Source organism: Sturnus vulgaris, chromosome 25, assembly GCF_052056855.1.
Source record: "Sturnus vulgaris isolate bStuVul1 chromosome 25, bStuVul1.hap1, whole genome shotgun sequence".
Classification (NCBI taxonomy): Eukaryota; Metazoa; Chordata; class Aves; order Passeriformes; family Sturnidae; genus Sturnus; species Sturnus vulgaris.
In genome coordinates this window covers 2,151,988-2,286,091 of record NC_142267.1, presented here as the reverse complement: position 1 = coordinate 2,286,091, position 134,104 = coordinate 2,151,988, and the positions used below count along the sequence as shown (strand labels likewise).

Below are 134,104 nucleotides of genomic sequence, written 5' to 3'. Positions count from 1 at the left end.
ATTACTTAACCAGCACCATTCCCTAACTGTGAGCACTGGGCTTTTGGGCTGCATGAGACTGGTAAGTAACTCCTGGCTAGAAATGCTTAAATTTGGGAATTCAGATTTGGTGGTTTCCAATTCTAAATGCTGTAGCTGTGGGGTTTTCCACTCATGTGGAATATTTTTCTTCCAAAAGATGTTTCATATGTGACTCTGTCTGGTCTGTAATAAAATCAATGATCTGTCTTACCTTCCTCAATCTCAATCCATGTGTGAAATTTCCGTGTCCTGCCTGTGCTGGCCATAAAACCCCTGCCAAGACAGTGCCTTGTGGCAGGAGGCTGATGTGCAGCCCTTTGGCATTTATTTGAAATGCAGACAGTTGCAGTTGCCTCTTAGTACTCTTATTTTCGTATTAAATATGAAATTTTATTTGGTTTAAACATCTGGCATTGTGTGTGCCAGAGAGCTGCTACTAGAGAAAAATGGGTATGCAAAGAGAGCAGCTCTGAACTCTTGAGTCTGGGCCAAAACTTCCTTTTCTTTTAGCATATACCCAAATCAAATTATTTATATAATCTTACCTACAAGCTCCTCCTGTGGGCTTTGAAAAGATTCTGAGTTGGAGATAGCTGTGGGATGTGGTTCCAAAGAGCAGCTTCCTCCAGCTGCTGGTGAATTTCTGGTGCTAATTTCATATTTCTGGTTCAGATTCCATGACCTGAGAACATAAACCTGTGAGAATGGGATTGGAATCTTCTCATGGAGTTTCAGGAAAGGGTGAAGGAAGAAAGAACTGATTTCTCAATCTCAGGACCTTGAGTTAAGACCTTTAGCATTTCCTGTGCCCCTCAAGGCCTTTAATTTCTTCATGAATTAAATAAAAGATCTGAGGTTCTACTACCAGCAGAAAAAAAAATTGAGTTGGGCATTCTACCTTTTGACCATGAAGTCCCCTGGAGTGTTTTAAATCAGCTGTGAAACACACTTAAAATGACTGATTGAATCATGCCCTGTAGGAGATAAAAATAGAATAATCTGGTTTCTGGGAAGTGGCAGAGTAAATAAAGAATAATAAAACCTGTCACCCGTGCTGAGCTCTGTGCCTTGGTCTGCAGCAAGGCAGGATCCTGTGTAGTTTTATGATTAACACTTTTCAGTGTAGGTGTAACCATGAATTCACATGGGAGGGGAAAGAATAAAAGAAGTGGCTGATGAACAAGTTCTAACAGCAGCTGGTTATTTTTGCATGGTGCTGTTCTCCTTTTCTTCATGCAATTTCTGAGATTCTGCCTCTGCTTTAACCATCAGCTACTCAATCATGAGTTGGGTTTTTTACATTGCAGTCCAACGTGTAAGAATTCTCCTCAAGTATGGGGAAAGTTGAATTGTTTAGTTCCAGTGTTACAATAAGGAAGTTTGGAAAAACGAAAGCCCAGCTTTCTTGCACAACAAGATTCCTGCAAGAATTCCCTGTCCCTCCTGCCGGGAATGGCCCTGGCACGTGGCAGTTCCCAGGACATCTGCTGTCCTGCATCCCTCATGTGCTCTTTCCTTGCTAATTTAATCATCATTGCTCTGCTCCATTTTACCTGATGAGTTAAAACATTCCTCCTCTGTCTCCTGCTTTTTTCCTGGGTGCTGTCCTGTCCTCAGTGCCTTTCTGAGCTGCTGCTAAATGGAAATTCCTCATCCCTCCCTGAGCTTTGAGCCCGACCTACCTGGCTGCTGATCCAGTCTAAAGTGCCTGGGTTAAAGGCTCTCTGCAGGAAATGCTGCTGGGACAATCTTCAGTTCCCATTTCCTGGCAGGAGATGGAACATGACTGGCACATTCCTGGCCTGGCCACAGGGCCACAGTTGGAGCTGGACTTGGCCTGCTCAGTTTGTAACCTGGTGGTGCAGACAAGAGAAGAATTTCTTCCTGTAGCCCTCACTCTGTGGGTTAAATCAATGCAGTGGAAGCAGGAAAGTTTCAGATATTGATCAGTTTTGAGGTCCCAGATCAGGAGTTGCTGTTTTCTTTTGGTAATCTGGGTTTATTCAAAGTTCAGTAAAGGAAAGCCAAGTTGAATCATTCTGAGACTGCTCAGCTTTTTCTTGTATCAATACTAAAGAGTCTCCAATGAGTATTTTTAATAAGGGATAGTAACTGCATTGGTATATTTATCCAGTATTTCACTTAGCTGGGAAAAACAGAAGCCATAGAAATGTGAATAAAAATGGAGTGAACTTCTCATTGTTTAGAGAGCTGGCTGCTCCAAACTCGCCCTTTAGGAATACAGGCCCTGCTCAATACTCATTCAAGTAATTCCTGGCTTAACCCAAGACAATCTTGTCATAAAATAGAACAAAGAGAATCTTCCTGCTTTAATTATTCATAAGCCATTTGCTGGCTGAGTGCAGTGAGATGTGATTGACCCTGAGACGGAATCGTCTGGAGAGCTGGAAGTGCAAAATGAAAAGTTTATTTGATGTAACAGATTTTTAAATGGCAAAGAGACGAGGGAGGGAAAAGTCTGTTTAAAAGGGTGGGGAGAAAAAAAAACGTTTAAAAGGCACTGAAGATGGGAAAATGCTGAGTTCCCAGGAATGTCTGAAAGCACAAACAGTGCAGCTCCATCTGGTGGTACAAAGCCCATGAAATGGGTGGTCAGTGCAGGGAAAAACGTGTGTGACAGAGCAGCCTGTGCTGGATTTGGCTGCAGTTCGTGTTCCTGCACATGGAACCCCTCCTTCCTGCGTCTCCAGGGTCCACTGAATGTCTTCAGATTTTTCCATAAGGCCTTACAAAGAAAACAAGCTTTTCCCAATGTTTACTTTTGGAGGGATTTTCTTTCCCAGTGTTTCATGTGAAAACCTCAGCTGGTGAAGATGGAGAGGTTAAAAATGAGCCAGAGTTAACTGGAGCAGGGGCTCTTAGACAATTTTAAATAAATCCAAGTGTTTGAAAGGATTCCCTGCATTTCTCTCCAGCCCCTCTCCCCTAATATTCCTGGACACCCTCTCACATTTTTTTTGCCACCCTCTGTCACAGCCCTGATGAGAATCCCTGCTCTTTTCAGCCTCCCTCCTCTCCTTAAGGTAGGAATGAGGATCTGGAGTTGCTAATGAAGATATTTTGATTGGCAGGGTGCCCTGTGCTGTGGCAGGGAAGTCCCTCTGCAGTGGAAATTTGGATTTTGCTGTAACACTCACTCCTGTTGTACCTGAGAGAACCATCACATACATTCCAAAGCCTCGTTTATAAAAGCAACCATATTTTAAGATGTAGAGAATTCTAAGATTGAGGGCTTTTTCTCTCTTTTGCACAATCAGGGTTGCTGTTGAGTGAGGAGCAGTAGGCAGCAGCAGCAGCAGCAGCTCCTTTCCTACCCTGGCTGGTGCTTGGCAGGGTGAGTCATCCTGGAAAACACGTAACTGCATATATTTATCTCAACTTCCATTGATTTTTCACCAGAGTTCCTTATCTTTGCTTTATTGATTTACTTTCTGGGATATTATAAGCAAAACTGAAAGAAAGTCCAATGGGAATAATCATGTCTGATCCTTGGCTCCCTGGAGCTGCTGCTTAATCCAATGGGAAGAAGCAGACAAGGATTTAGAGTGAATGGGAGACAAAATCTGACATTTAAAATTACTCAAGGTTTGTAACTGAGTTCTTTTGCCCTGTGTTCTCTTTCACACAGAGGGTGCTCAGAATTCCCTGTTAATACCTGAGGGTCTTTGACATTGGGAAGCCAAAGTTCATCCCCCCTTCTGCCAAAAGCCAAATACAAATGACAATGGATGGTTTTAGTTGAAAGCATCCCCCTCCTGGAATCACTGAAAATTCAGCCTCACACTGATTAATGTTTTTCTTTGTTTAAGAATTTAACAATTCCTTCCCCCCTGAAAGCAACAAAAAGCAGGTGAGGAGAGGAGTTGTGAGACACTGAGCTCTTCAGGGCACCAGTTCCACTTTCCCTCTGGCCCCTGCAGGTTTTTCCAGAGCCCAGGAGCTGTTGGACTGCTGAAATAGCTGCTGCTCTTTGCCTGGTGGGGATCTGAGCCTTGAATGAACAATAAGTATTCAGGGAGTGACAGCTCTGGGGGTGATGGACACCAGTTTGCACTAATGAGAGATCTGGGAGCTTTGCCAAGGATGACTGCATCACTTAATTGAACAATTCTATATTTCATCTGCCTCTTGCATCAGACATGTGTTTAACCCACTGCATCCTGAAATCTTGGCAAATCTTGGCCCAGGTGACAGAACTGCCCAGGCCATGAGCTCTGAGTGAACTCTTAAGGAAATCCAGAGAGCCAAGAGCATTCAGCATGGAGAAAAATGAATGAGATTCATTGGGCAGGCTGGTGTCTGTCACTGGCAGCTCTAAAAAGTGATGTTGGGATTTAAAAACTGATCCTTTAGAGCTGTTCTGTCTCCCTCCCTCCTCCCAAGGCTTATTTCAATCAAGTGATAGCATCAGCCATGGTGGCAGGAAATGGAGCAATTACAGATAGACCTCAAGGAACAGCTTATCAGAACTGAAGGTTAAACTTTCATAAGCCAAAGGATCATTCCTGTTCTTTGAAGCCTGTCACTGTTCTATCCACCAGGAGTAACTTAACCAGAAATTCCAGTTGGGAGCCAGGCAGCCTCTGACCTCAGCTCTGATTGGAAAGTGAAAGTTCCTCATTGAGTTGTAGAGCTTGAATTAATAGGGCTAATTTATCTTTCTCCACTTAAAAAAAAAAAAAAATCCAAACTCTTTGGCCTGTTTTATGGTATTCACCTTTAGAGTCCAAATTATCCTGGCACTTGAACCAGCTCCATCAATTAATGCATTCTGGATGGGAAACAGCAGTTAAGGTTAGTGGTACCTCTGCCAAGAGCTCCAAAGCCCTGCTGTCCTCCTGTTGGTTCTGAATAGCTGAACTTACTTATATATTATTTCTATATAAATAGTAGATAAATAGTAGATAAATAATTTATATTTTGAATGGGAAGCAGCAGCATTGGCAATATTTGCTTTTATAGGGTGAGGTGGTTTGCAAAGAAGCCTTTTCACCTCAACCATTTTCTTATTTATTTTAAAGAAATCCAGTAATTGTAAAACCTGTGTGTGCTCATTTGAACCCCTTAGATAAAGCAATGCCTCCATGTCTGTCCATCTGAAAAGGCAAAACCTCCCAAAGGATTTCATCACATTCCTGTAACTGTAATACATTTGGATGTGAGAGCACAAATATTCTTAATTTTACAGTTTATTCTAATTACATCATCTCAGGGGTTGTGTCTGGCTGAGTTTTCATGGGACATTCACTGCAGTTTTAGCACAGGGATTTCTAAGCCAGTTCCTCCTCCTCAGTGCTGGTTTTTGGGGGTGGTTGAGAGGATTTAATCCTGTGCTGTGTGGACACCCAGCCCTGTGGAGGGAGGCCAGGCCATCAAATAATTGTCTGGGCTCTTTGAAAAATGACATAACTGGGCAACTGCATCACATGGGAAAGTGCCTTGGATCTCTCCCCCTTCTCCTCCTTTTCCATGTCACAAAGGCAGTAATTTCCATCACTAATCCAGAGCTCTTTAGGGTCCAGTGGTGAAAAATTTAATTTATATCCCACCCTTGCAGGGGGGCTCAAATCCAGCCTGGGGATCCTGAGCACAGCCTGTGCATTAAGCATTAACTCACAGCAATTATTTAGGAGCTTTCCTTGCATGAGGGCTCAGGAACATCAAATGCTGCTTTTCCTGGGCTTTTATGACATTTAGGGGCTGACTTCCAGCCTCTAGTCATAACTATGTAATTAACAATCAGCTTAATTATATCCAAATAATTTAATTTCTGATCGATTATATTGAAATTTTAGGTTCAGTGGGGTGTTCAACAGAATGTGCTTGAATTTCCTGGTTTTATAGAAGGAAACAAATAAGAGGTACAGGGAACAAGAACCTAAAGTTCATCAGAAGCTTTTTAGCTGTGGATTTTGCCCTGTGCTGGGACGTTTTTATTCACACAGAACAGATGCTGCTCATCAATAACTGATCAATAATTGGAATATTTGACTCCTTTGGCGAGGTAACTTCCCATGAGGAGGGGGAAAACCGCCCCAAACCCTCTGTGGTGCTGGATAATGGGACAAAATTCTCCTTTTTTTCTGGAAAACGTGTCCATGAGAGAGAACTGGGATGCGGCTTCTGCTGCCACCTGGTGCTGGCGCCCAGTTTGGCCGGGGAACTGGTCCCAGTGATCCACAAGGCAAATGTCAGAATCTTTCTCGATGTCCTGTCTTGACCCAAAGGCAAATGAGACACCAAAATATAGGCTGGAAAAATATAGGAAAAATTATTAATATATAAATATATGTACTATGGGAATATATAGAATATATGGTACTGGTTGCAGTGGATTTGTGGGGTGTGGAATAGATTAAAGCACGTGCTGAGGCCACTTTGATGGAACACAGTGAGCAAACACCATAATTTCCCCAATAAATTATTTCTAGCAGCAAAGATGTCCCCCAGAGCACGTTGTGTTTCAGTGGTTTGGGGATGGACTCTTGTCAGGGAATAGTTACAGACAATATTTCTGTAAAACCTGCAAAGCACTTCCTGCCACATCCGTCTGGCCCTCTTAGGTTTCACAGGGTGAAATGTGAATTTTCTGCATTATTTACAGACATGAAGTCCGATGAGAAGGAATTATTTCTTCTGTACTAATCAGTCTTTACAGCCAGTGTGTAAAGGAGTCATAAACCCAATTCTTTGTGTGTTCTAAACAGATTTAAAAATGACCTGCAGGGAATTGTCTGGGAAAGACAAAACTGAGCTGTGCTCTCACAGAGGTGGTGGGAGCAGCGTTACTGAGCTCAGGGGAAAAGTTCATCTTTGGTGTTTAAAACCTTCTGAGCTTGATTAAAACCTTCTGAGCTTAATTAAAATGCTGAGTGACGAGCTTTGCGTGCAGCAGCAGCAGCAGAGGGCACTGCTGCTGTTCTTACTGCAGCTCTCCCCTGGTTTCCAGGGATTCACAGAAACACAGACCGGGCTCAGTGGGAAGGGGGACACCGAGTCCAGCTCCTGGCCCTGCACAGGACACCCCAAGCTCTGGGTGGGGTTTGGAGCAGGGTTTAGGGCTGTGATGAGCAGTGTTAGGAAAATTAATCCACAAACAGCAGAGGTTTGTGTCCAAAAAAGAGACAGAGGAGCCCTGGAACTTTATTGGAATAAAGGGAGAGGCCATGGGACATTCCCTGGGGTCTCTCCAATTTTTGGAGGACTCCCCTCCCTTTTATCCCAATTTCCCTCTCTCTTTCCCCATTGCTGAGGGGCTGCAGAGGCACAGACTGCCCAGACCTGATACCTGAGATTCCCCTCTAATGTACAACCCTCTCTTTGAATTTTTAATTCTTATAGAATTCATGGTTTTTTCCCATTGCTTCTTTCATCTTTCAATATCCAATTTCATTGATCAGCAAACCTGCACTTTGTTTGTAAAGGCAAATATCTTTTCCATTCATCAATCAGTGGAATCCATCCCATTGTTTCTTTTATTTCTCAATGCTGGTTTGATTTACCAGCACACCCACAGCTCGTTTGGAAACACAAATCCAACATTCCCCTCAACAGCAGCTGCCCCTTCTGTCCCAGAGCCGGGGTGTCCCTGCCCTGGGGACAGAGGAGTCACAGAGTCCCCATGACCTGTGTGTGCCATGGCTTGAGCATCTCTGCCCTGCCCTGAGGGGTGAGTGCAGCTGGACACGACAGGATAAAGCCGAGCCTGAGGAATGTGTGACCTCAGGGATCCCCCAGTCCTGTTTTCCTGTGGCTGGGGCTCGGTCACTCACGGATTTGTAAACGTGACCTTGCTGACCTGGTTGTTGAGCATTTTCTTTCACAACAGGTGGATGCTCAGGGACAAAACAGGAAGAGCAAGAAGGATTCAGGATCAGCTTTGATGCCTGGGAATGTCTGATGGTGAGTGGGGAGCACTGCCAGCACTGGGAACGATGGAAAGTTTGTTCTCCAGTGGTACAGGGAGAAATTGGAAATTGCAGGAAACAAAAAGGTATCTGCTGGGTTCAGAAAAAGCCCAGCTTTTATGGAAGAGGTAGTTAAGAAAGGGCAATGAGGTGGGGGGAGGTCTGCTGGGAGAGGGCAATGTGCACAGATGTTATTTTGGATGATACTTGGGTGATTTTTTGCATTTTTGAAAAATATCTGCCTGGCCAATTAGGAACATCATCTGTGAGTGAAGAGGGGAGGTAAATGAGTGTCTGAGTGTAGCTAGTTAGTAACCATGAGAACAAACCAGTCCTACCAGAACAGACTGGTGCTTTTCTTTCTGGAACTTCTTCGAATAAAATGTTTTGGAGAAAGGAGAGGCTTCACTGGGGGCCACAGTTACTCTCAGCCTTCTATCTGAGGCAGCAGGACCAGTAATTTTACCCAGGCTATTGTAAATGCAGGTGCAGAGCTCCTGAGTGTGTCATTCTTTCATCTGAAAAATTACCCTGCTCTTTTTCCATGAAGAAAAAGGATCATTTAACTACAGTGCAGGATGTTCTTTTAATATGGGGTATTGGGGAAATATATTTCCTTTTGTGCAGAGGCAAAGGATATCTGCATCACCTTTCTGAGAATTAGAACAAAAAGAGTGTATGGGAAGGTTTTCAAATGCATCTGTGATCTGAGCATCTGCAAAATACAAGGGAGTTGAATACATGAAAAGAAGAAGTTAATAATGCTGGGCTATAGAGAATTCTGATGCAAATGAACCAGAAGTTGGCAGAGACCAGTCTCTTTTCATTTCTGTTTTTGACAGTCACAAGAGTGTGATGTAAGGCTCATATTCAGAACCAATCCTACCTTGTGCTGAAGCTTCTGGATTCCAGACTGATTTCTTCTGCATTTGTGTTGTTCTGATTATATCAACTGTTTTGTTTCTGTTTTCAGAATTAGATTTAATTTTCCCTTTGCAGAGACTTTTTCCAAGCATTAATTCTATCTCTTCAAGTCCACGTTTTTTTGGCACTGGCCTTAGTTTGACTCTTCTCTTGGTGAAAAGCTCCATCTGATCCTCATCAGCAAATTGGATTCAGGCACTTACTTTTAAAGATCTTCCATCAAGATTTCAGGTTTCTCAACAAGAAAACTAATTTTTAAAAAAAAAAAAAAGTGTCCTGGTAATATCAAGTCACTGGTCAGAATTCTCTCTTGTGCTATCCAATAACTCCCAGGGCAGCACAAACCTGAAGGTCAAAGGAATAAAGAGCCTCAGTTACAAGAGGATGAGCAGCTTTTTTAATCCCTGAGCTGTTTTGTGGGGGGTTAACCAGTGTTTAATACAAGGGTGGAGTGTTTGATAAGCCAACGACTGCAATGGAGCAGAGCCACACAGTGAGGTGATGGCAATGACTTTGCTGATTGGGAACAACAAAGCTCTTGAACTAAAAACTGCAGAGTCTTAGGGCTGCAAGGGAAATTTTGGTAATGACCAAGCTGCAAATTGGCTCCCTGGTGGCTCTGAGAGAAGAAATTGGTGTTAACTCCTGGTGAGCTAACAAGGAGCAGCCTCCCTGCTGATGGATGTGTTTGCAGTGCTCCAAGGATTCTGGTACCTACTGAGCCATCTGCTTTGGAATAAGGTTTTGCTGTGGCAGTCAAGAAAAAAAGAATGAGCCCCCCACTATCTTTATTCCCTTTGGAACAAGAACATGGTATTTTACACCTGTACAGAGCCTGCAGTGATAATTCTTTCCCTTGCCAGTAACAAAAACAGGATTTGGCCATTTTACTTTTCCTGTCACCTGTTGAGCTTGTGCCTGTTGCTGTTTCAGCCCATCCCACAGCTGCCAGTGCCTGCTCACACATGATAACAAAGAGGAATCCAGTGCAGAGGACCCATCTCACTCTTGCTGTCACTCCTCAGGCTGTTTTCAAAGCCTGGGCAGTTATGAAAGCTGGTGACCCAACTTCCTCCCTTCTTACAGCAGGCTGTTTATCTTGCTCACTCAACTTGGGTGACTTCTGGCAAGGAAAGGCCCCAGAACAACCAGTCCCCCATTATCAAAGGCAACTGGTAGCTGGAGTGGAATTTTCAGTATCTTTGAGCAGTTTGTGATGGTGCTGAGGTGTGTTCTGATGATAGCCCAGGTGATGGAAACAACTCCTTTTCATTGAAATACTGAGAGCTGGAGTTCTGTGAGGAATTCTGACATCTCTCCTCTTTTCCTGCCATAAATGCTGGAAGCACTGGTGCCTTGTGGGCAGGAGGCAACTGCAGTTCCCAGACCTCTCCAAAGCAAAGGTGTTTCATAGAAAACCAAGGGGTTTTCCTCACAGTTCTCTTCATCCTCTCCACTCAGAATTGCTGAGTTGGCTTTGCCAGTGTGAAAGTTGAGCCTAGTAAAGGTTTAAGGGGTGTCTGGCTTTAGAGGAGTCTACAGAAAACAGAATTAATTCCTGCACATCTCGCTGGTGACCTGGTTTAAAATCCAGTGCTGCAGGACTGTGCTTGCAGAAGCATCTGAGAAATTGAAGCAACCAGAAGCTTTTAAATTTTCCAGTTCATCAAAGTGCTTTCCTAAAAGGAATCAAGGTCTGCTGTGAGCTAAGGTCCTTCCTCAAAAGGATCACCAGTTTTTTCCTGGGAACAGTGAAATGGTGTGATAAGTAAACCAATTTTTAAAATTATTTTTGTTTACAAGTGGAAGCCCATCCACTTCTGAATGCTTCTGGGGCATGTGCAACGACGCATTTCCTGTGTCACAGAGATTACAGTCTTGACAAGATTGATAAACAGGAAAGGAATTGGTTTTATCTGATTTGAAGGCAGAAAAGCACACTCCATCAGTCATTCAGAGAGACACAGAGCACCTCCCAAACACCCCAAGCTGAATCTCAAATCTCTCCTCCACATCCTGCTTCAAGACAGGAGGTAAGTCCTGGCTGCATATTTTGATTTTTCTCTTCATGTTAGACTTCTCCAAAATATCACCACTTCCCTCACCTAACTTTCCTTTCCTGGCTGCATATTTTGATTTTCCTCTTCATGTTAGACTTCTCCAAAATATCACCACTTCCCTCACCTAACTTTCCTTTCCTGGCTGCATATTTTGATTTTCCTCTTCATGTTAGACTTCTCCAAAATCTCTCTACTTCTCTCCACTCTCCTTTCCTGGCTGTCAGCAGCTCTCAGTCCTACCCTGGCACTGTCAGAGATGATCTGGGGATGGAGTTTGGGTATCAGGCCAACATTCCCAACCGCTCATCTCAGATTTATTAACCCTTATGCAAGTCAATTAATGTAGTTCAGCCTCAAAATTGGGACAACTACATTTATGTAATGATTGGAGGTGTTGGTAATCAGCCTGAATAATGAAAAGCATTTCCCTGTCTTTGTGTCAGTGTGTGACCATTGAGAAATAATTTATTTGTCACATTCACATGCCACCATCTCCATCAGAATTTAGGCTTTGTGGTACCTTTTTATTTCTCGTGATCCCTCAGGAATTCTGAGTCATCAGAGGCTGTTTGAAATTAAGGTTGAGAGGTAAGAACTATGTTCTTCAACCCTGCTAGATGTTAATAGAGACAATTTGCTAATTGCTTCCTGCTCAGTGGAAATGCCTCCTGCTGGAGGTAGGTTTGGGGTGTAGGTGGAGGCTGAACAGAGCTTCTGTACCAGGCACATCTGTGCAAGTTGTCAAACAACAGCATTTCTGTGAAATTACCTTTTTTTTGTTATTTCTAGGAACTGAGAGCCCCAGTAGGAAAAAAAAAAAAAGTTTTTTATGCTCATTTCTCAAGTTCCTGCCAACATTTCTCTTTTTTTTTCTCCCTGAGAAGAAGGAAGCACAACCTGGCTTAGAGTGCTCAGCTACAGTGTTCTGCTCATCTGTCAGGGACGAGATGTTTAACAGGGACCTAAAACTCTTCTGTTTCTCTTGCCACTGCAGACTGTGGAGGGAAGAGCTGTCACAGCCTGGGACACTCATCCCAACACCCAAGCTGAGCTCCCAAGGTCGCTGCTGAACTTGCCCAGCTCAGAGCTGCTGTTTTAACTGCAACCCTTTTATAAATAGGACAGACTCAGCTGCTTAGCAGTCTTATCTCCACCAATTACCAGGGATAAGAGCTCCTCGTGCTGCAGAGTTCAGGCCTCTTACAAAATGTTGAGCAACCGCAGGGAAGTCGCTGCACTGTGGGAAGAACAACCTGCCACTTGAAGTGTTTATTTTTGAGCAGCCAAAGTAAATTGTTGTGGCTGTAGTGGGGATTTATCACTTTCACCCTGGTGAATTTGGAAGAGTTCATCCCAAGAGCCAGCCCTGGTCAGTGAGTGCTGGCTGGCAGAGCTTCTCTGTCTGAGCATCTCTCCTGGGATGGTTTTTCACTTCTGGTTTCAGGGCAATGCTTGGACTCCCTAAAGCTGAATTCCTGCCTAGTGTCATGTTCTGGTGTCCCTTTACACTTTGAGAATGCTTTTCAGCACATTAAAGACATTTGAGGCTCTGAGATATCATTAACCCCACAGAGCTATTGTTGCCTTAATTCCTTGCACACTGGCCTCTGCAATGAAGGACTGAAGAGAAATTTTGGCTCAAAATCCTGTGATTTCAAGAGTGGTGTAATATGGCCAGTGGTATTTTCCCACATGTAGCAACTGCTTCCTCTTTTTCAAGTTTGTCTCAGCCTTTACTGACCCATCAGTTATTTACAGCTCCCTGGTTCCCCAAAAACAAATTACTACATAAAGGAAGAAGAAGAAGAAGAAAAAAAAACTTCCCCAAATGCCACATTCTTAGACGGTGTAACTTGCTCTTACTGTTCATCCTGGTGTGATTTATCCACTGAGCTTCATGTGTGAGTGTGGCCTCTTTAAAGCAGAAGATGCAATTTTGAAATTGCAAAACCTGATAGGTTTGGAAACTGAAGAATTGTTTTCTTGCTGGCATCCATCCAGGGGCTTTATCCTACCTCTGTTGAAGTCGTGACAAAGCTCCTGATGATTTTGAGGTACCAAAACCTTTTGATTTTTTTCAGTTCAAGTACAGACTGGAAAACTTTTTTTTTTTTTTACATTTCACCACTTTATGTCTGTAGTTGAGACGGAGTGATCCCCACAAAGTTTTGTGTCAGAAAGAGCACTTACCTGATGATGCAAGGCCAGATTAAGGTAAAAATTCGTGACAGCTATTGTAGGGAGCTGTGAGCAGGGTGTGGGGGAAATGTGTGCCAGCAGCCACACCCTTGGCAAAGGGCGTGGCGTGAGCTGGAGGGCAAAAGGCAGATTGAGAGGAGGCGTTGGGGCAGTGTGTGCCTGAGCTGAGAGGACACAGGAGGTGAGAGGGCTGGGGACTGGGGACCGGGGCACGTGGGGAAATTGGAGGGATGGGATGGTGGGAGGTGAGGTGGCTGGAGGGAGGTGATGGTGGGAGGGATGGGATGGCTGGAGAGTGGGAGCTGGGATGGTGCGAGGTGGGGTGGTTGCAAGGATGGGATGGTGGAGGTGGGAGGTGTGGGATGTTTGGAGAGTGGGAGATGGGATGGTGGGAGGTGAGGTGGCTGGAGGGATGGGATGGCTGTAGATGAGGGGTGGTGGAGTTGGGGTGGTTGCAAGGATGGGATGGCTGGAAGTGGGAGGTGTGGGATGGTTGGAGTGTGGGATATGGCATGGTGAGAGATAAGATAGTTGTAGGGATGGGATGGTGAGAGATGGGATGTTTGGAGGGTTGAGATGGTTGGAGGTAGGAAGTGTGAGATTGCTGCAGGGAGGGAGGGTGGGATGGCTGGAGGTGAGGGATGGCTGGAGCTGAGAAATGCTCGGAATTTAGGGGTATTCGGGACGTGTTCGGGGTGAGGGATGGCTGGTGAGGGATAGTTGGAAGGGTGAGATGGTGTGAGATACTGGAATTTGGAGGTGTGATGGTCCGGGGGGTGTGGGGTGGTATGAGGGGTGTGAGATGCTGGAATTTGGAGGTGCGATGGTTCGGAGGGTGTGGGGTGGTATGAGGGGTGTGAGATGCTGGAATTTGGAGGTGTGATGGTTTGGAGAGTGTGGGGTGGTGTGAGAGGTGTGCGATGGCTGGAGGTGAGGGATGGTTGGAAGGGTGAGATAGGGTGCGATGGTGTGCGATGGCTGCAATGTGGAGATGGTGTGGTGTGGTGTGGTGTGAGGGGTGTGGGCTGCTTGAACGTATCCGATGCCCCCATCCCCCCAGTGGCGCCTCTAACGCGGGTATAACCCGATACGATGCCGGCCACTCAGGCGGCCGCTGCACACCCCCAGCCCACCCAGCTCCTCCGTGGCTAATTGCCGCTAATTAGCGCTAATTACCCCGCGGGCCGGAGGCGGCCCCGCGCAGCCGCACCGCCCGCGCCTGCGCACCGGGCCCGCGGCCGAACCGCGCCTGCGCGGGGGCGGCGGGGAGGGGACGATGGAGGCGCGCAGGGCCCGGCGGCCCCGCGCCCCTCACAGCGCCCAGCGCCGCCAGCAGCGCCGCGGGGCCCGGCCCTGAGCCACGCCGTGAGTCGGGGCCCCGGGGGAGCAGCGCAGGGCGGCCCGCGGGGCAGCGCGGCCCGGCCGGGCGGCCCTGAGGGGGGAGCGGTGCGCGTGTCTGCGGTGCGCGTGTGTGTCCGCGGTGCCTGTCCCTGTGTCCGTCCCTGTGTCCCCTCTCCTGGTGCCATCCCCGGTGCGTGTCCCCTCCTGGTGCCATCCCCGGTGCATGTCCCTCGGTGCCCGTCCCCGGTGCGTGTCCCTGTGTCTCCCCTCCCGGTGCCCATCCCCGGTGCGTCTCGCTCTGTCTCCATCCCCGGTGCGTGTCCCTGTGTCCCCATCTCCAGTGCCCATCCCCGGTGCGTGTCCCTCTATCCCCTCCCGGTGCCATCCCCGGTGCGTGTCCCTGTGTCCCCTCCCGGTGCCATCCCCGGTGCGTGTCCCTCTGTCCCCATCCCCGGTGCATGTCCCTGTGTGCCCTGCCGGGTCCCTGGCCGCGCTCAGGTCCCAAGTGGCCGCATTCCCCCATCCCGGTCCCTCGGTGGCTCCGGCAGAGCCCGGGGTGATCGCCGGGGCAGCCCCGAGGCCGGGGAACATTTCCCGCAGGGATGGACTCCGGGCCGGCCCCGCTGTTTGTCCCCCGAGGGTCCCACCCTGGCTTTGTCCCGTCCGTGTTGGGGCTCCGGAGGGGAAGGGTTAACAAATGGACTTGTTTTGCCTGGGCCTTGCACACGTGATGGTCACACTGCCTGGTTTTTTGGTGGAAATAGCATCTGGGTGTGTAATCAAAACCTAAAATTGTAACTTGCTGGGTTTTAATAGGGGTTTTGATTTTCTGCAGGCACACTAGAACATGAAGTTCTAAACTAAACCAAGCTTTGTCTGTCTGGAGTTGTTCCTTCTTTTTTTGTGTGTGTGTGTAAGAGGGGGTTTAGTGCCTTCGGGATGGAGTCATGGGCATGTAACCTCTGCTGGAGTGCTTTATTCAGCAAAATACAACAAAAGAAAGCTCCACAGTGCAGAGTGACCAAGCACACAGCGCTCTGCAGCAGTGGGACAAGAGGTGCAGTTTTGGGCAGAACATTGTCCTCTTATGCCCCAAGAGAAAGTCGATAATAAAGAACAAAATGAGTTTAGAATTACTGATATAATCTCTAAGAAATCAGTATAAATGCAGCAGCCTTGGAGGGGGGTTAAAGCACTGTGAGGACTTTGTCAGAGTGGACCCTGCAATAATCCTTTAACCAGGATGATTTAGGGCAGACACTTAACAGGAAAAGTTTGTTACGAAAGAACAGCTTACAAGCGTGGTCGTTATAAAATAAAATTCGATCCCTTGGTGATTTGCAGCCTTGCAGCTCCTTTGGGGGATGTCATGGGGTTGTGTAAAGATGGTTTCATGAAACCCTTGGGAAGTTCTGGTTCAGGGAAACGTTCAGTGAAATTAAAACTGGGAAACTACAATAAACCTGGAGTTGGATCCATGTGTGAGGTGATTCACCTGACTGCAGTGTCACCATCACAGATATTTATTGTTAGATGTTGAGATGTTCTTAATTGTCCATCATTCTGCAGTGCTGGATGTTTTAATACTTATTTTTCTTGTGTTGTTTTAATTTTGGACATGATTTAAAACAGAGCAGCCTTTTCATTAGTTTGTTACCATGTGCTTAAAAGTTTTTTGGATCCAATCCTGGAAGCTGTTCAGTGGCAGTTTTGTCTTATGTCAAGTCTGCTTATTCAATAAAGGTCTTGTGAGGGAATGTTAATTAAACAGTCCGTGGTGTAAGCTGTAGCTAAAACATCCTGAATTGGAAGGTATTACATGGAGGCAATATCAAGTTCTTAGGCTGTATTTAGTATGTCTGTACACTTCTTATTTCCAGTTTTGTGCTAATCTGATTTTCTTTGCTGTCAGCATCTGTCAGATGAACATTCTTCAGTCAAAGTCACATGGAAACACATCTTGCTTATTACATAAATTATTGTTCTCTGCCTCCCTAGCTCAAGTAACGGGCACAAAATTTATATATCAGCTGGAATTGTCTAAAAATAGAGGTACATTTTTGCCAGTCTTAGCTGGACGAGATGACAAGGCTGTTGCAATGGCTGTTTCCCAAGCTGTGGTCACAGGTGACACAGCAGTGAGTAACCCAGTTAAACATTGATACCTTTCAAGGGCAGGATGCTATAAATCATTAACGGCTGGCAGTAATTGCACCTCTTTGTAGTGATGCTCTCCTCGGGTAAGCCTAAACTACAGCAGGAGCAAAAGCACTTTCTAATTTGATTAGGTGGTGGTGCTGTCTAATTTAGTAATGAGTCTAAAGTTACAGCTGAATTTTTTTATTTTATGGTTTTGTTGTCTGCGAATTGGGGTTCTGGTGAAATTATGGGGTTTGCCATTCTCTGGGGACTTTCCCTGCAGATATTTTCCTTGTGTGATGATTTCCCACAAGGAAGTCCATTTTAATGGACCAATGTTTAGTTCCTTTCTCTGCAGGATGAGGTGGGAGCTTCATCCAGAGCAATGAAACTGTTGGAAAAAAAAATCTGCAAGTTTTTACTGAATCATCTTTTCCCCCTGTGTTGGAATCAACTGACTTGAGGAATGTGCTGTTCCTCTGGGTTGCTCTCACATGGATACTATTTGTTTATGGTTTAGTGTTTATTCATACACTGAAAGTTGGTTTCTATTTTTATTCTGATAAGGCTTCTTCTCTGCTTGCTTTGAGTAATGATGAGAACTTGCCCACAAGATCTCTACAGTTATTTCAAGTTTGGGGTTTGCTTTTTGTTTTTTTTTTTTACTTCTGCAAAGCTGTGCTCTAACCAACTGTTTATCTTTCATTTGTGCTGGTTGTTCGTGGAACTGAAATACTGCACATTTGTCCTTATTTTGTCCTGTTTGTTTTGGATCATCTCCCCAGTTTGTCAAAAATGAGTTAAGGACTTAGGTATTGTCCTCCAGCTTGTTTTTGTCTCTCCTCAGCTTGGTATTAACCTTTTTTTTTTCAAACGCTGAGGCTTATTAAGGTTATTTCTGTTGCATTATCTGACAGGGTTTGGTGGTTTTTTGCTCTTAGAATATTCTATTTTATGTGTTTGATATATGTATCACCTTATAGGAGACTTTATAGTCTTTCCTGAGTCTTGATTCCTTAGCTCGTATTTAAAGCTTTTCTTTCTTTTCAATATCTAAAAGAAATTAATTTTATCTCTTATGTAACTGAAGACACAAATCTATGCTGGTCTTGAAACAACTTTCTACTGAGCCTCTTTTCAGTCTGGGAACACTCTGGTCATTTTTAATTCCAGGAACTTCTGATTACCTTGAAGACCTTCCCAGATTCTTTGGAGAATTCTTTATTAGCGTGTGTGAACTCTGTGTTTAGTGTATCATGCTCCTCCAGCTTTTCTTGCAGGGATTTTGAAGCACTTTAATTTAATTTAAAAATGACTGTGGGGGCCCTTGGTCAGCAGCGCTGACCACAGAGCAGGAGCTGCAGGAAGCAGGGGAGTGCCTCAAAGCACCAGCTCATCTTCTGAGCAGTTCCAGGAGTTTCTTGATGTTGAACACAACTCCAGTAATTTTTTCACGTTCAGCCTGTTATCTACTGAGAGAAGAGGGATTGTGTTACAAAGCTTCTGTTTTCCTTTGAGCCGGCTGAAGCCATAATTGGAATTTAAAGGAGAGCTCCGTTACCTTTGCGAACGCTGAGATTTTTTTTTTTGATTTTTTTTTGCCTCTCCCTCTCCTCTGCAGGGATTGAATTTCTGTCTGGCTGAGGTTCCTTCAGCTCCAGCATGGAGATGAGTCGGGAGAAGCTGTGTGCCAGCAAGGCTGATGGGAGCTCAGACTCTGCCTACCACTGCTCGGCGTGTCACAGCGATGAGGACTGGGGCAGCACGAGCCGGGGCCGAGCCAAGTCACGGAGTTTGTCGGCTTCACCAGCCCTTGGAAGCACCAAAGAATTCAGGTGAGAGGCCCCTGTGTCTTCCCCTTGTTGTTAAAATTTATGAAGTTTAACTGGATTTTAATGTTTTTTTAATACGGCCGCGAGGGATTCTTAAAATGCGCCTCGGAAGGTGAATTCACAATGAAGAGGGGGAGTTGAGGGTGGGGTGTTGACTAAGAGCAGACTCAGAATCAAAGTTTCATGGCTTGTCAAAACAGGTGTCTGCAGAGCTCACAGTCTCACAAAAAATAATCAGGCAACACTAGAGACAATTCTTCAGACTTTTACAAAAGCTCAATAAGAAATAAAAGCTCAATAACAAATAAGAGCTTTAGTGCTGTGTGTTAGGTTATGTGTGAGGCAGCAAAAAGTAAGTTTGTGTTTGCAGATGGTTTCAGAGCAGTGAGAAACACCAGTTCTTTTTTTGGAGCCAAATTTCTGATCTCATTGCAAGGCTCCTGTCATGTGGACAGGGTGGGTGGAACTTCTGATCTTTGGACCCACTGTAAATATTGAACAGCGGGCAGGGGCAACGCCGTGTCTCGATCTTGTGGGAGGCACAGCAGGACTTCACCTTCCCTGTGCTGTGACTGTCCCCAAAGCATGGGCAGAGCCACGAGGGAGCTGCTCAGCAGATGGAATTTCTGTTCAGGGCTCCTGCTTTGCTGGTAGGAATGTTCTTGGGAGGCAAGAGCACACACGGGTGAGGCTGGAGAGCACAGGGGGCGGCTTTGTGGTGAAGGGAGGCAAACTAAAAGCCTTGAAAGCCTGGGGAAAATAGCTGCTCTGTGTTTGTAGTTCAGTGTAGTTGATGCTTCTGAGGAAGTCTTTTTTTTTTTTTTTTTTTTTTTTTGAAGGCTGTGGTGTGTTGTAGCTCTGGTCACCTGTGTGTGATCAGTATGTAAGACTTGATATTTCAGTTGTGCTGTAGAACTGGTGCTTTTCCCTTCTCTACTCAAACCTTTCAGTCAATCTGCATAGAAGACCACGTGCTCTAAATTTTTGGGCATTATTTTCTAGCTAAACAGCTGCTTTTTCAACCACGAGTGCCATGTCCATTGTGGGTTTGAATCAGGGTAATTGCTTCTGAGATTTGCCTTCATTAGGATGCTCTGCAGTCATTCACTGGCTGATTTCACTTCTGAATTGTCTCCTGGCATTTTGCAGGCCCTCAGGAAGTGCTGCTCTCAGCCTTCCTCTGTGATGTTCAGCTCCAGGTATCTGCCCAGCTGCTGGGAACTGATAAGTGGATTTCCCTAGAAGATGTATCATTTCCAGGGCATTGCTGCTCATTCTTAGCAAAGGCAGCCTGACTATGAATGGCTTGAAATTCTGTTCACTCAGGCACTTTATTGAGCACCAATAAGACCGAGTGAAATCTCGGGGGAAAATTACAGCAGTTAGTAATTAGGCTTTGCAGGGAGAACTTTTGGAATGTCATGAGGGTCAGACATGGATATTTAATGCCTCATGTGGGAACAGAATTTGACCAATTACTGGGAGTGGCTTCAAATAATGACCTGTGTTGGGAGAAGGCAAAAATTACAGTTATCTGGAGAAGCTGGAGTGGAGCAAGAAGTGGGAGGTGATGCTGCCAAGCTGTTATTTAACCATCCTAATGCCAAGGGTAATTGTTCACAAGTAGATAGAGACTTATCATCCCTTTGCCCATATTGACACACACATTAATCTCTTGTTATGTCAGTCCTTGCTTGTTTTTCTGTTTTAATATAAATAAGATAAACTTTATAAAACACTTAGTAATGCTCTTATCTGACTTGGTAAGTCATGCCTGGATTTACAGATGGAAAAGAAATTATTCTGGTTTTGTTATTGCAATTCAAATCTTAGATTGGCATATTTTATTAGGCAAGGGACAAATAAGATGTTGCTGTTGTTCCTTAATTATGTGTTTAACTTGTTTTGATTTTTATTAGATTTCTGAGGGGTTTTTTTAGCTCTAGGAGTGAGTCATCAGGCTGGACTGATCTACTTTGTAACACACAATAGAAGGCTGTGCAGTGATGATTGTTACAAGCAAGATGTGATTGAATTAAGACCAGGAAAGGAACGTTTCCCCTTTCTTTATAATGGAATAATTCTAATAGCAGTCAAATAATGCTTCAACAGTTCCATGACTTGAGCAAGTTTTGCTCTCAGTTCCAGCTTTGCTGGGGAGTTTGGCAGGGAGGTGAGGCAGAAGAGTTCTGACTTTCTCCAGATATTCTCATCCTAGAGCCAGGAATAACCCCATTTATGTCCTGGTGGGATTCAAGTTTGAGGATAAAGGACACCTAAAGATTTTATTAGAGAAATAAATGGGGGGAAATAGCAATTTTTTTTCAACCTGTTCAAAATTGAAGCCTGATATTGCAAATACAAATCTCCATGTGCCTTAGAGTTGAAGAATTTGTTTGATTAATTCATTAAGGGTATTTAAATGACCAAGCTACACATCACTGTGACTTGACCACGCCAAAAACATCTGAAGGTGTTGGAGAGCTCCTTATAAATGCTTGTCAAGTCATACACTGGGAAACTCCATTTCCCCTAATTCCCAAAAACCCAATGTACATTACTGCCCTTAGAGAGGGGGGAGAGCACTCACTGAGCTCTTTTAGCTGTGTTTATTCCAGCTTCAGTCATTCTAAAAGATGTGCTTTTAGATAAGATGTAGTGCTTAGAGAAACACTGAATAAAAGTGTTGTTCTTGTGCCTGCAGCAGTGAAACTGCTGTGACTGAGGAACTGCTGGGCAGTTGGAATTGTGAGAGCCAACCTGTAAAATTGCCCTGCCTGGGAAGCTCTCACAGAGGTTTCAGAAATGCACTTTGCCCTGTGTTGCTTTTGTACAGCTGGGTCAGAGGAGAGAGGGTTTGGTGTTTGAGCAGCCAGACCCGAGTGTCAGCACCTCTCTCCTCCTCACTGATTATCTCCTCTGCCTCCAGGAGAACACGCTCCCTGCATGGACCATGCCCAGTGACCACGTTTGGACCAAAGGCCTGCATGCTGCAGAATCCTAAAACGATTATGTGAGTACTCATCCCAGCAGGGCCACTGTGCTCCTTCTGTGGCAAAGAAAACCACTTGGCTTTTCCACTGATTCCATTTTTTTCACTGCCTATTCAGCACTGTTTGTATTTTACCTGATACTTAGAGGTTTTCATGTTGTTTGATTGCCATCCTGGGGTCAGCTTTGCCAAGTTGGCATGGTCTGCAATCCATAGTTTTGTGTCTAAAATGCCAACTCTCTTATTTCAAACTCAATAAAAATTCTTTTGGGCACCACAAGGGGAGGAAGAGGAACTGTTCTGTGTGCTGTGAAAATTGAGGGAGGCTTTCTCCCTCCTTTGGTGATGATGTTTGAACCTGTACTTTCAATTTTGGTGTTTGGTCCCTGGCATTTTCAGTGAAAGCAAGTTTGCTTTTTGACTGTTGATAGATGTGGAAATAAGGGCTGGTTTCTGCTTAGTGGGAAAATAAACATTTTAATTTTGTAGGCTGGGTGGCATAAAGTGTTGCTTTCTGCACCATTCTGTAATAAATGGAGTCTTGGCCAGGTGAGGAATTCCAGGTTTAACCAAAGTGATGGTCCCTGGTTTTGGGGGGGCCTGGCACAAAGAAGCTGTGGCTGCCCCCCTTGGAAGTGTCCAAGAGCAGTTTGGGTGTGGCTTGGAGCCACCTGAGATGGTGGAAGGTGGGACTGGATGGGCTTTAAGGTCCTTTTAACACAAACCATTCCGTGACTTTTTGCACCTTTAAAAAAGTTTTTTTTAATTGCTCTTCCAGTTAACTCTAAGATACTGCAGTCAATATTTACTTGCCTAAATCTCTACCTCTGTAGGCTGTAACCTTCCTGGTGATATCCATCACTTCTCTGGGAAGGTGTAACACCAGTCCCTCCTTTTTGCAACTCAGAGTTTCCTCATTCTCCCCTGGTGCTGTAAAGGGCCCTGGGCTGTGCAGAGCAGCTGAAAGCCAGCCCACATTGTGTTTACCCACCTGACCTGGGCAATTGCTCCTCCCAGGGGCTGGCCTGGGCCAGGGATATAAGGACAGGGACAGGATTGTGCCAGGGAGAAGCTTGGGCAGGCAGAGCAGGGAGCAGAGCTGCCCCCAGGCTGCTGAAGGCAAGGACTGTTTGAAAAGCTAATTATAAATTACTTTTACTGCACACCAGCTTTTGTGGGTTTTGAAAACCAGCAAAACCTCGCTGGTGTTTTTCCCCCTCTGCTGTGGGTAATTTTGTTAAACTCTCCTCACTGGAGGGATTATTTTTAAGAGAAAATTGTAGTTTTTATGTGGAGGCTGAAGTTAGGGAAGATTGGGTGTCTCTTTCAATACAACCAGCAGCTCTAGAGCTTGCAAACCTGTTTTTTGATGAGCAGATGAATTGAATGAATACTCACTGAAGAAAGGATCAGGGGCTTGTGCTCTTGAGAGAAGGGGAAATCAAATACCTGTTTATTTTTCTTGAAATGGGATTTTCTTTATGAAAGCTTGCCTCGAAGATCTGGAATATAAGTTTTACATAGGATTTTTTGTAAAGCCTCACAACTTTTTATCAGAACTGACTGAAACCTTCAATAGAAGAAAAAACATTTTTCAGGGAAAAATGTATTCTTCTGAGGCTGCAGTTATTAATAAGTGATAAAAGCCTCAGCCTTTTGTTTTATTTGGAGTTGTTGCATTTGCCTGAGCCCTGGAAAGAAACATGAAGATCTTAAAGCAAGTTATTCATAACTTTTCATTCAGTAGAACTGGATGGAATTGGTGAGTACAGCTGAAATGGGCAGAGTGGCTTTTATTTGAATGAAATTGGTGCTAGTTCTGGTTTATTCAGTGCTGCAATCCCTAATTCTTTTCAGCATTATTGATATTAGAGCCCTGCATTAACCTTTAGTTTCTGCTGTGTTTGTATCTGAAATGTGAGCACTGAAAATTAATTTTAAATTTACATTAAGCTGTTTGACTTAGAGTATTGGATGGGGAATGACTTTTTCAGATCCTCTAATTGAATATTTCTCCTTTTAAATCAGCACTAAACCAAGAGGAAAGCAGCACTGTGGTGTCAGTCAGTTGAGGAACTTGATCTGAGAGCTTTTGTGGTGTTTCTGTTCAGGTCCCTGTTGGCCCAGGTCATTCACAGGACAGCAGGGACCAGAATTATTGATTCTGGATTATCACCTGCATGTTGCAAAGCACAGAAACATCACTGCAATGTGAATTATTGCCTTAGAACCATCACTGCAATGTGAATTATTGCCTTAGAACCATCACTGCAATGTGAATTATTGCCTCAGAACCATCACTGCAACGTGAATTTTTGCCTTTCCCTGCCTGGTGTGTGGGGCTGTGTGCTCTCCACACTGGAGGATGTGTTTTTTACCAGGTCCCAAAGGTGGCAGAGCAGCCTGTGCTGATGTTTGGGGTTTGTTTTGTCCCCCAGGCACATTCAGGACCCAGCAAGCCAGCGGTTGACATGGAACAAACCTCCCAAGAGTGTCCTTGTGATTAAGAAGATCCGTGATGCCAGTCTGCTGCAGCCCTTCAAAGAGCTCTGTGTGTACCTCACCGAGGTGAGAAAATCCAAATTACACCTCAGCTCTCTCCAACTGCTGATTCTGGGCAGAATTTGTGCAAACAAATCTTTATACCCACTGCCACTGGGTCTATTAAAAGTTGTTGCAGAAGTTAAGATCAGTGTGAAGCTTAAAACAAAAACTATTAAAGTAAAATCATCCCTTCTGTTTGAAGCTCTAAATTAAAGGCATGGGATATAAAAATCTTAAATCTTTAAGCCTTGAGCAAACACAGCAATGTTGCTGTATCATGTAATCTATATGCCAAGCTTTAATTTATTATACACTACAAAATTCTCCTTGGGATCAGACCACACATCAGGAACACCCAGCAGGTGCAGAACACTACTGTAAATATGATTTATGTGTCTGAAATGAATAGAAATTATGGAGAGAGTCAAGTGTATTGGTAGGAGGTCCCTCACAAGCTCCTTTTCTCTCTCTTCAGGAGAACAATATGATAGTGTATGTAGAAAAAAAAGTCCTGGAAGACCCTGCTATAGCTAATGATGAGAATTTTGGACCAGTGAAGAAGAAATTTTGCACCTTCAGAGAAGGTATGGAAATGATTTATTGAAAGCATAGTTGGAGTGTATTTTTTTTGTCTTGGTGATTTCTTGGTTATTGGGTCAGATTTGTAAAACTTTTGTGTCTTTTGCTGACAGTTGTTACATCTTAGTTGTGCTTTTTTCTATATTTGTGAGGGAATGTTTGCTGCAAATTGTAATTTTTCTTGGTTTTTTTTTTGTTCGTTTGTTTGTTTTGGGTTTTTTTGTTAGGAAATTAAGATTGTGGATACAATTTAATTTCAAAACTTTTTCTTTCAATGTTGCTCCTAGACTATGATGATATCTCCAATCGGATAGACTTTATCATTTGCCTGGGAGGAGATGGGACCTTACTTTATGCTTCCTCACTTTTCCAGGTTGGTTCTGATGAGAAATAGCCCCATAAACATTTTATTTTGGAAGTATTAAAAGTTTTTTTTGGTTTTTTTCCTCCCCTTTTGTTGCTGAGTTCAACAGTTGTCTTTTATTCTTAATTTCCTCTTTTTTGTGTGAAAAGAATGTCAAATGTGTTGTTTTTTTATTAAGCACAGTTGAAGTTTCATCAATAGTCACAATATTTACAGGCAAATAGTTGAAGTATGGATTGCTTTGACTGAGTAGCTTTAAAACTCTTTTCTTTATTGATAGGGTAGTGTACCTCCAGTTATGGCTTTTCATCTGGGATCCCTTGGATTTCTTACTCCATTTAATTTTGAGAATTTTCAGTCCCAAGTCACTCAGGTTATAGAAGGTAAATTTAAGGGGACAAGGTGTGGTGTTTGTTTGTTACTTTTTCTTAATCAACTCTTCTAGGTTGGCCCTTAAGATTTGAAACTTGAGAAATGTATCTGAAATTAAGAGAAACCTTAAATTATCAGAAGTTTTACATTGTATTGACCCATCCAGTGGTCTGGAAATGAAAAAGGCTAAGAAATAACTTTATGGAGTAAATAAGTGTAAGATAATGTAGAATTTATGTTAAATGGCAACTAAACATAAAGTGCAGTGTTTAAATACTGAGAGGTCAAGCAAATAAAATATTTGAGGAAATAAATTCTTTGTTTCTTCAATATGAGGTTGAGTTGCATCCAAAGTAGATTCCTGAAAAGATGTATAAAACTCTCACTGGAATGTTATTTTTTAATACATGTTTCTAATGCTTTAATTTTCTTTAAGCTTATCTTTTGTTTTACTGAAGATCACATGAGCCCAAGAGTGTTTTCCCATTTTAATCATGTCTATATATAAAATTTTCTTTTTATATGATGAGAAAAGTGGGAAGGGACTGGCTTGAAATTTGATTTTTTGCTCATTGCTACTAAAAACCAGTTTTGAGCTTCAGCCAAATGTAGGCAATTATGTTGTGAATGAAACTGGGAATGTTGAAAGCTCAGGAATAGATGGATGGCATTTCATAGAGTGTTTTAGTCACTCTGGGGTTATTTTCTGTGCCAGCTCCTCATTTTTGTGTGTGTTCTCCCTGTGTGTCCCTGCAGGCAATGCAGCTCTCGTGCTCAGGAGCAGGCTCAAGGTGAAGGTGGTGAAGGAGCACAGGGACAAAAGCCCAGTGCACAATGGCATAGAGGAGAATGGAGTCGTGTCTGCAAACCTGGAGAAAGAAGTGGGCAAACAAATTATGCAGTATCAGGTCAGAGGGCAAAACAAGCCAGAAAAACCAATATGTTGTTGGTAATTTGTGCCTGTTTCATTAAAACTCTGCCTTGCTGCTCACAGAGTGCTCTAAATGCTGAGGGGCTGCTGCACACATTTCCTTTGTGCAGTCAGAAGTGCTCACCCCACACTTCACTGTAGAAATGATTTCACAAAATTGTTTAGGCTGGAAAATATCTCCAAGCTTGAGTCCAACCTTCCTTCTCTTTTGAAAACGAAGTAGTAGTTCTAAAGTCAACACACCAGACATTTTTATAAATGAGAAGAAAAATCCTGTACTTTGTTAGTGACCAGCTCTTGGGATTAATTCTTAACATCTCAGAACTTCAGGTGGCACTTCATAGGACAGAAGTGTCAAGAGACTTAAATTTGCAGGGACTAAACCAGCACGAATTTTTAGGAGATGTGGAAAACGTGTTCTGTTTGTGACATTTATTTCATTGCCAAGGCTGGAGTAATGTTTGGTGTTGTGGCAGGTCCTCAATGAAGTCGTGGTGGATCGTGGCCCTTCCTCCTACCTGTCCAACGTGGATGTGTTTCTGGATGGGCACCTGATAACCACAGTGCAAGGAGATGGTGAGTGCTGCTGGCTTCTCCTGGAGGATTTGCTGTCCTGGAAACAGAGCTCGAGTCTGACAGCAAACACAAGTGTGCAAAGAATGGGCGTGTTCATTCCCACAGTGCAGCTTTAGGTGCTGAAAGATTTTGTTTGTGGGCAAGTGAGGGCAAGTAGCTCTTTTTTGGGATATTGTATTTCAGGCTAAGGGTAAGAAACAACTCAGAAAAGATTGGCCTGGATATCTGGGATTTGCTGAAGGCAAACAATCTCAACTCATGAATGACAGGAGTTAATCTTAAAAGCTCTTATCCTCAAAGAAAAAAAAATGAAAGTCACTATTACAGAATTGTGTAACCCGAGTTTGTGCAACTTCTTAAACCACGTGGCAGGGTCGGGGGGAATTTTTGTGTGTGTTGGGCTGCAGCTGAGCTGTGAAATCCAAGGGGAGAGGTTCACTTTGCTGACATGGGGTGTGTTGGTGTCCCCCAGAGCAGTCCCTGGTGGTGTCAGAGCTGATGCTGTGTCCTGTTTGCTGTCCCCAGGGGTGGATGGGGTGTGTTGGTGTCCCCCAGAGCAGTCCCTGGTGGTGTCAGAGCTGATGCTGTGTCCTGTTTGCTGTCCCCAGGGGTGATCGTGTCCACGCCCACCGGCAGCACCGCGTACGCGGCCGCGGCCGGAGCCTCCATGATGCACCCCAACGTCCCTGCCATCATGATCACCCCCATCTGCCCCCACTCCCTGTCCTTCAGACCCATCGTGGTTCCTGCTGGAGTGGAACTCAAGGTTGGCTTCTGTCGTTTTATTTCTCCTTGTGGATTAAAAAGTTCTGCAGTGGCCTCAGGAATGTGAGGAGGGTGGGAAGTGCTGTGTGGCTCCTGCTTCCTCTCACTTGGAGCAGGATCAGGCCAAGGCTGGAACAAGAATGTGCCTTTCTTTAGAAGAATTTACCCACCACTGGAATTCTTTACACTTTTCCTACTGGACTGTAGCTCTGTAACATTCTACAAAATGGGAATTCCTACATTTGCATTCTGAAAAATGTTCCATCATCTTGGTTAAAGTGCCTGTAAATGATCAGTGAAGGGAATACAAAAATTCTCCTTTCATGCAGAAATATTGCAGATCTTAAGTATATACTGGCAGTATTATCTGCAATTCACTATTTAGCTGTTGTTAATGTTGTTTTACAGAGAAAAGACATTTAATAGGTGAATATAAAACAGAATTGGTTAATGAGTATTTTGGACAAATTCTCTTGTGCAAGGAAGAGCCCCTTTCTCCTTTTGTCTCTGTTACCAGCCTGCTTAAGTGGGAAGGGAGCTGATTTGTCAGGCTCCTAGGGATGGCAGAGGATGAGAAATGAGTGTGGTCTGGACTTTTTTTCCTGTTTTACAACATAAATTCAATGTTTATGCATGGCACTGCTCTCAGCCCACGCTTTATGTCAGTGGGTGTTACTGGCCAGTGGTTAATTCTTCCAATAGGAATATAAATAGGAGCCAAACTTACTAAATTTGATAGCTTTTAATTAATTCTATATTAATTCATTCAATATATATTATATAATGAATATTATATATTCATTCTATTATATTGCTTTTGATTCATTAAAATCTATTTTTTGTATTAACCTCATTATTTTTCTTGAAAGAGAAACTAAGTTAGCTCCTGTAACTGAATTAAAACATGAACTGACTGGAACTGGAGGGTTTGTGTGGGTTATGACCTTGTACTTATAAAAAGGAGATTTACTGCATATGGAAAAATAGATGTTTATAAACAAAAAATAAAGTGGTGTTACAGCACTGCTGCCATGGACAGCTGAGGAATTCCAGTGCAACTGTGGAGTTCCAGAGACTCATTTCTGCACTCAGAGGGAGGATGGAGGAGGTGTTTGTTCCTTGCTCTTGAGTTTTGGACCTGAAGTTCAGCTGATTGCTGTTTTTCAGATTATGCTCTCCCCAGATGCCAGGAACACAGCGTGGGTTTCGTTTGATGGAAGGAAGAGGCAGGAAATATGCCATGGAGACAGGTCAGACCTTTTTTCTGATTGTATTATCTCTAAGTATAGAAAATCCTGATTCATGCAGCTTCCCTCATTCTCTAACATCTGCCAAAAAGGTTTTTGGCAATGAAGAAAGAAGCTTTTATAAACCCTAACACCTCCTAGAGCACAAACTGCACTAAAAGGATTTAATTTCTAACTTGAGTTCTTTAGATCTTCCCATAAAAGCAAGTGAAATGTTCAGACTCTGTAAACATTGCATGCTTGGCAAGGAAGGTGGGCATATCTTTAGAAAACTCTGTGAATTTTAACTTCAAGATAAATCTTAGGAATTCTTAATTAAAATGAAATCTTAGGAAAAAGACACAAACCAACAGGAGCTGCCTGTGAGCATGGGTGCTGGAAAACTCCATGTGGATTAAACTGGGTTAACTGGGAGTGGTTGTGGTCACTTGCTCTGGCCATGAGAGAGCAGAAGGGAGTGTGAAGTCCCTCAGTTTTGTGTTTAGCACATGGTGTGGGGGTGATTAAAGGCAGCTCTGGGATGGAGATTGGCAGATTTGTTATTCAGGATGCTCTTTTTCCTCTTGGCCCACCCAAGTTGCCATGAAGGAGAATGTAGAGCTGGTGTAAGGCTCCATCCTGAAGAGGTTTGATTTCCTCTGAGCTTGGATCATCTATAAAGGAGTTCAGGAGCCCAGTAAAGATTCCAGCACGAGGTTTGGCCCTTGTTGCATTCTGGAATCCTTGGGCTTCTTGCTTAAAACTGGAACCTGAAGGGCCAAGGTGGTGCCTTGGCTTTCCTTTGTCCCCGTGTGGGTGATGCCATGGAGGGGTTCACAGGAAGTGTCCCCAGAGCTGTGCCGCTTCTCTAAAGCCCAGCTGAGCCCAGCTTTAGTTCTGATCATGGCTCATGGCAAAGCTGTTGTTTGGTGCTGGGACGGGCTGGGGGTGTCCACGTCGCTGCCGTCCCTGCCTGACTGCCCTGTGCTGTTGCAGTATCAGCATCACTACCTCTTGCTACCCCCTGCCCTCCATCTGCTTCCGGGACCCCGTGAGCGACTGGTTCGAGAGCCTGGCCGAGTGCCTGCACTGGAACGTCCGCAAGAAGCAGAACAACTTCACGGTGGAGGAGGAGGAGTTCTGAGAGTCCCCGCCCAGCAGGGCAGCCCCGCACGCTCCCGGGCGCTGCCCCAGCGCTGCCTTGTGACTCTGCTTTCCACCCCTCACATGTGTGGCTGGGAAGGGTTGTGCTCCTTCCTCTCCACCAGGAGTGGGGCTGGAAGGCTCTGATGGTTCTAATCCAGCGTGAATTTCCTTCCAAATGAGCGGCCTGGAGAATGGATGGTTCCTGATTGCTATCAAAAAATCACATCTGCAGATTTGATTGTAACCTCTGACTTACCAGTTCCATGGTAGGGTGAATGTAGCTACACCAGGGGAAAGTGGCAGCAGAAAAGTGGCATTAAAATCTTTAATTTGATAGGTTTGTAACTCCATTTAACACTGCTAGCAGCAGAAAGGCTCTGAGAAGTTTTCTTCAAAAAAAAAAAAACCAAGCTCCTCTTTGTTATCTTAAATAGGCCTTGCCCAGAAAATACTTTCTTACTTGCAAGTGTGACACACTGAAGAAACACCCACAAAGGGTGTTTTTTATTAATAGATGGAATTAGTAATAAAAAGTATATATTTTTTATATATACAATTTTCTCTCTTGTGCCCATTTGAACAGTGGCTGACCCTTGGCTGTCAGCACTGTGGAATTACCCACAAACAGCAGGGATGAGCATTAATTATTACAGGTTTCTCTGGGTTTGTAGCTGAGCTAATTCACAGCTCTGCACTTCCTCTTGGTGGGAATCATCCATGTGTTGGTTTTTCTTCTTATTTTTGTTTGATTCCCTGGGATAAATGGTAGCATTAGAGACTATCATGTTTAAAAAAAAAAAAAAAAAGTAATTCTCAAGTGTTGAAGAAGAATCTGGACTTCAGTTGCTACTGAATTCTAGTTCCACTGTTGTCCTGAAGAAAATACCCTATTCTAGATCCTGAATGCCCTCAACTTCCATGGATACCTTCCATCTCTTGGTGCTGAGTAATCCAGGATGGGATTCTGCTTTGGTGGGCTGGGGAAATGAGAGGACACATTCCCAGTGGAGTAGCAACGGTGCCTTCAGCACACTCAAGATATTCTAAGTCTCACATTTACTTTTCTAAGATGCTTTCAAATGTTTCTAACTTCTTTCTGTACATATTTTATTGTATGTGCTTTTATGAAAGAACAAAAAAAAAAAACCTCCCAACAAAATAATGGTTGGGGGAAATAAAAGGGTTTGTACTGTACTTTAACTGCAAAATAGCAAACCCAAGGATAATGTTTACATTTATGTTCTCTGTGGTGCAGTGTCTTGATCATCTTATCCAAACTTCAGCATTTTCAAGTCTTGCTGCATTGCTCACTAAAGGAAGGGACAGGAGCTGTTCAGTGTCAGCCTGTGGCAGAATCTTGCCAAGGAAGGAATTTGCTGACTGAGCTGGGATTTCCTTGGGAACGGGCTGAGAATTCTCTGCTGAACTTTTTTCATGATTGTCTTACGTTGTTTCTGTGGTCCAAAGTGGAAGTGGGAAATGGATTCATTTCCAGACTCTGCCTGACCTGTTGTCCTCTGGTGGTTTCAATGATGTCTCATCCCTTTTGGATGCTGCCCTGGGCTGAGTTCAGGACATGCAGGTGAGAGCACTTTTCCAGAAAAGAGAAGCAAACTCTTGGGTAACGATTCAAATCACAATGAAAGCGTGTTCATAAAAATTAACACTTGGTTTGTACATTTTGTAAAATAGAATATTGGTTTGATTTGGTCAAAACCAGATGGATTTTGGGATACCTTGGAGAATATCCAGAGAGCTTTTGGAATTTCTCTTTCACTTGAATCTGCAGTAATTGTTTTATCACTGTTTTGAAGCTGCTTACGGGTTTCCTAAGTGGAGTAATCAGTTATTTGATAACTGGTTACTTTTTGAACTAGAGAAGTGTCAGGCTTTTTGCTTTGAAACTATTTTATTTAAACATGCAATAATTGAGAGAAGGAACAGGGTATGGTGTCTAGAGAAACGTGTGGATGAGTGGAGAATGAGCAGTTCTAGGCACACTGGAGAAGTGGAAAATCATTTTGCAGAGGTGAAATGATTTATGAGCCTTATCTAGTATTTTTTTAAAGATAAAACTATATTCAGCACTTTTTATTTATGCTTTTTATAATAGTGAAGCTATTCTTGACTAAATTGCTGAACTTTTAATTTTCAGAGTGCACAGGTAATGAAATCTGTAATCAAAGTGTACTGAACTACTTTAGATCTACATTAGGGGTTGGCTTGAAATTTCTTCTTTCAATTTATCACCTGCTGCAATTGCATTGCTGGCTCTGAGGCTGCTGCAGCTTTGCTTGTACAGAATTGCTGCTGGGAAAAGGCATTTTCTGGGTGGCTGCTGAGCCCAGGCAGAGCTGCAGCCCCAGCTCAGGCAGGGCAGGCACTTTCAGTCCTGGCTTTTCCTCCAAAAGCTGCCTTGATTCTCCCTGGCCCAGCTCCTTTCACAGCCTGGGCTATGTTAATTCATCACAAAGTCCCTTTGCAAGGCTTTTAATCTGCAAACTGCAGGAGAGTGAGGCTGGAGCTGCCCTGGAGTTCTGCATTTGAACTGCTCCAGGAGTGGTTTTTTTTCTGAACCAGAAAAAAGCTGAAATGCACCTCACTTTATTGGCAATAAAACCTCATTTTGCTGATGTAGCTTATTCAGAATAACTTGGTTAAACTGTGCTAAAAATGTGGGTTTGCTGATTAAGAGTTTTTAATAAAAGGGTTTGTAAGTCACTGGCACCTACAGATCCTTTCATCTACAAAGGGCCAAAATGGAAGCTGGGAAATTTAATTTGGGGTTTTTTTTTTGTTTTTTTTTTAAAGTTATCCTCTGGTAGAAATTGAAGAAGTTGTTACCAACTGTAGTAGGGAATAAAGCAGTGTACTGAATTTTTAAAAGACGAAAAATCCTGTGACATATTGTTAACGCATTAAAAACTTGGTTTTAAATATTGTTGAGAAACAAAATATTTTTCAATCCTTTCAATAAAATCCTTTTGTAAAGTTGGATTGATCAATTTGCCTTTTGACTGGGGAGAATATAAAATTGGGAATTCCCAATCAGTTGCTTGGAATTGTGTGGGGTTTGACACACATCCAGTGGGACAGTGGCATCTGTTTTCTGGGAACACACCCAAGGCTTTTTTGAATGTGTGATAGCAGACTTTCCTCAAAAGTCTCAAAAGAATTGCTGGATTTGCTATGCAAGTTGAAACAAATCTAGTTACAACCAGCTGGGCTGCATTAAATACTGTTTTTAAAGGCCCAATGATAGAAATATAAAGAAAGATAAGGGTAATGCTGGTTAAATGATCTGATAATTTGATATCCAGGAAGTTTAGGATTAAAAGTGAGCTTTAATTGCCTGTGGTAGAAACAGAATGAAGTTCCAGACACTTCTCCCATGGAACTTGAGATGAATGATGATGTTGAAGTATTTTGATTTCAGAATTAATCTGTAATTCATGCCAGCAGTTGGGAGATGCCATTTGCAGTAAAGGAGCTGCCTTTAAATGGAGTTTTTGTTTGACAAGGAGCTGCCTTTTGCAGGTGAAGGAGCTGGATTTAAGTGGAGTTGGTGTTTGGAAAGGCTTTTCCATCTTTCCACGCTTGGCTGGTGACACAAACTCTTTGCTGTCCATGGCCAGAGCACTTTCTGTGACATTGATATCAAACATTTCCTGCAGCTCACTCTGCCCCAGCACAGGCCTGGTGCAAGAGCAGAGCTTCCCCTCCTGCTCGGGGCTTGGCTGAGGGAAGCACTGAAAACGTTTCATTGTGACATTTAAATGTTTAATTCTTCCAGCAACAATCCCTGGTGCCACTGGGGCTTGTGGGATGAAGTCAGAGGCAGCTGCTGCTCTGTCAGCCCCTGCAGTCTGACCACACACCATTAACTCTTCATGCCTCCCTTGGGCTGCAGGAAAAGTGGATTTGATTCAGGTTTAGGAGATCAAGATGAGAAAAAGGTATTTGTAATAGAAGTTCTGATTTAGATGGCTAGGATGAGAAAAAAAATTACAGCAGTTTTGATAGAATCCTTGTAAATCTCCCTAATAAGCTGTAATAAATTTTTAATTTTAATTGCTTTTTGCAGTGTCCAGCTGCCTGCAACTAAAGCTGTGTCTGAAGAGAAGTGCAATGTCCACACCACCCATTAATTCCTCTTCTTCCCTATTCAGTTTTGTGATTTCCCATTGAAGTGCTGCTGTTCCATGTGCAATAATTATCCACACACAAACTGTGCTTATACTTTATTAAAAAATAGCCAGTAGTTAAAGGTTCCAGTCAATAAAATACCCAACTTTTAAATTACAATATTAAAGGCTTAATTGTAACAGTCCCCCTGGTATGAAATGGCACCGTGGTTACACTGAGGGAGAGGTGAGGTTACAAGGAGTAGTTTCCATGTGTAGCTGGGGTTAAAAAAAAAAAAAATAATTGAAATATTCTGAAGCCAGAGGAGCAAAAGGAGCTCTAGACAGGGGACACTGCTGTCACCAAACCATCAGGGCTCAGCAGTAGAGCCAAGCTGGGACATGATGGCAGCACAATCCCCTTCTAGACTCGGGTACAGAGCATGGCTGTGCAAATTTCCTTCATGATGTTTGTGTCTATCCAGGCAAAAAAGCATTGAAAGGAGCAACAATCCCCACTGCCATGCAGGTGTGAACCCCCTGTGCTTCCAAAGCAGCAGGAAAAGGAGTGAAAGATGCTTGGTCCTGTCAGCAGGATCAGCTGGGAATTTCCCAAGCATATTTTGCTTTTTAAGCTCTGTCTCACCTGCACTGCTTCAACAAACATGTGCCACCTTCCTGAACCTCCTCCATCCTGGCAAAGTGACTTTTTATTGCCACCCTGAATGCTGCAGGTCCTTGCTCAGGAGTTGCTGGGGTGGCTTCACTCAGTGAGAGCTGCACGGGGAGGGCTCAGGACTCGATCCTTCCATAGGAAGAAAACACTGTGGGAAGAGAAGGAGCTCAGTCAGCAGCACTGCAGGGCCTCAGCCACCCTCAGGAACAGCAGCTTTGGCTTGTGTCACATCAGGGCTCCCAGCTCCCTTTATTGTCTCTGTATGAAACAGTGACAGAAATATTGCAAGCAGAGATTTTTGGACAGCAGCAGTTCTTGCTCAGTTTGGTGCCAGCTTTCTTCAGGGAAAAGCCACGTGTGTTGTACCCAACTTCTGAGGCTGCAGAACTGCTTGACTGGGGCTCTGCCTTGTCCTGTGATTATCCCTAAGGATTTTCCTGGCTATTTCCCCGTGACAGGAGAGGCTCCACCCTTCCCAGTGAATTTTTGGGTACTTACTTCTCTCCCTCAGCCCCTGCCCGAAGTTGCGGTAGACGTGAACCAGAGCCCAGAACAGAACAGATTTTATTGCCACAGAAATGCAGGAGCCAGTGATGAAAGCAGCCTCCAGGGTGTAAGAATTGCCTTTGCCCCACTCCCTTATCACCTGCAGGAAAAGGGAGACATGAAACCATCACCACGTGCTGCCAGAAAGCCTCAAAGCTACAACGTGCAACCAAGCACTGAATTTCTGAGAGAAGTCACCAGGTGGTAACTGGAGGAAAAGAAAAACCCAACTGGTCGCTTTGAAACCATCAGAGTTTTCTGATTTTATGATGTAGACAGTGTGGACCCTGCTGTGCTCTGCCAGCTCAAACAGCAATAATGGGAAGCTCCATTTGATAAAGGGATCCCTGAGGCTGTGGCTGTCTGGGCGCTGTGGGTGTGAAGGAGGAGCAGCACTGGCCACTCTCAGCATTCCAGCCCTGCTCAGGACAAACAGCCTGGCTTCCCTCTGCCCTCCTCTCTCCTCACCTCTTTCACACATCTCTTGTGGGAGGTGCCCACTGATAAAGGTTTTATCAGTGTTACAGAGCCAAAAATCTGCCCCAAACTGGAGTTTGCTGGGCTTGCACTGCCTTGTTTTGGCTACAACAGGATCGACAGCTGTGGGTGCTGCCTAAGAAATTCTTTAAAATACAACAACTGAGCCCTGGTCAAATGCTCTGGCACCACTTGAGGCTTCTTGTGAAGCATGGGAGGCATTTTTGAGGACTTGTGTATCTGGAACAAGATTTTGTTTCATCTTTCCCTCATCATTCTTTGCAGGGACTTCCAGAGCCTCTCCCTCTGATCAGTTCAAGAACAACTTGACTTGGTCCCTGTCCTGAAAAGCTGATCCTGGAGAGGCAGGATGTGCTCTGCTCTCTTCAAATCCAGCAGGAGCTGCAGGGAAGGGGTGAGGCAGGACCTTTGGGCCCTGAGGAAGATGAGGGTGAGACCCCCCAGCCTTGCTCCCCTTACCGTGTAGAGCAGGTAGATGAGATAAACCACCTCGGGCACATTCTGAATCAGAAATACCCACACCAGGGGTTTCAGCTCTTTTAAAATCTGCAAAAGAAGATGAGATACAGCTTTTTAAGTCATTGCTATATACTCTATGAAAAGCTACATATTTTTCATAGCATTTCCAGTATTGGTTAAGCTGAGTTCTCAGTTTTAGTTTTGCTCTCCACTTCCCTTCTCCACCTGTGTTTTTTAGCAGGAACTTCAGCCTCTGTTTTCCCCTGAGCTGGACCAGGAGTGGTGATGACCTTTCTCTCTGGGCACACTCAGATTTTCTCCAGCAGCTGAATGTTTTATGGGTAACAGCTCCCTGTTAGTCTTTCTCCACCTTTCTTTTTACTGCACAGAAGTGCAGTCACTGAGGAGTGAAATGTGGGAGAAGCAAGAGGATTGAAGTGCCAGGAGAATTGAATTTCACAATTCACCCTGGGACTTGGGAAAGAAGAAAAGGGACTGCAGCAGCCCTGGGCTGGGAGGACAGGTCTGAACAAAGGAAGGAAAAGCAGCTGAGTCACTGGGGGTGAGAGCAGTGACTGTGCCAGTGTTAGGATTGGATTGGATGCATCTGATCAGCACCAGATTCCCCCCAAACCCAAAACTGATGTGTTTTAAAAGCACAATTTTAGCAAGGAAAGGCATCAAAACACGTAGGGAGCTGTATTTCAGCTGTCAGGAATTTGTGTCAATGACTAAAGCAAACACCTCAGGGGCATAAAATAACATCCACCCCCAAAAACCCCTAAACTCCTTCCTGGTAATAAAAAACTCACTTATCTGATGTACTTTGGCCCTGATTCTGCAATCACTCTTGGAACAGAAGCTGAAGATTTCAGAGGAGGTTCAGTCTGACATGAAAAATGACATTTCAAGTTCACACATCTTTAGGTTAACCTGGAAACTGTCCCTGAGCTTTGAAGGAAATGCCCCAGTAAAGGACCCCTCATCTTTCTGGTGTGGATTCCTAAGGATTTAAGGCCTCACTGTGTCTGTAACACTGTAATAATTTGAGGGACTGCTCCCAGTGTCACCCAGCCTTGGCAGAGAGGCTGAAATATTGTGTGGTCCTCCAGATTTCATTGAAGTGACCAAGGACTGAGAGTAAAACAATGTCCCTCAGTCACAAAGAGGGATGGCACACGTGACAAAGTCGTTGTCACAAATGTGACAAAGTCACTGTCACAATCACAACATGACTTTGTTTCACTCCCTGTGCTCAGTTCAGACACAAATTTAGACAAAACCTTCCATATTGTTGGTGCTCTGCCTTTGTCCATGCCGCCTCCCTTCCCTGAGGCTGTGGGAATCGCTGAGGGTGGGGATGGGCAGTGCCAGGGGCTGTGTGTCCCTGCTGTCCCCTGCAGCTGACACTCACTGCAATGATGCCCACGGTGACCTTCAGGCAGCCCCAGAGCACGCCCGTGGCTGAGATGATGTTGTGCAGCACGGTGATCTCGTGCAGGCTGATCAGGAGGATGCACAGGCACAGCTGGGGGAGGCAAACATTGCATGAAATCATTCTTGGAAACCAAGAGAAAAAAAAAAATCTGCCACAAACTCCCTGCAACAGCAAGTTGGGAATGGGTCTAAAAGCTGAAATTATTCCTTAAATAAGGACAGAGGTATTCCCTGTATAACAGCAACAAAGAACAGGGAGAGCAGATAAAGCAATGCAGCAGTAAAGAAGGATGAGGGTGCTTGGAGAAGTAACAGGTCTTGGGTTCACTTCCCCCATCTGTAACTTCATTTTCTGTCTCCCTGCCCTGCTGGTCAAGTTCCCCTCTCCCACCCCAGAATCATTTCCTCAATGCAGGAGACAGCTGGAAAGGAGGACACTGGAGGCTGAGATGGGCAGGAATAACCAGGCTTATTTCAATAATAACCAGGAATAACCAGGCTTATTTCAACTAATAACCAGGAATAACCAGGCTTATTTCAACTAATAACCAGTAATAACCAGGTTTATTTCAATCCATGGGTGGGTTGGAGCTCCTGGATGCAATTTTTTTTTTTTAGGGATAAGCTTCCCAAAAATAAGCTTCAGTTCTCCTTTTGTGCAGGACAACAATAAAATATATTTTGATTCATTTTTATGGGTTTTAGCTAAGCTGTGGCACACACATGGAGCTGCAACCATTATTAAATTAATATAATAAAGGTAAGAGAGAGGATTGCTCTTGGAAAGGAATAATTCAACTCAGCCAGTCCAAGATAACATCAATGAGAGGGAAAAAGGGAATCTGGGGGCCAGAGTCCTGTTACCTGTGCCTGCAGATCAAAGGTGAGCATGGAAAAGCAGAGGTTGAGCATGAAGTACTGGGACTGGAGGCTCTCCAGGGCACCCCCCACCCGAAATGCCATCATGGAGTGGCTCTGGATGAGGATGAGGGCACAGATGACATCGAAGGAGCCCACCAGCAGGATCAGCACAAAACGGGCCTGAGGGAGGAGAACAGCAGGGGATTGGCCACAGCAGGGACAGCAAATACAGAGAGAGCAACAAAATCCTCACAGAGACTGGTTCTGAGCTTCCTGCTGGAACACAGCAACCTCTCCCACTGGGGACTGGGTTATTCTCAATGCTGGCCTTGCAGAATTCCCAGAAAAACAGCTTTGTGTCCACTTTGCTGGAGCTAACACTCAATCTCTCCTGCTTTAAGGACGGCTCAAGTGGCAAAACATCCTTCAGAATTCCGTTGATATGAAAACATTTATAACTAGAAATGATTCCGGCTCAGGAAGTAGAGTTCCAATAATCTAAGCTACAGTTGGAGTAGTAAAAAACCCCCTAATAATTTTTCACATTTATGCCAGGCTTCACTTTGAAGTTCTTGTTTAATATTTAACCTGATGACATGGCAGTGCACCTGCAAAGTAACCTGCATTTCTTTGATGTCTGTTCTTTACTGGCCCTACCAGCCCAGTCTGCTGCAGATAAAAGTGTCTTTAACTCAATGTCCAATTGATGAATTAACTGAATTGGCAAAGCTGCTTTGCTCCACCTCCCTTCTTGGCTGCCACCTCTCCTGCTGAAGAGTCATTTTTGGATGACTTCACACCTTGCTGAGAAAAATGTGATAAAAAGAAAGCACTTCCTGGAAGCACAGCAAGTGGGGATTTAACCACAAACCTTAATGAATAAAATCATTTCATGAACTTTCCTGCTATGAAATGCAAACAGGATAACCTGGACTGGCATTGCTGCATCTTTTTGTTACCTTGCAGGTCCCCACAAATGTGAGAAAATGACATTTCTGAGCACTGGGCCATGGCTGTGCCTTCAGGCTGGGGATTCCAGCTGTGCCTTCAGGCTGGGGATTCCAGCTGTGCCTTCAGGCTGGGGATTCCAGCTGTGGCCTCGGCTGGGGATTCCAGCTGTGCCTTCAGGCTGGGGATTCCAGCTGTGGCCTAGGCTGGGGATTCCAGCTGTGGCCTAGGCTGGATTGCTGGGACCTCAGGCCACACATTTCACACAGGGAAAGGGGAAGCAGCCCAGGTGAAGTGAGGGATACATTTCACAGTAATTATCTAATTTTCTGTAATTCCTTGATATTTCTGCTGTTTGTGGGTGCTGCCATAAGGAAACTCAGAGAACAGCTCAGAGAAGATTTGCAGTTGTGGGTGTGCACATTCTGTTTTTCAGTAGGGATAATTCAGCCTGATTCTCTGTTATCAGTAACAATAATACATTAATAATACTAATTAATATTTGAAATAGGATATAAAATACAATAATATCTATTATCTAATAAATAGCAATAAATAGAAATGTAAAAAAAATATAAATGTAAATTATAAAGAAGAAATAAACAATACATAAAAGACATTAATATATAACAGTATATATAGTATATATAACAATAATACAATAACAGTACATTATATGGTATATATAATAGTATATATTATTTATAATATATAGTAATATGTATTAATAATTTATATATAAATTTATATATTATTTATTAGATTACTATTTATTATCTAATAAATAATAAACAGTACATAATAAGAAATAAATAGTAAGAATAAATATAATATATATGACAGTATATATAGTATTTATAACAATGATAGCAATATATTATAGAGTATATATAGTAGTATATATTATTTATGATACTGTATAGTATTATGTAATATTTATATATATAAATGTTATATATTAGATTATCTAATCAATAATAAATATAAATAAATATAAATGTAAATATAAAATAAATAATAAAGAAGAAATAAACAACATATAATATAAAAGAAATAAGAATGTATAGAACAGTATATATAGTATATATAACACTGATATAATAACAGTATATTATACAGTACATATACTATATATTATAATATAATATATAGTAATATGTATTATACAATATATAATTATATAATTCATATTATGTTATGTTATATTATATTATATTATGTTATATTATGTTATATTATATTATGTTATATTACGTTATATTATATTATATATACAAAATGATATATCTATTATATACAACTCTAATTATATATTATATATTTTATATATATATATATGATACAATTCTAATTTTATATACATATAAAATGCTACAATCAGTGTTGCCACAGACATGTTGGTGGATGGTGGCAGGCAGGCAGGCAGTGGGGAGGGGAGGAGGGCAGGGAGCAGAGCAGGGACTGACCAGGAGCTGTGCCTTGTGCTCCGAGGGCAGCAGGGTGAAGTTGATGACGGAGCGCAGCATCACGAGCACGATGGAGAGCACGAACACCACGAGCTCCTGGCGGTTCTCCTGCAGGATGCCCCTGCTCACGTAATACACACAGAACACTGGGGACGAGAGGGAGTGTCAGTGTCAGTGCCAGCTCCAACCGGGCCACAAGTCCCAGCCTGGGAGCCTCTGGAAGGATCCAAGGGTCCCTGAGGCTCCTCCATCTTTGTTCTCACCCAGGAGCTCGAATCAGGGAATTCCAGCACTCCCCGCTGTGTTCAGCACACAAGAAGTTCAATAATTGGTTAATTTTTTAATTACTTGTGAAGTAACAGCGTGGAAATGGCAGTGTATTATCCCAACTGGCAGCTGGGCTGGGCCATTCTATGAATACCACACTGAACGTGTTGTCCAGTTGTTTATTTGAATTAAATGAAACAGCACCGTTTTTATCAAAGAACTGAAATCTAATCATCTTCCCAGAGTAATTCAGGTGACTAAAAAGCAGTTTATTACTCACACACAGTGCTGCCTCTGTGGTCTGCCCACTGCACAGGCTTTGTGTGTGGAACTGAACGTGGACTGGATTCAGTTTATTTAAGTGTGGACATTTTGAAACACCCCACCCTGCAAACTATAATACAAAAAAGAATTGGGTCAGGATAGGTCTGAGTTTTATTTTTATAAAATACATCAAACCCTCAGTCAGCTGTCACTGTGAATTTTATGCTTTTTTTTGGTAAAACTTCCATAAGGCAAAGGCTTTGTTCTTTCACAGGATGCTGCTGCAAACATTGGTTAATTCTTACTACAGCCAAACTAAGAACTAATTTCTCTTTGCAAAGCACTGCTTCCTGAATTCCACACATCAACTCATCCACATTTGCTGTGCTGGGACATGGGGACAGCGTTGTACAAATTTTCAAATTAAATAATGATTTCACTCCCTCTAAATAAACCTTCAGTGAACAAACTTCCTTTTTCACTGCCCTTAGATAATAAAATGGAAAATGACTGGCCAATTCCAAAGTGAATCATGTGATTTTCTGGACATGACCTCAGGAAGACCTGGAAGGCTTAAAATAGTATTTCCTTGTTTTGCAAACTCAACTGTTTAATCCACAAAAAGTTGTACAAATTTGAAAGGAAGCTCTTTTTTGGTCATCAAACTTTTTGCAGAGATATATGCACATGCATGTGAAATTTGCTGAAATCCTTGAGTTTATTATTGTCATGTTAATTTCTGTTTAATACAAATGGACCCCAGAAGTTTCTGAAGCTCTGATTGGAAATACCCAAGGAAGGAAGCTTGGACTGTGGACACCTGAATTTCCAACACATTATGGCTCAGTCATTAAAATAAGAACTGGTGAGTTTTTCTGGCATAGCTGAACATTCAGTATCTCTTACATAAGAAACTTCAGTTCCTGCTTGACCACATTATTTATTTATTATTATTTTCATTATTTACTCCATCCAAACTGGGTTTCTTACCAACTCCAACCAACTGAATAAAGGAAATGGTGAAATCCTCCTCAGCCTGGCGCACCAGGGTCTCTATGGTCAGCCCTATGACACTCAGCAGGGACAGAATAGTGACACAGAAGTAGATCTTCACAGGGAATGAGAGCTCTGAACATGGTTTTATCTGTAAAGGGAGAAAATTCCTGAACACATCATGCAGAATAAACTCACTGTTCCTAAAAATGGTATTTTTAGGCGAGTGGGGTAAATGAGACTGCAGGGCTTCTTTTAGGAAAAGGAAGAGAAACTCCACGATGGGATTGAAACTCCCAAACTGCTGAGGAAGGCAGAAGTCTAACTTTATTTCGTAATTAATCTCAGCTTAGATTGTCCTGGTTTATACCCACAGCCTGTCTTTGTGCTTCACAAGGCCATGGTTTTATAATCCATGACATGAAGATTGCCAAGAGCAATTTCCTGCCAGAGCCTGGAAATAATAATTTTCCCCACACTTTTAGAAAACCGTTACGACAGTTCTCAGTAAGGCAAAGTCCTTATTTTCTTTTATTAAAATACTTCAGGTGGAGCAGCACCCTGGCAGGAATTCAACATTTGTTTGTTCCGCTGGAGGAGAGTGAGGGGAGCTCCGGGGCTACAGCTCCTCCTGCGGGACAGCTCCGATCTCTGCTCTGGACAGCGACAGGAGCAGGGAACGGCTGGAGATGGGCCAGGAATGGTTTAGGTTTGGGAAAGGCTTTTCCCAGAGGGAATGGGCACAGCCCTGAGAGCTGTCAGGGTGGCATTTTGGGGTGTCTGTGCAGGCCACGAGCTGGATCAATGATCTCCCCCAGCTCACGACACTCCACGATGCTGCCAGCAGAGCTGTGCCGATCCTCGCCGCGCGGATCTCCCTGATGCACCTGACTCGGAACGCCGATTTGAGCCATGTTTTACCATCCCACCCCCCGGGCAGAGAAACGCGGAGGACACCGGCAAGCAGCCCGCAGCAGCGATGTACTCACGGGGCCGCAGGGCGTGGGGATGAGCTGCCGGTGCCGCGGGGTGAGGTTGGGCAGGCTCGGCCCCGCCGGAGCCGCGGCGCCGCTGAGGGAGAGAGAGCGGGGCCGTCAGGGGAGGCCGTACCACCCCCACAGCAGGGGGGGGAACCACCCACGACCCCCCATCCCCAGCACGGGCGTTTCCAGGTGAGGCGCGGGGGGAACGCGGGGTGGCGCCCCCGCGCCGCCGCGCGTGGTGCGGCTCGACCCGGCCCGCCCCGCCCGTACCTGCCGTCCATGGCGACGGCCGCGCGTCGCGTCCCGCCCCGGCCGCGGGCCCTACATGGCTGCGGAGGGGTCCCGGCGGCGTTTCCGGGGCCGACCCGCTTGGCGTCACTTCCCCGGTACGGGCGGGAAGCGCAGCCTGGGCTCCTCCCGGGCGGCGGGGCCGCCGCGCTCCCGCCCCTCCGCCCCGGGGGTCCCCTCGGCGCTGGGCATCCCGCCCGGCTCGGTGTGAGGGGCGGCCCGCAGCGCAGCGCTCTGCGCGGCTCCACCCGGCTGTGCGTGCCCTGTAACCCCTTTCTGCTTTGCTTGGTTTCCTCGTGGTTTTGGTAAAATGGCTTCCCCGCCGCCGCGGTGACAAAAGGGCGAGCTCGGTGCCGCGGTGCCCGGTCAGCCCGCGGGGCCCGGCCGGACCCGCCTCTTCAGCCCGGGGCTCCGGGCACGGCAGGGGATGGGCGGGTGCTGCCCGGTATTACCGGAGCCCGGTGTTACCGGACAGTATTGCCGGAGCCCGGTGGTTGTTACCGGAGCTGTGGGAGCGCAGGTGCCGGCCGGGATGCTCTGAGAGCTCCGGGGATGGAGAAGGGATGGAGGGATGGATGGATGGATGGATGGATGGATGGATGGATGGAGGGATAGAGGGATACCGGGAGGGGTGGGAGCGGCGGGCGCTGCCGCAGAGGACGGTCCCAGCCGGGCCTGGGCAGGGGGATGGCGGTGCTGGAAAACCCCTGGGCCCCAGGGCTGGGTCGGAAGGGCTGCGGTGCTCCCGGGCAGGGCTCCGGACCCCGCTCGGGGGCGGGGGATGCTCCGGGAGATGCGGGCACAGGGACACGGGCGGGAGTGGGGATGGAGTGCGGGGAGCTGGTTGGGAATGCGGAGGGAAAGCTCTGGCAGTGGGTGAGCACAAACACAGCTGGAGTGCCACAAAGTGCTAAGCTTTTCAGCTTTTCAGCCTTTCAGCGTCTTCTGTTGTATTTGTGTTGTTTGTAGCGTCTTGGCTGCTATTTTTGCCATAACGAAGCGGTGTTAATGAGCGGGGCTTGCTCACGGTGCTGAATTTTGTGCATTTGCTGCGTTGGGAGCAATGTTTGAGTGACCTTTTGCGTAACTCATGAAGGGTCATGGAGACAAATCTTTGTTTTTTCACTGTCACATCAGCGCCAGCTTCTCAAACCCTTGCAACATAATTGACCTTTAGTGTCTGTTTGTGGCAAGCCGACTTTCTAAAGCTCTTTGTGGGTATTTTTTTCGCGGTAATTGTTACTGGGAGCGTAGTTAAGGCTTGGGGAAAATACAAGGAGTGTAAGAAGCACTCACTCTGCTGGTTCTTTTGAGCTGGAAGATTGAGTCTTTGTGAGTAATCCAAGAGAAACAACTGCCAACCACTGCCACGTTTTCATCTGTTGGTAAACATCAGCTGCTGGTTGGCCTTGAGGGAGGAAGACTGAATTAGTTCCAGATGGAGAACTCTTTCAGCCCATTTAGACTTTCCAATTGATTTAAGCCAGCAGGTCAGTAATTTAGGGGAGTAGTTTTTGTTCTTATTTGCTGTTCTGCTTCTTGCTGTGTGTGGAATCAGTGATATCAAATCTGATATCAGTAATTTAGGGGAGTAATTTTGTTCTTATTTGCTGTTCTGCTTCTTGCCGTGTGTGGAATCAGTGATATCAAATCTGATATCGCTGCTGAGGGTGGGGCTTTGGTTGTGCTCAATTGGTCTTGGTTTTAATTAAGTTGGGTAAACAGAAAAGATATTTTAAGAGCTGTGATAAATAACTATTCTATGTAGAGAGATACTTTTTTAATGACCTGGAAAAGGAGTAAGAGTCGAGAATCCATTTTTCTTAACAAATTCTCTTGGAGAACATGTAGCTTTTTTCAAAGTTTTGTGTTAAACTGGGTTAGCACAGGTTGATGGTTTAATGTGTTCGTGTCAGAGGGTCCCATACCTCAGTGTGCTGCTGGCATGAATCCCTGGAAAAAATGGGAAGAGATAAAGGCATGGAAATGTTCAGTGCATGGCTGTAGTAACTAGGGAATGTGAGGAATGGAAAATTTCACTGTGTAGGATATTGACACTGATACGAGATATTTAACTCCTCAGTACCTCTTTGTGATTTATTTGAGATGCCACATTGGACATGTAAAAAGCATTAAAAATAAAATCTTAAAGAAAATAGAATGAACTGCTCACAAAATCAGGGCAGGGGCAGTAGCTCTTGCTACAACTTTTGTATTTCTCTTGCTTTTGATTATGAGAGAAGTAAAGACCACAGGGTGGTTTTGTTGTTCCCTCTACTCTGCTACTGTAACTTGCAACATTTTGTGCAATTTGTAAACAAAAAAGCTCTGGTTGCAAATCATTTAATGCCTCTTGCTGCCAAGTCTGTTAAAAAGGCTTTAAGAATTAGTTACAAGGGCTAATATTGAATTGCAAGGTACAGCAAAACGAGGAAGGTTGCATTACTCCCATGTAATTAAATAGATAACCAGCTCTTGGACAGATTTCCCTACTTTTTTCACTGGGGTACATTTACCAGGGTAGCTCAGTGATTACTGGGAGTTACAGGCCTTGATTATTGATCCCTTTGACTCAGGTTGATAACAGGTTAATTAGAACTAAGGGCAGAGGTTCCTGCTTGGATTTGCTGGGTTGGGAAGATTTTTTCTAGGGAGTGTTTAAAGACAGACTGAGATCAAAGATGCTCTAGAATCTGCAAGAGGAGTGAGTTATAATTGGAAAGGCTGTGCTGAGGTGCTCCAGAGGAAAAAGGACATAAAAATACAATGGTTTTCTGGACCACTACATAATGGTGGGTGCCTGTTATTTTAGAATAAAAAGCCTCCCTAAGATAAGTTCTTGTTGCTTTATCTTGGCATGAAGACACCAGGAGTTCAAAATCCAGCCTGAAGGTCTCTTTATCTTTCATAAAGATAAAGTAGCAGGTGAAATGTGCTGTCTTTGCTGCATTAGGGATGTAAAATGTCACAAATGTTTTTTTTTTCCCTTCTTTCCCCTCTTAGGCAGAAAACATGGAGCAGCCCACATGAAGAAGCACGTGGAGTTCATATTCCTGCAAGATGTTCTTTGTGGGACCAAGCCCAGTTTTCCAGGCCCCTGGGAGATGAAGCATTAATTAAGCACAGGACATTTTTGTTTGGACAAGTGCTGTGTCAGTGTTGCTTTGTGTGAAGGACAAATATTCTTTTTTTTTTTTTTTTTTTTTTTTTTTCCACCATGTCAGCCGTGACAAACTCACCGAGCCCGGAGACCCCGAGTCCTCCCCAGCTGGAGGAGAAGCCAAAAGGAAAATCCCTGTTCCAGCTGGGCTCACTCTTTGCTAACAGGAGTGAGAAATTCGTGATTGCTCGCAGTGACAGTTTGCCAGAGGAGAATGTGCTGAAAATCACAATCACAGAGACCACGGTCATCGAGTCTGACCTGGGCATCTGGAATTCCCACGCCCTCATCTACCTCACTCTGTGGTTTTTCTTCAGCTTTTGCACTCTGTTCCTTAACAAATACATTCTGTCCTTGCTGGAGGGAGAGCCCAGCATGCTTGGTACCCTGCTTTTCCTCAATTCTAGGGAGATTGATTGATTTTATTGGAAAGGGAGCCCCAAAAGCTGCCAGAATTTTTGAATAATGCTGCCAGGCACAGAGTGGGCTTGTTGGAGTGTCTGTGCAGGGATAAGAGTTGGGCTGGATGATCCCTGTGGGTCCCTTCCAGCTCAGGATATTCCCTGATCCTCTGATTGATAATCCCAGATCATCCCATATAAAGCTGAGGGAGGGAATGATTTACTTGAAGTGCAAAATGCTTGGTTTGGAAGGTGTGGGGAGGGATCTTGGGGCTGGGAATTTGGCCTTTGAAGTGGTTTCTGACACTGTCCTTTCCTCCACTTGCTGAAAGATGAAATTTTGCTCATAGAAGAGGTTTAAGGGGGGGAAAAAAAGTAATTTTTTTGTTTTCTGTGCTGGAGGATTTAACAAAAAGTAAAATTTTGAGTTGTTGATGTCCTCCAGAGCTGTGCAGTGCAAGAGTTGCCTTTGGTGATCTCTGTTACCTAATTTAGTTCTTTTATTTCTTTTTTTTGTTGTTTTTCTTTTTAAGGGGTAAGAAAGGGCCATTTATGTGTGAACCAGGTTTATAATAATTTGGTTTATCGTGCTGCCTTGCTTAGATATAGAAGCAAAGGACTTTTGTGACAATATATAAAATATCCACAACCTGCCAAAAAACACCGCAGTGATGTTTGTGCAAAGAATTTTCTCATGAAAATGGATTTGTTGTGTCCCAGCTTCTGATGTGACTTTATTTGCCCTCTCTGATCCTCTTTTAGGTGCTGTTCAAATGCTTTCCACCACCTTCATTGGCTGCATCAAGATGTTTGTCCCGTGCTGTCTGTACCAGCACAAAACTCGAATCTCCTACCCCCCCAATTTCATCATGATCATGCTCTTTGTTGGATTAATGAGGTAAAAGTTTTCCTGCACTGTCTTTGCTAATATTTGTGGTTTTCCAAACCAAAGTTGTGTTTTCAAGCCTTTTTATTCTTGATGAAGTGTTTGGAAATTCACCTTTTTCCCCACCCCCCAACAAATATCCCAGGATAATTTTATTTTTTATTTGGTGTTGTTCGTTTTCCCAGCTGTCAATTTTTTGGCCTTCCCATCACATTTACATTTTTTCAGAGCTCACTTCTCTCTCTATTTACTTTCTTCCTGCTCTCTTTTGAGGCTGATGTTTGTTTAGTGCATTAATATTTACCAACCTTTTGCTCAAAACTGATCCAGGCTATTAAAATTTATCTTTTGAAAAGTAAATATTTGCTGAGTGCTGGGATTGTGTCAGTGTGTGGTGGAGGAGGGAATAAGAATGCCTGGTTTTGTTTCCTCTACCCTGTAAAACTGATAAAGAAAATCAAATAAGTGATAAATTCAATTAATTTCAGAGTTTAAGCTGTGGTAATTGTGTGGCATATCTAATTTACACTAAAGATGGATAACTGCAGCTGAAGTTTCCTTGGTGAATTACTGTTTCTCAGAAGATTTTCACTTTTCTAACTGAGCCTGTTGAAAACTTTGGCTTAAAATTGGTCACTTGAAACTTGGAGTGTGTTAAAAAATAAATTTGCTTTCTGGAAATCCACTCTGCAGCCAAAGACATTCCACAGTTGCCCAAGGGTGCCTTTATTTGCTTGAAATAAATAATGTTTAAGCCAAAGCTAAAATAAATAGATCTGACCTTGCAGGTGCAGAAGAAATCACAGTGCAGTTCTTTTTATTTTGTGTGTCTAAGAGTAGCTCTTGAAGCATTATTTTAATTTCTTCTGGTGCACTAATTAATTCCTTCATTTTTAAAATTATTTTCTTGTGATTTTTTTTTTTTTTTTTTCTGCTGCAGATTTGCAACAGTGGTCCTGGGCCTGGTCAGCCTGAAGAATGTGGCAGTTTCATTTGCAGAAACTGTAAAAAGCTCTGCTCCTATTTTCACTGTCATCATGTCCAGGATGATTTTGGGGGAATACACTGGTGAGTCCTGAAATGAGATTTAATTCCTTTCTTTTTTTAATGGCCACTGTCAAAAAATGACCACTAAAATATAGTAAATGCAGCTGGAGGAATCAGTGTGAACACAATGAGTTTGTAGAATTAAAAGGGTTTTGGTGTAAGGGGATTTTTGTTATTTTTCTATCAAGAAATTATTGTGGCTTTAAATAACTGAAGTTCAGTGTGATCTTTTTTTAATTACTGTTCAGAATTTCAAATTCTCTCAAAATTCAGAGTGGAACACATGGAAAAAAAATGCAGCACTTAGAGTGAGATTGGCCTTTTTTTTGCTGTGCAGGATTGCTGGTGAATCTCTCCCTGATCCCTGTGATGGGAGGGCTGGCTCTGTGCACTGCCACTGAAATCAGCTTCAACATCCTGGGCTTCTCTGCAGCTCTGTCCACCAACATCATGGACTGGTGAGCACCACCAGGGCTCTGGGGCTGGCAAAAGCAATTCGTGGCATTGGGAGATGAAAGGAAATGGTTTCACATGGTTAATTCTGTACAGTGCATTGAAATGTTGGTATTGAAAATGAATTTTTTAACAAATAATTCGTTTTCGTATCTAACGGCATTATCGAGATTAAATAATAAAACTTCATTAGACCAAACTCCTTTCTGTATTATAGAAAACATTTATCCACCTGATTGATTGATTGATTGATTTGTCCTAACTAAAATACAGCTAAATGGTGGTTTTAAATTTTTTTTTATTTCATTTTTCTTCTCTAGTTTGCAAAACGTCTTTTCCAAAAAACTACTCAGTGGAGATAAATACAGATTTTCGTAAGTATTCAAAAAATTTCAGGTTTGGTTATATTAGGGCTGAAGAAAGTAAATATTTAGCATTATATTGCACCAGAAGGTGTAAATCTGATCACTTCTATCATTTTATCAGGGTAAGAAAATTCCCCTGAGCTCCCATTGCAAGTTTCATAATCAGCTACAACTCCAAGAAATAAATACTTAAAAAATTATATCAATATTTACATATTTATCTAATTATATAGGTTTGTATAATTATATATTTATAAAATATTTATTTAATATAACTGTTTTGTGAATATGATTATGAAAATATTAATAAAAAATATTTTCACAGCAATCATTCCTTACTCTGCAATCAGGAACTATCCTTAACATTGCTGGGTGTGTAGAAAACAACTTTTAAACTCTGAAACTTAAACCAAGAGACAAGTCTTGTGCTAAAAAAAACCTTTAATAATATATTTGTATTTTACCGAAAAAGCTACTTTTGATTTTTGTGCCTTTTAGCTTCAGTCCCTGAGAGCAAACCTCTGTCTTTGCTTTGAAAAAGGAAATTTGAAATAATTTGAATTTTTTTTTTCTCCTTTGTAGAGCCCCAGAGCTTCAGTTCTACACAAGTGCTGCTGCTGTGGTTATGCTTATTCCAGCTTGGATATTTTTCATGGTAATTGGAATTTGTTATTTTAATTAATTTAGGAGGTTTTATTTAATTGTGAGCAAATGTGCGACAAAAGTTAATCTTAAATTTTACCTTTTATCTTTTCCATTTTTTAAAATCAGCCTGAAATACAATTCTCCCAATGTTAGCAAGAGACTGTGGGATTAAAAAAGAGAAAATTGTAAAAGAAATCATTTAATATAGACATGAATTAATCCAAAAAGCCTGAGTTTATTCTCGGGATTTTTGAGTTCAAGTCATGATTTTGTCTCAGTGCATTTGAGGTTTGAGATAAAGATTTGCAAACAAAATCTGGAATATTTGTTAACTTTCTGTTGGTACTTGTGTGGTGTACAGGAATATTAACTCTCTGAAAGCAATTTTTTTTTTTTGAGAAAAAAATTACAAGATCTAAATGTCTTGTATATTTTAGATTTTGTTGGGTTAAAATTTCAATATAAAACTCTGCTTCTACCAGTTGGGTGGAAAAATCACCTCGATTTTTCTCTCATGAATTAAACCTTTAAATTCCTTTTTTTTTTTTTTTTTTTGCCATTTAGGACGTGCCTGTGATTGGGAAAAGTGGGAGGAGCTTCAGCTACAACCAGGATATTGTCATTCTCCTCCTGATAGATGGAGTCCTGTTCCACCTGCAGAGTGTCACAGCCTATGCCTTGATGGGGAAAATTTCTCCTGTGACTTTCAGGTAAAACCCTCAGGAAAATTATTTTCTATTTTTTGATCAGGGACAATGTTTTGTATTTTTGATGTGGAAACAATATTTTATATTTTTTTGGTCATGAACATTATTTTATATTCTTTTGTCAGGAACACTATTTTATATTCCTTTTCAGGAACACTATCTTACCTTTTTTTTGTCAGAAACACCATTTTATAATTTTTTGGTTACACTATTTTTTTTTTGTCAGGAACATTATTTTTTATTCTTTTTTTACCTGCTCAGTATTTCTGCTTGAGAGCCAGGCAGTAAAGGTGGTGAATGAGGAAAATCACAGAATGGTTGGGGCTGGAAGTGGAATTTGAGGTGGCATTTTAAAAAAAAGGAAAACTAAAGGTATTTGCAAAGAAATGGATGAGGTAAATCATAGGATGGATGAGGCTGGAAGTGGAATTTGAGATGGTGTTTAAAAAACTGTCCCCTGATGTCCCCTGTTGTCCCCATTGTCCCCTGTTGTCCCCACTGTCTTTGCTGTCCCTGTTGTCCCCCTTGTCCCTCATGTCCCTCATGTCCCCACTGTCCCCCTTGTCCCTCATGTCCCCACTGTCCCCCTTGTCCCTCATGTCCCCGATGTCCCTCATGTCCCCCTTGTCCCCACTGTCTTTGCTGTCCCCTGCTGTCCCTCATGTCCCCCTTGTCCCCACTGTCTTTGCTGTCCCCTGCTGTCTCTCATGTCCCCCACTGTCCCTGCTGTCCCTGCTGTCCCCTGCTGTCCCTGACGTCCCTGTTGTCCCCCACTGTCCCCGCTGTCCCCTCCTGTCCCCGCTGTCCCTGCTGTCCCCCGCTGTCCCTGACGTCCTGCCGTTGTCTGCAGCGTTGCCAGCACAGTCAAACACGCCCTGTCCATCTGGCTCAGCATCATCGTGTTCGGGAACAAGATCACCAGCCTGTCAGCCGTGGGCACCGTCCTGGTCACCGTGGGGGTCCTGCTCTACAACAAAGCCAAGCAGCACCAGCAGGAGACCCTGCACAGCCTGGCCATGGCCCCACAGCCCCTGCCAGGACCCACCGAGGACACCGAGCCCCTGATCCCCAAGGATTTGGAACCCTATGATTAATGGGGCTCTTCATCCTGCCAGCCCAGCGTGGCTCCAAGGAAACCCTCCTGGATGTGCTGGTTCCTTTGGTTCCTTTGAGTTCCTTTGGTTCCTTTGAGGTCCTGGCAGGTCTTGCCCAAGTCTTGAAGCAGGAAGGAGCTGGGAAGGATCCAGCAAAGCCTTGGGAATCTGATGCCTCAAAGAGAGGATGGAATGTGGTAAATGTGGGCTTTGTTGTCTTTCCTCGACTACAAGTCATGTCCAAGCCTGTGTTGGTGGAAGAACTTTGGTGTCTTGTGGGAAAACAATTCCTGTGTCCCTCCCCATCCAAATAATGTGAAAATGTGACCCCACCACTGAATTCTGCTGGCAGAGGGATGGAATTGGTGCCTCGTGGGAATTCCTGGTTGTTGCTCTGCATTTCCTGCATCCTCCAGCATTCCTTGTGTGGTGTAGAGATGGAAGAGGTCCAAGGAGGGGATTGTCCCACTCTGCTCTGCCCTGGGGTGGCCTCACCTCGAGCCTTGAGGGCTTTTGGGGCCCCCAAAACCTGCCAGAGCTCCAGGAACATTGGGACAGCACAAGATGGGATGTTGGGGTGTCTGTGCAGGGCAGGAGTTGGACTTGGATGATCCTTGTGGGGGTCCCCTCCCACTCAGGATATTCCATAATTCTAAGAGAGATTAGAATTCTCACCCTGCTCTCCCAAAAAACAACTTTATAGGTTTGGTTGAAGCAAACTATGGGAAGTGAGCTGTGGTGAGCACCTACTGCTGACTACAAATCCAGGATTTGTAGTGGTTTTCCTCCTAAAATATAACGTGGAAATATCTTATTCTGATAATTTATTGACAAAACCGAAATGCAAGTATTCACACACATACCCTGTGTAAATGGAATGTTAATTCAATACTTGTAGCTGCTTGGAGGTAAAAAAAAAAAAAAACACTGAAAATTGTGGTGACAAAGGAAGCAGGATCTCAGTATTTCTGTAAGAAACCATTTTGTTGTTTTAATTTCATTTTATTATGCATGAGGAAAAAAAATTGACTTTTTTTTTTTATATTATCTCTAAGAGTGCAACAAAAGGCTGCCTTTTAGAAACTCAGGGTTATGAGTCTGACCTGTGTGTAAAATATCTAATTTCTGGTTATGTAAAGAAATCTCAGAGGCATCTGTGACAGATGGGGGGAATATTGACCATAAACTGAGGCAAATCTTTATTTCTGCTGCTCATAAGTTTCCTTTTTTTTTAAAGGAAATTTGTTTTTGTGGTAGATGAAAGATTAAAAGTTAACTTTCCTTTTCAAAATTCTCAAGAACAGTCAATAGTTTTGGCAAAAAAAAAAAAAACCGCACATGTAGCTACAAAAACATTCACGTGGACGTTTTGGGAACAAAACTGAAATGAAAATGAGTGGATTTTAATAATTGCTACTCCTCGAGCATGGATCTATAGTGGTCTTTAACAGGAAGTTACCACTGGAATTCCTGTAAAATTACATTTCCACTTGTGATTGCATTTCCACACCTGAGTGGCTGCCTGGGGCAGATTCCCCAAAGATCTGAGGGAGGGAAATGCCAATTTTTTCATCCTTGTGTATGTGATATATATCTGTGGTATTTTGTTTTCTTTTTGTACTTCTGTCACTTTTATAAAAGCTGTGGACTGTGGCGTGGAGCTCTGTGGGTTGTTTGTTTTCTGCCAAATACACCAAGATTTTTGAAAGTACAACTACAAAAAAAAAAAAAAAAAAAAAAGGTGTGGTTTGTGTCATATTTCTGCTTTAAGGTACAGAAATCCCAGCTTTTCTCTTGTATAAATCCCACCAAGCAGCTGCTTGAGGTTCATTTTAAAACCCAGCAGGTTTTTGGCTTTTTTTTGTGACCAAACAGAGCCCTGGGGAGGATTTGGGAATGGGATTGGAACCCTTGGAAAAGCTCATGGGGGGCAGCACAACCCCCCTGTCCTGCTGGGCTTGGTTCCAGTCTTCATCTCGTGTATTTTCATTTGTCCTCTTTTCAGCCTTTGCTCTCCTTAAATTAAACAAACCAACCTCGTGGCTGTCCACTCATAAAACCTTTTTATTCTCCAGTCAGACCATATATAAATCTCTTTTTCTCTTGTGTAAACAAGGGGTTTTTTGCTCTTTGTTTGTCACACCCCAGCTCCATCCTGTGCTGTGACAGAAGCAGTGCTGCCCAGAAAATTCATTTTTTTGGGAATATTTTAGAGTTTCACTGCATTTCTGCCGGCCACACTCAGGTACCTGTGATGAGGACGAGCTCTGCAAATTTATTTTACATTTTTCAGTACACTCAGAGCAGATCTTCCTTAAATATGAATTCCTGAGGTGCTGGTTCAAAGTGTTACAGCACTCCTTGTGTTTCTAAATTGTCATTATTTCCTATTATATGACATTATATTGTCATGTATCCGATGGGGGATGGATAATTAGGGATCTTTACCCTGCCCACTCTCCCTCAGTTCCATGTTATTCAATCAAACTCCACACTTTAATTGCAATTAACGGCGGCCCTGTGGTGACAACGCCTCCATTGCCACCCCTGCCGGCTCTTCGCTGGCTTTATTGCTGAACAGGCCCAGCCTGGAGGTTAATTAATACTCCTGTAGCTGGGGCAGGCTCAATTAACGGCTCATTAACGCCTTTCGTTAATTAGCGCGCCGTCAGGCGGTGCTGACGTCATCGGGGCGCGGCGGCGGCCGGAAGTGACGCGTGACTCGCGCGCGGCTCCCCCAGTCCCCGGTGGCGGCGGCGGTGAGCGGGGCCGGGGGGAGCGCGGGGGGCTCTGAGGGGACACCGAGGGCTCTGAGGGGACACCGGGGGCTGAGGGGACACCGAGGAGACTCTCGGGGTTATGGGGGAGCCCCAGCGCTGAGGGCGGCTGGCGGAGCGGCCCCGCTGGAGGCCCCGGGCGGGCCCGCGGGTGGCGGCGCTCCGTGAGGGCCGCGGGGCTCTTTGCTCCGTTCCCCCGGGCCAGGGCTGGGCTTGGCCGCCAAAATCGGCTCCGTTCCGCGGGGTGCGACAAAGCGGGAGCGCCACACGAGAGGGACACGGCGATGGGTTAGCTCAGAGTTGGGTGCTCGGAGTGTTCCGCAATTCAAACTCTGAATTGTCAAATTTTTGCTGTTTGTCATTTCGGTAAACCAAGGAGTTAGTGCTCGTTGGCTATAAGCGTCGTAGTTCTCTTGTTAATTAATATTCTGTTTTCTGTCGGTTAATTATTTTTCCTCTTCTGGTGCTAATTAGTGCCATGCTCAGTGTTTTTTGTTTCTTGGTTGGTGGTCGTGCTGGAATTTCCTTTTCCTCAGTGACAGCTGATTTCAGCACAGTTACTGAATTTTCTTCATTATTTTCTTCCTTATCTCAGGAGTTCTGTCAGATCTCCCATAAATTCTGCGTTCCTCATGTCCTATTTCCCCAAGCTTTCTTAACTCCCCCGAGGTCTCAGGTCATTTAATAAATGTGTGGCACCAAACTTTGGCCATAAACTCTGTTTTCTGTGCCCTCCAGCAGCTCCCTGAGTTCTTAGCAGAATCTTTCCTTTGGGTTTAAAACAAACATTTCTGGTTCACCATAAATCCACTCCAGCATGGCTTTGCTCAAAAATAGAACATTAAATGTTTGCTTTGAAAAAAAATGGGTGTAAAACAGATTTATTTGTGGGATTTTTCAACCCCTCCTTCTTTTACAGAGGGTGTTTTTTTAAACTCAAATGGGTGATGAAAAGGATTCTTGGAAAGTGAAAACTTTAGATGAGATTCTCCAGGAGAAGAAGCGAAGGAAGGAGCAAGAGGAGAAGGCAGAGATCAAACGTATGAAAAATGTAAGCTGCCCTTTGGGATTCATTTTAATGAAATTTTTTGTTTTATTAACAGAAAACTGCATTTTAATGGGTTGCAATGCCTGTATCCTGATTTTCTCATGCTCTGTCAGCTGAATTCTTTTCTGTGTGGTCCAAAGTTTAACAAAAATATGATGCTTTGTGAAGATTTCATTGGTCTTGCATTATATGCTGTGCTTTGCTATAGTTATTGGTCAGAAAAGATAAATAAATTAATGCAATCAACTGGGACTTGCAGTTCAAGGAACAACTTTTAAAGATTTTATAGAAGAATGGGTTAAAATAATTGATTTGGAATCACTTTGATGTTGCTGTTTGTTTTTGTACAGCTGTGTACAAAATAATTATTGCAGAAAAAAAATCCATGCAGTAGTTACTACAATCCTCCTCAGTGTTTAATTTTGTCTAATTCTGTCAAATTAATGCACTTCAGCTCTTAATTGCACTCAAAAATCATAAATCATAATCATTGTCATAAATCAGTGGATTTTACAGGGGTGGCCAATCCAGGCTGATTCTTTGAGCCAGCAATGGAAGACTTCAGTAAATATTTGATTTTTTTTTTTTTTTTTTTCATTTTGAGCCATACAAATAAATGGAATTTTCCCCTCTCCTCAGTCAGATGACAGGGATTCCAAGAGGGATTCTCTTGAAGAGGGGGAGCTGAGAGACCATCGCATGGAAATCACCATCAGGAACTCACCTTACAGGAGGGAAGACTCCATGGAAGACAGGTAAGAATGAGGAAATAAAAAGAAAAAAAAATTAACCTTTCAACGTCCTGAAACAAGGGTTTCAAATATCTGAAGGGAAAAATCTAATTTTTGTAGTGTGCAGAAGTGGAAATCTTTTTTATAGAGCACACCAGGGTAACTTTTTGAAGCACTGGTTAAGATTTAACAGCGTTGTGTTCCAGTTTTGATTTTGGCTTCTTGTGGAAATCCAACACAAAATGAGAATTTTTTTCAAACCAAGGAAATCTTTGGATTTCCTGTCACCTCCCTGAGTTTCTTCCTGTCCTGCCTTTCAGAGGAGAAGAAGATGATTCCTTGGCTATCAAACCACCCCAGCAGATGTCCCGGAAAGAAAAAACCCATCACAGGAAAGATGAGAAGAGGAAAGAGAAGCGCAGGCACCGGAGCCATTCTGCAGAAGGTGCTTCTTGCCACTCGTGGGAGCTTCTGCTTTCTGGGAGTGCTGTAAATAACAATAACTCAGATTAAAGAGAGCACAGCAGGGGGATAAAACAGAGGAATTTAAATTTTTATTGTTTCTTTGGCTGTGTTTAGTGCCCTTAGGGGAATGACAAGGGTGTGAAAGTGGTTGAGAGGACAGAAATCACTTGGGGACAGGGACACTGAGGTCACTTTTACTCCTTGGAGCCTGATAAGATTCTCTCTGACTTCACTGAGTGAAAGGTTTCTGATCTTTGTACCTGCCAAGTTAAAAAAAAATCCTTCCTAGAGACATTCCCAGTGCCTTCCTGTCAATAACAACCATTTTTTACTTAAATGCAAGTACTCATGCAAGATCTTACAGACTTTGGACTTTCCAGCCCCCTTTCAGAACAGGATTTTCCTTTTAAGTAAACAACAGAGGTCATGGCAATAGGTTCCCATCAGTTTCACCCCTTCTAAGTTTTGCTTTTGGTGAATATTTTGAGCGGTAACACTCGGAAATTGATTTCTGTTTGTTCAAGGGAAACATGCCAGAGTGAAAGAGAAAGAACGGGAGCATGAGCGTAGGAAGAGACATAGAGAAGAGCAGGATAAAGCCCGGCGTGAATGGGAGAGACAGAAACGGAGAGAGATGGCAAGGGAGCATTCCAGGAGGGAGAGGTACATCCATCCCTCCCTCCCCTGGGGAGGGAGAGCAGCAGCTGCCTCCTCTGGGCATTTGTTGTTGTGAAATGACCCCCCAAAAAAAAAAAAAAAAAATCCACAGTGGAAACTTGTCTGTATTCTTGGGGATGTGTTGTCTGGTGGAATGTGTTCTTCACTTTCATTATTTTTAAGTGCTTCGTTACCATGGACAGTCCAGGTGAATTCACTGCCAGGGGTTCACTGAAATAAAAACATTGGATGGTCTTAGAGGTTTTTATTTGCACATTATCAGGGGATTAATTAACTGAACTGTCTTAATTTCTGTCTAAATGTTTCTAGGGTGGAGAATTCATGGTGTGGGTATTTTAAACCTGTTTTTTAAAGGATCAGCTGAAAAACTTCACTTGTGTTTGACTGATGCACAACTGGGGGTGTTGATAAGGAAGTTGAGTTTAGTGGTTTGGTGCTGCAAATCAGTTTTCCTTCTTTTCACGAGCTGAATTTGTAACAAATAAAAATTATTTTTCCAGAGATCGTCTGGAGCAACTCGAGAGAGAAAGGGAAAGAAAAATCCGAGAGCAGCAGAAGGAACAACGGGAGCAAAAGGAGAGAGAAAGGAGAGCTGAGGAGAGGAGGAAGGAGAGGGAAGCCAGGAGAGAAGGTGACTCCCTCTGCATAAATATTCTTCATTTTTACTGTCACTTTCCTATCTACTGACACGGTGGTGGAATGGAGGGATAAAAAGTGTTTGTCACTTAAAGCAGCGCTAGAATTAAAAAACCAAAGTGGGGAGGCCTTTGACATGGGAGGGAAAAGGAAATACAAGTTTTGCATGGGGAGATAAAACAGTGTGATGGTGTTACTGCCTTAAATATCCTGGCAGGTTGATCACTCAGTGGGTCTAAAACAAGATTTCTGGGGGTGCCCCTGTGTGCACCCAGCACAGTCCCTGTGATTCTGAACTCTTTGGCTGAGTTTAACTCAGTTTGGTAGAGGTTGAATCCTCAAAATTCAATGTTTTAAGGATTTGGGGGAATAAATTGCAAAGAGGGGGAGAGGTCATGTAAGTACTCCAGGCATGGGAAATGCTGTAGTGGGAGTCAGGTGGGAAGATCTGGTGCCTGAACAGTTTAAATTCTGCACTTGAACTCTTTGCACAGTGTGTTGGGTATTTACAATCTCAGCTCAGATCATTTTTGCTTCAAGGATCTCTGTCCCAGCTTTCAGAGGTAAAAATCAGAGCCCATTGCTGTGATCAGGTGAAAAAGATCATTCAAGACTAGCAGAACAAACCATGTTTTTTGCTTTCTCTTTCTTGCTCAGCTCATACCAAACAGCTCCTTTTTGTGCTTGGCTTTATGCTGATAGTGCTCAAACCTTTCATTTGATTGGTTTTATTGTTCTGAATGTTCTGTCAGCTCCTTCTAAACCTCAGCTGGTTTTATTCTTTTACATATTTTCCACTCCTTTCTCTGGCATTAATGCTTTTAGAGCAGGGTGTTTACTGTGTAACATACAGGGCAGCTTGCTTCTGTTTTTAAGCGTGGCAGCAGCTTTCTCTAAGCAGTACAAATCCATATTTTATTTGAGATAAGTCAAAGCCCTTCATTCTCCCAGATTTAAGTAGGTTCCTCTCCCAATCTTCCCCTTCACACTGTTAAAAAAAAAACCAACTGAAAATCATTCAAAGCAGGTGGCTGTGGCAGACAGGACAACTCTAATTAGGCAGATGTAACAATTTCTTGTGGTTTTGTTTTCCCTAGTTTCTGCACACCATAGAACAGTGAGGGAAGAATATGGAGACAAAGTAAAAATGAGACCCTGGAGTCGCAGCCCTTTGCGCCAGCAGAGAGACAAGCTTGAGCAAGGAGAGAGCAGGAAACCAGGTAGCATCTGCCACTCTACACTGTCTTGGGGGACAGCAGGAGCTGGGCTTGGGGTAGTGTTCAATTTTTAGTGTCAAACAAACATCCCAGGTGCTCAGTTCAAGTATTGTCCAGCTCAGCCCCAGCGGCGTAAGTCTGGAATCGTCACAAATATCTCTTCTCTAAAGCAGTGCTGGTATTGCAGGAATTGCACAAGTGACAAATGGAATGGATTTTAGGGGTAGGAGTAGCAATTGGAAAAGTTTCCAAATGAGTTACCCCGTTCAGTGGTGAAAGAAGCAGCTGACTGAATTTTTAAAACCCTGCAGTTGAATTCCCCTGCAGGTTAAAAAGGGATTGGTTACTCCAGCTCACCCTGGATTTGGGGTTAGGAGCTAAGCTGCTTTAAAAAGTGACCTCACAGGGATCAATGTAAGCATCTCTGATTCTGTCATCTTGTAGAAGAAATGAAATTCTTAAAGCAGAGTTCTGCTTAGATGGTGAATTTTGTTTTCCAAGCCAGAAAATGATCCCACCTGAGGGTTCTGGGGGTAGAAAACTTGCACAGGTAACATCAAAATGCCTTTGTTTGAAGGAGGAAAGCTCTGTGTCTGCCTTGCTAACGTGTGAAAAGGAGTGTAGCCACTCAGAGCAGGATGGAATCAGCTGGAATTGCAGGTGGAGGCAGGCAGCAAGTCCTGGCAAACTCCTGCCTAATCAACCACCAGGGATTTTTCATGGTGATCACTGGCAGTAACCAGTGTGTAGAAACCCTGTCCTGGTGATTGTTGTCACCATGGTCCTTTTTTCCCCTGTTTTAATTCATCTTAGAAGACCTTAGGAACACATCATGTTTGAAAATCAGATCAATATTCCATGTATTTGGCTGTTGATCCTGCACCACTGTGATTCAGAAAAGCTGTTTGTCATTGAGCAGAGTGTGAAATGATTATTTTTTCTTAAGTGCTCTGAATTTCCAATACTGAATGTTCAGCACTGATTTAATGCCAGCAGAAAGTGAAGTAGGTACCTGGGAATTCAGAGCTGGGATATGATACTCAATTAGCATTGTGTTTTTAATTTTTATGGTTTCAGCAGTAAAAGAAGAGAAACCAGAAGAGAGGGATCCTCTTTCAGACTTGCAAGACATCAGTGACAGTGAGAGAAAAACCAGCTCAGCAGAGTCTTCCTCAGGTGATTAAATGCAATTTAGGAGCTGTAGTTAATTGTACAGATGTAGTTAATTTCTCTGCTGAGCAAACACTGTTAATGTTAAATGCCTGATTATTCCTGAACAGAATCTGGATCAGGCTCAGAAGAGGAGGAGGAAGAGTCCAGCAGTGAAGGCTCTGAGGAAGAAGGAGAGGAAGAGGAGGAGGAGGAGGAGACAGGAAGCAATTCTGAGGAAGTGTCTGAGCAATCAGCAGGTGAGGATATCACCAAGCAGGGCCTACAGGGGTGTGTGATTTTCTTTTTTTTCTCATCCTGTGTTGTTTTATTTGAACATTTTCCTTTTCTCTTAGTCTAGGCTAGGCTGAGGTCAAGATAACTAAAAAGAAAAAAGCCCAAGTACAAGCCCTATTCTATCCTTTTGTGTAGAGGTAATACCAATTCTTCATCTAAGAAGCCAGATCAGAAACCTGAAAACCATTTTTATCAAAAGTTCAGATGGTTCTGTAACACATCAAATACTCTGCAGAGCACAATTTGCACTTCTCTGGGGGGTGGTGAAATCCAAATGCCTTGGTCATTTTGAATTATTTTCTGTTGCAAATTTCTGAAGTCTTTTTTCAAATGAATGAATGTAATAACACAAAGTTCAGTAAAGAAGTCTGTGTTCTTGTTATTAATTAGTAAAGAAAAGGCACAAGAGCAGGCTCTGATGGCTGGGTGTTTTTCTGTAAAATCAATTACAGTTAATAAGCAAATACTCAGAATTAATTTACCTGCCCACATCCCAATTCCCAGAGAATTGGTCAGAGCTGTGTTCCCTGTTGGGAGCATTTGCTGTTCAGGTGAAACAGCAATGCTTGGTCCCTGACAGTGGTGAGATAGGAGAGGATTCCAGCAGGGATTTGCCTCCCAAGGAGTGCAGAAATGTGGAATTTTTCCAACCAAACTTGTTCTGTTTTACAGAGGAGGTGAGCGAAGAGGAAATGAGTGAAGAGGAGGAACGGGAGAATGGAAACCACATCCCAGTTGGTACAATGCAAATACTGACTGTTTTAAAGAAGTGTTTGGCTGAGTTTTTGCATCTAAATAAATCTATTTCTACAAATATTTAAAAGATTGAAATGCTATTCTCATGTCAAACTCAGAAATTCCTTGAAATCTGCTCCAAGCTTTATGTTTAGAGGGAATCAGTCTGAGCTGATGTTTCCATCTCTTTCATTTTGTGTTCTTTTGTCCTGTCCTCTCATCAAATGAGCTTTGCAATCAGAATGAGACATCCTGGGTCAGTTTTTTCTTTCATTCTGGTGTAAAGATTTGATTTTTCTGGCCTGCTTCATTAACACTGGAAATTTTAGGTGAATTTTTGAAAGCATCACCTCTGCCAAGAGGAGAAATTTGGCTTCTCCACCATCCTCTCTCATGCAGTGCTTAATGTGACCACTTTTATTTGCCTAAAGCTGAGTTTAATTATAATTACTCCAGACAGCTCCTCTTTCCACGACTGATTCTGACTTTTACAGTTCCAGAGTCGAGGTTTGACCGGGATTCTGCAGGGAGTGAGGTGGAGGAGGAGGAGGTCGGGGAGGGATCCCCTCATTCCAATGCCATGACAGAAGGGGAATACATTCCTGATTCTCCAGCTTCCTCCCCCATCGAGCTGAAACAGGAGCTTCCCAAGTACCTCCCTGCACTCCAGGTAGGGGATCACCCTCTCAAATGTAGATAAGGATGTAATTATATCACTGATAGCTGTTATCTTGGGATTGCTGTCTGAAAATAGATCCTTGTGAGAGAAGAGTTCTGTTACCAGAACCTGGTTATTCTTTTTGTAACCAACAGCAAAGTGTAGAAATACTAATAAAAATCAGATTTTTACTAATTAATTGTATGAAAGGTGCTGACTTGCTACCTTTGCCTTTGTGGTAGATATTTCAGATTATTCTGTGCAGAAGTGAATGGAATAATTTAATCTGCTGAAACACAGGCTGTGTCCAGTTTTCCTTTAGAAACTCTATGAAAAGTAACCTCCAAAGATATACCTTTTTCTCATATGGTTTATAGCTGAATTCTTCTGGTAAATTTGAACTGTGAAATTGCTGAAGTTCTTTTAAAAGACCAAAACCTTTCTCCAGATGCTGGGGGAGTAAATGTTGTCCTGTGTTTTTTCAGGGATGTCGCAGCGTGGAGGAATTCCAGTGTTTGAACAGGATTGAAGAAGGAACCTATGGTGTGGTGTACAGGGCAAAGGACAAAAAGACTGGTGGGTATCAGTGCCCTCCACTTCCTTCAGGGTATTTATAGGGCTGCACTTCTGTGCAAATTATCATTCTGCATTTCTTAGTGATGAGCAAAATCTATTTAAAATACTTCTTTACCAGCAAGCTGCTCATTTTCAAGGCAAAACAACACAGTTAATTGAATATTTAATCAGTGAGAGAACACTGGGGGACCTGGCAATGTGGATTTATTAAAAATGTGTTTCCTTTGTAGATGAAATCGTGGCTCTGAAGCGACTGAAAATGGAAAAGGAGAAGGAAGGTTTTCCCATTACTTCCCTGAGAGAAATAAATACAATTCTGAAAGCACAGCACCTAAATATTGTCACTGTCAGGGTAAGGCTGCAATCTTTGTGTCTGAAGTACTTTAATTCTTGAAATACTCCTCTTGGCTTTTAAATGTAAAAATATCAGCAAGCCTGGCAGACCTTGCTTCTGTGAACAGTTGTGTGCTGCTCATAAGGCTGTGTGTCTCCATAATGTGATGTTTTACAAAAATGAGCTGGGTTTTTAATAGAAAAAATATATTTTTTTAGTGATTTTGCAAATGGCAGCCTCCATCCTCTTGCCAGTACATTTCTAAAATCGAGTTTGGATGCTTTTTAAACACCACGTGCAGGTTTTGCTCATCTGGTTCTGTGTTGCAGGAGATTGTTGTGGGCAGTAACATGGATAAAATCTATATTGTGATGAACTATGTGGAACACGACCTCAAGAGCCTGATGGAAACAATGAAACAGCCTTTCCTGCCAGGTACTCTTTGCCACAGTGCCCTGAAATTCTCAGAGCTGGAAAAGAGGCCAACACAGATGGCCCAACTGGCCCTGCTGGCAGCAGAGAGCTGGCTTTGGGCAGTGCCATGTGTCGCTTTGGAATGTCCTGTGTTCCTTGGAACTGAGACTTCCTGGCTTTTTCTGTTTGTTCAGTAAAACCTGACACAAATTAAAGTGTTGGCTGGTCCTGGTGGTGATAGCTGGTGATGAATCCAATTTGTGTGTTTGGTGTGGGGCTGTTCAGAGGTGAAACTTTAATTTTGGCTGCTTCCTATAAGAGGCAATAATTTGTGAGCATAATTTGGATGAACTCCAGCTGCCCAAATGAATTTTGCTGTTCTATGACACATTTTTATGATGCAGGGTGTTCTGTGCTTTTAACTTGCCAGTCCTTCTTGCCCCCTTCCCTGTTTTGCAAACAAAGAAAACACAAATTAAAAGTAGATTTCTTTTGTTCAATGAATTTGGGTTTTTTTTATCATTCCAGGGGAAGTGAAGACTTTGATGATTCAGTTATTGAGAGGGGTCAAACACCTCCACGACAACTGGATCCTTCACAGAGACTTGAAAACTTCCAACCTGCTGCTCAGTCATTCAGGCATTTTAAAAGTAAGAATTAGGAAAAAAATTGAAGAAATCAGGACAAATTCTGTGCTGCAGAATTACCCACAGTTATAGCTGTGCCCAAAGCCTGTGCAATGGCCATCATGGCAGTGATGGTGAATATGAACAGTGCTGGAAATGTTGTTTATTTTCCTTTCAGGTTGGAGATTTTGGGTTAGCCAGGGAATATGGGTCTCCCCTGAAGCCCTACACCCCTGTGGTTGTGACCCTGTGGTACAGAGCTCCAGAGCTGTTGCTTGGAGCAAAGGTGAGTTCCTGTTCCTCTGGCTGCTGGAGCTGTGACTGCACCTGACTGTGTTTTATAAATCATCATCAAAGTGTGAGCATGCTTGGGTCTGTATATTGATTCATAGGGGGAAATCCTAAATATTCACTATTAATCCTCCTAATGACATCTCAAACCCTTCCATCCTCCCCAGACAGACAGAGGGTGGGTGGGTGACAGATGGATTTTTGTCCCTTGGAATGCTGATGTGGTCAGTGCTGATGGATTTCTCATGGATTGTGGTAAAATGTCACCTTTGGCAGCTGGATTTTAAATGCCTTTTAAAATTAGCCTAAAACCTGTGACATCTGAGAGCAGAACAAGGTACTGGCACTATTCTAGAATGTTCCCTGCTGGTAACTGAAATTTAGGTGAAATCAGCAGGGTTCTGTAGGGCTGCAGTGGCAAGAGCCCTGCCAGAAGAAATACTGGTTTGTCAGAATTACTGTGCTGCTTTGTTTGTGAGTGGAAAAGAGAGGCACCAGTGTGGAGACTTTCACCTTTCATCCTGAAAGATTGTCTACGTTGGCATTGCTCATAATTCACAGTAATTAGAACTTTGAAATAAATACACTTGAGACCTGGCCCTTGGCTATGGGACTGGTTCTGTTCAAAAAAAAACCCCAATAAACCCCCCAAAAAACCCTAATAAACCCCACACTGCCCCTCCAAACAACTCAGTGAAAATATCTTCCTGATTTTTTTCTTCCTGATTTTTCTGAGGTGTAATTTTATTTCCCTTCTTTGCAGGAATATTCCACAGCTATTGACATGTGGTCAGTGGGGTGCATTTTTGGGGAGCTGCTGACACAGAAGCCGCTGTTCCCAGGGAAGTCAGAAATCGACCAGATTAACAAAGTTTTTAAGGTAATTTCTTTAATGTTTTGGGATTTTTGACTGGTTTAAGAAACAGGAACATTGGGAGTAGTGCTTGATGCTCTTTAACAGAGATTCAGCCTGAATAAAATTTACTTAATCTGCTTTACAACACTTTAAGTAGGCTTGGACCATGATTTGTTGTTTCTGTTTTCTCTGGATACTTCCCAACTCCTAATGAATAAATAAAGGATTGCTTTCTGAGTTTATTAAAGAGATATTTTAATTTTCAGGATCTGGGTACTCCCAGTGAAAAGATCTGGCCTGGTTACAACGAGCTGCCAGCAGTGAAGAAAATGACTTTTACAGAATATCCCTACAACAACCTACGCAAGAGATTCGGGGCTCTGCTCTCTGACCAGGGCTTTGACCTGATGAACAAGTGAGTGCCAAATTCCAGAGAATTCCCTGGGAATATGTGGGCAGGAAGACAATTTTCTGTGTTGTGAAAGGTTTATAAAATCAAGGCCAGGCTGTGCAGTTACACTGTGTTACAGGAGTACCTGTGTGTTAATAGAATGTCTAAAATCGCTCTTGAAATAGAAAAAAAAAAATTGTAAAATATTCGAATGGAATTGTCCTGGATCCTTGTGGAGCTTTGTCTGGCTCTCCAAGGCTCTGAGGTATCCAGTGATTTCACCTCTGGGAGCAGATCCCCACAGAAGCTGCTTGGATGTGTAATTCTAGCTGCTGTCCCATAAATGACAGCAAAAAAAATCAGTTCTGTTAGGTGATGTGGCAGCAATCATTAACAGAATTATACCCAATTAATGGAATTGCACCTAATACCCAGTCATAGAATATGCAAAATTCATAGAATTATACCAAATACCCAGGAATAAAATTTTATCCAATACCAGCAATAGAATTAAACCCAGTTATTAGAATTATACCTAATACCCACTCATAGAGTTAAATCAAATTAGTAAAATTATACCCAATACCAGCAATAGAATTAAAGCAAATTAATAGAATTATACCCAATACCAGTAGTAGAATTATATCAAATTAATAGTTATACCCATTACCTAGTCCTAGAATTATACCCAGTACCCAGCAATAAAATGGTACCAAATTGATGGAATTACACCCAGTACCCAGTAATAAAATTAAAGCCAGAATTATTCCCAATACCTACTCATGGAATTACACCCCACTAATAGAATTATATCAAATAATTAATAGAATTACACCCAATACCAATAATGGAATCACCTGCTCCTGGAATTAAACCCAACTATCAGAATTACACCAAATTAATAGAATTACACCCAATACCATAATGGAATCATCCCCAATACCCAGTGGAGAACTGTGTTCAACATCACTAAACCCTCATCCACATTGCTGAGCAAGTCACGATTTTGGGGGCTGAAATAAACGAAATAAATTTCCCTTTTGCCGGCAGTTTCCTGACCTATTACCCCGCGCGGCGGATCACGGCCGAGGACGGGCTGAAGCACGAGTACTTCCGGGAGACCCCGCTGCCCATCGACCCCTCCATGTTCCCCACCTGGCCGGCCAAGAGCGAGCAGCAGCGAGTCAAGAGGGGCACCAGCCCCCGGCCCCCCGAGGGAGGGCTGGGCTACAGCCAGCTGGTGAGTGTGACACGGCTGGGCTACAGCCAGCTGTGAGTGTGACATGGCTGGGCTACAGCCAGCTGTGAGTGTGACATGGTTGGGATGGGCTACAGCCAGCTGTGAGTGTGACATGGCTGGGCTACAGCCAGCTGGTGAGTGTGACATGGTTGGGATGGGCTACAGCCAGCTGGTGAGTGTGACATGGCCCCAGAGCCTGTCCTGGGGCTGGGCTACAGCCAGCTGTGAGTGTGACATGGCTGGGCTACAGCCAGCTGTGAGTGTGACATGGCTGGGCTACAGCCAGCTGGTGAGTGTGACACGGCTGGGCTACAGCCAGCTGTGAGTGTGACATGGCTGGGCTACAGCCAGCTGTGAGTGTGACATGGTTGGGATGGGCTACAGCCAGCTGTGAGTGTGACATGGCTGGGCTACAGCCAGCTGGTGAGTGTGACATGGTTGGGATGGGCTACAGCCAGCTGGTGAGTGTGACATGGCCCCAGAGCCTGTCCTGGGGCTGGGCTACAGCCAGCTGTGAGTGTGACATGGCTGGGCTACACCAGCTGTGAGTGTGACATGGCTGGGCTACAGCCAGCTGTGAGTGTGACATGGTTGGGATGGGCTACAGCCAGCTGTGAGTGTGACATGGTTGGGATGGGCTACAGCCAGCTGGTGAGTGTGACATGGCTGGGCTACAGCCAGCTGTGAGTGTGACATGGCCCCAGAGCCTGTCCTGGGGCTGGGCTACAGCCAGCTGGTGGGCTTGGCTGGGCTGGGCTTTGCTTGGGAACCTGAGATTGCCAAGGAAAAGTCCAGTTTCCCTTCCTAAAGTCAGTGCTGGTGAGTGTGGCACAGGGCAGAGCCTGCCCTGGGAACGGGCTACAGACAGCTGCTGAGTTTGGCACAGCTCCAGAGCCTGTCCTGGGCTTTTGTTGGGATCCTGAGATTCATTCACTTGGACTGGCAGGGAAAGTCCAGCTTCTCTTCCCAAAGCCCAGGGAAAGTCCAGCTTCCCTTCCCAAAGGCAGTGCAGGTGAGGTGGGCACTGGAGCTGTGTGCCCAGGGAGGGTGGAGTCACCATCCCTGGACTGTAACAAAGCCTGGATGTGGCACTCAGTGCCGTGGTGTGGTTGACTGGGAGGTGTTGGGTCATAGGTTGGACTTGATGATCTCAAAGGTCTTTTCCAGCCTGGTTCATTTTGTGATTCTGAGAGTGTGGCACAGCTCCAGAGCCTCACCTGGGGCTGGGCTTTTGTTGGGATCCTAAAATTCACCTGCACTGGCAGGGAAGGTCCAGCTCCCCTTCCCAAACACCAGCACCAGTCACTGCTCTGCTCCCAGAATCACCATTCAGGGCATAAGCAGAAATAAGTGTCTGGTTTATCCCAGTGCAGAATCAGAAAAGATTCTCTTTTGAAAACGTTCATTGTTTTACACCTTCAGCTAAGCTGTTAAATTTGGGTTTGAAATAAATGCACAGCCTGGTAAATGATCCAGATCTTGGGGATAGGAACAGATTCCTTTTTCCAGTCTTGGAGAACTCCTAAAAGGCCAGGCTGCTGTTCTCTCTCTGGGATATCTGTTCTGTCTATCCATGGGAATTCATGTGCTGGTCCCATAATTATGTAATCTTAGGGTCCTAATTCTGGAATATTCTTATGACCAGTTCCATGTCTCAGTGTGGCTGAAATGGCACTGTACTCTATTGTGCCCAATTTACAGTTTCAATAATACAAAATATTTATTTAGCCTTGATTTTTCAGAGTGCAAACACTGCCCTGGAGGATGTGCACTGTGTGTTGGATCAGATGCTCAATAAGTGAAGTTTACATTTATTTACACCCATTTTTTAACTTTCTCATGCAGACAAAAGTGGGTAGAGGAACTGGGACCACTCAAACTGCTTTTAGCAATGGCAAATTTTGAAACAGCAATATTAAAAATTATGAATAACCCAGCATCAACCTTACCTATGGTGCCACTAAATCAAATATTTGTTTCTCATCTTGAGATACTTTGATTGTTTTTGTTGTTTAGATTTTTGGAGAGGTAAATGCAGCCCCTGATCAATGCCCTGTGCTTGGTTTTCACAGGGTGATGATGATCTGAAGGACACAGGTTTCCACCTGACCACCACAAACCAAGGAGCATCTGCTGCAGGACCTGGCTTCAGCCTCAAGTTTTGAACTGAACATGGAAAAAGGAGGGGGAAAAAAAACCCCAAAGAGCAAAAAAAAAAAAAAAAGCACCATTCATGTGAGTGGATTTGAGTGCCCCAGTTCTGTTCTCCCTATCAGGGGCACCAGATGTTTTTCCCTGTGAAAAAAACTCAAAGATTATCACAGATTCCAAGGCTCTTGTTTTATAAATCAATGTGGAATTTAACTGCTGCATTCCATTAGAGGACTGGAGTTACCTGAAAACCCCAGGATCATCACAAACTGTGGCAAAGGACAACTTGAAATAACAGTCCTGGAACAGTTTCTGGTTTATTTTTAGGTTTTTTGTTTTGTTCAGTTTGTTTTGTTTTGGTTTTTGTTTTTTTTTTTCCTTGTAAATTTGTAGAATTAAAATACATTTTCAATTGTTTAATAGTGTGAAGGATTTCATTGCTTCACATGCAGCAAAGTGGGATGTTGGTGACAGCAAAGAGAGTTTATTTTTTATTTTAAGTAAGTAAATTGTTTGTGTTTGAATATATTTGGGGCAAAAAGAAAAATGACAATTCTGAGGTTTGTGTCCTGTTACCTTGGAGAGAGCTGGGCTGGGTTTGATACTTCCTGACCAGAGATTTTTGTTCTGTAAATGTATTTACACTGGTGGAAAACAAATTACTCTATTGTTTTATAAATCAAAAAGATTTAATATGGAGACTTGAAACTTTATTTTCTGTGAAAGTTTGTTGGTTTTTTTTGTTGGTTTTTTTTTTTAATGTATGCCCTTTTTCCATCCAGAGAAGAACTCAGCTTTAGTGGTTGTGCAAGGCCACATTCCAGCCCTTTCTGGGGAAAGAGGAGAGGAGGAATCATGTTGGAATCTCATCCTCTGCAGCCCCTGATTTGTGAAGCTGTCACTTTGTTCTGGGAACAGGGAGATCTGGAAAACACCACATTTTCTTGCAACCACAGCTGGGCACCAGGCCAGTAAGGGATTAACTCAAATCCTAAACATTTTATCAGTTTGAGTCCATTTTGGAGAGTTTTCCTGGGGCTGGAATGTGGATGTGCTGCAGTTGTGGTGAGTTGGGAAAGCAGTCTGCTTGTTTTCCTGTGGAGAAAGACAAAATTCCCTGTTCCCCTCAGCCCTGAAGGAGAAACATTCCTGATTGCAGAAGCTTCCCCTGAAAAGGATGAAACCATGACCCCACAGTGCATGGTTTGGCTGTGACATGGAATTGTTCCCTCCCAGCTTCCCTGGGCCCAGCTTTGCCAGCTGCTCCTGAGCTCTGTCCCAGCTTTCACCTCATCCTGGTGCCTGAGGGAGGAAATCACCTCCTCTCCCCCAGGACTCAAAGCTCAGACCCTCAAGGAGCAAAACTGAGCAGCTCAGACCCCTCAAGGACCAAAACTGAGCAGCTCAGATCCCTCAAGGACCAAAACTGAGCAGCTCAGACCCCTCAAGGCCAAGCTCTGAGCAATACATGCCTCTTGGGATGAGAGGAAAATCCTCAAACCACAGGAAACCACTTGGGGAGGAAAAGCTGTTCTGTGGATCCTTGAATTGAACATGTTGGAACAGAAAAGTGAGGAGTGAAAAAATGAAAGAAAAGTAATATTAAGGCTTAACCTTGTAGTTTCTTCTATTGCAGTGCCACCAGGATGTAAAAAGTGGCAGGAAAACAACTCAGAATATAAAACTTTTCCTTTTCCTGCCATCCCATTGTCCCAGGGGCTGCTCCTGGTTTGCAGCAGTTCACAGTGCCCCACACAGCTCCATCTGACACTTTTCATACAAAAAAAAAAAAAAAAGGTTTTTAATTCTCTGTACAGCAAATAATTGATAAATTCTTTATCAAAACAAATCTGGAAGAGTTTGACATTCCAGTAAGCAGTTCCAGAGTCTCTTTTGCCCAAGGTACCAAAGCAGCTGATGGAGAATTCAGTTGCACTACTGGAGATTAAATCTAAAATGCCAAAGAAACAACTGGAGACAGAAGGAGCAGGAACTGAGGGCTCCTCCCAGGGCTGTGTCAGTGCTTCAGTCTGATTCTCCAGGAATAAGTAGTCAGGATTCTTTCTTTTTTCTTCACTATGCAAGTGTAAGTTCCTTCATTAATTGCATTTGCAATGATGCTCATGTGATCTTCATTTAGGGATAAATAACCTGGATAGGAATATTCCAGAAGTTCCTTATCTTTGTACCAGCTGTCAGAAGAAAAAGAATGGAAATTAAACTGAATATTAATTATTTCTACTAATAAATTTTGCTGAATAAGTGTAGAGCAGAGACTTTACCAAAGCACAGTTGGGTTTTTATTTCAGGTGGATAATCAGGATTAACAGGGCATGATCAGGAGTAATTTTGCAATCTGAATCTATTGAAAGTTGATGGGAATTTGGGTTCTCAAGTCTAAACCAACTCATGGATTTGAGCCAACCTAAGTCTTAGATACCTCCAGAATCTGTTCATATTTCAGTAATAACCAACTAATTAAAACTTGAAAGAGTAAATTTAAATTTTACTTTTTTTTTCAGAATATAGCCAGGGAATTCAGCTTGATAATAGGAATTAACTTGGTGCTATATATAAGAATTGGATTTAATCCTTTTTTGAGCTCCAGATTATAAACTCCATCTTTCTCCACCCTGTTTTTCTCACTGTTCCTCATGGATTTTGGTATGTAAAGTTTCCTAAGGACACAGCACTTACTAGACTTTGCCTTTTTTATGGATGATCTTCTGCCCACAGCGGAAGGTGACGTTCCTGCCCTCAGAAACTGTCTTGGTTTTGGTCCTGGGTGGGGGCAGAGTGGGGGGCACTGTTGGAAATGGGAATTCTGTCCAAGGAGAGAAGGAAATGGCAGCAGTTAATGAGCTTTAGCCACCCCAAAACTTTCACAAAATCATCATTTAAGGAGCCTTAAAAGTATTAATTTAAAAGTGCCTCCTCTTCCTGAGCAATTCTTGGATAGACAAGTAACATGATTGATGTGAAAAGATAAAATTTTTGTGGTGTGTAAACTGAGATGGATAAAAATCAATTTCTCCCTTTCACAGCTATGGAAGAGACATGAACAGTCCAGTGAGTGAAAATCCCATGGAGTGTCTGGGTTTGTAATTATCTGATTGCATCTTTCATTAATGTGGCCCAAAAAAAAAAAAAAAAATCTCTATTCTGAAGAAAGAGGCACTGGTTATCCAGGATATCCTAAATATTTATCTGAATTCAATTCCACAGCTGCAGGAATTTGACCTGGTCCTGCATCAGTTCCTTGTCTGGATCCATGAGCTGAGGCTGGGTAAGGTGATTTATCCTTTATTTCTCTCCTGTTCTGGGGAGCAGCTCCAGTCCAGCTGTGCTGTTTTTGTCTTTTTTCTGCCCCATCCCTGCCTGCAGCCCCTGTCTCTGCCTGAGAGGAACAGAACAGTTTAATCTTCCACTCCATCAATGTTTAATTATTCCCCGTTCCAGGCCTGGATCTGGACCCAGATATACAAGACACCACCTGTGTCTGTGTCCACTGATCCCTGGTGTGAAATTAAGATTCCAGCCTCACTTTTGCCTCCTCCCTCTGTGCAGAGCCCACCCCAAATCCCAGACCCCCCGGTACCGTAGCAGAAGTCACAGGTGGAGGGGCAGTGCTTCTTCATCAGCTTCCTGCGCTTCTCACAGAAACCTTTCTTTGCCCACGATGGGCACATAACCAACCTGTCCTTACAGCCTGAAACACGAGGAGATGGCGGCTTAGAGGGCCTGGGGGAGACTCAACAACCAAATTTAGGTGAAATGTCAGAGGAATAACTGGAGCTGGGATGGGGAACGATCTTGTGCAGGAGCCACAAGAACTGGAGGTGGGATGTGACACCAGCATTGCTCCACAGCATCCAGCTGCCACTTGGGGCAGGGCCCTGCAGATTCCTCACCGTAGAGCCTGTGGATTCCCCACACTTCATCCTGGGAAATGCTCTTTTTGCCTGTCAGGGTGGCGTTGATGTGCATGAGGGCGTTGGGGTTGAGCGAGTGCATGAGCCCCAGGGCGTGTCCGATCTCGTGGGCTGCCACATGCACCAGGTCTGTCAGCCAAACCCCTGGGGGAGAGAAAAACCGGCTGGAATTGTGCTCTACAATTGGTGCACAGCTCTGTTTTATCACACAGTTCCTCCTGGTGTAAAACCAGAGGAAAGATTTCAACTGTAGACAAGGCATTGCTGCCCCAGGTTCATCTTCTCTGGAGCTGCTTGGGCCCAAGTGGAGCCAATTATTTCCAAGTGCTCCAAATTCCCAGCAGCAGGAGCCAGAGCAGTGCCAGGCTCCAGGAGAGCTGCTCTGGACCAGCAACGTTTGACCCAGAGCAACACTGACCCTCCTCAGCTTCCTGCTGACTTTGCTCCCATAAATGGGGTTGGGAAGGTTCCAGTCTGAAAGAGGCTCTTGACTCCACAGCCTGGAGTCAAACTCAAGCCTCTTGGCAGCATCCAGCATGTGGATTTGAACTGAAGGATGTGGCTGAACTATCCAATAATTTCACTAATTCCAATAATTCCAGCAAGAAATGGCCCTGCCACCACACAGTATGGGCTCAGGACAGAGGAACAACTTCCAAGCCCACAAATAAAACCCCAACTGTTTCTGTTGTCACTTTCCCAGATCAGACAAATCCCAGAATAAAATCTAAATCCCAGGCTCTCCATGTGCTCCCTGTTACCTTTCTTCCAGCTGAACCTGGTGTTCCCCAGGATCCAATACTCGTGGTCATCAAAGTGGATTTCTCCATGGGGTGGGAAGAAGGCGTGGGCCAGTTCCCCCGTGGTGCCATCGAAGCAGTGGTGGGTCAGAGACTCCAGGCAGTCTGTGTGGTTGATGGAGTAGAAACCTGTGGCAAAAGCAGCAGGCTCAGGGTTATCCAGCAGGATCAGCCTGCCCAGGAATCCCCTGGAAGGTCTCTGATGGGATCCCAGGTGTTTTCCAGCCTCCAGGGCCACAAAAGGAAAGATGAAATGCAAAGCAATTGTCAGGACTGATGGTAACACCCAGCCGTGTGCTGACCCTGGGTTCAGAGCTGTTCCCAAGGGACACAAATGAATTTGTTTTCCAGCAGGGAATGCTGAGCTCCTCTTGCAACACCACGTGGAAATTACCTTTTATAGAGAGACGCTGGGCAGAGCTGATAACCCCCAGATTTTTCCTTTTTGAACATAAATAAGCAGTGGGGGCAGAGCTGCAGCAGGATCACAGTGGATCCTAGATTTCTGGAATTGGGCACGTGGAGCTCCCACAGATGGCAGGACAGGACAGGACAGACCCCTGGGAGCCTCCTCAGGTCCTGCAGCTCCAGAAGGGAACGTGTTGGGAAGTGAGGCTGAATCTGCTGGCTGCACTATGGGCACAGGGAATCTGTGCTTCACACTCAGAAATCCCAGGAAGAACTGACATCTGGGTTTGAGCAGAAAACACCTCAGCACTGAACTTTTCTAGGCCCCAGGAAATTCAGGAACAGCTACAGAGCTGTGGAGGGGAGGAGGGAAAGGATGGAGCAGTGACTGCTCCAATGGGATCAGCAAAAGAGAGACTGAACCCACCAAAACCCAGAGCCCCTCACCTGCTGTGTGTGACCCTGGCTGTGTCACCCCACCTTCCAACATTCAGTTTCCCCATCTGTGGAGTAAGAATCTGGGGATTCTTATTTTCCTGTGGCTCTCCTCACCTGTGGATTTTATTCCCCCGTGGCTTTCCCCACCTGTGGGATCCTGTCCCAGCAGCAGAATTTGAAGGTTCATTCTTGACAAATTCCTGAAGCTCCCTGACCACCAGATTCACGGGGACTGTTAATTGGGACATTAATATTCCCTTGAGCAGACAAAAGCCGTTTTTCTCTGCCTGGCTAAAGGCAGAGGACACCCCAAACCTCATCCCAGCACAGGAGGGCTCTCCTGCCTCCCAAATCCTGGATGACACCCTGGAGTTGCTGGAATGAGCACACCCCCAGCTCCCTGGCCCAGTGCAGGGTCCGGGGGGGGCACTCACCGATTTTGAGGTCGCTGGGGAGGTGTCGTGGGACCTCCCTGAAGCTGAACGGGGACACCTCGCTCCACATACGGAACGCGGCCGCCAGCCCCCGGCGAGTGTCCCGGGCACTCAGGAGGTTCCTGGGGAAGGACAGGATCCTGCAGGACACACAGACACCTCAGGAAAAACCCTCCTCCAACACCCCAAACACCTGCAGGCTCTCAGGGCTGCTGCCATCAAGCACTTGCTGCAAGAGGTTTGAATCAGGAGTAGCTTGAGCTGGATGTTGATAATATTTAATAACTGCCCAGAGGGGTGAATTAATTCCTGATATTCTTTACAATCACATTCTGGACTAATCACAGCTTTTTTTTCTCCTCTCCAGCACAGGTTCTCTCGAAAAACTGTTTTTATCCTGCTCTATGCCAGTCTGCTAGAAGAAGGAAGATCTGCATTCCTGCAGCAGGGAATTCTTGTTCCTGACCCTGGGGGCTCCAATGGATGTGCACACACTGCTGTGGAATACTCACAGGCAGAACTTTTTTAAGAGTTCCAAAGAATATGAAAGGTTTGATAGGAAAGGAAAACAAGGAAAACAAGTTCTTCCCTTGGGAAAAAAAAAAAAAATTCAGGGAAAGAAGTTCTTTCCTTCGAAAAAAAAAAATCTATAGGAAAAGAAGTTCTGTCCTTTAAAAAAATTCTCATCACGTAGGATGGAGACTCAAAAGAGGTTTTTGCTTAGGCCATAGGGGAAAATGTGGGGCAAGTCCTGGTGCAGGCTGGCAGAAGCCCTGTGTGGGCCATGGAAATGCACACAGGGCTCCCAGGAACTCCTGGTCCCACAGCAGGGTCTGCATTCAGGGAACTGCCTCAAGGGAAGCAATTGGGAAAAGCTGGCCATATTCTCTGTCCCCTCAGGGTGTTTTTGATGGTTTTTAGCTCTGCTGATTATGTTGTCCCCGTCCCAGCACACCCTAAAGAGAGCAGAAGGTTTTGTATCAAGCCAGGCTGTTCATGAGGGCACTGAGGCTGAGCCTGGTTGGGATGAGCACAAAGGGAAGGAGCAGAGCTTCCCTCACCACAGGATTGTCATCAAGGGCTTTTTATTATTTATTTCTCAGTAGCTTTTTCCTAAAGAGAAAAAGAGAGACTGCTAAAATCCCTGAAATCACAGAAATCCTGAGATCACCTTTCAACAGTGATTTCCCTCAGTGCTGATTCAGGCTCACACAGAGCTCTTTTAAAAACCAGCAGGATAACAGAATTAATCCTCAATCACGATTTTCTGGGCAAGGTCCCTGTTGTGGGGAGCCCGAGTGTGCCCTGAACAGTTCCACTCCAGCAAGGTGCAGAGCTTGGCAAACTCCTCCTGCTCTGGAGTGGCTTTAGCAGCTCTCCCTGCCCTGGCACATGGCTCAGCAAAAGCCACAGGGCAAAGATCCAAAGCCCTTGGATAGAGCAGGAAAACTGAGGCCCCGGGCTGATTTTTGGGGCTGACTGCAGGCCTTACTTGTAGGTGAGGTTGAAGTGGTCCCACTTGAGGTGGCCCGGGGTGATGGTGTATCGCCTGCGCCGCGCCGGGGGCCCAGGAGGGGCTGGGATCAGCACAGCTGAGCCTGGCACATCTTCCTTAAAAACAAAAGAGCAGCTTGGAGGAGATGGGAGACACCCCAGGACAGCTGATGCCTTAAGATTTTCACCATTATATTTTTCAAATCCTGTATTGTTTCACTGCACTAACTCTATAAATATTAGCTTCACATTTTATCAGACAAAGCAATTCCTCTAGGCCTGAGATCCAAGGACACCCTTCAGCCTCAGGCCCCAAAAAGTATAAACAGAAGTGAATTGTGGGGGGAGAACTGGGGTAAATGACTTCATTACCTGAAGCTGTAAGTGGAGGATTAACCCCTGATATGTAAATGGACCAAACTTAGAATTGTGTGAAAAGCCCGTGAGCACACAATTGGGTTTTTGTCCATCTTGGGTTTTTCACTGCCCAAAGTGTATCTATTGAAGGCCTTTAATAAATCCTCACTTTATTCTCTTAACCTTATCCAGCTTCTGTTCTAGGCAGCCACTCCAAGGCATCACAGTGTAGAATAAAAATCTTCATGGGATGGGCTGGGGAGCACCACTGGCTTTGCCTGAGGGGTACCCAAGAGATGAGACTGATCCTGCATCACCCCAAAACAGCTCCTCTCCTCCTGGACAGCAGAAACGAGGCCTCAGGAGGCTTCTGGCCACAGCAAATGCTGCAGCTCTGCCTGGAAAGTTTTCATTTCCTCCTCGCCGTCACTCTCCAGCCTCACCACAGAAGAAATGGAAATCTGGAGAAATGACTAAAACAGGCAAATCTTTGTGTAGGGAGCTCTTTCAGAGAGCCCTGAAATGCCTTCAAAGTAAACAGGAGCCCTGGAAAGGCTGGAGTGCCTTTAAAGCATGGAACAGCAAAAGACAGGGAATGTTGTGACACGTCTGACTGCAGCTGGAAAAACCTTTCAGTACCTGCAGGGAAACGAATGGGACCCAAAATGGGGTTTTTGGAAATCCCCAGCTCTGTTTCCCCTTTTTGGGACATTGACACCGAAAATCCCTGGGCTCCAGAAGCACCAAGGCACTTCCCAAGAGCCAGGGCCAGTGGCCATGGTACAGAAGCTGCAGCAGGAGAGCCTGTCCAGCCTCACAGCACATTCCATTGGCAGCTTCCCCATGGGAGAAATGGGAGCCAAAAATCCACATCCCTCGTGTCACAAGAGGCCTGAGGTGACAGCTCCAGCTCCTGCCTGAAGCACAAGCAGCTTTCCACAGCTTGGACAGGCTGGAAACTTTCTCCTGCCCATGTCTGGCAGCTCCATCTCCTTCCAGCCTCCCCCAATCTTTGTGTCCCACAGATTTTGGTGTTTCCTGCACTGAAGCCACAGCAGCTCTGCAAGGACCACGATCCCCGTGACAGAGCTGGGAGCCAACATTTCCCTGCTGGCTGCGATTTGGGATCACATTTTTGGGTTCACTCAGGTCAAGGCTGTGGGTCACTGCCTCTCATCCCTCTCCCTTCACCCCCAGTGGGTTTTACCTCTGATTTTACTCTGACAGTGCCATTTTCCCTGGATAAAAAAAAGGAATTTTTTGCCTCCTTTTGAGCAGCACAGGCAAGGTGGAAAATCTGCTGGAGCTGCAAGAGGAGCCTGGAGAAGATCAGCTCAGAATTCCAGCATAATCAGATATTTTCCCCATTTTTTTTTCCCTCAAAGTTCTTACAAGTAGAGGAGAATTATGCAAATCCTTCCAGGATTTGTTTTCTCCAGGATCCCAGGATTGGGATCCATCCTTCCTGGCAATTCTGGGAATTCTGGCTCAGGGGATGTGTTACCTTCAGCCTGGGGTGAGAGAGGTGAGGTGTTCACTCTCCTCAGCATTTCCCTGTTCTGGATGTTCTGGCAAAGGCAGGACACTCTGGATTTGCTTTCCAGCCTCCCCAGCTGCTGCCATTCCCATTTTCTGAGCTCAGGGAGGAATTTGGCTCCTCTGGCTGTTAAATTCCAGCACAGGGGGAATCCTGAGCCCTCCCTGCAGCCCCCGGGGCACCAGCAGAGAACAATTCCAGCCAGGAATTCCTGCTGGCTTCTCCTCCTGCAAGAAAAACTGCAGCCCCAGGGGAGAAAAATGATTGAAAAATGACTGAAAAATGATTGTAACTTTCTAAAACTGCTGAGAATAAAAGCTGAAAGCCATTAGTGCTGAACAGACAAAGGGAAAAAAATTCAAATAATGATAATGTGTCACTTCTTAAAATGCATCAGAGCATCAATCACTGCTGGAGCAGAGGAGGTGCAGAGGGTTGAGCTCTTTGCTGGTTTCACCCCCAGTGGGACAATAAAGATGCTTTTAATTAACAAAAAAATGTTGCAAAATGAATGGGGGAAGGCTGGGGAACCAAAGGCTGCAGCTCAGGTGTGGGGTCAAAAATCCTCAGCACAGTTTGGATCAAAGGATCCAAAGATCCAAGATTTTGGGGATGCACTGAACTGAAAAGGTCAGTATTCAATTCTCTCTCTAAACAATATATATATATACATATATATATAAAATATATAAAAATATAATTTTGTATATAGAAATATATAAATTATATGTATATAACATAATACAAATGTTATATATCATATTGATACCATATGAAATAACAAATTATGTAAAATTGAATGTAAATTTTATATCTTAATAAATGGAAATACATACATGCTATTATATAATGCATGCTATTTATATATTATTTAATATATGTTATATATTATTGTAAGTATAAATATAATACATACTATTTATTATCTCTATATATTAATATATATTAATAAATAGAAATAGCATGTAGGATATTAATTATGTATATAAGAATATACATATTGTTATCTATATTAATATATTAATAAAAATTAAATCTATAAATTAAAAAATAAAAAATATTTCTATATATTAAGGGAGCCTCCAGCCAACAACCCGACTCTGAGTTGTTCCCCCGTGCACTCAGACCTGCAGTAATTGACTTCACTGAGCAGTAATTACTGTAATTAATTCCCTTCTCCCTCCCAGCCACGCAGTTCCCCTCAAGCCAAGCAGCACCATCGCTCTGAATTAGCACTAATTAATAACACATCACTCTCAATTAGCACGAATTAATAACCTGAGCACGTGATGCAGATGGGGGGGGGGGGGGCAGTGCCAGGATGTTCACACAGGGGATGCACCTAAAGGTTCTTTTTTATAAAATTAAAGTAAAATGAAGCTGAAGGAGAAGGTGAAGATGAAGCTCAGGAGTCCCAGAGCTCTGCCCTGGGTTCGGTGTTCAGGGGGGGCTGGAGCCTGAGATTTCTGCACGAGAGGAATTTGTAAAGACAAATTTGTGAAATTGGACAGATTTGTCTTTCCAAACGAGCTGTTCATGTGCTGGTAAATCAAACCAGCATTGAGAAATAAAAGAAACAATGGGAAGGAATCCACTGATTGATGAATGGAAAAAAAAAAAAGAATATATATATATATATTTGCTTTTACAAACAAACTGCAGGGCTGCTGATAAATTAAATTGGATATTGAAAGATGAAAGAAGCAATGGGAAAAAACCATGAATTCTATAAGAATTAAAAATTAAAAGGGAGGGTTGTGCATTAGAGGGGAATCTCAGGTATCAGGTCTGGGCAGTCTGTGCCTCTGCAGCCCCTCAGCAATGGGGAAAGAGAGAGGGAAATTGGGATAAAAGGGAGGGGAGTCCTCCAAAAATTGGAGAGACCCCAGGGAATGTCCCATGGCCTCTCCCTTTATTCCAATAAAGTTCCAGGATTCTCTGTCTCCTTTTAGGACACAAACCCTGCTGGTTTGGGTTTATTTTCCTGACATGCAGGTGCCAGGCTGGGAGTGCAGGGAAGCTCAGCCCAGCCCCAGGAATCCCAATCCAGGCAAAGCCACATCACCCTGGGCTGGGAAAGCAGAAAATCCACAGGAACAGCCAAAAACTCCCGGGGAAAACTCCCAAAAATCCTGAGAGCTTCCAGGGAAAACTCCCAAAAATCCTGAGAGCTTCCAGGGAAAACTCCCCAAACTCCTGAGAACTTCCAGGGAAAACTCCCAAAAATCCTGAGATCTTCCAGGCTAAACTCCCCAAGCCTCTGAGATCTCCCTGCTTGCTTCTCCCACAGCTCAGCTCCAAGCCCCTGGTTCCAGTGGGGTGCACAATCATCCTGTGGGATCCTTCACAAAAAGGGGCTCAAACCACCCTGAACACTTCTGTTGGCTTTACAGATGTTCATCTATTTAGAGATTTTTTTTTTATCTACAAATTCATTGTTCTAGCTAGATTTATTCAGAGATTTGTATCTATTTATCTAGATTAGCAAATTAGAGATTTATCTATTTAAGACATTTCTCTATTTATCTATTTAAATCTATATGTCTATAGATCTATTGACATCTATTTACATTAGATAGACATTTATCTATTTAGAGATTTATCTATTTAGATTTGTCTGTAGATCTATTGAGAGCTATTTATAATTTAGATCTATTTATCTATAGACCTATTAGATATATTTGTCTATTTAGATATTTAGACACTTATCTAGTTATTTATCTATTTAGATGTATTTCTGTAGCTCTATTGAGATCTATTTATCTATTTAGATCTATTTGTCTACATATCTATTTATCTATGGACCTATTAGATATATTTTATTTAGATTAAATATTTAGACATTTATCTAGTTAGATATTTATCTATTTAGATGTATTTGTCTGTAGATCTATTGAGATTTATCTATAGACTTATTAGATATATTTCTCTATTTGGATTAGATATTTATCTATTTAGATATTTCGATTTCTGCCTCTAACCAGAACACACCTGCACCTCTCTTTGACACCCCCCTGCCCTCCCAGGCATTCGAGGATCAGATCCCTTCTCCTCACCTGAATTTCCTGAACTGCAGCTCCAGTTGGATATTCCAGAAGTGCCAGCAAAGCCAGCACAGGGAACAGACACAAAACCCCCACTGTGGCCCTGCAGCCACTGCTCTTCTTGTCCAGGGACAGGGAGCTTTTCCTTCTGCCTGCAGAGAGTTGTTCAGCCTGATCCATGTCGTTCTTGAGGAGTTTTTGGAGGAGTTTTTGGGACAGGCACTCAAGACATTCCCTGCACAGAACGCATCTGTAATCCTTGAGCTCACATTTGGAGCGTTTGTGAGAGCAGCCCTGCAGCCAGAGCTGTGCACACAACCAGGGGAGTTTCAAAAAGCTCTAAAAAAAAAAACAATTTAAAAAAAAAATTTAAAAAAAAAAAAAAAAAAAAGTAGACTTTACATTAAGCCTCTTTCCAATGTGCCAAAGATTCTCTCAGGCTCTGCCAAGTGGGATCGTGTTACTGCAGCTGAAATTTGGGCTGGCTGAGGAACAGCAGCAAAGTGAAACAAGCTGGGGTGGACATGAACTCTTCTCTTTAACTGTGTGAGCAACAGAGGGCAAAGCTGCAGTTGTCAGCTCTATGTAATGAAAAAAAAAAAACAACAACAACAACAAAAAAAAAATACCGGGGGAGGGGGCAACAAAGGAATCCAGAATCCACCCCCTTGGAATGTGTCATTGGGGATGCTCCACGTCATTTGTCACGGGCTGTCCTCAGGATGAAAAATGAGATTCTGGGAGAGCAGGCTGGGCTCTCTGCCTGGGGAGTTGACAAACTCACACCAAAGTAAACACCAGCCCCTCTAACATCAAACTTGGCCGGGGATCTGCGAGTTTTTGGTGTATTTGGGTTATTTTGGAGTGTTTTTAGATCACACTGGGTTTGGGTCCCCACTTGGCCTGGAGGGGTTTTCAGCTTCTCTTCAGCTGGGAGGTTCTTTGAGGCATCTCCAGGCTCCAGACACGAATCAATTCAGGACTTTTTGAAAAAGCTCACTCCGAAATTCTCAGGTTTTCAGAGACAGCTGCATTTTTCTGTCTGGTCCTGAAGTGGGGTGAACTCAACCCCAATTCTGCCCAGCCAGAGGAAAAGGAACTCTGCAAGCTCCCGGTTCCACCAGCAACTGCCAGGGAGGGGGAAGGTCATGCAAAAATTCCTTGGGGGCATCTGAGGCATTCAAAAGGTTTCAGAAAAGCCTTGTACTTTTAATAATGAAAAATGCCTTAATTGGAATTTTTTCCACCCTAGTTCATAATCAAGTCTGCATTTTATTAGTTTCATATATTTTCAGCCTAGAGCTGGCCTGGAGCTTTTAAACAACTCAGGATAAATCAGGCCAGTGACTCTGGGTGTACAATTTCATGAACATTTTCCTTTTCAATGCTCACCAAGAAAAACCACCACAAAGCACAGCAGTGGCTCAGACCCCAGGAAAAGGAGGGGATAAGGATTAACAGGCAAGGAAACAATGGTTAGAATTACAAAGGGAAGCTGGGAGCAGGAGGAAGAGCAGGGTCCAGGGCTCTCCCTCCTGTGGAACTGCCTGGAGCTTTCTAGGGATGGATCCTCCTTCCCCAGCAGCAGGAATGTGCCTGTGCAAGACTCTGAAAAAAAAATAAAAAAAATCCTGCATTTGGAGCTCCAAAGAGATGCAAATGCAGCCCTGCTTGTGGTTTGAAGGGAGGAACTCAACCCATCTATGCCTCGAGTGCCTGAATTCTCCAAGTTTCTTTTAGAGCCTGTTTGGAGAACAGAAAGGCTGATGGAGAGGGGAGTCTGGAAGGAAAATCCTGCTGGGAATGGGGCTCCAGACCTCCAGCCAAGAGCTCTTCTCCAGTAAAGGCAGCACTGGCTTGAAAGAAAAATATTGTTATCAAACACAAAGCTGGAAGAACATTGAGTTTCAGTCACGGAACAGCCTGAAGTGCCTCTCCCAGAGCCAGGAGGAGCCGGCAGTGCTGGAGGGAGATTTTAATTCATGAACTGCACACCCAGCTCGGTCCCTCAGCAGCTCAATGTCCCCCAGTGCCAGCCCAGGGCAGATGAAGAGATCTGCCCGAGGTCGATGTGGAATCTGGCAGAACACGAACCTGAAATCCCCCAAGCACCCATTTAGTGCCTTATTTTTGTAACACTCACTCATTTTTGTGAAGGGGAACAAAAGAACCTTTAAATCTCTTTAAAGCAGAGATTTCACACAAGCACAGCTTGAGGGGACCAAGAACCTCCTTCATAACGTAAAGAAATGTAAAAGTTTTTGTGAAATACATCTCAGCACAGCTAAGTGAGTGCACAGAGCTTTAGTAAAGTGAATTTTTAGGACCTCACTGCTCCTGAATACTTCTCCATGCAGTTACTGAAGGTTAGCACAGCCAGGAAAACCCTTTTCCATGAGTCACAGAACGATTTTGAATGGGAAGAGACCGTGCTGCACATGATCTGTTTTATCTTGTGCTGGCTGAATGGGAATCTTGGGCTGCAGAGATGATTCACGACCTCTGGGACATTTTAGGATCCTGCTCCCCTGTCAGGTTACCCCTGGGTGGATCAAAAGGCACAGCGGGGTTTCTTGGAAAACACTTTGCTGCCTCTCCCCACGTGCACTGTGCCCATGCACACAGAAATTCAGCACATCCGACCCCACCACAGCCCTGGCTGCACAGAGCTTTCAGAACCATTACAGCTGAAGCCAAATATTTGCTGAGAAACCAGCTCAGCACTGAGGCCAAGACAAACCCCGGTTTTTAGGGCAATGAGAGTCAGATGAGGAGAGCACTCAGGACTCCCAGTCCTTGCTGTGCACATCAGTGATCAAATCCCTGCTCCTCTGCAGCCACCAGGGCACAGAATCCTCGGTGACACTGCTGGAAATATTCCCCACAGCTCACCAGGAGCTCTGCTGAGCTTGAGAAGTTCTGGAGTGCAGATATTTGGTTTGGATTCCAAGCAGGATCTGTCCTCCCGACTATATTTGGGCAGCAGAGACATTCCTGGCACTGCTTTGTGTCTCAGAGCAGTGGAACTGATGACACTGAGGGAATCCATGTGCTGGAAGGGGAAAGGGGAGCAGGGCAGGGCACAGAACTGACTCTGATCTCTCTTCCCTGCATTCTCCTTTGCAGGCAGCTGGGATTTTCCAAGCCAACATCCAGGGCTGCACATCCTGAGCTGTGGGGAGCAGCTGGCAGGAGGGAAGGAATGGTGAATGGAGCTGCACAAACCCCAAAATGGGCAAGGAGAGCACAGGATCGTCTGCACACCACCATGCACTGCCCTCCTTCCATCACCTCAGCTTTGCTCTTCTCACTCAGTCGCTGAAATGTTTGGTTTAAAGCAGGGCTGTGCATAACACACAACACATGGTTCCCTTCCCCAGGGCAGCCCTTAGCTCAGAAATACATATTTTTTTTTCACCTCTGTGGATTATTTTTAGCATTTCTCTCCTTCCCTTTGTTCAGCCTCCATTAAATGTTATTTTCAGCACAATTTCCAGTATCTCTGCTCCATTTCTCAGGATACTGACACTGCTTCATCCCAGCCCCCAAAATAACACAAAAACCAACCCATGACAACAAATATTACAGCAAAACCTGTGCCAAGAGATGCTACACAGAGAACAACCATCAGTGCTGGGAGTGGAGCTGAGTGTCCCAAGGAACCTCACCTCTCATGGAATCTCTGTTTATTCAGGGATTAGAGCCAATTATTCATCACTGGAACAAAACAGCCCCAACAACCTCCCCTGCTGTGATCTGGGAATTCTGCATGGAGGTGGGGAAAGGACAAGGACCCAAAATGTGATGGCTCAAGGCACCAGGATCAGGATTTCATCTGTAGGGAAATGTGATTTACCCCCAGCTCCTCCTTGGCCCATGTGAAAGGAATGAGGAAACCCTCACACAGCCCTTCCTTTAAAAAGCACTTAAAGAGATTTCAGCCTTCAGCTCCCAATTTGGGGGGGAAAAGAAAATAAAACCAACAACCCAACATTCCTGCGTGGTTCCTGTGGGAATGGCACTGAAAATTTGTGCTTTTGCTGTGGGTCATGGGCTAAAAAAAGGGTTTTGTGTGCTCTAAGAGGGAGCAATGCTCCCCAGGGAGGGGGAGGACAGGAATGTTTGGGGCATAAAGAGAATTCTCCCACTTTCTACCCTGCAGCCCCCTCGTGATCAGCATCTGCTGATGTTCCTAGAAAAAAAAATCCATGGTCTGATGAATAACAAATGAGCTGAAAACAGCTCCAGCTGGCAGGGAAAAAGGAATATTTTGCTTGACTGTCAAGTTTGAGCTGCTGCTCACTGAAGTGCTGCACTGGCCTGACCCAGGCAGGAGCTCAGCACTGCACTCCTGACCATGGAGAGCAGAAATTTGGGGATGAAATGAGGGAGAAAAGTTTCCCAAAACACAGATAACGAAGTGAATCCACACTGAACTAAAAATTGCTTCCCTGGGTGGGATATTTTTGTCACTGCTCTCTGGTGAGATGTATTAATAATCTATTTTTAATATTATTAATCCGTTTGTGGGTGGGACAATCCTCTTGAAATCTTGGGAGCAGCACAGATTAGTGGGAACACAAAGGAGAGATGGGTTCTTCACCTGACTCTGCTTTGCAAGAAAAAAAATCTCCCTCTCTTTTCTACCTCAGTCTCACACTGTCTGTAAAACAGAATTTTGGCCACACTTCCAAAGCAAAAGGTTCAGAAACCTTTTGGACCAAGTTTGAGGTGAGCTGATAAAATTAAAGTTGTACACCAGAAAAAGGTGGGAATATGTGAGGCCAGGGCTGCAGGAGCCCCAGGAGCAGAGGACCCACCCAAATCTCCTTTGGGAGCCCAGCTGGTCACAAACATGAGCAGGAAGTTCATTACCCACACTAATTAACAAATGATGATGATGATATTTGCCTCTAAACGAGCATTTCCCCCTGCTCTGGCATCTCCTGCCCTGCCTGCAGCAGCAGGAACAGATTCCCTGTTCTAGAAGCAGCAAGAACTCCAAAAACCAGCAAGAAATTCAAAAACCAGCAAAAAATTTAAAAACCACCAAGAACTCCAACAGCAAAAGGGTAGAAAAGGACAAAAAGGGGAGGAAAATCTTCTTCCCCAGCTCTCCTGTCTCAGGATCTCACAGCAGATTTGATGCAGGTTTATCAAGGAAGATAAAAAAGATAAAAAAGAATTTTCTTCCCTCTTCCAAAGCCTGAGCTGAGCCTGGTGTGGGGGGCAGAATCTGCCAAAAACATTCTTGGCACAAAGGGGCACCTGCTGCCTTCTGCCACCTCTTGAATTTAAAAAAAAGATAAAATATAAAATTTGAGGGGAGCTCTTCCTTCCCTTCAAAATCTCTTTTCATTAGCTAGGAAAGAAAAAAAAAATTAATTTTTAAACAACTTCAGTTTTCTGCAACAACTGCACAGTTTGGAAGTCAAGGGCTGCACTTCCTGCATTTTTTTTTTTTTTTTTTAGGGAAAATAATCACTTGGAAGCCTCTCTTCATTCAGCACCCAAAGAAACCAATTAAAAAAAAAAATTAAGCAGATTCTCCATGTTGTTTTTCCCGAATAAAAGGACACCTTTGGAATAAGAGATGAGAATTACACAACAGATATTGAACATTTTGTCACCTCTGTCCCCTCTCCCTGGTGCCAGCACAAAATAGAACACGTGGTGAAATATCCTCCAGAATTCTGGATTTATGGAGAGGCTCGTGAATAAATTATTCTTAAAAAAGCTTAGCATGGGGCTGGGGTAATAAATAGTCTGTAAAATTATTCCCTTGCACCAAAAAGCAGAGCAGCTCTTACAGGATAAATTGGCTCAGATTTGTACTTTTGAGCATTTTTGTTTTGCTGCCCCAGCAACGATTTTGGGGAAATTTCTGGATTATTCCAAAGGGATTCCCATCAGCGTGGACTTCTAGGAAATAATGAGAATCTGCAACTCTGATTTTTACACCAAAGCTGATCCTGAAATTCAGCTTTAGGTTATTTGGGTGTTAAGTATGAGCCTAACAAACAATTTAGGGGTTAAATCTGATCCATTTTCACAGATTAAAAAAAATCTATTGAAACTGTAACAAGCTCAAGTGAATATTTTGATAAATATTATCTCTAGAGGTCAAGAATTGGTGAAATAATTTTCTCAATACACCACAGGGTTATAAATACTAAATATTCCCATAACCACCACACATTCCACACAGTTCAACATTTCTTTAAAAGATTTGCCAGCTCTTTGCTAACAAACAAAGGGAGCAGAGGAACACAAGGAATTTTGTTTTCTTTTGTTTGTTTAAATATTGCTTCCAATACGTAACAAACAGGAGGTTTGGGCATCATCACCCCCCAGACAAACAGCCACACTTCCACCAAAATTTACTTTACAGGATGATTCAGTGGATAATAATTCTTCACTCAGCTGGAAAACAATACAGCTGGATCCATAGTGCAGCTACTGTTTGTACATTCATTTGTAATGCTCAGGAAAATATATATTTTTATTTTATTAAGTTTTGCTGCAAAACAAAGAAACAAAAATGAAATCCCTTTTTTTTTTTTTTTTTTATATACTTCTCCTCCCCCTCGTATCTTAATTATTACTATTTATTTTCTTTACACTTTGATTGGAGTATTTAACACCTGCCTTTGGCATTATGGATAGAAAGCTCAGGAGTCTCTGAACACACGGCTCTGCCAAAACAAAAAAAATAAAATAAAATAAAATATGGAAGAAGAAGAAGAAGAAGAGTGTCACTTAGAGGTCAGAAATATTTGTTGTAACAGATTTTCTCCAATCAGTGTTCACTACTTTTTCTCTAAGGCACACGCTCTGTCTTTAGGACCTCCTGGCATCCAGGTTTGCTGCTGCTGAGCCCCAAGGGTTCAGGGGGGGCTCTTTGGGGACATCAGCTCCCTGTCCCTGACACGGGGTCCTGGATGCCTCTGGAGCAGCCCAGGGATCTGTTCTGCTGCTCTGCAAGGGTGGTCGCTTCGGTGGGGGTGGTGGATGAGCAGCACGGGGGAGGGAGGGGCTGAACTTTCCCAGAGGGGTCTCCTCCTCTTCCTCCTCCTCTTCCTCCTCCTCCTCCTCCTCCTGGCACATCCCTTCTGGGCTTCCCTGCTTTTTCCAGCGAGCCTCCAGGGAGGGGAAGCACAGGAGGAATGGGGTTGGGCGGGGAGTGAAGCATCCTCAAAGATCGGGATCCTCTCGGGGGGTGAAACAGCCCCAGACAAAGATCAGGATCCTCTCGGGAGGTGAAACAGCCCCAAATGAAGATCAGGATCCTCTCGGAGGGTGAAGCATCCCCAAATGAAGATCAGGATCCTCTCGGAGGGTGAAGCATCCCCAAAGATCAGGATCTTGTCGGGGAGTGAAGCACCCTCAAAGATCGGGATTCTCTCGAGGAGTGAAACATCCTCACACCAAGATGGGGATCCTCTCTTGGTTGAACACCCTCACACGAAGATGGGGATCCTCTTGGGGGGTGAAGCGGTCCCAGATGATGATGGGGATCCTCTCTGAGGTTGAAGATGGGGATCCTCTGTGGGTGCACACCCTCACAAGAAGATGGAGATCCTCTGTGGGGTTGAAGATGGGGATCCTCTCGGGGTGCAGACCCTCACACAAAGATGGGGATCCTCTGTGGGGATGTCACACGAAGATGGGGATCCTCTCTCGGATGGCCTGGCGGCAGATGGGGCACACGGTGAGGGCTGTGCTGCAGTCTGGGCACGAGCCGTGCCCGCACTGGAACACCAGCTTGATCTGGTCGTCGATGCAGATGGGGCAGGTGATCCTCTCCTCCATCTGCCGGTAGCGGCTCTGCAGCTCCTCCATCAGCTTCCTCTGCTCCGTGCACTCCGAGCTGGGGCTGCACTCCACCTCTGTGCTGTCTGTGGGCACAGCTGGGTCAGCCACGGCTCCTGCCCCTCCCCAGCAGCATCCCACTCACACTGCACGCTCTGCACTCAGGTTCAAACCAAAATCCTTCTTTACACACTGCCCTCTGCTTGCTTGCTCAGTGGTTTGTGTGTGTTTGGTTTGGTTTTTTTATTTTTTTTTTTTAATCCTGTCTGAGATTCCTGCCTCGGTGCTTTGGGATATGCTGTTCCCTTCGAGTGAAAATATTCCAAGTTGGTTGTGATGTTCTGCCCTGCTAATGCAGGATCCTTACAGGGCACTGTGCTCTCTCAACCTCCTGGTGACACCTGGGACTCCAATTTCTGGCTAAGAAATCTGTGTGTGTCTTTCATGGTCACACAAGAAGAAACCATCTGAATCACTCTTGTTGATTTTTACATAAATGAAGCTACATAAATAAGAGTAATTTGATTGACTCTGTGAAATGAAAGAATCCCAAATTCTGGATAACTGGAATTTGGGTAAATATTCTCCTGGTTCAGCTCTCACTGTTCATCTTCTGCTCCAGAATCACTGATTAAGCAGCTTTACACTTCACTACAGATGTCCCTTTCCTCAGTATTCTGGAATTAGCTGCACATCAGTGCAAGAAGTGATTTCAAATCCTGTCCTTGGGGACAGGGAGTTTGTCAAAGGCAAGCACTGAAGACGTCCCTGCCAGGGAAATCCTGCTGGTATTTCAGAGACCTTGATGCTCCTCCTCCACTGGCAATTTGCCTGCAAATGTCTTATTTGGAATTCCCATCATTATTTTGCTGCCAGTCTGCAGCAAAGACAAATGCTCCTGTCCACTGTCAGGTCAGAAGTGATATTTTTGGCATGATGGAGTTCCAAAGAGGAGCTCTGGCTCTGCCAGCTGTGCATGTCCAACACCATGGGACTGATTCCTGCTTTTTTTGCCAGGCATCAAGTCACAAGGCTCGAGCCTGACTCCAGAAAAAGCCCAGAATGCTCAGTCATGAGCAGCAGGACATGCAATGAAATCCTCACGTGCCCTGAGAGTGATCTCAGCCCTCACAACCACTCTGGAAAAAGTTTCAGTGGCAACTTGCAGCAATCCCATGGCAAAAGCAAACCCTGCTGCTGCCTTGCTGACATCACAGCTCCTCCTGACACTGGGAAATGTGGGCAGGAGACAAATCTGTCTGAAATTGAGCTCAAGAGCTTTATTGAAATCCTCCAGCTCTGAGATTTCTGGACAGCTGGGTCATGCCAGCCCTGCACAGACACTGATTTCTCAGCCAAGAGAGAAGCAAGGTTTGCACAAGATGTAATTTTCTCTCCCTCATGAATTTTCACTGTTAAACCACCCCGTGTGAAACCAAACTAATGAACTTGGTATTTGTTTTCAATATACAAAATAAGCCAGGCCCAGGTAAAAACTCCCTTAAATGTCCTGTCTATGCAGCTTGAGCTTGGCCTGGGACACCTGAGAAAATCTATTAAAATCTATTTTTTTTTCTCTCTGAATGTGGATAATGCAACAGGCACACACACACACACACAAAGCCAAAACAAACAAACTCTCTTATTTCAATAAAAATCCTCGATGCCCCTCCAAGTAACCCTGTGCAGGACCCTCCCCACAGCCCTGAGCAGCAGGAAGAGCCAGGACATACCTTGTTTCAGCTTTTTGGTTATTGTCACTTGACATTTGATGCACTTCTTCATCCTCCTGGAGCATTCTGCCACAGTGACACAAGGAGAGATGACAATGAAACCCACAACAGACTCGAGAACATCAGATTTGAGCAACCTGAGGCCTCCCTGGGTGATTAAGGGATTGTTCTGCACAGAATGAGGTCACTACCTGCTTTCTGAGCTGTGCCCTGGTGTCTTGTTTAATCTTTCCCAGGTCAGCAGCAAACACAACACCTTTAAATCCTCCCTGCTCTGTGTCCCTGCAGCTGCTGCATGAATCTCTGGCACAGAGCTCTGACCAAACTCCCTGGGGTCACACTGTGCCTTGTGAGATGAACTTGCTGACAAGTCTGAGCAGGCTGCCCTTAAATCAGCTGAAACCCTGAAGAATGAAGAGTTATGAAAGCCAGAGGAGAGGGAAATCCTTCTCAGGAGGTTTCTGGGGGATAAAGCACTGACAGCCAGAAGTGCCTTTCCCTCTGAATTACCCAGGCATCTCTAAGCCCAAGCAAAGCTGCCTGCAGTCCCAAGCAGCAGGTGGGCAGAACATTCTGTGTTTTTCAGAGATAACTTTGGCTGTCTGAGATGCTGAAATCATGCTGGGGTTGCTTCAGGACACAAACAGCACAAAAGCTCAGTGTCTAAGCAGGGCTGGATTTCTGACAGGGCAAAGAGGGAGGCTTGGGTAGGGGAACAGAAAAGAAAAACATGTAAAAAAAAAAGGGGAAAAAAAAAAATCAGTGTGGACTCACCTTCACACACAATACTGTGCTGGCATGGGAAGAAATGGATGAGCAAGGCCAGCTCTGAGCAGACCAGGCACTCTGTGGGCACTGCCACGCTGGAGACACTGAGGTTGGTCATGGTGTTGGGCGTGGTGTGCACACGGCGAAGGCTGCAGGTGATGGTTGAGCTCTCAGAAGAAATCTGCTGTTCCCTGCAAGCAGGAGCCAGCAGGAAATGTGAGCCACGAGCTCCTGCAGCAGTGGTAACACTGAATTATCCCCGGGATAATTCATATCCACACGGAGACACAGCAGCACAGGATCAGGGAGATAAACCTGAGAACCTTCCCTGCCCTGCTGGGACAAGCTCAGCTGGATCCTGAGCAGTTCTGTCCAAAAAGAAAGGACAAGAGCAGGGATCTCTAATATTTACACAAGTTGGAACTGCTCCTTTGGAGGTAACAGTAAGCTAACAGCACAATCATCTGCTGAAAGCAATAATGAGAAATGTCAGCCTGACAGAAATTACATTTTTAAGGAAAAAATCCCTCATTCCAACACACACTGCCCTGCCAGAACTCCTGTGCAAGATCTTCAAGGGACACTTCTCACCTGTTATCTGCAATGGCCAATGGCAGAACTGCTGGCTGGTTCCTCCCTCAGATCAGACAGAACTCTGCTTTCATGTTTGCAAAGCCCAAATGCAAACAAACTCTTCTCAGAGCCCGAGATAAAGGCAGTTTTGACTTGCTCTACTCTCCCCTTGGCGTTTTCTCAGCTATTTCTCTTATCAGCTTCAAAATAAGTGTTTATCTAGCCCTGGAATAAATGCTGTGGGTTTTGGTGCCCACTCTTCTGTTGCACCCTCTTTAAATATCTGTCAATGAGGAGTCAAATGAAAGTAAAACAGAACCCAGGATTACTCTGCAAAGCTGCTCTTGGCTTCAGTGGCCTCAGAGGCTCCTCAGATTGCCAAGAGGCCGAGTTTGCACAGAGCCTCATTAATCTGCTCTTCCCAAGCCTTCCAAAGTCAGCACACACCCTCCAGAACAAACAGGACGTGCTCAGGGTGACATCCAGAGGGTCTCAGAGATTTCCATCCCTCCTGAGACACCAGGGCTGGGGAAAACCCCGGTTTGCAAGGATTTCCTGAGGCTCTTTACCTGAATTTCTGTGAGAAGTCTTTGACGATCTGGACAATCCTTCCATCTGTAATGAGGTCTAAAGGAGACTTTCCTCGATGATTTGCATAATTAATATCTGCTCCTTCTTGTGCTAAGTAGCAGGCAATGGCAGTCCCAACATTCAGCTCCACATTTCCCAGGAAGCCAGAAGCCTGCAGCTAAAAGAGATTGAGAAACACACTCTGTCAACAGAAGCAGCTTCTGCTCCTCTGCTCTGATTTGCATCAAAATCTCAATAAAATCTTGAACCTTCTACTTAAAACTTGGAAGTGCAACTTTTCGAAAGCACACAAAGAGTCTTTTTGCCTTTAAGTAAATAACGGGGTCAAATCTTACATTCCAGGGCCAAGAATGCCTCAAACTGATCCTACCTGGTGATAATCTCTATAAATTAGAGAAATGAGCATTCAGTTCTCCAGGGAGTGAAAAGGAAGAAGCTGAAGGCCCCACAGAGCAGCTGCTGCAGGGGCCCTAAGTGACAGCTATTTAAAGATCTAAATTCTGATGTGCATGATTCCAAATAATTTGAAGTCAAGTCACATATTCCACTGACTTAAACAACCAGAGCATGTCAGTCAGGGCAAGTAAAATTAGATGTGAAGGAATCTACAGCATTTAGAGATGATGTTACTGTAAATAATATTGGGAATGACATGCACAGATCCCTCTTTAGGACTTCCAGGACTTTGGCCCTGCCAAATCCATCATCTCCTGGTGGTTTGGGAAGGAGCAGGGTGGAAGAGCAGTGCACTGGGCTTTTCCAAGCACCAACAGCTAAAAAGAAGGAATGGATGGTTACACTTATTCTGCTAATTTCAAATGAAATACTAATAATTTTCTAAATCTATGCTAGATTTTCCAGTGAATTAAGTTATCCCTGTACCTTTGGCCTATCCTGCAGTGATTTTTAGATCTTTATATCCATGGATAGAGAGCAGCACAGAGAAATCCAGTTCAGGCTTTGTAACAGCTTCTCCCTTCTCCTTCAGGCTGCTCCATCTCCCCTCTCCCCCTGCTGTACATCTGCAGATAACTGGGGTGTCTGTGGTCAGCTCTCCTCATATTTTCCATGCCATCAGACAGAAATGAATTGCTGTGGTTCTGGGGCATGAATTAAACCCAGGAGTCTCTTGGCTCTGGATTCATGACCTTTCCCATGTCAGGAAAGAAGTGCACAATGCTCATAAAAATATCAGAGACAGCTCAGAATTGTTGTCTGACTATGTCAAGCTTCATGCTATAAATTCAGGATCTATTCCTGCTTTCCCACAAGTCAGGCTGGTTTTCATGCTCCCCATCTGGACTGGATGAAGGAACTGAAGGGGAACTCAGAGCTCCCCTGCCTTCCTTCACCCCCTTAGACCCCACAAGCAGCTGATGTTGTAACCCAGAGCATTTTTCTGCTGGAATTCTCACCTTGGAGAGGAGAGCTGCTCCCATCTCCCCCTCCTGCTTCTCCATGGCCTTTCTTCATCCCCTTACAACATCAGCTGCTTGTGGGGTCCAACACAGAGCATTTTCCTGTTGGAAATCTCACCTTGGAAAGGAAGGCTGCTCCCATCTGCCCCTCCTGCTTCTCCACGGCCTTCCTTCACCCCCTTAGACCCCACAAGCAGCTGATGTTGTAACCCAGAGCATTTTCCTGCTGGAATTCTCACCTTGGAGAGGAGAGCCGCTCCCATCTCCCCCTCCCGTTTCTCCATGGCCAGGGCCATGAGCTGCTGGCGCTCCAGGGCGATGTGCATGGCTGTGTCCCCATCCTCATCCTCAGCATTGACATCACTGCCGTGGCTCACCAGCAGCTGCACCATGCCCACGTGGCCCTGGATCACAGCCAGGTGCAGAGGGCTCTGGTTCCGGTTGTTTTTCACGTTGACGTCGCAGCGACCCTGGAAAAGCAGGAATTGCATCACAGGAGGTGTGGCTGCTGGGCTCGGCTGCAGAACTGAGAGTGTGGGGCCTGGGAGCTCCCAAATCCCACTTTATCTTCACTGAATATTCCAGTTCCAACTCGTTTTGTTCTTAGCTGATGCTTTGGGTTTTAGATTTTGTATTTTTCAGAATTTCTGCTGCTTAGTCTGTAAATCTAAAACTTCATATTAGGTGTTAGTAAATTCTCTTCACAGGGTAGTTAAACACAACAATCCCTCCCCAGCCAGAGAATCGAGGACACCCAGTTCTCAAAAAGCAGAAACAATGGCAAGGGAAAGGGGCAAGGCAAGAGGCTGAGATTTCATAACCTGGGGCTGTGGTTGTACAATTGACCCCAATATGTACATGAACCAAAACTTATAAAAGTGTGAAAACTCATGACTGGGATCCATCTTGGATTTGACTTGGGTGTAGCCCCAGCCAGGCTCTTGCACTGCCCAAGGTGGATCCTTTCAATAAATCTCTATTTTATTCCTTTTGCTCTGTCTAGTCTCTGTTCCAGGTCAAGACATCCTTCAGGAAAATCCCCCAGGAATGCCAATCCCCGTTTTTTCAGCCTGGCAAACAATGCCAGCTCTTCAAAGGGACAGGGACATCCCCGTGGGTCCCAGTGTTAACTCAGGAGTGGCTGGAAAATTGTGGGGCTTGGGATTTTCTGGATCTTACCTCTTTGATGAGGATTTCAGCCACTTCCATGTGGTTGTTGAGAGCAGCAAGGTGCAGGGCAGTGAATCCATCTTCCTTTTTGGAATCCACCAGCTGCCGTGCCCTGGCCAGAATCTTCTTTATGGCTCTGCAGAGTTGGACAGGTTTAATAATGAATAATTCTTCTTAATGGAAGAATTCATTTCTGCCTCTCCTGCTCAGGAGTTATCAATGTCCATGTTTCACCAGGTGGTGCTGACACCAGCAATGAAGAGCATTCCCTTAAATCCACAAAATTAATTACAAGAATACAACAAAAGCCCTCAGTTATCATTTAATAAAGTAGGGGAAAGTCACATTGCTTTGAAAATAATGAGCAGATTTATCTTTGGAACAGCTCCAGAGGTTCCTAGTCTTTACTAAGACCTTCTGCTGTCCTTCCATGTGTGAACCCAAACATCTGACACTGTCCAGAAACAGAGAAATTTCCTAGGTGAGAAAGATGGGATGGGGCAAGCAGGCAGGAGTTTCCTGTGAAGGCCTGAAGGAGGTCAACAGCTCTATCCAGCCATACCCAAATCCAAAAAAAGTTTAACCAACGACCCAGAACCACACTTGCCACCTTCTTAGACAGGCAGCACAAATTAACACCTGAAAAAGGCATAAAAATGGAAAAAAAAAAAAAAAGAAAGGACACTTACAGCTTGTTGCCTTTCAGGGCAGAATAGTGGAGCAGGTTGAAGCCTTGACAGTTCTGGACAGTGAAATCTATGTTGGGAACTTCAGTGAGAATCTCAATCACGACTTTGTAGTCCAGAGTGATAGCATAATGCAGGGGGGTGTCTCCCTGGGAATCCTACACATGGAGACCCAAGCAAACACAGGTTACCAACCCCAGAAACTCCAAGGAAACCCCTGTGAGCTGCTGAAACTCCTGACCAGCTTTGAGGGACTGACCCAGCACAGAACAGCCCCAGCAGCACACAAGCAAACCATAAAAACGGGCTGGGTCCAAGTCACCATCACTGCCTGCATTATAAATCTTTAAAATTGTGTTGCTGGGAACAGGAACACACAGGAACAGCAGCTGAGCTCTCCCTGGAAGCCTGAGTCCAGCAGAGAATGCTGATGTGATGAAGGAGAGGCAGACTCAAACCTGGAATTTCAGGGTACTGAAATTCAGAACTATTTCCCAGTGCATTTTCAGAGGACAACTTTTGAATTCTACAAAGCCACAAACGGTGTGAGACATAAAGAAGCACCTCCCCACCTCAGAAAAAAAAAAAAAAACAAACTGAAAAAAACCCCAAAAAATCCTCTGCAAATCCCAAATCCCTGCAGTCCCAAACTTACTGGGAGGTTGACATCACAGTTGAGCTCACAGAGGGCCCTCACCACCTCTGTGAAGCCCTGGCTGACAGCAATGGACAGGGCTGTGCACTTGGCATTGTTCAGCAGGTCTGCACTGGCTCCTTTAGCCAGCAGCACACGGGCAACTTCAGCTTGGTTTCTGGTTTAAAGCAAAGCCAAAAGCAGTTTAGAGTCAATCCAATGCTCACAGTAAATTTTTTCTCTTTGCAAAGCAACAGAAATCAGGTTTTGTATCCTCTCAGCCACACCCCGCTTCTTCTCAGTGGTAAAAAAACTCCACAAAAGCTTCCTGATCTGTGCTCTCTGCTCTAAATCAACAACAATTCCCACTCTTAATGATGAATTCTTCCCTGGTTACTGATGATACAATTCAAAATCTCATCTTGCTCTGGAAAACACACAAACTTAGAGAAACCAACCAAACACAATGATCTCAATCCACTTCATCACCTCCCTCATCCCCTTGAAAAAAAATTCATCACTAAAACCTCCTTATCATTGTTTTTTTTTTCTGATTCTCTCTGAAAATTCCTAGCATGGAAACTGAACTAGCTGTGAAGAATAAGAAATCCTTGTGCTAAGAAATTCTGTGCTAGATAGAAATCCTTCTGGAAAGAAGGATGCTGCTGTAGAAGAAATGCTCAGTGTGGGCTGAAGCTCAAAAGCCACATAAAAACAACATAAAAACCAGAGAGAAACTTCCACCATCCACAGAATGCTTCACACAGAGTGTCCATTTGGATCCAGGACAGGAGTTTTCCATCAGGGATGGCAGGAGGGGAGGTGTCCTGATGCATGGCTGGAGCTGCACTCACTTTGCCACTAAAGCCCTGAGCCAAGGGTGGGTCACACCCCAGGAAAGGATAACCTGAGGTGTGGCCACAGCAATTTCTCTGTGGCCTTTTTGGCTGTCAGCCTGTGCTCTGAGGAGGAGGGGGAGGTCTTCTGGATAAAAGAGGATTTTATTACCCCAGGGAAATTGGGGTCAAAAGACAGAGAATGAGAGTGTGCAACAGCTGAAATATGGGAGGGGTTCAGGGGGAGGGTACAAATCATCAGAAAATTGGAGAAATTCTGGGGAGGGGTAAAGGCAGGGTAAAAGGAAGCTCAGAACTTCTTAATATCTTGCTAGATTTACTTTTCTGCAACTTAGGGAGTTATTCTAGCCAAGCTTTAATACACAGAGCATTGTTCTATTTGTCCTTGCTTTCTACATCTCATACAACTTTTCTGCTGACAAATCTTATGGCTACTGCTTAGCTCTAATTGCAGTTGTGCTGTCTCTGTGGCCTGCTTTTTTGCAGCTTTCCCAAAACCCTCTGATTTTAAGGATTCCCACAAAAACATCGTCCAATGAGGGAGGTAGGGGGGGAAATTGGGTCACGTGGATTAATGAGACATCCAATTTTAGGGACTAAATTCCAAAGGGGAATTCTAAGCAGAGGGTTGGCACAAGGTAGGGAAGTCAGGATAGATTGACAAGGTGGGTGGGAGGGTTAATAATTTGGACCAAACCATTAATTTGGGCAATAAAAGAACAGAAAAACAGAGTCCTACCCAAAGGCTGCATAGTGCAGAGCCGTGTCCCCCTCGTCATCCCTCAGGTCAATGCTGGCATGAGCCTGCAGCAGAGTCTTCACCACCTCCACGTGCCCCTGGTAAGAGGCAATCTGCAGGGCAGTCCTGCCCTGGTTCTTGGCATCCACCTTTGGGAAGGGCAGAGACACAGAAATTCAGGGATGAGCCCAGAGCAGGGTGGGAAGAGCCCAGCAATGCCACAGGGTGACCTTGTCCCAGCACATTTTGGAAGGGGACAGCACTTTTAGACAAGAGGGGAGAAGTGAGAGAACAGAGCTGGGAGCTCTGAAATTGCAGAGCCCTGCTGCCAAATCACTCAGTGCCTTCGAGCACAACACTCCTTAATAGCTCTGCCAACAATTCCCTTCCCCAGAGGAAAATGTGTGAGGAAATCAAATTAGTTTTGCATAAGGCTCTGGAGGTGCCAAGTCCCTGCTGTGCTGTGCTGCTGCAGGTACTTCAGTGGGTGCAGTGGCTGCAGGGAACATCTCAGGGCTCAAATGCTGCAGTGAGGGTTTTGGAGAATTAAAAGGAACTGAAGAACAAGAGGTAAAAAAAAAGGCAAAGCACTTGAAACCAGTGGGAGGAGAAGGAGAGGAGAAGGAGGCACAAAACCTCAGCAGACTGGCAAGGAGAACAAGTTAATAAGCAAGGTTTTTTTTTTTCCTTGCAGCTGATTTTATGTCAGAGCACAGGAGAGGCAACACTTCCCTGGACAGGCTCAGAGTCATGGGCCAGTCCTTTGGGCAAAGAGGAATTGGAGGTCACTGCTGTTCTTCCATTTACAGGAGGCAGACAGTGCTGAAAAACTGGAAAAACCCTGCCAAGCAACTCCAACTTGCTCTAAGTGAGCCTCAAATCCAGCCTGATCTCTCTAGAAGACTCTAACAGAAATAGCTAATTTATTCATATAAATACTAGAGTAGAAATAGAAGTCTAATAAAAATAACTGATCATAGAATGGATTCCTTACTCTTGGGACTTTCCTATCTGGGATCAATTCTGAGAATTGCAGGCATTTGTGTGTCCTTCCCAGAAGCCCCATTAAGCTTATAAATAAAGAAATATAATAAATACCAGACAAATAAGCATTAAATCAGCTTCACAGGGGTTCCTCCAGAGCTGATCCTGGGTCACAGCCCCAACAAAAAAAACCTCTGTTTGTTACCCATGGTTTCCAAGGACACACTACTGAAAGATTTTGGTGGTTCTTTTTTTTTTTTTTTTTTTTTTTCCCCTGTTCCTAGAGGCTGAGCCCCTCCCTGAAGGAGGTTTCAGGAGATGTGATCCTGACACTTTGGCAGTTTCTGCAAGCACAGAAATTGTCCAGCAACGAGTCCAGCCCAGTTCCCTGCTCCAGTCAGACATGAGATAAGACAGTGCACAGATCTGGGCAGCTTTTTCTCCCTCCTGATTCCAAAAATGTGATTTTACAAGGTCCTCTAAGGACAGGCACAGGCAGACACAGCCCCTTGCCTTTCTTTTCCAGCACATCCTCTGATATCTGCTCTGTTTTCCTATAGATAAATCCCTTTCCCCCTCATTCTACAGCTGCAGTGGCCACACAGGAAATCTGGGAAAAGCCAGATTTTAGTTCAAATTTATTTAGAAACTAGAGGTATAAAACATGCACATTTAACTTGTGAATTTAATCCTAAATTGCAGCAAAATAATATTCCAACTGTTAGGAGCTATCACTAAGCCTGACAAATCTATTGTTTTTCTCTCATATCCTTTTCCTGTCAATTTGATGGCAGTATTTTAAAGAGCAGAAAGGAAAAAAAAATCATTTTTTGTCTTCCAAACTTGCCTTGTCTGGGTATTTCTGGAGGAGCTCCCTGACTTTGGCTGCGTTGTTGAGGGCTGCACAAATGACCAGGCACCCTGCATGCTCTGACTCTGTCCTCTGGGACAGCAGCTTCTCCAGGACAGTCACCAAAGTACCTGAAAAAAAGAGATAAAAATGGACCTGTCACCACACATCCCTCACTGTTTGAGGGGACAGAGGTGTCACAGCTCCTCAGCAGTGCAAAGTCAAAAATTTTGCAAGTTCTGCCTCAAGTCTGACTTGAGCAAACAGTTCCAGATCCATCCACATCAGGAAAACAAAAAAAACAAAAAAAAATCCTGGCAAGTCTGTGCTCCCTCCCACATGATCCTGACACCCAGAGGAAATAAAATTTCTGAGCAGATGTGCAAAGCACCAAAAAAAAAAAAAATCCCCCTCCATGCACCACGTGATCCCAAAACTCGATTTCAGGACAGATTTAGGCAGAACCATTGTTGATTTCACAACAGTTCCACGCACAGACCTGGGAATATTTCACAAGGCCTCAAGAATCAATGTCCTTGTACAGGAAACAGGATGGAACACTGAGACACAACAAGGATGAGGCAAATCCTGAACCTAGGGCAGAGCTGCACTTAACAATTCTGAGTTTTAAATTCTGTTATTTTCTGGTCAAGGGCAGCTTTGCTTGCCCAGTAAGGCACAGCTGGGTTTTATTTTGTATTTCCCCATTAATCCCAGCATTTCCCAGTCCTAAATTCTGCATTTCCCCATCAAGCCCTGCACTTCCCAGTCCTAAATTCTGTATCTGCTCTCAAGAGCAGTTTTGCCTTACCCAGTAAGGCACAGCTGGTTTATTCTCTACTTTCTTGTTAATCCCAGCATTTCCAAGCCCTAAACTCCCATGAGTCACAAATTCTGTATTTTCCTGTTAATCCCATCATTTCCCAATCCTAAATTCTGCATTTTCCCATTCATCCCAGCATTCCCAAGCCCTAAATCCTGCATTTTCCTGTTAATTCCCAGCATTCCCACCCCATAAATCCTACATTTTCCTGTTAATAATTCCCAGCATTTCCCAATCCTAAATTCTGCATTTTCCCATTCATCCCAGCATTCCCAAGAAAGAAATCCTGCATTTTCCTGTTAATCCCAGCATTTCCCAACCCATAAATCCTGCATTTTCCTAAAGCCCAGCTCTGCTTGCCCAGTAAAGCACAGCCAGACTTTGGTTCTCCATGCAGAGGAAGAACATCTGGATTTTGGCACCATGCAAAGATCTGGATCCAGGAGCTCCCAGCCCTTGGGGGAGCAGGTTTGTCCCTCACTTTTGGGTTCCTTGGCACTCTCTGTGGTCATCAGGTTGGCCTCCTCCTCCCTCTGGTAGGCTGTCAGGCAGGCAGGGTTGAAGGTCCAGGACTGTCCCCCCACTGACACCCGCAGATCTCCATCCCCATAGACCTTGATCACCTTCCCAATGTGCCCCAGGGTCTGCAAGGAAAGAAAAAAAAAAAAAAAAAAGAGGAATTTTTTTTTTTCCCCTCTCCAAAGCTGCAGTTCCCAGACCCAAAGCCAGGTGGGTTTTTTTGTTTGTTTTTTTTTTTTTTTTCTCATAAAGCTGCAGCTCCTGCTGTGTGAAAAGAAGCACTGGACAAGTGACACACTTGCAGACAGCTCCCACTTCAAGGACAGAGGGTTCTCCCCAGTTTCTTACTGGTTTTGCCATGGAAGGGTTTTCCCAGACACACTGGAAATGGCTGGGGAGGGAGATGCTCATAAGAAATAATCAAGCTGGGACTGGGGACAGTTTCCTCTGAGCTTTAACTGCTCCTGGAGGAACCTGCATCCCACTTTTTAGCCATACTGGGCTGATTTTTCCACTTCTCTGCCTCATCCCAGAGAATGAGGGAGGGCAGAAGAGGATTTTGGTGATGGAAACCAAATCCTTTTTGTCACATTCCCCCTTTGTCCCATTTGGGTGCTGTGGTCACCAAGAGCCACCAGCACCAAGGGCTGGGGCAGGGACTTCCCAGCAGGAATTGTGGGGGGACACAAGCCCAGTGTTGAGTGCTGAGGGCTTGGGGGGGGAGCTCAGGAGGTTACTGGGCTGTCCTGGAACTGGAACTGGTGTGCACTCACAGGTGCCATCTCATCTGTCCACTCCCCATGACCAGGTTGGAACCGCTTCACTGTTTCCATATCATCTATCACCCGGACCACATCACCAACCCAAAAGGTGTTGAGCTACAAGAAAAAGAAAGTCATAAGCTTTTTGGGGAATGAAGCCACAAACACAAACAGAGACAAAAAAATTAATAGTGATCAGCTCACCTCCAACCCCACTCCCAAAATCCCAACAAACAGGACACCCACTGAGTCAAAAAAACAGAACTGCAAAACATAAATGTAACTACCAAGAAAGCTGTAAGCACTGAGCTGCAAAATAAACACCAATTCTCTTTTATACCAAGTGCACATTTAAGCAGGGAAATAATTCAGAACAGGCAGTTTTCTAACTTCTTTTGCTCCAAATGATTTATAATTAATACCAGATGAACATGGAAATTTTCTTGGTCCATCTCCTCACTACACCTGGCTTGGTACAGAAGATTTTAATTCACTCTAATAAGGAAGTTAAATCTGTTTGTTATTTAAAACAGAAAAGGGAATCCAGGGTTTGTCTGTGCTGGTAATTTGCCAGATGCTCCCTCTGCTCACTGAGCTAGGAAGGGAGCAGTGTCAAAACACAATTTTTAGAGCAGACTAATTTTGTGCAAAACAATCTGACACTGCATTTTCCACTGGTATTGGGGAGATTTAAGCATTGTGACCTTGTTGAGAATTTTGTGGTCTTCCAGCAGCTTCTTCTATACCTAATTATCTCTATTCCTAATTACCCACTTCTCAAAGTCCTCAAACCTCAGGGGAAGGCCAGAGCTGTGAGCTTTAGAAATGCAGCCACAAAATCAGAAGAGCTGGATTAAAGACTCAGAAAAAATCAGAGAGAAGAGAGACAAAGATACAAAAAAGAACAACATGGAGACACAAAACAAGGAAGAACAAAACAAAAAATAAAACCAACAAATCAACAAAATAAACAAATCAAAGGGAAATTATGTGAGGAACAAAAAAAAGTTCATCACAAGGGCAAGGCAGCTGCAGAAGGATGAGAGACTGGAAGCTGAAATTAAGAAATGGAGTTTACCTGAAGGACTTAAGTTGATAAAACAGGAGAAATTGTGTTTGGAGGAGCTGGGTGTTCTTTCAGTGCCCTAACCCAGCAGTTTTCCAGCATTTCCCTGCAGAATTCCCAGCACTTACCTTGGTCAGGGCTCCGGGGTGGAAAGTCCAGCGGGTGTCGCTGTTGAATTGGACCCTCACGTCCCCCCTGTCCGTGATCCTGTGCACGGTCCCTGTCTGCCCAATGAACTTGGGAAAATTAAAAAAAAAAAAAAAAAAAATCAAAATCGAGAAGGGAAAGACCCTAAATGAATCGTGTTGTTTAATAGTGGGGAAAGAAGGTGTCCAAGGTGATTAAATCACCCAGTAATTCCCACCCACGGTGCTCCTAAATTTTTATTCTGTGTTTTCCTACTAAACTCAGAACTTCCCAGTCCTAAATTCTGATTTTTCTGTTAATCTCAACATTTCCAAATCTTAAATTCCTCTGAGTCATAAATTTATTTTCCTGTTAATCCCAGCATTTCCAAGTCCTACATTCTGAATTTCCTTTTATTCCCAGCATTTCCCAGTCCTAAATTCTGAATTTCCTTTTATTCCCAGCATTTCCAAGTCCTACATTCTGAATTTCCTGTTAATCTCAACATTTCCAAATCTTAAATTCCTCTGAGTCATAAATTTATTTTCCTATTAATCTCATCATTTCCCAATTCTAAATTCTGCATTTTCCTGTTAATCCCAGCATTTCCAAGTCCTAAATTCTACATTTTCCCATTAAGCCCTGCACTTCCCAGGCCTAAATCCTGTATTTTTCTGTCAAGGGCAGCTTTGCTTGCCCAGTAAGGCACAGCTGGGTTTTATTTTGTATTTCCCTACTAAACTCAGCATTTCTCAGTCCTAAATTCTGCATTTGCCTGTTAATCCCAGCATTTCCCAGTCCTAAATTCTGAATTTCCTTTTATTCCCAGCATTTCCCAGTCCTAAATTCTGAATTTCCTGTTAATCTCAACATTTCCAAATCTTAAATTCCTGTGAGCCATAAATTTATTTTCCTATTAATCCCATCATTTCTCAATTCTAAATTCTGCACTTTACCATTAATCCCAGCATTTCCAAGTCCTAAATTCTGTATTTTCCTGTCAAGGCCTAGCTTTGCTTGCCCAGTAAGGCACAGCTGGGTTTTATTCTCTATTTTCTTGTTAATCCCAGCATTTCCAAGTCCTAAACTCCCATGAGTCATAAATTCTGTATTTTCCTGTTAATCCCATCATTTCCCAATTCTAAATTTTTCATTTTCCCTTTAATCCCAGCATTTCCTATGTTTGCATGAGATGTAAACATTGTTTTTCTACCAAAAGGAGGGGAAAGGGTCCTCTAAAAGAGCAGCACACTGGGGGAAGAGGAGGACAGGAATAAAAAGTGCAGAAATGTTTGAAAATGCAGCACAAATTGTCCTCTTTCCAAATGACTGAGGTGGGCAGGGAATCCAAAGCTGTTCTACATTATAAAATATCAGCAAAGCACAATCTGAGAGGGGAAAAAGGAGCAAGGTACACAAAACAAAATATAATTGTGTGGTGCAGGGTTCTAGATCTGCTGTTCTGAGTTGTTCATGGTTTATAAAGAGGTAAAAAAACGTCAATTTCTGAGGTGACAGGAGGTTCCTGTTTCTCTGTTTAATATCCCTCTTCATTCCCCAACAACAGGAATTCAGGAGCACAGAGTTTTAACAACCAACAACAGACACAGCAACACCCAAAATCTCCAGCTTTGGGGGTGTATTCCTGAGCTGGAATAAAAAAAAAAAACTCAGGGCAGCTTTGTTAAAGCTCATCAGAAGATGCCAAGTCCCTGCTTGCCAGGCTGAAAAAAAAATCAAAAAACAAAAAAAAAGGAGGCTGATGCTTAGTTAAGAGATTTCCACACTGAAACTGAAATGACAGAATTTGCCTTGACATTTTAAAGCCTGATTTCAAAAACTCTGTTGACCTATAGGGGAGGTTGGGCTTGGTAGTTTTGTAGCATTTATTCATGCTGTTTACAGTAATAGGTGCCATTTCTATCTTTATTTCCTCTGCTCTCTGGGGTTTTTTAAAATAACAGGTGATAGCAGACTGATGGCTTTTCAATTTTAAGGTAAGGTTAAGCTCCAAAAATATGATATGGGCTGAGAAATTTTAGCCCTGGCCAAGGACACAGCCCAGTGTTGACAAAACAAATAACTTTAATTATCAGTAATTCACAGCACAAAAGAAGCCAAACAAGGAATGGATCCAGAAAACCAAAGTAAAGATCTCATTTAAAAACAAACAAACCAGTTTTTTTTGTTTGTTTGTTTTTTGGGTTTTTTTTTTTGTTTTTGTTTTTTTTATTTCCAAGACTTTTGCAGGGATCCACAAGGCCATTCTCCACCAGCAGAGCCTAAAAATAACTCTGACTCCAGCGTCCTATCACTCAAAAAAAAAAAAAAAAAAAAAAAAAAAAAAAAAAAAAAAAATCTTATATTTGTGATTCAGTTCGACATTAGGGTCACACAGAGATGTTCTGGTAAATTCCTGAGTGCTGCAGAATGAGGGAGAGGCTGGAATTGCACCCAGGGAGAATGCAGGGACATACCTCAGCCATTTTGGGATTCCAGCCTCCGTGACCCTCCTGCATCTCCCTCAGGATGTCGATGTCCAGCAGGCATTTCACCTTGTCCCCGTGCTGGAAGGGATGTCTGTCTGTGCTCTCCTTCCTCTGCAGCTCAGCTGGTTTCCCTGGGGACAACAAGGACAGCACCCACGGGCATGCACAGGCTGCACTCACACATCACTGCCTTCCTTACAAAGCTTGAAAATCAACATTAATTGAGGCAGGATGGTGCAAACCCCTTTTCATACCCTATAAACTCTATAGGGCAGCAGAGAAATTAGTAGGGCTTAACTCTAAAATATTAATAAAACATAAGCAGCTCTAAAAAGCCACATTTTATCCCAGTGCAGAGCAGGGAATGCCTCTCAGGCCATGGCAGACACCAGGAGCTGTTCTTAGCAATCCACTCACCCACCACTGCTGTTCAGACATGCCCACACAGCACCCAAAATTAGTTGTGCTCTCCACAGGCAGGCACAGAATTCACTCTGAGGAGTTCCTTAGCCTCCCACCCTTCCCATGCAGCCATACCCCTGGAATTAAACTCCTCACCCAACCCTTCCCTCCCCTCCATGCTCTTGCCAAGCTGCTCAGGAAGAGAAAAATCTGAGAAAGACTGAGAAAAGTTTGCCTGAAAAGTTTGATCTGATAAAAGCCCTGATTCTGCTGCTGCAAACCTCTCTGTTTTCCTTCAAAGGAGCCAAAGATTGTCCCTGCACCTCATTAAATAAAAAAAACAACCCCACAACTAAATTACAGCTGGGTAAAAAAAAAAGCTTCAAGTCCAAAAGCACAAGGAGTTTCCATGGATTTAAGAGGAAAGGGGGATTGCAGTGAGTTGCCAGGACAGGTATCACCTTTTCCCATCACTTTTTCTAATTTTTGGCTGTCCCACTCTCCAAAGTCTCCCTTTGCTCACATTCCTCCTCTGAATACACTTTTGGCTCCACCAGGAGAGTGTTTGCTCTCTAAGAGCACAGTGAACAACAGCTTGCCTGAAGAATGGAAAGCTTTGGATTGACAAATGTAACAAAAGTGAGAAAAGTTGGATTTTCTGTAACAGAATGGGAATTTCTTGCATTTCCAGTAGAAGTTGTATTCCTTGGGATACAGCTGTGGGTATCTGATGGTTTTACCACTGAAAGGCCAAACTATTTCATGAACCACTCTGAGATCAAGCAGTATGTTCACACACAAACCAAATCCTCTCAAATGATGCTCATTATGTGGGAACTTTAGAAAATCACAAGGTGGTTTTGTTTCTTCCAGCACCAACGACCTCGCCAATCACAACTACCCAACAAAGACTTCACTCAGCAAAGATTTACCTCCACCCACCTAATTTTGGGAGGTGTTCCTTGTAGTAGAAGCCTCCAGAAGCTTCCACAGTACATTTGAGGTCCACTTTTCCCTTGTGGCCCACCCTGTAGACGTTGGTGGTTCCATCTGCCCAGGTGACGCTGGCGACGCTGCGCCCGGTCTCCACGTCCCAGCCCCGGATATCCACAACACGGCCAGTCTTACCCTCACCCCCTGAAGGCAAAAAAAAAAGGGAAAAATCAGTAAAATTGGATCAGTTAAGAGGGAATCTCTGTGTTAAATTTGCTGAAATTCAATGAGCCATTGGTGAGAATTCCTGGTGTGCAGGAGCGTGGCCTCGTTAGGGAACACACACGTGGTGTCATGGCACCACACTGTGGTAACAAAATAAACTCAGCAGTGCTGCAAAACCCACTCAGGATCTTTAAATGTCTCCCCAACACCATCCATGTGGGAGAACATCAAATAAACTTTGTTTTCTTCGAGCAAGGAGCAACTGGAAGAATGCAGGACGTGTGCAGGTGACCCTGGCTGGGCACTGGGACGTGCTCTGATCCAAGGGACAACATTGAGCCTTGGGAAGGGTTTGCAGATTCCCAACCCTGCAGTCACTCTGCACTTCCCCAAATGGGGACAGCAGCATCTGTCTCACTGAGGAACTTCTGATTGTCTGCAAAATCCTGCAATCAAACAGCTTGAAGGAGCTGAATTCCTCGTTTATGAGCACATCTAAAAAGCACAAGACAAACACTGGGTTTTGGTGGCTGTTCTACTCATGACAGACAAGATGTGGATGGGGGCAGCTCCACCAAAAGCTGAGAGCAGCTGAGGGGTGGATTTAGGGCTCCTCTCACTGCTCCTGCTCAGGGAGCTGCTTTCAGGTCAGCACCTCCGTAAGCAACACGAGTCTCAGACATGTAAATGCTGCTCTGATCTCAAAAGGATGGATAAGCTGTATTGAGCATAAGCTGCTTTTGCTCTCAGACCCTGCAAGGATCCACATCCTGCACTGAACCCAGAGCTGCAATAAATGGCAGAGTCAACTTTGGAAACCTTTGAACTTTTGACTTAATTCTTCAGGAGCTAAAGGAGCTGTAAACATCACAGTGTGTGTGTGCAGGGCTCTGGGATAAACAGGCAGGAAAGCTCCCTTAGCCCTGGAGCATCACACAGAAATTGCTGTCAGTGAGCTGGGACAGCCATTACACCCCAAAAGCAGCTTTAAAAAGGTATTTTTGTCTCATTGCATTTCAGCCTGAAGGTTTCAATTTCTAGAGAAAGCAGGAACCAGAGTCCTTCATTACTGAACCATGTGAAACCCTCCTTAGAGAGAATTTCTCCTCATTGTTCTTAAAAGTATCCAAATAAGAACATTCCACAGAACTCCAAAAGAAAATGGATATTGTACACAAAGTCAGATAAACTTTCCACTGTCAGTGAAAGCTTTTCCAAGAAGAGAGGAGTCTTTATTTTCTTGTAACATGGTGCATTTACAATTTTACATAAGAACTTCCAACATGGTTCCCAATGGTTTTCACATTTATGAAAGAGGAGCAGCAAAACTTCCTCCCCACACCCTGGACATGGTTTATGTCCCAGATATGTGACAAACAACAAATACAAGAGAAAAATGGAAATTAATTGCCCTAAAGGACAGGCACCTGCATCACCTGAACAACTCCCCTAGAAAGCTGCTGCTCAGCACGTGGATTTTCAACCAGCAACTTGCAAAAATAAAAGAATATTACATTTTATATATATATATGTTAAAAAAAAAAAATCAAATGGTGTTCTACAGGATATCCCAAAAGCAGCTTACCATCCTGGTTACCCCACTCCCAGTCAGGCCCACGGACCACTTTAGCCCCCTGGAAAGTCCCTTTTAATGTGATGCGAGTCAGATTCTGTCGAGGGCTCACTAGGACCCTGGAAAAACAAAAATCAGAGGAAATAAATGAATTTGTTGTTGTTGTACACACTGACAAAGCTGTGCTCCAGCTGATGGTCACATAAAGACCATCCTTCACTTTTAATGGGCATTATTGGGGTGGCCCTGCATGGAGGCATTAATGGAGCTCAGCACATTCTGTACCCAGAAAATCAGAGCAGCTCAGAGCAGCAGTGCTGGGGCTGGAGCATCCCCAGGCTGTCCCAGACCTCCCCAGCTGCCCTGCACCCCACAGCCCCAGCCCAGGGGAAAGGGAAAAGGTACCTACGTGATAGTGAACAGGGGGTCTGATGTCCTGTTAAAGCAGCTCCCAATTCCCATAATGTCACAGCAGCCTCTCTGCTGGCTCTGTGGGTGCTGTCCCCAGGCTGCCACAAAACCTTCTCATGAGTTAACCAAGCCACCAAAAATCCTGGCTGCTCAGCCAGGGTACAATCCCCTTTTCTAGGTGACAGCAAAAGTGCCCCAATCCATGTCCCTGGAGCCAGACGGGCTCTTGGCAATTCCCAGCCCAGACAGAGCAACCCAAGTTCAGCAGCTGCTCCACAGGGCAAGGGGAGGGGAAACTTGCTGGGGGTAGGGCTGACCTCAGAGCACTGCATTTATTTTCCATCTAATACCTCCAGGGGGAAGGTGAAGACTCAGGAGGATAAAAAGCTTATGCTTGAATTTACTGTTTACTTATCCAGCAAATGCTTAAGTCTTTTACTTTTCTTAACCTGTTACCAGATCTCCCACCTGTGGTTTACAACCTCGAGTGTTTCAAAAGAGGGAGAGATTATTTATGCCTTGCTCTTATAATCACTGATTGTTCATTAATTAGCCAGGTTGGAGCTCAACAGGAAGAAGATGAAGGCTCTGTATTTGAAGGGTTGAGATTTTTTTTTGCTGGTTTAAGCACCATTAAGGCTGGATATTGTTATGAAAGAAGATAATGACAGTGGAGGGGAAAGCTCAGCTATAAAGAGGCACTGCTCAGCATTCTTTTTATTGCACTGTGTCAGACTGGCTTCAAAAACCAGCATGGATTTGGGTACAGCCCCTGAAACAGCTTAGATGTTTTCACTGCATTTTGTTCAATGGTTTTCTAATAATTTATCAGACAGATCTGAGCCAAACCCTGAGACAAAAGTGATAAAAATGTAATTCTCTCTTCCAAACCCTTCTCTCACAAGGGATTGGATTCAATGCAAAGATTCTTAGTGATAGTAAAACAAAGCACCGAGCTGAGCTTAAGATATTTAAATAGCAAAATATCTACCACTCATTCTATTCTTAGCAGAAGTTCCCTTTTTGGATTATCATGTAAGAGTAGTCATTCCCCAGCTCAACACTCTCACATTAACCTGCCACTTCCTCTGAAATTTGTGGATGGGGACCAAAAAAAAAAAAAAAACAAAGCTGATCAATTTAGAAAGCTGAGATTCCTTAAAGAAAGAAAATGTAAGAAACTCCATCTCCTGTCCTGCTGAAATGGGCCCTCCTTCCCCAGCCCCACCAAAATCCTGCCTTAAACCAAAGAGGGATGCAAGCACCACATCTCCCCAGCCAAGGATTCTTACCAAGGTTTTCACCTCATTTAATGTTTTGCTCCAAATACAGGACAAACAACCAAAGTCACCCAGTGTGATGCAAAAATCCCCCTGGGATAAATTTAACCACTGGGATACTGCCTTTAATAACAATGTTAATTATGACAGCACAAGGCTGCAGCCATTTCTGCCCTACAGATTCCAAGGATATTAAATGACTGCAGAGCCCAGGAAGCTCCCCCTGCCTTGGGAGCAGGGATTGTACAGAATGAAGTTCTGGCTCTCCCCGGCATGCTGGGAGCCACTCCTTGGGCTTGTGATAATTGCTAAAAGATTCGTGTTAATCACAAAAACATCGGGGTTTGTATAAACCAGAATACTCAGCTCTGAAGTGAAGCATGGACATCAGATAAAAGAAATTATATGATTAAATCATTCTGTTTAAAATCACCTTGTTATGGTATATTTTGTTATTTGATGTTATTTTATTTTATGTTGTGTTTTCCAAATAAGTTGTGTGGGCTCCCAGCTTGCAAACTCAGCCTTCCCAACAGCCCTTCCTGCCTTTGTGTGATCAATGCTGCTCATCTCAAGGAGCAGACTCCCAGAACTGCTCTGCTGGTTCTCTACAAGGATGTTCATTCAACCACCACTGCTTAGGACAACAAAAAACCCCAAAATTATTGATGACAATAAAAACCCCAGTGTGAGAAGAGGCTGCAAACCGAGGTTGGGTGGAGCGTGGAGTGGGCGCTGACCCCTCACGTTCCCCAGCGCTGCCTGCTCTGTCTGCAGCAAATAAAACAATCTCAGTTCTGCTCAATATCGATATTTGTCTCTCGTTTATAACACGGATGTTCTGCCTGTACTCAAGTTTCTCTGAAGTGTTTATTTGGATTTTGACATCCCTGAGAACTCTGCTGCAGCATCTGGAACAGCAGCATCACCCCTGCTTTAAAGAGAGGGATGGGAGATCCAAATCGACTGATCTGGAGAAATTTAAACAAAAATTACTTTTCATTTGCAGCAGCAAGCCAGGGCTCCTTCACACCAGGCATGGCTGATGTGTTTTGTGAGATTGTTCTGCTGCAGAAAGTTTTTATCTGAAGAAATAAACACAATGAAGGGGACTGGGAAGCAGAAGGGATGGTCACCCTGTAAGGTGGCAGGCCATAAATATGACATTAATCCCTTGAGAAAGGCACAGCTCTAAACCAGATTTTCAACTCGTGGGACACACAAACCCACATCCCTGCCAGGACACACAAAGATCCACCTCCACAAAAGCCAGCACGAAAATCTTGCAGGAACTACAGGCAAAAGTGACCTCAATGCAAGAAATTCCAGGTTTTCTAATCCCCCCAGCAAAGCTTTTCCTGAAGCTCTTCCAGCAAAGGATAAAGGAAGGCAGTTCTGACAGATGGCTGCTGGCTGCTCAAACAGGAACCAGACTAAGACAAGGACACTGGGAGAGGGATCAGGATCACACAAACCTATTTCAGGAACTGTCTTCACCCAGATTTTTTTTTCTTTTTCAATCCTCTCCTTCCTTGACAAGGCCCAGTTCTTGACAAAATCAGCTGTATCTTTATGTCACATCTTTATAAGTAAAAGCTGTGGGGTTTTTTTTGTAACCCCCCAAAGTAACTTGGATCAAATTTTGTTCTGGAAAGCCACAGCAGGGAAGGTTTCAGAGCAAGGTTAATAAATGGGCACTGAAAAGGTTCCTGCAGACAGTTTTGCACAACTGTGCTCTCAGAGATGTTCATCCAGAGCATTTAAAGGCAGAATATTGCACTGAGCACACAGAGTGAAAATGTTCATTGTTAGTTCAAAACCCAGGCTACAGCTGGTTCAGTGAAGGTTTTTCTTGCTTGCAGTTTTGATCATGTAATTCCAGAAAAGAGAAACATAAAATATGTCATTGAAACACAATCTCTGTTCTAGAAATCAATCAGAATAATCCAATTTATACAAGGGAAGCCCCAGTATGACAACACACCTTGGTGTTCACGTTTGGGCTTTTTTAAAGAGGCACAGGCAATTTATCTGGCAAATCATGGTGGGTTTTTTTTTCCTAAAGTAAAATTCATTAACAAATTAAAAAAAATAATAAATTCATATCAAGAAATTCATTTGACTCCAAATATTCCTCACCCAAATTTCTTAGCTCCAACTGCCACTGCATAAATGCCACCTGTTGAGGAGGTTACCATGTAAATAAACCTGCAGCCTTTTCTTGCCCAGGAATCAAAACACCCAGCACTTGTCACTCAGTGCTGGATTAGTTCAGCTCTCAGCAGAAGCAGCCACAGATGGGAGGTTGGATTATTAAACTGCCTTGAATGGGTCTGCATTGCACAGACCTAAATCAGAGCACACATTTGTTCCTGGATCTGATTTCCAAATCCAGCTGGTAACTCCACCAGACAGAGCTGGTTTAGGAATTACAGATGAAAATAACTGCAATTTCTGTTTTGACTACAGGATAAAACACAATGGGAGAAAATATTTGTATTTCTTGTGCTTGATTACACAAAATATTTCCCTGTGCAGCTCGCTGGCTCCTCCAGCTCCATTGTTTGCCAGGAAAAAAAAAAACAACAAAAAAAAACAGGGCTTGTGAAAAACTACTGAGGTTGTGATTTATTGGTGAGAGAAGGCTGGAAAATAGCCTGAGTAAAATGCACCACATCTGAAATTCAACTCAGCCCCAGCCCTGAGCAGGTGATTCAAGCAAAATGTTGAGAATATAACAACATCAGTATTTTGTATGAGATTATCTCAGGTTTGATTATTTGCAGAATTCACCAGAGTGTGCCTGATTTTCCCAGCCCTAATATAAACTTGATGAGCTTTGCTTTGCTGCCCTGCTCACAGACACTGATTTATTTTCCAATTACCAAGCAAATATTCAGCAAATGGATACAACTCTGAAAAAAGCTCTTCAGTGAAACTGAGCTGCTCTCCATCCTTTTAAGCCAAGGATGAGAGCCCCTCCCACAACAGCCATAAAATTCAAACTAAACAAGACCAATAAAAAGTAACAAATTAGGAGGTCAGGAAGAGATTACCTCAAATAGAAAAAGTAAAAAAAAAAAAAATAAAAAAAAAAATCAGCACCTCAAGTTGAAACTCAGGTCATTTGAAGAGCTGAAATAGCTTTCAGGTAAAGGTGTCTTCAAAGCCTCTTTAGGAAACTGATTGGGAACCCTCTGCAGTGCCTGTCTGGGGTTAAATCCTCCTAAATCCTGGGATTAGTGACCTGCTACAAACAGGGATGTGCTGGCCTTGCCTGGTTCAGGTGGCCAGGGGGTGGCTCTGGCAGCAGCAGCAGCAGGAATTTGTGAAAAACCAAAGGATCCCTGTCAGAGAAAGGAGGTGGGAGAAATCCTGGTCTCTAAAGGAGACTCAACAACAAACAGTAATTTTTAAATACTCTGGTTTTCTCTTTTTGTCCTTAGGGAAACTGCCAAAGGTTTTATCTTCTACTTTATTTAGAAGGAAGGAAAAAAAAAAAAAAAAAAAAAAAGGAGAAAAAAGCAAAAGAGAGATGAGTGATCTAAGCAATAGTCCCAGTGAGTCATAAGCAGGCAATTTCTGTTCTTGAAAAAGATGCTGCAGTGCCTAAGGGAAAGTGGCTCCAGAGCTCTCTTATTGCACAGAAATCCTCTCCATGGCATTGTCCAAAGGTGATCTGTGCCCTTTGTTTCACACAGGACATTCCCATCCTTAATGCAGAGCATTCTCCTGGACCAATAAATCACATTTGCATGAAAACAAAGATGCTCCTACTGCCTCCTGCCCCTGCACTGCAAAGCATTTCTGAGTAAAAGGGATTTAATTTGCCAGCTCCCTGTGAAAGCTGCAGAAAACACACATTTATTGTAATTATTGTGCCACCCTTAGTCCAATCCTGAAACCAAACCCATTCCTGACAACCTGTTGGCTCCAAAAGCTCAGTGACTTCCAAGAACCACAACGTGAACCTTTCATTCAGCTTTAAACTGCAGCTTTCCACAACAGGGAGCTTCATCCTGGAAAATTTCTAATTTTTCTCTATCCCAAAACTCAGCTGGAATCAACACCTGCCACGCAGGACCAGCAGGAGAAATGTTCCATGATCCAATTAAACTGCTGGTTTATGCTTGCCCCTTATTGAGGATCCCAGAAATCACTGCCACACCTGGCAGGCTCATGCTGTCTCTACTTTTCTTTTTTTTAATTCCTTTTTTTATCAGTTGCTTGTTATTCTCACTAACACACAGCAGTGTAAATCAGAATAGTGCTGATTTTATAAAGATTTTGCTATCAGGCACTCTGGCCTACGTCTAGAGTTGTTTTTGTCAAATAAAGTGAATTTAGATCACATTTTCTCTAACCACTCAACCAGCCACATTCACAGAAAATAAAAAAATAATTTAATAAGATGAAAGAATTTAGGGAAAAAAAACCAAACCCAACCCAATCAACAAACCACCAAAGCACCATCAGACATCACATCCTGCTCCAGCTCCCCAGTGCTTCCAGGACACTGCAGAGTGGTGCTGCAGCTTCTGGGAAAGCCAAACCATTCACCCAGGACAGCTCTGGCCCTGCCAGGGCTCCTGGATCCTCTCCAAGCTCCTTTTTTCACCCTGACAGCAAGAACTGAACTGCACAACTCCAGCAGAGCCTGACACGGGCACAGACAAGCCTTGGAAGGGAAAATTGCTCTATTTACATTTTCCACCATTCAGATTCCTCAGGATAAAAAAAAAAAAAAAAAAAAAAAAAGGAATGAGTTCTGTAGAGGATGAGTCCTGGGGAGAAATTACCTAGAAATCTGTTTTTTGATCCAGGTGCTCCTGGGGAAGGTCAGGAACCTGCTGCCCAAAGGATTTCCCACCTGCAGGGTTGGGAAATCCTCAGCACAGGGCAGAAAATTGGGGCTGCTGTGCAGCAGTGCCTTTTTTATTTTGAATTTAAATGTGAGTAAAATGATGTACCTTAAAGCTCAAATAAAAAGACACAAGCAGGCATCTCTGAGTAACTAATTGGAGATAATTCTGTTATTAATAGAAGAGAAAGAAATTCCTCATGTGCCTTTTTTTATAGAGAAGTGTATTTTTATATACACACCAAATTGTGAAGCTCATTTCACACTAGGATCTGGCTGGCTTCTCATATTAACACAAGCTCCAGAAACACCTTAATGTGGTGGAGAAACACAAATTTCAGAGCTCAGAGGGGACATTCTCTGGCCAGCAACATCCCTGCTGTGCCAGCACTCACAATTGTGCCTCAACCAAAGGCTGGCACCAACTCTGGCAGGAATCAGCTCCAGGCAGAGCTTCCCACATGGCAGGAAAAGCAGCTGCAAATCCCACACCACTGCCTTGAGCACTGTAATTACACTTTTCATTCCACAGATGGATGCAAAGCACAGGGATATTTTCAAAAGCAGGCAAAAAAAAAAATATAAAAGGAAAAAAAAAAAAGAAAATCAATGACAGAGATAAGCTGATTTCTTATTCCTTCTCCTGAAGGCAAGAGGATTACATGATTCATCTTCATGCCCACTTTAAGAGATGCAAAGAAAAGTACTGGTGAGACTATTTTTGAGTTCTTCCTCAGGACAGGAGAACAGATTTTCCATGTTTTGGCAAATCATAAAGGAGCATAAAATTACAGATGCTGCTCCACAGGCATCAGTGCAGCAGTCACCTCCAAAAAAAAAAAAATTTAAAGTGCAGAGCAGGAGTAAGTGAGAAAGTGTTGCTCTTCACAGACCCCAAGAATAAATCAACAATTTGGGAGTGCAAGATCCCTGTCAGCCCCTCTGTGCCTGAGAACAGCAAATAGCAAAGCATTTCTGAGATATTATTTAATTGGGGGGGGGGGGGCTGAGGAAGAGAAAAACCAGAGCAGAAATCATTCTTTTGTCACTTTGTAAAAACTCCCTGCAGATTTCTGTTTGCTGCCTTTTTTTTCTTTTTTTTTTTGAAGCAGCTTCATAAAACCTAACCAAGCTTGACATTATTCTATAGAACAAACCTTTGAAAACCCCAACCAGCAAAACTTGAGCACTGCCTGCTATACTGACATGAAATTCTTTCTAAATTATTCAAACATGTACAAATTAGGTTCTACTGGGTTATTCTGCACATCCTGGGGTGCACAGAGCAGGTTTTGGAGAGCCCCAGGATGGAATTGATCCCCATAAATTGGAATTATTGTACAGAACAAACCTTTTTGGTCATGCAACCCAATCAGCAAATGTTGAGAGCTGCCTGATCTAAATATATCAATATTTACATGATTTTTTTAATAGATCACACAGACATGTACAAGTTAGGTTCTAAGTCATTGCTGGGTTATTTTGCACACCCTGGGGTGCACAGAGCAAGTTTTTGGAGTGACCTAGGATGGAATTGAGCCCCATAAATTGGAATTATTCTACAGAACAAACCTTTTTAGTCTTAAAACCCAAACAGCAAATCTTGAGAGCAGCCCGATAGAATTTCATGTGAATATTTCTCAATTATCCAGACATGTACCAGTTAGGTTCTAAGCTACTGCTGCATTATTTTGCACAGCCTGGGGTGCACAGAGCAGATTTTGGAGAGCCCCAGGATAGAATTGATCCCCATAAATTGGAATTATTCTACAGAACAAACCTTTTTGGTCGTGCAACCCAATCAGCAAATGTTGAGAGCTGCCTGGTAAATTCACATGAAATTCTTTCTCAATTATCCAGACATGTACCAGTTAGGTTCTAAGCTACTGCTGGATTATTTTGCACAGCCTGGGGTGCACAGAACAGATTTTGGAGATCCCCAGGATGGAATTGATCCCCATGGAAGCTCTGAGGAAGAGGAGGACTCACGGCTGGGAGTGCGCGGTCTCGTAGCGCTCGAAGGAATGGGACAGGTCGTGTTTGTTGTTCATGTAGCACTGCGTGCACAGGTCGTAGTCAAAGCACATTTTGCATTTCCACCTCATGCCTCTGATGCCGTGCTTCTTGCAGCAGTCACAGATGATGTTGGGGTGACGGACACCTGAGGGAGTAAAAGGAAATGGGAGATCCAAAAGAGTTCCAGGGAAAAATCGGGATTTCAGAGCCACCCTCCCAGCACTGCAGAATGCCCAAATCCTTCTAGATAAAACCTTTGAGATCCACACAAATTCCAGGGAAAAATCAGGATTTCAGAACCACCCTCCCAGCACTGCAGAATGCCCAAATCCTTCTAGAAAAAAGATCTTTGAGATCCACAGGAATTCCAGGGAATATCAGGCACTTAGAACCACCCTCCCAGCACTGCAGAATGCCCAAATCCTTCTAGAAAAAACCTTTGAGATCCACAGGAATTCCAGGGAAAATTAGGATTTCAGAACCACCCTTTCAGCACAGCAGAATGCCCAAACCCTTCTAGAAAAGATCTTTGAGATCCACAGGAATTCCAGGGAAAATCAGGATTTCAGAACCACCCTCCCAGCACTGCAGAATGCCCAAACCCTTCCAGAAAAAGACCTTTCATTGAGCCAAGTACTTCACAGGAGTGCTTCACACACAAATACAAAGCACCTAGAAATCCTGTGAGTCCTGTGTTTACCTCTTTACAGCTTCTAATATTCCTATTTTTAATCTCAGTCATGTCTAAAGTAAATATCTCTGTTCATTACAAAGTGCTCATGGGAGAGTGCCATGCTTAGTGCTGGGCATTGATACAGCTCTGTTTCCAAAGAGAAATTATTCAAGGGCTGGAAAACCCTGGCACAACTGCTCTGAATGAACCTACTCCTCTAATCCACACTTTACAGAATTAGGACAAACAACTGTAAAGGGGATTTGAATGAAATTTGATGAGTGCATGTTTTAAAGGGGAAAAAAATTGTGTATTGTAGGTGATGCAATAATACAATGTGAATGATATGTGTAATTTGAAATATCCATTTCCTGGCTAGAGGGCCTCTCAGCAGCATGACAAAGGCAGTGAAAGTGTTCAGCTCATAGATGGAAAAAGTAGGAAAGCAGAGCCCTTGCACAGAGGGAAACAGGAATGTCCTGGCCATGCAGAGGTGATGCCAAAGGCACAAAGGACAGGGGCAGGAGATGGCTGTGCCCTTGCCCAGGCCCTGTTCAAGCTTAGAGGGAAAAAGGAACATCCTGGCCATTCACAGGTGGTGTCAAAAGGCTGTGCCAGCACAAGGGACAGGAGCAGGAGGTGGCTGTGTCCTTGCCCTGCTCAAGCAGAGTCTTTGCACAGAGGGAAACAGCAATGCCCTGGTCATGCACAGATTGAGTGTGCTCTGCCCACAGGTGCCAAAGGCTGTCACAGCACAAGGGACAAGTGGTTGTGCCCTTGCCCTGCTCAAGCAGAGCCTTTGCACAGAGAGAAACAGGAACATCCTGGCCATGCACAGGTGGTGTCAAAGGCTGTCTCAGGACAAGGGACAGGGGCAGGAGGTGACTGTGCCCTTGCCCAGGCCCTGCTCAAGCTCAGAGGGAAACAGGAACATCCCGTCCACGAACAAGGCTCAGCACTGCTCTGCTGTTTCATGGGGCAGCCGTGACGTGGGGCAGGAGGTGGCTGTGCCCATGGCTGTGCCCTGCTCTGCTCACCGATCTGGGCGTTGTCATAGAGCAGCAGGTCGTAGGCCCCCTGGAAGCCCGTGCGATAGTTGGTCCTGTTGCCCTGATCCCACTGCACCACCACGGTCTTGTCGGGCGTGGTGGGGCTGCCGGTGCGGCCGATCTCCACCACGGTGCCCACGTTGCCCTCGCCGCTGTCCTGGCTGCCCCATTTCCAGTCCACACCACGGACTACCCTCATCCCGACCTGCATGCTGGCATGGGGGTCCAGCTCCATGGATCTGCACAGCAAACCCTACAGCTCCTCCTCCACGGGGGTCTCGGAGATGGGCGGGATCACGGGCAGCGCTGGCGGCGTCGTGGGCAGCATGGTCAGCACACCTGGAAATACAACAGGAATTTAGGGGATGCCATTCCATGCATCACAGTTCCCTCCTCCAGAATGATCCAGCTGATAAAACCTGACCAGCTGAGCAGGTAAATCTCTGTTTTATTCAGAACTCACGTTTTAAGCACTGATGGGAACGATATAAAAACTGATTGTCACAGTTTAAGCACTGATGGGAATGATACAAAAACCGACCAGGCTTCCAAGGCTCATCAGCATCTGCAATAACACCCAAAAACTTCTTCCTGAGAGCTGTGCATGAGGGAAGAGAACCGAGCAAGGAGTCTACAAAATTCCAGTAGTAGCCCTCGATTCCAAACTCAAGAAAAAGCACAAGAGCCACCAGAGACACAACAGCACCAGGAACAAGCAAGCACAGTAAATAAAATGGAAAGAAATGACCAAGAAAATACCAACAGAACGATTTTAGCAATAAAAGTCAATCTTAGTCTATTTTTCAGGAAGTCTCCTCACATGCATCTTATCTGAATACAGCATTGTCGAGTTTCACTTGCCCTTCAAGGCAGTTTTGGTTTTGATTTGAGGATACAGGAAGTTCTAAAACCTGAAAGAAGCGTTTGTCTGTTTCCCCCAAGTAACGGCAGCTTTTCAAAAACACAGCCAATGTCAGATTAATTTCAGCCTTTTCCTGTTATTTATCCATGAGCTACAGCAGGAACAGGGAAGGGCTGTTGTTCAATCTGCAATAAACGCAGCAGATTTAGTGCTGGGATCAGTGAGACAGGGACAGCCTTCCCAACTGTTGCCATGACAATGGGTAAATGAGGTGAACACCACACAGATGCAGCACATCCTCAATCCTGAATTAAATCACATTCTTCAATCAAGCAGATTCTCAAATCATTGTTTCTCTCTTTACCAGCACAACAAGACAGAGAAGAATGTGGTTTTCACTATGTAGAGCCTGGAAAAATCTCCTGTGGCATCTTTGGATCTCGCTCTTCCTCCTGAGCTATCCATGACATCCAGATTTTCTCAAAAATTGAAAAGAAGGCCCAAGAGGATGCCAAGGGATGAATAATGCACATGGCACAAACAAAGCTCCCCCAGTGCCACGACACAGAGGGTGAGGAGCTGGTCCAGCTGAGGGGATGTGCTCAGCCCCAGCAGCACGAGCAGCTCTGGGCCCTGGGATGTGCTGTCAATGCTCCCACCCACCAATAAAAGCAACTGAAACCACCAAACCCTAAAAATAAACCCATCCTCCAGCCAAACATCCCCTTTTGAATGCATGGAGGAGTCATTTGATGCAAAAAATCACATTTCCAGCGTGCAGCCTGAGCCTGATTTCTGCTCAGCTTCAGCCTCTCCCTGTCCTCAGTGCTGTGACATCCCAAAGCTGTCACAGGAGAACAGCATCAAACCCAGCTGTCCTTGTGAACTCCCCATCATCCTCCCTCCTAAGCAGCATTAAAAGTGGCCCAGGGCGACTCTTTCATTTGTTTTTGTGGGGGTGGATGGAACATTGCTGAGCTGAAGGTGCACCAGTGGTTACTGCCTTGATGAGAGCAGGAATTATCAAAGAATATTCTTCTTAGAGCCTGGTGAGATTTTTCCCCTCTTCCTCCAGATCAGAGATGAATAAAATGACTATTTATTGCTTCAAATAAGAGGCAGAACAGCTTTTTTTTTAAGGCTGCTGTGAACCAGTCAAGGCAGTCAAGCAGAGAAAACAAATGGGAACATCCAACAATGCAAAATAAAGCACAATTCAATTACTGTTACAGGGCTTTTCCCTAAAAAGAATCACCACCACCCCTTCCTGTTTCATCCAAGGGAACTGGGGGTGGCTACTAACAGAAGGAAAAGGAATTCCTTGCTTAGGGAAGGAAACAACAAATTTCACAGGGTGGGGATAGAGGGTCACTCCCCAGCCCTAAGAGTTCTCTGCCATTTATTTCACTGGGTCTTCTTCCTCTCTCCAGGAATGAATGAACCACCACAGGCTCAGAACTCTCAGTATTCCAAGGAAGGCAATGCCAGTTCCAGCAATTATTGATCAAAGAACATTCCAGGCTGTCCCACAAACCCACAAAATGTAAATCCCCAGAGCACAAAGGAGGATAATCCCTCCCTAGCAGAGCAGGCTGGCACTGCCACATCCAGGCAAGAGCCCAGCAGAGAATCCCAAAAAGGGTCCCAAAAAGGCAAACCCACACTTTCCCTGTGCACCTTCCCACAAATTTTGGATTTTGCTGGAGCTCAGCTGCACACTGCTGATGCTGAATGTTTTTAAAGGAGCTGTCAGTGCTGCAAAAATCACCAGCAGCCCCTTGCTGGCTGATCTGAGGATGCTTTCCTAATGTGAATAATTTCATTTTCCACACAAGAAGGCACCAAGTGCATCCTGCAGCTCCATCTCCTCTGCAGGGGAGATGCAGAGCAGGAGGAAAGGGATGTTCAAAACCTTTATGAGATGAATTACAGCACTCTTGTGATCTGAGCCTTGCCAGAGCAGCATTATTGACTTCCTAAGTGGAAATGTTTCACTCACTGAAGCAAATACTCCCTCCCTTGATGCTGCCTGGGCTGTAATTATTCCAGGGAAGGACAGGTAGAGCTGCCAGAAATAATTCACAGTGAAAACATCAACTTCCCATGGGAATTTCAAGTAACCATGAACGAATAATCCATTATAAGAAAAGCAGATTTCTGAATCCTCATCTCACATTCTGACCTTGCCTATTGTGACACAGGAAAGATCAACCTAGATGTAATCTCACAGTTTTAGGAAATCCCATTAAAACTTAACAGGAAAAAAGAGAAATAAATCCAGCTTTCAGCCCACAACATTTTAGCTGCAATAATTGTGGCAATATTCAACTGTGACAGCCCAGTTTCCATTTCATGGGAGGCAAAGGTTGCTGCTGGTCTGGCCCCACAGCAAACAGAACCCAGTGCTGCAAGCACCTGACAAAAATCAGTGCCTGGAACCCAGTGATCACATTATTTGAACAGCATGGTAAACAGAGAAGTGTTTAAAACCAAAAAAAAAAAAAAAAAAAGCTTTTTTTTTTCTTCCCTTTACACATATTTTGAAGTTTGAATTGTTTTCTGAGGTGAATTGCTCTGTTTTAGAGAGGTTTGCCCATGCAGGAGATGCTTCCTCAGGCAACTGCAAATCACACTTCTCCAAAATTCCCAACTTCCCCAAGTGATCAGCCCCCAAAGCAGCCAGCATCACACTGAACATTTTGAAAATAACATTCCATTTCTTACTCTTTTCATTCTCTTTGACTCTTCCAGTGCCATTAAATAAAGTCTTTTTAAGCCATTAGAAGTGTAGACTGATCAGCCACCACCACTGTAAAGCTTCAAGAATTAATTTTGCACATCCTCACATCAAGAACATCAACACAGACACAATTTTGGCTGAATTAAGCCAGCTCATATTGACTTTAAAATTGTTGGTTTTTAGCACTTTCTCCATTACTCCTGTGAGCATTTCCCTACAGAAATAAAGCTCAGCAGGGTTTTCCCCCTTTCCTGACACAAATTTCACAGCTCAGTGCCTGCCCAGAACTCACCTGCACAATCAAATATTGTTCCCTACCTGTTTTCCTACCTGCAAGCCAGAAATAAATTATTTTGTATTCTTTAATAACAGACAACCAAGATCAAATAGCTCTGCTCAAGGCTTACAGCTGCTAAGTTTATTACCAAAGTTAACATTCATGGCAAAAACCTTAAATTCACACAAATATGGACAGTATTAGATGAAAACAGAGCAGAAAATCAGCAAATCACACAGGAAATCAGGATTTTTTGACCCACCACCACATGGACAGTGCCTTGCTGCAGAGAAGCTGTGGCTGCCCCACCCCTGAAGTGTCCAAGGCCAGGCTGGGTTTGGAACAACCTGGGGTATTGGGAATAGGATGGAACCCAAACCCAAATCCAACCCAAACCAGTCTGGAACTCTGTGAGATTGCCCTGCAAAGCCACCAGGCCTCAGTGAGACTTTTCTTCTCCTTGTGCAGTCAGGAATTTTGTTTAGTCTAAAATTCTGCAAAATGGCATCACTGGCACAGGGGAGGGAGGCAGAGAGGAGCAGATGCTGCTTTTGTGGCTTAATTAAAAATTAAGCAAAAAAATGAAGGCATTTTATTGATAAATCAGTCTGACCTGAAACCAAAAAATTCAGATATGGGGCAGCTGCCACTGGTGAAACCAATCAATCAAAAAATAATTCAAAAAAAAGCCTGCATGAGGTGAAATCATTTCCAGGCCCAAACCTCACGTGCTCCCAGAGTATATTTAACTGTATTACATAAACAGAATAAAGCAGGTGATTAATAGGCCTTTGCTCAGGGATTAATATCTTGTCATTCCAGCATGAGAGAAGGCACAGGCACATCCTGAAACACAGGGAGGAAATGCTAAAAATAACCAGGCAGGCTCAGAGTCCCCACCGAGCATTTTATCTCTGCAATCAACACTTGGCCTTTACAAATGCCAGCCCATTGATCTGTTTTGCCCAAATTGAATTTTACATTCCATTTTACACTGCTTGTGTTCTGGCACTGAGTTGCTTCTTTCCCTTTCAGCAATATTTGAGTGGTTCTCACTCTGCTTTTCCATCTATTCCTTCATCTTGTTAAAGGATGCAGGTCAAAAGGAAGCACCAGCAAATTTATTAATATTCAGGAGTAGTAGCTTTGTGCAAACTCTTCATTCCAGCATTCTGGTTTCCTAAAAAAATGGATATCAACCTCAGAATAAATAATCTCAATAAATGATCTTCCACCTAAAAGTGGAAGAAGTTAGAGAGAAGTTACACATCTTAAAGTTTGGGTTCAAAGGGTGTCAGCATGGCAGGACCCAAAAGCTGCAGTGGACACAAAAACTGAACTGAGCTGGCCTTGAACCTTCAATTTAACTCAAATTTCAACCCCTCTGTGATGACCACAGGCACAGAAAAGTGAACCTGCTCCAGAAACATAACACTGATCTGCACAAAATCCAAACTGGCTTTGTCACTGAGAGCTGTGGACTGAAAAGGGCTTTTTGTCAGCAGTGAATAACAAAATTAATTAAACAGAAAGTGACAGTGATCACCCAAAGACACAGCACAGTGTTTTTCATGAATCAGCTCTGTGCTAACTGCAGGACTAAACCACAAACAAACCTGGATTGCACAATGGTCAATATTTGTTTTAAAGCACTGAAATTCAAACACCACCTTTAGGAAACACCATAAAACACAAACAGCTGGCACAGGCTGCCAGCACCAGAAGCTGTGGCACACCACAGGGTTTGGCTGGGATTCAGTCATTTCCTTCTCTGCTGCTGCTCTGGTTTTGTGACCAAAGCACAGAGGGGTTGGAGCTGGGGCTGAACAATCCAAGCCTTTTCTGGTTTTCCCACTGAGGCTGAGGGTGCACAGGAATTTGGGAGGAAGCAGCCAGGGAAGCTGACCTTGAGTGACCAAAGGTGTTCAGCAATAAAAACTGGGGGAAGAAATAAGAAAGGGGAATATTTGGAGTCTCTTTGCCTTCCCAAGCAATCCTTGCATCTGAGGAATTGCTTAATTTCATTAAGGAATGAAATTCCTTAATTTTACCTTTTTTTTTTTTTTTTAAGGGTAATTTTAAGGGCTTAATTTTACCCTTCCAGTTCTGTTCCATGTCCCACTGGGGTGAAAGGAGCTCCCTCTGCCAGGGTTAACCCACCCCACACAGAAAAGTGGAATATCTTCTGCCAGCTCAGGGACACTCAAAATTGACATTTCAACATCAATCAAACCTTATGAAAACACAAAGTTCCCTCTACCAGCTTCTAATCCACAGGAAAACTTCAAATTGCTGAGATGAGTGCTCGTGTGCCCAGTGGAGAATTAAAAATGATTACAAGTAAAAGTTCACACTGGGCATCTTGTGGCTCTCTCTTCTTACATCCCATGAGATAATTGCTCATGAGCCTGATGAAATTTCCTTCTGGCTTTTGATGAACTGTGTTCTTTCCAGGAGGGAGAAAAAACAGTTCCAGCCATTTGCTTTAATTGGAGCCGACAGTTTGCAGATTTGAGCCTGGAGCCTTGAAAAAACTCAGCAGCTGATGAGAATCCACTTTTTCCTCAATAGCAGATCTCCAAGTTAAATTTATATTGCTTTACAGTAAAAACAAACACTCCCTGCCCACACACACAACCACTAGGTAATGTTGTTTAAGGAAAAAAAAAAGCAATTATTTGCTAAGTTTGAATGAAGGTCTTTGCATAGAGAAAAAAGGGAGAATGGTATTTTAACTTTTCCATGGAAGATCTCTGTGGAAAAGAATCAGAAACTCAATATCATTGCACTGGGGGATTCCTCTCCATCTCCTGCCAGGAATCACCATCACTTTTCTGGCCCTTGGCACTAAGAGATCAATAATCCACCACATCCATCCCTTGTTTCTGTGCCCAGAACAGTGACAAAAGCCACAATATTAAAAAAAAAAAAAAGTCTAATAAAGTCAAATACAACCCACCCAGGGCAGCTGGAAAATCTCCACTGCTTAAAGAAGCAGCTTAACAGATGCATCAGGAAGGGTTTCAGTGCACTTTATCATGCCTTGTGGAAAAGGATGGACTAGGTGGCCTCAGCAAAATCCCTTCCAGAACTATTTTCAATCATCTAGAAATAGAGGATCAGACAGAAGCATATTCCAACAGTGAGAAATCTGTCCTGGCAGCAGATTTCAACTGTGCTCTTCCTTGACATTGCTCTAATATATTTCTCAGAGGCAAGACCATCTGGCCCAGAGCTGATGGTGTGGAGCCCTGGTAAAGCTCAGGTCTGCATATCTCTCACACCAGCTATCAACTCCTATTTACCATTAAAATCTGAATTCAAGCACTTAGAAGTTCATAAAATCCCAATCTAACGACACGATTGACTTGCCTGTCCATAAAGTCACTAAGTGTCCCCAAAAGTCATTCAAGAATCAAAATCCTGATTTACTGCAGGAGTGAAAACATCAAGAGGAATTAATTCTGATGTCCTGAGAGGTGGTTGGATAGTGGGGCTGAGGAAACACAGAGCTGTGGCTCTGGGGTAGGGCTGCTCACAGGTATTTAGACTCCAGGACTCTCAGCACCAGTGGTACAAAGGGATTAAGAAATCCTCTGAGTTAGGAACACAATTTTTCCTCCTCCTTCAATTTTTCCAAGTCAAAAGCAGCTCCTTCAGCCTGGCATGGAGGGAGCTGGAGCAGAAAACCTGCTGGATCCCTGATGAGCCTTGATAGCTCATCCTAACAATTTGAGATTCCCCTTCAGGCCTCCAGAAGGGTCAGCACTGCACTCCTGCCTGCTTTCAGCCTGCAACTTGCCCTTTCTGTGCTCTGAAAGCAGATCACAAGGTTTAAATCTAATCTCTCCTGACATGCCTTTGGCCAGGCAGGCATGTGGGAGCAGAACAAAGTGAAGAGGAGCTCTTGCCTTACTCAACCAAGGTTTGAGGGTCAGCATGTCCATCAATTCACCTCCAGCTCTGTGCATTTTACAAGTCCAGATGTTTTCTTTGTGCTCTGGGCACTCGGGAGAATCCAAGAGCACTCTGCAGATGGCAAATGGAGCCATAGGTACACGTGGGATTGGTGGCAGAGCCAGGGACAAAGCTCACACATCCCAACTGCAAGTTCTGCTCTCCACAGCCTGGACACAGGAAAGAAGGAAACAACAGATTCCACTTTGTTTAAGGAGAATTCAATGATCTCTCTCCCATCAGAGCTGCCAGGGAGAGTGCATGGAAAGGTGTGCTGGTCTCCTCTGAGAACACTGAATTACAACTCTACAAAAATGCCCTTGACAAGCCATGAATTAGAATCCTTGAAAAACAACCAGAACTCAAACAGGACTCTCCATTCTATCCCTGGAAAACTGAACTGAAGGGAAAGGGCAGGATCAGAGCTGCTGTGAGTGGCACAGTGACACTGAGCACAGCCCTGAATCCTGCCAGAGCCCAGGAGCACTCCTGGAGCAGAGCTGATGAACAAGACAAACGGATTTGATGGGAACAGGCAGGGACAACACGACCTCAGAGAGCTGAACTAGGTTGGAGAGAAAGCCTTCACCTCCAGAGAAACCAGCAGCCTCTGTGAACAGCAAAACCAAATGTGCACAAACACAAGGCAGGAGCTGAGCTCCTTTCTGAGGCAGCAGCCACAGCTCTGAGCATCCTGTGCAGCAGCAGAGAATCTGAAAAATATAAAAGCTAAAACCCAAGGCATCACTGGAGCCACCCACTTCTAGATCAAGACAGCTTAAAAAGCCATGGACATACCCCTCTTCCCAAGAAAAAGGGAAGGAGACAACTGCAACCACCACACTTACAGTACTCCCACAGTTTTTTGCAGTTTCCCAGACATTTGACAAAGTTTTAGTGGAAAAGGCATCCCAGTTCTTCCAAACAAATCCCAGCAGTGGCCATTGCACACCCAAGCAGGAGAATAACAGATTCTTCATACGAATTTGGCACAGGATTTTTGCAGCCACAGAGCTCCAAACATGCACTCAAAATAAATGTCAAAACATATGATGCTATACAGCAATATCAGAATAAGCAGAGAATTGTGCCCAGCCAAATATCACACAAATATGAAGCTCCTTCTCAAGGCAGTGACTCACAGAGCTGTGCTGTGCAAAGAGGAAGGGATGGGAAACACATTTACCTTTGTGCAGCCTAAAAAGGCAGTAACACTTCAATAAAACAGAGCAGTGGTGATGCTGTTAAATGACAGCTGTTAATAATGCTGCAGACACCCTAAAGGAACTCCTGCCCTTCCAGCACAGAATTAAATCAGTCTTAAAAACAAGCATAAGGTACTGAGGATACACCAGTGGTAGAGCTGAGGTTACACAGAGTTACCTGATACCCAACTACTGCCCTGTAAGTTAAAAAAGAACTTTTTAAAAGAACCACCATGTGCTCAAAAGATGTCACCTGCTCTAGACACCTACAGCTCAGAGCAAAAAGCAAAGCTCAAAACAGGGCAAGAACCTCTCCAGCTCTGCCAAGGCTGTGGAAGCTTCCCCTTTCTCATCTCCATTATCTACGTGACATACAGCATCATTCCCATCGTAATAATGTGGGATGTGGGTTATTTACAGGAACTGTTGCATCCCTTGGCAATTCACTCCTCCAGATCCTGAGACCACGAACGAAAAATTCAACAGGTAATCAAGCATGGAGGAAGGTCCTAGAAGGATGCACAACTGCATCATTCTTCATAGCAAGCAGTTTCAGGAAACCATGGAGCTGTTAAACAGAGGAGAAATAAAAATGGTATTTCCTTTGAGCCAAATACACTCCTCATATAGAGACAGAGAAGTGCAGAGGATATCATGAGGCTCTTAGCCAAAAAGAGAGAAGGTTCAGCAGTAAAGCCAAGCTCAAGTGACCTCCATGAAGGTGAGCCAGGGCTCACTTGCTTCTCAGTGAGGTAGAAATCAGAATTTGTGACATTCAGAAAGTAATTCTGCAGCTGAGCATGGGCAGTGAAATGAGAGCAAACACCTTCAGTGCCTCCGGTGCAGCTGCACCAACTTCTCCGGGTTTAGTCTGGCCCTTTCTACCTCCATTCAGGCAGACTGGAAATACAGAAACACAGGAGAGAAAAAGCCACACGTGTCCCAGCTCCGAGCTTCCTTCCCCACGCTCCAGGGACAACGAAATTCCCGGCAGGAATCACTGCCCCCAGCTCGGGCAGCCAGGCCTCACCTGCAGTACCTGTTGGGGAACAGGCCGGGTGTTCACACCCTGCAGGGCAGCCAGGAAAACACGAACCGAGCCGGAGCAGCAGCGGCGGGCGCGGCCTCAATCCCGGCTAAAAGTGTGGGAACCACCCGGGTAAAGGTGTCGGAACCAGCCGGCCTAAAACTGCCAGAACCAGCCGGGCTAAAGCGGCCTCAATCCCGGGTAAAGGTGCGGGAACCACCCGGGTAAAGGGGCCAGAAACACCCGGGGAAAGAGGCTCAATCTCGGCTAAAGCTGCCGGAACCACTCGGGCTAAAGCGGCCTCAATCCCAGCTAAAGGTGTGCGAATCACCCGGGTAAAGGTGTCAGAACCAGCCGGGCTAAAGCGGCCTCAATCACAGCTAAAAGAGCCAGAACCACCGGGGGAAAGCGGCTCAATCTCGGCTAAAATTGACGGAACGACTCGGGCTACAGCGGCTTCAGTCTCGGCTAAAGGTGTGGAACCAGCCGGGTTAAAGGGGCCAGAACCACCCGGGCTGAAGCGGCCTCAATCCCGGCTAAAGGGGCCAGAACCACCCGGGCTGAAGGGGCCAGAATCACCCCGGCTGAAGGGGCCTCATTCCCGGCTAAAGGGGCCAGAACTGCCCCGGCTGAAGGGGCCAGAAGCACTCCAATAAAGGAGCCAGAATCGCCCCGACTAAAGCTGTCAGAACCACCCCTGCCGCTTTCCAGCTGCCCCAAGCTGAGGAGAAAACCCCAGGAAAAGGCAGGCACGTACCTCAGCGCGAAGGCAGAGCCGAGGATCCCCAGCACCACAACCCCAGCGCTGCTCTCGCCGCCGTCCCTCCTCCATCCCCACAGCGGCGCCCAGGCGGGCGGAGAACGCGGGTGAGGGGCTCTCCTAAGCTGGGATCCGCCTTTATCCCGGTACCTCCTGCTGTGGCTGTGGCAAATCCCCCCCTCCCCAGAGCCGGGCCGTGTCCCCGGAGCCTCTCCGTGTCCCCGCGGCCGCTCCGCGTCCCCGCGGTGCTGCTGCCGCAGCCGCAGCTCGGCCCCGCGGCCGCCCCGCCTGCGCTCCCTCCCGAGGGCAGCCGGGAGCTGTAGTTCCGCTCCGGGCGCTGCGACTACAACTCCCAGAAGCCCGGGGGGATCCCAGGGGGTGCCCAAGGGAGAGCAGGGGGAGCCCAAGGGGAGCCCAAGGGAGTCCAGGGGGAGCCTAAGGGGAGCCCAAGGGAGTCCAGGGGGAGGTCACGGAGAGCCCAAAGGGAGCCCAAGGGGAGCCCAGGGGGAGCCCAAGGGGGCCCATGGGGAGTCCCAGGCCCGCCCCGGTTCGGGGGTGGGGGGAAAGTTTCGGCACAAAGTCCAATGTGGCCGGGCCGAGGGATGGGGAAGGGATGCGGGAGGGGATGGGGAAGGGATGCGGGAGGGATGCTCGTGGGTAAATGGTTCCATGTTTGGGGTTTTGGGGATCCCTCAGTCCAACAAGTCCTGGGTTTAGCAGGATTGGGTGTTAAAAGAGTGGGTTTGGATTGGATATTTGGGGGCAGTTCTGCGCTGTGAAGGGGGTGAGGCACTGGGAGAGGTCACTGGGGGAAGGTGGAGATCATCCATCCCTGGAGGTGTTCAGTGCCAGGGCTTGGAGCAAGCTGGGATAGTGCAAGGTGTCCCTGCCCATGGACAGGGGTGGAATGAGATGATCTTCAAGGTCCCCTTCCAGCCCAAACTGTTCTGTGATACCACGAAGGAAATTCCTGTCTCTGTTCAGCAGGTGGGCTTTAAAATCTTCCTCCCACTGCCTGTCCCAGCCTTCTGCCTGGAAGGAGATGATGGGTGGCTGAAGTGCCACCACACATGGATCTGAACCCCTGAGCCATGGAATGAGTTGGGTTGGAGGGGACCTTAAAGCTCAACCCTGTTGTGCACCTTCCACTAGGCCAGGTTGCTCCATCCAGCCTGGCCTTGAACCTTAAAGCATAGGCCTGCTGCTTTTATAATTGCCTTCAGAGGCAATTTAGGAGTTTGCATCATGTCTGTGACGATAACAGTGGTGACAGCGTTCATGTGACTCTCTCCTGTCAGGTGCAGGACACACAAAACTCCGCTGACTTTGCCCCTGCTGAGCTCAGAGACACCTTGAAAACTCTGGTTTAAGTGAGGTAAAACCTTGCCAGCATTAATGCCCTGCACTCACAGCAGGAATGTTGGCAGCAAGGTGACAAAAAAACCTCCTTTGTCCCTTCAGGAGCAGCACCAGAGCCCTGGAAGTGAAGCAGAGGGAGGAAGGACATGAGGCAGCAGCATCGCCTGGGGCTGGTGGAGACTGAAGAGAGCAAATTTCTGAGACAGTGTCAGGGCACTGCAGCTGTTCCCCTGAGTTTTATGGCTACAGGGTACAAAAGACCTGTCCAAAAAAAAAGCTTGTCACTGCCACTTGATAAATCCAAACAGCAGGACTCGGTGTCCCTTGTCCTCTGTGTTGCGTAAAAGTGATGTTGGCCAGGGCAGCTTAAACACACACACAGGGGGGAAATGTGAACAGTGAGCACAGAATGAGGGCATTGATGTGCCCTGCCTTTCATGGCAGCCTTGGGCCACAAGGGGAAAAGTCACATTTTGGGATGTGGTCGGTGGGTTTGAACGTGCTGTGGTGTTGCCTCCCTCAGTTTGATTTTTGTCAGGCAGATTGGTAAGACGTGGGAAACTGTACATAGAAAAATGGAAATAATAATGGAAATATAAAAGTGAATTAGAGGCAGGTGAGTGCAGCCAACACCAATTGTCCTGCAAGATCCATTCATAGAGTTTTGGGCTCACTCAATAAATACTGAGATAATTTAGGCTTTAATTTTACCAGTGCTTGTTCTAAACAGGAGCTTGCACATCCAGGCTCTGAGTTATGTCAGGTTGGGTTTTTTTTTTTCAAGCTAATTTCACTTTAAAGAATAAAAATGAAATATTTTAAAACTTTAAAATCTTAATTCAAGCAAATCTCTCTTTAAAAATAAAAATTAAAAACTAAGTATTTCTATATTGAAAATTATTAAAATTCAAGCTAATCTCTCTTTAAAAACAAATTTAAAGATTAAAATAAATTGTTTAAAATAAAAATAATTCAAGCTGCTCTCTCTTTTAAAAATAAAACCAAAAATCAAATTGACTGTTTGCAAAGTTACTTTCTCAGGCATCATCAGCCCAAAAAGCAATAGGTCAGAATGCAGCAATGAAAACTCAGCTTGGACGTTAAGGAAAATTTGGGCATTGCAACATTTACTGCAACGGCCTGGAGTTGCACAACCCTGAATATTGAGGAGAAACCTTTGCTTTTCCATGGCCCCATCCCGGTTTTCCAAGGATCTGAGCAGGAATCGTTCTTTGCCCACTGGATGCCGCTGTTCCACAGAAATATTCATGGGCTCAGCACCTCCTGTCAGCCATGGAAGCCACTCCAGGGATTTATCTCTGTGAATCTGCCTTTTTTTTTTTTTTTTTTTTTCCCAAAAAAAAGAAATCTCCTTAATATTTTGCACCTTCCGATCATGGCACGTGGAAAACTTGGGCCACTTGATCCCTTTGTGATGTTCTTTGAAGGTGAACTTTTCATGGGACAAAAATATATTGGTGGGATAAAAATATATTGGTGATTGAGGGGAAAACAGGCTGCCCAAAATGTGTTTTCAGCACCTGTAGAGAAAAATAATCCCTCCAAGTGCATGTCCTGCAGTGCTGTTTTGCATGCTTAATACAAGAGAAAAAAAAAAAAAAAAAAGAAGTTTGGAGAATGCTGTCCTTAAAAGCAGAGCCTGGAAGTGGCAGC

General features: G+C 44.4%; 6 protein-coding genes and 1 long non-coding RNA gene across 18 annotated transcripts; 4 read left to right on the top strand and 3 right to left on the bottom strand.

Annotated features, from left to right (window-relative positions):
- The first annotated feature begins 10,819 nt into the window (after window positions 1–10,819).
- Window positions 10,820–30,273, top strand: NADK (NAD kinase). Of its 3 annotated transcripts, none has more exons than XM_088178629.1 (12): window positions 10,820–10,906; window positions 18,234–18,447; window positions 21,374–21,457; window positions 23,875–24,004; window positions 24,456–24,564; window positions 24,847–24,932; window positions 25,204–25,306; window positions 26,052–26,203; window positions 26,703–26,802; window positions 27,411–27,568; window positions 28,735–28,817; window positions 29,790–30,273. In XM_088178629.1, the coding sequence occupies exons 2-12, from the start codon at window positions 18,275–18,277 to the stop codon at window positions 29,935–29,937; spliced, it is 1,326 nt and encodes a 441-aa protein (XP_088034755.1). In that variant the 5' UTR covers window positions 10,820–10,906; window positions 18,234–18,274; the 3' UTR covers window positions 29,938–30,273. The 3 variants fall into 3 exon arrangements, with proteins under 3 accessions (XP_088034755.1, XP_088034753.1, XP_014741287.1); XM_088178627.1 differs by lacking the exon at window positions 10,820–10,906 and adding an exon at window positions 13,274–13,313; XM_014885801.2 differs by lacking the exon at window positions 10,820–10,906 and adding an exon at window positions 14,377–14,497.
- A 3,895-nt stretch (window positions 30,274–34,168) lies between these two features.
- On the bottom strand, window positions 34,169–43,863 carry LOC106858851 (uncharacterized). Its single transcript, XM_014885747.2, has 9 exons — window positions 43,732–43,863; window positions 43,468–43,549; window positions 42,476–42,629; window positions 40,955–41,100; window positions 38,544–38,720; window positions 37,657–37,770; window positions 36,243–36,329; window positions 35,238–35,385; window positions 34,169–34,887 (listed from the first exon to the last, which is right to left on the bottom strand). The coding sequence occupies exons 1-9, from the start codon at window positions 43,740–43,742 to the stop codon at window positions 34,856–34,858; spliced, it is 951 nt and encodes a 316-aa protein (XP_014741233.1). The 5' UTR covers window positions 43,743–43,863; the 3' UTR covers window positions 34,169–34,855.
- Window positions 43,864–46,571: 2,708 nt separating this feature from the next.
- On the top strand, window positions 46,572–54,167 carry SLC35E2B (solute carrier family 35 member E2B). 2 transcript variants are annotated; one of them, XM_088178631.1, is made up of 8 exons: window positions 46,572–46,901; window positions 48,073–48,208; window positions 49,137–49,264; window positions 49,581–49,701; window positions 50,017–50,070; window positions 50,644–50,716; window positions 51,271–51,416; window positions 52,264–54,167. In XM_088178631.1, the coding sequence occupies exons 1-8, from the start codon at window positions 46,712–46,714 to the stop codon at window positions 52,505–52,507; spliced, it is 1,092 nt and encodes a 363-aa protein (XP_088034757.1). In that variant the 5' UTR covers window positions 46,572–46,711; the 3' UTR covers window positions 52,508–54,167. The 2 variants fall into 2 exon arrangements, with proteins under 2 accessions (XP_088034757.1, XP_088034756.1); XM_088178630.1 differs by lacking the exon at window positions 46,572–46,901 and adding an exon at window positions 46,944–47,291.
- A 1,026-nt stretch (window positions 54,168–55,193) lies between these two features.
- LOC106858893 (cyclin-dependent kinase 11B) lies at window positions 55,194–70,490 on the top strand. Of its 7 annotated transcripts, none has more exons than XM_088178622.1 (20): window positions 55,194–55,266; window positions 56,204–56,335; window positions 56,972–57,087; window positions 57,384–57,508; window positions 58,053–58,191; window positions 58,707–58,837; window positions 59,940–60,062; window positions 61,140–61,235; window positions 61,340–61,468; window positions 62,178–62,243; window positions 62,741–62,910; window positions 63,384–63,474; window positions 63,705–63,826; window positions 64,138–64,243; window positions 64,751–64,872; window positions 65,027–65,134; window positions 65,903–66,019; window positions 66,262–66,410; window positions 67,437–67,626; window positions 69,699–70,490. In XM_088178622.1, the coding sequence occupies exons 2-20, from the start codon at window positions 56,225–56,227 to the stop codon at window positions 69,789–69,791; spliced, it is 2,304 nt and encodes a 767-aa protein (XP_088034748.1). In that variant the 5' UTR covers window positions 55,194–55,266; window positions 56,204–56,224; the 3' UTR covers window positions 69,792–70,490. The 7 variants fall into 7 exon arrangements, with proteins under 7 accessions (XP_088034748.1, XP_088034746.1, XP_088034747.1 ...); XM_088178620.1 differs by having other exon boundaries at window positions 62,735–62,910; XM_088178621.1 differs by having other exon boundaries at window positions 61,137–61,235.
- A 21-nt stretch (window positions 70,491–70,511) lies between these two features.
- On the bottom strand, window positions 70,512–85,348 carry MMP23B (matrix metallopeptidase 23B). Of its 2 annotated transcripts, XM_014885809.2 has the most exons (8): window positions 82,234–85,348; window positions 77,282–77,400; window positions 75,790–75,929; window positions 74,471–74,638; window positions 73,689–73,853; window positions 73,376–73,486; window positions 72,475–72,601; window positions 70,512–71,969 (listed from the first exon to the last, which is right to left on the bottom strand). In XM_014885809.2, the coding sequence occupies exons 1-8, from the start codon at window positions 82,399–82,401 to the stop codon at window positions 71,795–71,797; spliced, it is 1,173 nt and encodes a 390-aa protein (XP_014741295.1). In that variant the 5' UTR covers window positions 82,402–85,348; the 3' UTR covers window positions 70,512–71,794. The 2 variants fall into 2 exon arrangements, with proteins under 2 accessions (XP_014741295.1, XP_088034752.1); XM_088178626.1 differs by lacking the exon at window positions 73,376–73,486.
- On the top strand, window positions 75,786–85,711 carry LOC148221239 (uncharacterized). Its single transcript, XR_015808393.1, has 2 exons — window positions 75,786–79,807; window positions 85,348–85,711. It is a non-coding gene; the product is annotated as an uncharacterized LOC148221239 (long non-coding RNA).
- A 2,787-nt stretch (window positions 85,712–88,498) lies between these two features.
- MIB2 (MIB E3 ubiquitin protein ligase 2) lies at window positions 88,499–131,322 on the bottom strand. Of its 2 annotated transcripts, XM_088178617.1 has the most exons (19): window positions 131,069–131,322; window positions 120,232–120,582; window positions 118,495–118,666; window positions 109,966–110,072; window positions 108,165–108,359; window positions 106,809–106,951; window positions 104,334–104,441; window positions 103,152–103,256; window positions 102,341–102,503; window positions 101,034–101,167; window positions 99,203–99,351; window positions 97,628–97,784; window positions 96,976–97,130; window positions 96,296–96,422; window positions 95,356–95,586; window positions 93,677–93,855; window positions 92,541–92,725; window positions 91,767–91,832; window positions 88,499–90,119 (listed from the first exon to the last, which is right to left on the bottom strand). In XM_088178617.1, the coding sequence occupies exons 2-19, from the start codon at window positions 120,476–120,478 to the stop codon at window positions 89,878–89,880; spliced, it is 2,865 nt and encodes a 954-aa protein (XP_088034743.1). In that variant the 5' UTR covers window positions 120,479–120,582; window positions 131,069–131,322; the 3' UTR covers window positions 88,499–89,877. The 2 variants fall into 2 exon arrangements, with proteins under 2 accessions (XP_088034743.1, XP_088034744.1); XM_088178618.1 differs by lacking the exon at window positions 103,152–103,256 and having other exon boundaries at window positions 131,069–131,288.
- Window positions 131,323–134,104: the final 2,782 nt, after the last annotated feature.

What these genes read in the sequence shown, in the direction of transcription:
- LOC106858893 (XM_088178619.1), top strand. Translation starts at nt 56,225, where the DNA reads ATGGGTGATGAAAAGGATTCTTGGAAAGTGAAAACTTTAGATGAGATT. An exon ending in AGATCAAACGTATGAAAAAT is followed by an intron (nt 56,336 to 56,971) that starts GTAAGCTGCCCT and finishes CCCTCTCCTCAG; the next exon opens with TCAGATGACAGGGATTCCAA. An exon ending in GTCATTCAGGCATTTTAAAA is followed by an intron (nt 64,873 to 65,026) that starts GTAAGAATTAGG and finishes TTTTCCTTTCAG; the next exon opens with GTTGGAGATTTTGGGTTAGC.
- MMP23B (XM_014885809.2), bottom strand. Translation starts at nt 82,401, where the DNA reads ATGGATCAGGCTGAACAACTCTCTGCAGGCAGAAGGAAAAGCTCCCTG. An exon ending in CTGCAGTTCAGGAAATTCAG is followed by an intron (nt 77,401 to 82,233) that starts GTGAGGAGAAGG and finishes TTTGTTTTTAAG; the next exon opens with GAAGATGTGCCAGGCTCAGC. An exon ending in GGGAATCCACAGGCTCTACG is followed by an intron (nt 73,487 to 73,688) that starts GTGAGGAATCTG and finishes CTCGTGTTTCAG; the next exon opens with GCTGTAAGGACAGGTTGGTT.
- NADK (XM_088178629.1), top strand. Translation starts at nt 18,275, where the DNA reads ATGGAGATGAGTCGGGAGAAGCTGTGTGCCAGCAAGGCTGATGGGAGC. An exon ending in AACCACAGTGCAAGGAGATG is followed by an intron (nt 26,803 to 27,410) that starts GTGAGTGCTGCT and finishes TGCTGTCCCCAG; the next exon opens with GGGTGATCGTGTCCACGCCC. An exon ending in CTGCTGGAGTGGAACTCAAG is followed by an intron (nt 27,569 to 28,734) that starts GTTGGCTTCTGT and finishes GCTGTTTTTCAG; the next exon opens with ATTATGCTCTCCCCAGATGC.
- MIB2 (XM_088178617.1), bottom strand. Translation starts at nt 120,478, where the DNA reads ATGGAGCTGGACCCCCATGCCAGCATGCAGGTCGGGATGAGGGTAGTC. An exon ending in GCCCTGAAAGGCAACAAGCT is followed by an intron (nt 96,423 to 96,975) that starts GTAAGTGTCCTT and finishes CCAACTCTGCAG; the next exon opens with AGCCATAAAGAAGATTCTGG. An exon ending in GACTTCTCACAGAAATTCAG is followed by an intron (nt 92,726 to 93,676) that starts GTAAAGAGCCTC and finishes TCCTGCTTGCAG; the next exon opens with GGAACAGCAGATTTCTTCTG.
- SLC35E2B (XM_088178630.1), top strand. Translation starts at nt 46,967, where the DNA reads ATGTCAGCCGTGACAAACTCACCGAGCCCGGAGACCCCGAGTCCTCCC. An exon ending in GGGAGAGCCCAGCATGCTTG is followed by an intron (nt 47,292 to 48,072) that starts GTACCCTGCTTT and finishes ATCCTCTTTTAG; the next exon opens with GTGCTGTTCAAATGCTTTCC. An exon ending in CTCTTTGTTGGATTAATGAG is followed by an intron (nt 48,209 to 49,136) that starts GTAAAAGTTTTC and finishes TTTCTGCTGCAG; the next exon opens with ATTTGCAACAGTGGTCCTGG.
- LOC106858851 (XM_014885747.2), bottom strand. An exon ending in AGCACAAGGCACAGCTCCTG is followed by an intron (nt 38,721 to 40,954) that starts GTCAGTCCCTGC and finishes CTCCTCCCTCAG; the next exon opens with GCCCGTTTTGTGCTGATCCT. An exon ending in TCACCGTGGGCATCATTGCA is followed by an intron (nt 36,330 to 37,656) that starts GTGAGTGTCAGC and finishes CTTCTTTTGCAG; the next exon opens with ATTTTAAAAGAGCTGAAACC.